The following is a 108,166-nucleotide window of genomic DNA, read 5'->3' on the forward strand; positions in this document are numbered from 1 at the left end:
CTCACACACAGGCACACATCGTAGCCAGCAATAATTGTTACTAGCCCAGTGCTCGACAAGGCTTTGCAGAGCAGAGAGGATTCACACTGTAAAAACAAGGAAACTGACAACAAATCGCATACTAAAATAGGGCTGCCATTAACGACTATTTCTATCGACTATTTTACGATTAATCAATAAATCTAAACTTTTAATTTTCCTCAAATCAAATTGATTCATTCAGGCTATGTTCCTTTTATTTTGACAAACTGTATGTCATTGTATAACTAAACAAGAGCAAAATGTAAACAAATATTTACAGATTAAAATGTAAAAGTGTAGGTTCAGCAACGATAATAAAAAGAAAGAAGCTAAAAAAAGAGGGCAAAACCAAACCTAACCCATTCTACCACCACACTAAACTCTCTTCTCAATGTAACAATTTAAAGTTCCTTTCAATATTTGATTTATTTATCAGTTACTTTTTCAAAATGACCCACTCCTCACATGCATTAATGAGACCCAAAGCACTTATTTACAAAGAAACAACCTCTCTCTTAAAGCTGCTTCCTGTTCCTCCTGTTATAAACTTCCTCTCATACATACAATCAATCATGTGGTTCACTACCAGACTGTTAACCAGTACGACAACGTTGTGTTCACGCAGCCTTTCTCTGCTCTGCTCTCGGTGTGTGTCTGGATGAAGTGTCAGAGTCCAGATCTAAACCCCATAGAGAACTCTGGAAAATCCTCAGCAACAAATTAATGTCTAAGAAACCCACTCCAGTTAGTGAACTGTGGAAGAGACCGAAGAAGAATGGATGCAGAGTAGGGCGCAGATGTGCTGAAGTACTTCCTGTTCATTTTTGAATCCTAGAGAAGAAAACATTGTTGAAATCTTCTCTCCTGACACAAAGTTACTGTTCTCTAATTTATTTTTATATCTAACACAGTTTTTTTTCACTAAATAAAGGTTTTTGTTGAAGTGCCTCGGTTATTTAAAAAACATGCTAGTACAGCAGTGGTATAGCCACATCCCATATTCTATCAAATTATCAACAGTAAAAAAATAACAGTATTTCAGAATAAATCAAGTATTTATAATTTGTTCTCTAGTTTTGATCTCCAGTGTATATATACATTTGTTTTATTGCTTAATGTAGGCTATCAATAAAGGCAAACTGCAAAATGCATTTTCCCCAGTACAGTCTTGGACTATTTATTATTTTTAATTGAACTGAGAACGTAATAACCCTCTCACTCTGGGCACGGAGCGCCTGACCCAGGACAGCCATGGATGCACGTGAGTCCAGTGCTGCGCGGTCACGCAGCCGGTTACTGAGTGATTTCTGATACGGGAATCTTATTAAAAGTGTCTGTTGTTTTAACATAAATGTCTTTCGTTTGTATCTTTCTTTGACAATAACTGACTGTTTAGAACTGTAGTTTCAATTTCACGGCGCTGTGTCAGACTGACGGAACAGCCGGAATTCAGCGATCATTTATTAATTTCACTGAAACACTGCAGCCTGTGTCATTTATCAATCTTGCGTGAAAATGGGCGCAAATCTGAGCGCAGAATGGGTTGTACGACAGGGCACACGTGTGATTTATGAAACATTCGTATCTGACCAATCTAGGCGTACGAATGAGCGGGCCTTGATTGATTAACATGTTACGCCCTTCAATATTCCTGGTTCGGAGGCCTCGCCCACTGAGGTCAAACATGGAGAGGAGAAACGCTGGTACGAAAAGAAACTTTTCCGACACACAGATCGGCATCCCGACATCCGAGATGGAGCAAAATAAAGATGTGCTTTTTGGCAGTCTTAAGGTCTGGAATAAAAGGGGCCCATAAAAACGCTGTATGGAAAGCAATAACGGAGGCAGTCGGGGGGCTGGAGCTGAGCTGTTTTGAAGTATAAAAGAATCGTGTGTGTCCCCTGGCCACCTGGCCACCACGTTTAAAAGCAATAGCTTGGCATCACAAATCACCTGTACATTTATCGAGTGGTAGTTTTTGCGATTGATGAATGCTTAATCATTCATGGATGGTGCCTCCAGACGCACAAGTACAATCAATTGCTCCAACCACAATTTTTATTTTTTTTAATTCGTTTTAAGAATCCGTTTTGATCTGTTCTTAACATGTGACTGCTTATGCTTAATGACAGCTGAGGTTTGTTAATTATTTTCAGCCAGATTTTGCTGTGCTGCACCGCAAATACACAGGCTCAACTTTGCGTACACGATCTCAGACCTGCTGTGAGATTTGATCGTAGCTCCCGCTCACATCCAAATTGATAAATGCCGAAGTTTGCCAGGAAATGGTCGTACGCACGTTTTTTCTGCCGTACGTTCGTTTGATAAATGAGGGCCATTGTGTGTGTGTGTGTGTGCGTGTGTGTGTGTGTGTGAGTGTGCGCGCAACTCCTTCGGCTCACTTCATCTTTACACAGACTTCAGCCTGTAAGGGGCATAATTTATGACACCATGAGATAAAGGATAGAGCAAAATATGAAACGATAGAATTTTTTCTATCGACATAGGAGCCCTAATGGACGTGCTCTCTGTTCAATGCAATTTTATTTTCAGCTCCAAATCATAACAAATGTTATAGAGTAAGTGTAGATCACACTCTATAACTTCCACCTCGTACGCAGCCTTTGAAGTTTGGCTGTTATACAACTCAAGTGAAGAACCAGAAGTATTTCACAAGCTTATAAAATGAACGAGACATTGTGAATTTATTCATCATGTACAGGTAAAGTCGGTATGTGCAGGAAACTGCTCCCTGAGGGCAGCAGCAATTTAACATTGAGTCTAGGATCAGGTGCATCATAGGTATTGGAAATGACTTGTTTGGCTGTGGTTGCACTTTAGTTTCTCTGTAATACATCAACTGTCAGTACTGCTCAGGTCTGAGTGGATCATTAGATCCAGATGCACTTCAGCCACACCTCAGTCACTAACTTGCTCTGTGAAATAAGCAGCTAATCAGTTGTAATTTCTCTGTCTTCAGTAAGATCCCCAAGAAGCCTGCTTCTCGATTGTGTTAATCTGGGCTAAGGCTACTTGCAGGGCCCATCCACGCGAAGATGCGTTTTCCTGTAACCACACAGCTTTAGCATCGTTTTGGCCGACCATCCACAGCAGCCAGCGTTATCGGAGCCTGGAAACAGTGTGACCTGGTTATGCTATGGCGTTGTGGTCTGGACGGTGAAACCTCATACCGTATTTTCGCGACTATAAGGCGCATATAAACGTCTTTTTTTTTCCTCAAAATGTGCGGCGCACCCTATAGTGCGGTGCTCCCTATGTGTGTTACTGCGGACGTTGTTGAGACCACCGTGAGAACGTTCAAGGGGGATAGTGGGCGTGGATTGTGTATAAAAGAACAGGTATGTGCTTTATGCAGAACATTGTTGTCTTAACAACCCTGACAATGGCAAAGAGACACGCCTATGAAGCACAGTTTAAACTGAAGGCTATCAGCTACGCAGAGGAACATGGAAATCGAGCAGCCGCGAGAGAATTCAAGATTAATGAATCGATGGTTCGCAAGTGGAGGAAGATGGAAAACGAACTCCGACAGGTGAAGAAGACGCTGCTGAGTTTCCGCGGACATAAGGCGAGGTGGCCCGAGTTGGAGGAAAGACTCGAGCGGTGGATCACGAGCAAAGAACGAGTGGGGCGAGCGTTTCAACGGTCACTGTTCGACTAAAAGCAGTAACGCTAGCGGAAGAAATGAAAATTGAACATTTTCAAGGAGGTCCGTCGTGGTGCTTTCGTTTTATGAAACGGTGCCATTTTTCCATCCGGACCAGGACTACAGTAGCGCAGCAACGTCCGGCGGATTATAATGAAAAGCTGGCGAGCTTCCACTCCTTCTGCAGCAAACACATCGCCGACAAAAGCATCCAGCCAAGCCACATCACCAACATGGACGAGGTGCCGCTCACTTTCGACATCCCGTTGAATCACACGGTGGAGAAGAAGGGGACAAGAACGGTAGCGATACGCACAACGGGGTATGAAAAAGCTTCGTTTACTGTTGTGCTTGGCTGCCACGCAAATGGACAGAAACTGCCGCCTATGGTGATTTTTAAGAGAAAGACTTTGCCTAAAGAGACTTTTCCAGCTGGAGTCGTTATTAAGGCAAATGAAAAGGGCTGGATGGATGAGGAGATGATGAAAGAGTGGCTGAGGGAGGTGTATGTAAGGAGACCAGGTGGTTTTTTCCGCGCATCACCATCGCTGTTAATCTGTGACTCCATGCGTGCCCATCTCACAGCCGATGTGAAAAACAAGGTGAAACAAATGAACGCTGTGCTTGCTGTTATTCCGGGAGGTCTGACAAAGGAACTTCAACTGCTCGACATCGGTGTGAACCGGCCGTTTAAAGTAAGGCTGCGAGCGGCGTGGGAGCGATGGATGACCGACGGAGACCACAGTTTCACGAAAAGTGGAAGGCAGCGCCGGGCAAGTTACGCCACAGTTTGCGGATGGATTGTAGATGCTTGGGCTAACGTGTCTGCTGGCACTGTGGTTCGAGCTTTCCCAAAAGCCGGCATCATTTCCGAGGAGCCGCACGGCACGGAAAGTGACTCTGACAGCGAAGAAGGGGAAACTGGCATGTCTGATTTAGCGCAGCTGTTTAATTCAGAAACAGAGGATGATGACTTTGATGGCTTTGATTAATACTTTGTAATAAATACATGTAATAAATACATGAAATACATACTCAGTTTTGCTCCCGCTCTATTTTTAAATACGCAGTAGAGGTATTTAAACGTAGTAGAGAATATGCACCGGTATATAAAACCCGCGCCCTATAATCCGGTGCGCCATATGTGTGTGTTAAATACAGTAATGGCACACATAACTGAGACTGCGCCTTTTAGTACGGTGCGCCTTATGGTCGTGAAAATACGGTACTTTGTTAAAGGATGGCGTCATCGCCCCACCTCCGACCTCTGACCCCGCGGCGTCACATAACAACAACAGTGCTGCTGCCTGAGAGGAGAGAGACGGACCCATAGACTGTTTACTGAACTGGACTCTGAGCCACATGCATGGGAACGAATTAGGCCGACCACAGACCACCCTTATCCCTGATGCTCTGAATAAGGAGCTAAACTGCTCTCTAGTCTCTTTTTCTAAATCCAGTTCTAAGAAGGTGTGAAAAGTCTCTAAATGTAGTGAGAAAGTGGCGCCTGTGAGTGCTTTGGGACGGGGAAGGGGCTCACAGCAGCACCCTCTGCTCGTTGAGGACACTAACTGCAGAGTGATTGGTGCATCAGAGTCCAAAACACCACAAAAGTCTCCACTAACACCAGAAACAGTGACAGATTTCTCTTGAGGATGGAGGAGGATTTGGGAAATCTCCAGATTTGGAGAGAAACTCCGGTGTTTGGATTCACCACAGCGTCTCCCCATCTCTTCTTCTCTTTTGTTGGTGTATTTCTGTGGCAGTTCCAGCTCCACATCCAGGCCTGGCATGTGAACTACAGCGTTTGGAGTCGCTTTATAGAGAGACACAGAGATTTAGGAGTAGAGGCCGAGTGGACAGAAACTTTTCAAGAACCACGGAGGAAAAAAAAGGTTGTTTTCCATCGTGTTGACGAACTTCCAGACTTAAACTCTGCTTGAAAAAAATGCAGCCAGTCTGGCCATTCAGCAGGGGAGCCAATGTAAAAGGCACCATTGAAACAGCAAAATATGTTGGGATGGATGTTATCACGTTCCAAAGTTGTGAAATCCTATCTCAGAGCTTAAAAAACCACTGTGCTTAAGGCATCTGACAAGCCTTCAAATCCCCCAATTTGGTCTCAAACTGGTCTTCCTGGATGATATGGCATTGTCTCATAGCCCCCTGCTTTGTTTGAACACATGCACTTTACATGTTATCCTTATAATCACTTTCTGTTTACTTTTAACTAGATTGAGTCAGCATGTTTCGTTTTGCCCTTATTAAAGGTGTAACAGTAAATACAGGTATAATGCATGGTTCGATGCACCTTGGTTGTGGGGTCACGGTTCGGTATGCTTTTCAGTACCAACGGAAAAACGAACAAATGTCAGTAACGTTATATCATAAAACTCTTTTTTTTAAATTAATTTAACCTTTATATAACCACATGTAGATACTCATTGAGATTAAGGCCACAAACTTCACATTACCTCTGTTTACTGTAAATGGTAAATGGTCCTGTACTTATACAGCTCCTTTCAAGTCTTCAAACCACACTACTTTCCGCTTTCACCCATACACTGATGGCACAGCCTACATGAGCTCTTTGGGGTTCAGTGTCTTGCCCAAGGACTGGAGGAGCCACGGATTGACCTGCAGATGTTCTTATTAATATACTGTACATCCTGCCTTACCTCCTGAGGCACAGCCACCCATTGTCTCATATTGCAGCCACATTGGTACAGGTCACTGTCACCTTGATGCTCCGAATTGTCCTCACCGTCTGCATTCCTGTTCGTTAATAATGATCTTAAAGGATACATTTGTCTTAGGCAGTGACTTCATTAAGGATCTTAGTTTCCTGGCCTGCTGTATCTGGTACCTTCTACTAACATTCTCGCAGCATGGTGTAGAGGTATAGAGCACCACCTATTGTATATTCAGCCAAACAAACCACTCTTTGCAGGGCCATGAGGTCCTGTTTGGTGCTGGTTCCATACCAGGCCATTCTCTCCATTGAGTCAGTATGAGGTGAGGCATTGGATACCAAGCTATTCAAATCTGTCCACCCTCTCCACCGAGGAACTGTTAATAGTAAGGGGGGGGGCGTAATTTCTTCCCTGCTTCTTCGCAACAGTCCACTGTCATCTCCTTAGACCTGCTGATGTTCATGAGTAGGCTGTTGTCCTCACATCAGCTGTTGAGGTCCTCTACTTCTTTCAGGGAGGCCTTTTCATTGTTACCTGTCATCAGACCCACCGCAGCTTTGTCGTGACTCTCAGCATCAAGCCCATTGGTTCCTACTCAAGCCCCTTTCACACAGCCTGTTTATTGTGGGGTTGTTGAGCCTTTATTATACCCTGCATAATTGGGGGACAGATCTGTTGCACCCCTGAGCCGGTACATGAGGTCTCTACAGCCAAACTGTCTGTGTGAATGGGACAGCTGACGGAACGACACACAGGACGGTCAAAAAGCAGTACTCTGATTAACCTAAGTTATTAACAACTTACAGAAACATTTTATGAAATAGGCCCTCTCTTTTCCTTTTTCAAATACACACATGTGTATTTGACAAGCGTTGGGGTGCCTTTGTCTGGCTTTGTCTCGCTTTTTTACTGCCAGTTGTGTTACTATAATGTATAAAGTTGGCAGTTTTGCGGGTCAGGTTGGATTTGAGTTGTTTATTAGTGGTGCGGAGCGGTTGACACACAGGCCAATGCCCCTTTTGCTTCTGGAAGGTGTAGGAATTTTACACACAAAACTTTCAGAATTTCTCAGAAGGACCTCACAGAGTATACATTTTGCGTAATTCAAATTCTACAGGAGGCTTTCTGGAGTCAGCAGAGTCGTTGGTAGTTTAGTGCGCCAGCAGGCATTTATTAGCAGGAGAACATCGGAATGGAACGTCTGGAGAAATGTTCTAGTCTCTATCTAGAGTAACTGTGAACACACAGTACCCGTGATCAGAGGCAAGAAGTTCTGATATCTATTCTAAAAACTCCAGCATTTATGCTTGTTACAAAGGCGTGGTTATGTGTCTGCTTATGCGTGCAAATGTGTATTTTCAGAAGTAGCAGTCCTCCGGCCATCTTCCTCCCCGCGCGTAGGAGTAGCCTCTGTATAGCAGGAGTCTCCTTCTTTATCTGTGAAGAAAGCACAACACGTACAGCAATTTCCCTAATCTCAACTATTTGCCAGGTGCATATTTGCAACATGGCTAGTTCATTGTCTTTGTGACCTTGACTGACTGACTGTTCGTGTGCTTTTGGAGAAAGCAGAAAAGCTTGAGTCAAAAGTTTGTGTGCTTTGCTGGAAGTAGAAAAGTTTGAGCTCGGACTAATCACTATCACACTTTTAAATGATCATACCTAATAATCATACTTATCACATTCTTATTAATCATTACTAATAAACTCGCTAACATATGATTATTTATTCTTCAATCATTGATTATCACACTCTTATTAATCATTAATAATACACACACTAACACATGATTATTAATTCTTCACACATTGATTTTTAATTCTTCAAAGGCTGGCGTTCTGTGTGAAATCACAACGAGGGCGACATTACACCGGCTGTGCTTGGTTCTGTGTGAATGCAGGGCAGTAAACTAGCGGTGACTACTCGCCAAATGCGACTAAAATATTCCCCTGGCGACTTCATTTTGGAGGGCTCCATGCCACGGGGTGGGAAAATGTTTGTGCCGATGGTCGTGCTCATGCTAGTTCTGATGAGTCATTAATGAGGGTGTCCTTCGTCAAAGTTTTGACCTGTTAAAGGTTTCAATTTGCAATGTTTTGAAATTCAATTAATAATATTAAAATTTATTTCTAAGTAATACTATATATTACTGTTATCGCAATGAAAAGTACTGAAATAGATGGATATGCAACAAAATTATTATTATAAAATAATTATTGGCCCGTAAAAAAATGACTTGGTCGGTAGATTCTTTCATCTACTGGTCCTTTTGGCAGGTGAGCAGAAAAAGTTAGTTTACAGGCCTGTGTGAATGAACCACAGACTGTATAATGGATGGACAGAGCTACAGTGACGTTACTCATAGATTTGCGAACCTCCGAAAAGAAACCGACTTGGACGCTGTCATCTTCTTGCCACAGGGTTTTGCAACCGTGGACAGGAAAGGGAGGGGCTTGGGGGGACGAGGGTGCGTCGATTGGATCCTGGGTTGGACCCCACGAGGACTCCATGTGCCCAACCTATCAGCAACCTGACGTGTCTGAGCCGCTGCTGCTGCTAACAACATTAGCTTGGATAATCGGAGAGAAGCTGTACAGCTACATTACTGTAGTAGAACTATGTTTGGTAAACATGAAAAATAACCGTTAACCATGTGTTGTTATTGTGGCTGAAGTTACACTGTGTAAGCTGTCACTGTCATTACTTGACGGTAGATAACGTGAATAATGGAACGATAACGGCACTTTAAATTTTATTATTATTACCTACGATTTGATAATGACGTGCTGTTTGTTCAAGACTCAGGATATCAGCAGATGAAAATGAGCTAATTAAACTAGTTTACACTACAGAATACTGTCTGAGTACAGCTCAGCATTATGTCAGTGTGTTAAGAATTAACGTTTGTACAAAGTGTGTGGATCATAGGAGACGATGTCCGGTGATGGGGTGACAGAGCTAGAGAGAACAGGGGAACTGAGCTGACATACTGCATATTTTATTATTCCTGTTATGTACTGTAAATACACTTGAATTTTGCACGGAATTAATTATTATTTATTACATTCTTCTGTACACATTTAAGTATTATCTTTGCGGGGTTTACATGGATTATATAATTGTTGAAATTAATTCAGATTTTAATGTGTTATAAAAGTTCTTATGAAGGTCTTGCCATAAGTTTGTTGATGTTTTTTATGGTGCATATCTGGTTTGAATTTTAACAAAAGCAACATGTACAGTATTGTAATCAGACAAACACATTGATAAAAGTTTTTGCGACAACTTGTAATCAGTTACACTGCTCTTTATACAGTATGTTAGCGGTTATCAACATTATAGAAATGTGTCTTGTGATTAACCAAGCAAGAGTATTCTGTAGTTCATGTTAATACACTCAGTACTGTTAAATCACAGCAGGAAAACAGAAAACTATGATCATCATTTATTACATTTTCTATTTACAATAACTGTAGATATGAATAAAAATGTTGTGCACATTAAGGACAGAGAATAATAAATAAATTACAAAAACTGCAGTGGGTGATTTAAAGAGCTCACAACATAAACAGAGCCTGGTGAGCATCAGTCATTTGCTGATGACCCTCCTTCACAATAAAAATATTTTCTCTTGTGTAGCATAAAGTGAATACAACTTGCATTTCATTGTGCAACTCTGTGTCGTAGAATCATGTATAAATCACCACACATTTGAGAACTAAAAATGTTGTCCATGCAGTCGCCCTTCTCTACAACCAGATGAATGACACCGAATATGCCCCTTCACAGATGAGCTCCTCCTTCTGTTGGCACCGGTCACTCACTTTTCTCTGTGTGGAGACCCTTTACGCAAAAAGAAATCCATAAAATATACCATATAAAATAAAGACATACCTCAAACGTTACCAGATGTTAGTTTTTACCTTCCCCACTAAGTATTGATCCATTTAATGCATCTGTCTACCTTCTTGTCTAAGAAGAACTGATCCTCCTCAGAGTGTGTACTGCACAGACCTGACGTGTCAGATGGGTCCAGTCGTCTCCTCATTTTAACCAACCACCGCATCAGCCTGCCACCACCACCTGAAGGAAATCTGTTTGAAAAAACGTCTTTACTGTGCTTTCAGACTCTACATTATAGTATAACGTGTATATTCACGTTAACTTTTTCCCATTAACTGCAATGTGCATCTGCAATGAATATGAGGATAGTTTATGACAGTTGCATATCACAAAATAATGTGCAAATAAACTGTATAAACTAACAACTTACTACATCTGCAATATGCATCTGCTATTAAACTGAACTTGTTTATGTTTATTTGAGATGTGAAAATTCATATACACCTGTTAAAGCACTTGAATGCATAATATAGATGTGACAGATTCAGCTTTACAGGCAAAACTATGCAAGAGTTACCGACAACAAGCAGCTATTAGCACATAAATTACGAAGCTAATTTCAGGTTAACATTGGAGCTAGCTTGGTGAACAACGTGCATCCATGTTAACTGTGATATTAGCTGGCATGCTAAGTTTGGTTAGCAAGAGTTAAGGCTTAAATAATATGTAACGTTACTTACCGGATAAACTGAAAAGCCAACTGCTTGGAGTGTCTTTAGTTCAACCGGTTAAACTGAAAACAAACAGCGAACACCGAAGAACAACATCACGGCTGTAGGTTTCCATGGTTGATGGAACGTTAGGTTTGAGAGTCAAGATCTCTAAAACCTGTCAATCACAAGTAAACCACGCCCCCAATGTATCCCCTGTTTCATCGTCTATTTCACTCAAACTGGGACCGAATTTGAAAAAATGAACACCAGTGGGTATTGTAAAAGGCATCAAACTAAGGATAGAGACAATAAAAACCTCTGTAACTGGCTTATTGTAGCCACGGAGCAAGTTAGAAGTTGATCCTTTTCACCGTTGACTTGAATGCAACCGGATGTCTTCTGCAACCCACGTATCGCCCCCTGCCGGCCACTGGCTAGAATACAGGCTTATGGCACTTCCATGTTGGTGTCCTGGTCGCTCCGTCCATTCATTTATATAGTCTATGAAATGAACAAAATGCTGGCGCGGTTGCAGAATCTCTGTGTGAACGGTTCTTTAGTCTTGCATAACCAAGACCATAGTCCAGCGTAGTCTGGCTGCATGAGTTAAAATTCTGGTACAGGGGAAAAAAAACACCCAGGGCTGTTTGTATTTCCTGAAACCAGTCATAAGCTTTGTGGCACCACTGAACCCCAAATGCAAAAATGGTGCCCTTGCAAAACGCAAAGTAGAGATAGCAGAAGGGGCCTGATATCCGGCATGAACCTTTTTACCCACTGTGTCTCCCCATTGAGCCAGACTAGTTCCTACTGAAGAAGTACATTTTTTTAAAAGGCTCACATATATAATACAGTTTAGTTATTTTTTTTAAAGGCTCAGTCATTTCTTATAACAGTTTATAATGTATCTGGAGTTTTTTTTAATCAAACAAATGGGAGGGAATAGTATACTAGCCTGTGTATAACCTGCTAATTTGCCTAATTGTAGTGATGAATCAAGCTCTAGTGAATATTTGTACGTAAATAAACTGGTGATGAAGAAATGTGACCCAGTGTGCCTCATTGATGTGTTTATGGAGATCTAGCACAGAGGGATAATATATATACAGTATATATATATATATATATATATATATCTATCAGGTTTAATGTACTATAAGCCCACAACATTGTTTGGGATTTTGTGAGAATAAAATGTGCTTATTACCTGAGTTTCTGCTGCTTTTGGAAGATTACCCCAAATCCTGCCAAATGACTGCTGCTGATGTCTTTGTTGGCATCACCTCATTCCACCCACTTTCTGCCTGTCAACAACTGGTCTGAAGACTTTAACCCCACAGCAGAATGAAGCCAGCAAACATGCATGTTGTGTGGATTTTATTGTGGTTTGTAACTGTGCGTATATATTTTGGCACATGAACGAGTCTATGTTTTGCTATGTAGGTGTGTGAGTCATCTTAATACCTCCCTTCCTCTTTCTGGAATACAAACAGCTGCATTAGAGAACAATACTGTATGTGGCTGCTTGGTGTAATAATGTACTCCATTAACAGGCCGCTGCAAACTTTTATCTTCTGTTACTGAACAAAACCTGTTTGTTCTGTTGATCTGTTGCATAATAGTTCAATTTAAATACCGTGCTGAAACACAGAATAATCACATTGATATTTGCAAGAGCATTAAGAATCTGAACAATTGAAATGTTAAAGGTTGAATATGTAGAATCTTCATTAAAAGCTATATTTTAAAAAATAAAAAATTCACTCATGGGGTGTTTTGAGGGGTACAGAATGAAAGTACTGCTTTTCTAAAAAATAATTATTTAGTCTGAATGAATATTACATTTTTTTTGATGGGTTTGACAATGACTTTCTGTCCCATTCTGTTTCCATGGTAGCAGCCAATAGTGTTGGGCGTTACTGGTTGCCTGTGCCAGGGAGTTCAACGGCATTAAAACGCACACCCAAATGGCTACATTTCTCCTTGATCGGTAAGCTAACTCTCATGTTTACTTAGCTGTAACAGCTAACGGCGATGGTAACTGACAGAAATAAGTGGTTACCATGTATGACTCATCACTTGACATGGCGCAGGCTGATCGCTTGGGGAACCTGGCAACCTGGCTGCTGGAATTATTTTTTGTTGTTGTGACTACGATCTTTAGACACTAGATGGCGGTGTTCTACTCATATTCCATATACAACCTTTACCATGTACACAATAGTGTAAGTCGTACCATCACTCTGATTGGCATTGAAACAGTCGGATGAAGGAACTGCATCCTTCAATTCTTTTCTGTTGAATTCTCTTCCCGCCTGATGATGATGATGGTGATGATGATGATGATGATGATGGTCCAATAAGTTCTACTTTACCTTCAGATTCCACATAACATGAAGAGTTGTGCACATCCACACTTTGACCACAGTTAAGAGAAAACATGTAAATTGTCATATTCAGGTGATGTCTATTAGTGCGGTGCCCCTTATACTTGAACTTTGTAAAAAACAGAATACTTTGAGTATTATTTGAAGAAAATGTGTAGGATGCTGTGAGCACTGGTGCTGATGAACATGATCCTTCTGCCAGTATTGGAAAATGATTACCATCATAACCATGACAACTCACTGAAGTTTGGGCTTTATTAGCAGTATTTGTTCTAAAACACTTACACTGCATTTCAGCTTAAAAGCAAACAGACATCACGCATAGTGTGAATGTGAGTGAATTGAGCTCATTTTTTTCTTCTTTTTTTTAAACTGTCATCAGAACATACTTAAATGTGTAGTTGATTGTGAGTGTGCAATACAAAGCATTTTGACGTTCCAGTTGAACTGTGTACAGGTGCTGAGTATAAATAGGATTATGTCATGAGTTTGATGGAAAGAATACATTTGGGTATTAAATGAGTAGGAGAGATGCCTTTGATCAGTGCGTTTGACTGCCAACTGCTTCTCAGTGAGCAGAAGAACAGTGGTTGTTCTGGGCTGCTGGGCAGTGTGAGAACAGGACCTTCTAACAGGATCTCATCCTGGCAGTCCTTACCTTTTCCTTTTGTTCCTGTGTTTGTCTCCTCTGTCTGTGTTTCCCTGTATGTGTCTCCCCTGTCTGTGTTTGTCTGTTGGAGACGGCAGGCGTGTTTTTTTTCCGGACAAGCTGTTTCCAATCCCACTAATCAAATACCTACCAGTATAGGAAGCCGGATGTGAGACACATTCGGCACCAGATCGTTACATCATCTATGTCAGTGGCTCCCAACCTGGGGGGCCCGCCCCCCCAAGGGGGGCGTCAAAGATCCAGGGGGGGGTTGCGAAGCGAATTTTAAGGGGTTTAATAATTTTAATGTAATTAAAATGTTAAATAAATGAGTAGGCTAAGCATTTAATTCATATATGTGACAAAATCAACTAAATCCAAGGGCCACATTAAACATTTATTCGTGTATTTCAAATTTTAGATGAATGAATAAGTTATAGGCCTATATCACAAGGAACAGAGCGTGTGTGACTTGAACGCCTCACGTGCAGCAGTCGTTGCTAGACGGAGCTAAGGGAGAGATGGCGAAGTGTCAGGTAGAGGAGACTGCGGAAAATGTCAAAAAGAAAAAGAGGGGCTACCAAGAAAGTTATATTGAGTTTGGCTTCATAGAAGCAATGGATAAAATTAGAGCAGAATGTATATTTTGCTGGGAGAAACTGGCAAATGAAAGTTTGAAGCCCTGCAAGCTGAAGCGACACCAGACAACTAAACATCCCGAGACGGTGGGTAAACCCAAAGAGTTTTTCATCAGAAAAAGAGAGCTTGTTGTCACTAGCAGGCCCCAAACCATAAAGGAGAGTTTCTTCAGGGCGGGAAGCGACCAGAGGCAGGCAACGGTTGCATCCTTTGAGTGCTCTCTCCTAATTGCCCAAGCCAAAAAGCCATACAACATCGGCAAAACCCTGATTAAACCTGCGCGCATTAAAATGGCTGAGATACTGTGTGGACCGCAGGTGACTAACAAATTTAAGACTGTACCACTGTCCAACAACACAGAGAAAGACAGAATCGACAGAATGTCAGGAAACGTTGAGAACACACTCATTGAAAAAATCAGGACAGACCCGTTTTCAGTTCAGCTGGATGAAACTACCACTGTGGCAGAGGAAGAAATTCTCATTGTTTATGTACAGTACATTGAGGAAACTGAGCTTAAACAAGACATTCTTATGTCTGTTAATCTCACAGCCACCACAAGAGGAGAGGATATTTTCAGTGTAGTCGACACGTACTTCACAAGGCACAATATTCCCTATGAAAATATAGTTGCATGCTGCACAGATGGAGCCGCCACAATGATGGGGAAAAATAAGGGCTTCAACAGCCGTTTGAAGGAGAAGGCACCGCACTGCTTAGTGTTTCACTGCATGATACACAGACACGCACTGGCAGGCAAACACCTCTGTGAAGACCTGGACGTAACCTTAAAGACTGTGGTCAAAATAGTCAACTTTATTAAAGCTCACCCGGTCAACAAAAGGATCTTTGCACAGCTGTGTGAGGATGAGGCGCACCAGACACTTTTCCTCCACACCGAAGTGCGCTGGCAAAGTGTTGGTGCGTTTCATGGAACTTAAAAGCCAAATAAGGGAATTCTTAGCCGTTCATAACCAGAAACTATCCGACGAAATGGCAGATGAGTTTCTCATTAAGACTTCATATCTTGCAGAGATATTCAGTCTCTACAACGAGGCAAACAAACGCATGCAGGGCGTGGATGCCAGCGTAATGGAGTGCAAAGAGGCAGTGGATGCGTTTGTGCGCAAAGTGGAGTACAGAAAGAATAAATTGGGAAAGGGGGACCTGCAACAGTTTCCTTTGCTACCTCAACAGTCAGGGGGGAAGTTATCTGATGCTTTGGCCAGACAATTCACCCTACACATGGAGCAGCTTCAAGAGGAGATGCACTCGCGTTTTTCGGTTATTAATGAACATGTCTATCCAGTCCAACTCACTCTGCGATTTTATGATGAGCATGGATACAAGCGGTTTTGGCTTGTGAAAGGACCAGGAGTCGCTCCTAGGCTTGCTCATCATGCGACCACCAGATTCATCTTGCCATTTGCCACAACATTCCTGTCAGAGACTGCTTTCAGCGCTCTGGTCACCGTCAAAACAAAGGCACGCAACAGATTTGATGTGCACAGTGACTTTCGTTTGGCTGTTACCAAAGTGACACCAGACATCCCATTGCTGGCTCAAGAAATACAGTGTCAGAGCTCTCATTAAAAGCTAGGCTGCCTGGTATGTATGACAGTGTAATGAAAAGGAGATCATAATACAACAAAAAATGTGTTCCTAGTACAGTACAAGTTCTGAAGTTTATGTGGTAATTTTACACAGGTTTTTCCTCATTGTTCCATGCATTTGAAAAAAAAGAACTTGTACTTTTAAAAGTACAAGTGCTGAAGCTGTTTTTCACATTAATTTAAGCAGGTAACATATTGAAATACACACACACACACACACACACACACACACACGCACACACACACACACACACACACACACACACACACCGTAATCTGTAATACCAGCCACAGATCATCACTGAAAAAGTCCTGGAAGAGGATCTTCTGAAGTGTTTCCACTTGTTTGCTGCTGATTGCTGTTGTTGGTGCAGGATGAGGTGGACTTCCAGTAGTCAGAGGTCAGTTTATTTCAGTAAAGGTGCTAAAAGTCTTATTCTGAACTCTCCCCTGCAGGTTGGAGTGGGTCGAGATCATCGAGCCGCGCACGCGGGAGCGTATGTACGCCAACCTCCTGACGGGCGAGTGCGTGTGGGACCCACCACAGGGTGTTTGCATCAAGCGCACCGGTGATAACCAGTGGTGGGAGTTGTTTGATCCTAACACCTCGCGCTTCTACTACTACAACGCCTCCACCCAGCGCACAGTGTGGCACCGGCCCCAGGGCTGCGACATTATCCCCCTGGCCAAGCTGCAAACTCTGAAGCAGCACACTGATGCCACCAACCCCCGTCCTATGGGTGGAGGAGGAGGGAGAGCGTCGGCTGACAACAGCCCAGGACGTAACAGCGGGGTCAGCCGAGAGGGAAGCACCTCCTCCTCTCTTGATCAGGAGCTTTCTGAAAAACAGGGCAACAGAGAGGAGGCAGACAGGTAAGACGTTCGGTCACTGGATGAGTCACCTGACGGGTTGACAAACAGAAACCATCAGACAGACCAATTCATTACTTTGTCTCAAGTCTTCACATTAAAGGGGAACTTTTTTACTGATCTTTTAACATCTAACACTGTTAACAGGTGTTGGAGCCATATGTTTAAAAAGTTGCCTTTGATAAATTGCCTAAAGGCACCAGGATTTCACAAGGAAGTAGAAGGGATGGAAATATAAAGATCATATCTTTATATTTGCTCTGCTATATCAGTTAAGATACTTTCTGAAAATGTGCATCCTGAGTCCAAGAGTGTCACAGGAGTGCAATGCTAAATAGGTGGATTTTTTTAAAGTCCCAAATTTTATTTTTAACACGCGTGCACGCAAGCAGTACGGTCACATAATTACTATCACTTTGTCAGTTCATCCAGTGATCCTCTTTTCAGCCTCAGTGTTCAACAGTGTGTAGAGTACTTTGGCATTTTCTAGAATAAAATCTATGATGCCTTGAACCTCATCCACCCAAGGTACAGGGGAATTTCATATTTGGTAAATTAGTAAATAAGATAAGTAAGTTGCAGTCTACATGAAAAATAGTTTGTACTCTTCATCTTTTACTGAAGACAAATTCTTATCTTATCTTATCACATTGATAGTCTGCAAGAATACCTTCAGTTTGCAGATTTCCAAGTCTGCCCTTCCTGTTGTAATGATGTAATGAGTGATGGTTAAAGAAACCCTAAGAAACCCTGATGGCGAGGACATCGATGGCATCACTGATTGCATCTCTGATTACATTGGGTTCTGCATAGACAACACCATCCCCAGCAAAGAGGTTCGCTGTTACCCAAACAACAAACCATGGGTTACCAGCGACCTGAAGGTCCTACTTAATGAGAAAAAGAGGGCCTTCAGGTCAGGGGACCGTGCAGAGCTCAAGCGTGTTCAGAGAGAACTTAAACACAGCATCAGGGAGAGTAAGGAAAACTACAGGAGAAAACTGGAGAATAACACCAGGGCTGTATGGAGGGGGATGAGTGAGATCACCGGCTTCCAGAGGAGAGGAGGAGAAACAGCTGAGGGAAATGAACAACGTGTGAATGAGTTTAACCTGTTTTTCAACAGGTTCGACCCCAGCTCCCCCAGCAAGCCCCCCTGCTGCTCCTCCGAGCAACTACCTCTTGTCACAACCTTTTATTGTTGTCCATATTTTGTATTTTACATTGTATCTTATTTGTAGTACTTCTGATTGCTTTGTTCCGCTACTACGATGACCTAATTTCCCCTCGGGGATAAATAAAGTTGTCTGTCTAGGGATGCAAACAATTAATGGATTATTGATTAATTGTCGATAAGAAATTACTCGTTTAAAATAAATAAATTGCAATTAATTGCACCCATAATTTCCCTCCGGTCCACGTGAGGACCTAGTTGACACACGCAGAAGCAGTTCTCTGACGACAACAACAAAACAAACGAGAAGCGGTACACTGACAGGATAAAGTGCAGTATGGAGCCACTTTAAGTTGTTTGATGACGACAAAGACGTCAAATGCACAATATGTGGAAGTACTTTAAAGTACAACAACTCCACAACTTTGTTGAATTACCACCTAAATATGTCACAGATTCAGCCGTGCTACAAGCAGCGATTGTTACTCGCGAGAGGGCATTACCCAGCGGGTATGTAACATGGTTACTACAGACATGCTGCCCATAAATATCGTCGACGGACAGGGATTTCCAGAGGTAATAAAGTACATGGAGCCAGGGTACAATATCCCCTCTAGAACAACCATAACCAACCGCATGGAAGCAAGCTACGTGAGGAAAAAAAACACAACTTGCAACGTGAATGTGGTTCTCACAACAGACTGTTGAACTTCCTTGACTACAGAAAGCTACATCACAGTTCCATGCCACTACATTAAAGCGGACTGGCAGGTAATGTCAGCAGTCCTACTCACAGAGAGCATGCCATCGAGGCATACGGCCTCACTGGCATAGTATTGTGTTCTTCTATTCATTATTTTTTATGCTGCTGCTATTAATGTTTTCAATGTTGCAGATGAGAGAATGCCCAATTTATTTTCATGTTAAGTAGTCTGTGTAATATTCTGATATTTTCTATTCAGAATATGTTTGATATGCTACCAAAATGTTATTCCCTGCCCTCAAGTGAGTGATTAAGGAATAGGATTTGCATTTTTTCTTTATATCATAAGGAAGATAGCATTTTATATTAGTATAGACCTTTTCAAAGTTGCAAACAGAAACATCCTAAATGTGTTCAAGTTTAATTCCTGTTGCAGTGAACATGAACGACATCAGCTGAAAGGAAGTTAACAAGGACCAAGGCTGTTGCCTAGTAATGGAATTCCATAAAAGAGGTCTATACAGTTAACCTATTCAGAGGGAAAATCAGTTTCTCAGAAGAATTGACGCCTATCACTTGATGAAAAAACTATTGATTAATGAATTACTCGATAATTTGCATCCCTATTATACATTCATATTAATTCTTCTCTCAAAATACATCAGATTGATGCTTTTATATAATATTCAAACTTTGCTTCCAGGGGGAGCATGCCTGGGATCACATGTATCACTTTGACGGCCAAGAGAGAAGGGGAAATATGACCTCATGGGCACGCCCCCAGTTCAGAGGCAGAGATAGGGGTGTTCGGTATTTCTCCATTTTCTCTTCTCTTCGTCTTGGGTGCTAAACTCACAAGCCGCGATGAGGCCTTTCTTTTGGTAGGAGAGAGGTTGTACTCCATGGGTTCGTCTTTCAGCATTCCTGTTTGCCCATGCAATTCATCCACTTTTTTCCTCTTAAGTGTATGCTCATACTGTGTCTGAAGTACAAAAGAACCGAAAAATAGTATCAAATGAGCAGATAGTGTCAATGCAACAGCTTTATTAGGGTAAGTGTTTTTTTAATACTTATAAAACCCATTGTAGCAACTATTAATATTGTTATTAACATTTTTTGAACATTTGTTTTAATTTTAGAGAAGAAACATGATAACAATTACCTCAAGGGATGCAGCCTAGTCCGTCACTTCTCTGTATATCTCCAATCTCTTCTCCTCCGTGAGGAAAGGCAGTCCCTTAATACAGGAATCCAGGGCAGATGACGTATGGAGGAAGTTATTCTCACTGCTGTACCTTTTTCAGAACTCTGTCTTGAGTCCATTCTTGATCTCGTGGATCATGGGTGAATCTCCAAATTGTGTCTGTCATGTTCTGGAGGAGTTGTGCATTGTGCAGAACATGAGAAACACTGCGCTCTTCTGTCATCAGTGTGGTTGCATCCTTCACTGGCTTTAATGCACTCACAGCGTCCTCTGCATTGGGCACATCTGTTTCGTTGGAAGTGCAGAGGTCTGACTCTCCTTTTCTGACCTCTGGCGACAGCAAGGTGGCACCGGCTGAAGGCTGTTGTTCCTTGAACCTCTCGACCATGTCGTATGCACTGTTCCACCTTGTGGCAACATCAGTTCTCAGCTTGTGATTCTTCAGGCCAAGACATTTTTGTTTTACTTTCAGACAGTGACTCGCTGTAGTGCTGTGGTGGAAGAATGTTGATATCCGTCACAGAAGCCTGGAAAGCCACTTTGAGCGTCGTGACCAACGTCCAGGAATCACGTTATTGCTACTCCTAGCTTGGCTCATTGATGCCATTACCTGGGCTTTGGTTTCGTGGTAGAGTGCCGGTATCACCTTTTCTGTAAAGTGGCTGCGTGATGGGACCTCATGTCACAGCTCCAGCGTCTTCAACAGGTGGCGAAAGCCGGGGTTTTCCACTTCAGAATAAGGCTATAGATCCTTAGCTATAAAAGCTGTCACATATTGGGTTATTCCTTTCCCTTTTTCAGAGTTGGGTGGAAAACTTGACAACCTTACATCAATTCTTGGCTTAGCTGGGTCCGCTAGTTGCTTGGCAGGCGTTAGCATCTCAGGGTGAAAACGGCTAACATGCTTTCTCAAGTTATTTGATTCTTGTGTTATAGGCTTTACACATAGCATGTGTCTTGTCTAGTCTATTCTTCCCAACATGTTTGTCAAATCTGAAATGTGCCCAGATGTCTGCTTATAAATGCTAGATGCGTTTTTAATCACTCACTCACTCACGTGTTTTTCTTCCTTCCATTTTGCAATAATTTATGACGTCAGTCAGATAAAGGATGAGATGTTAATAAAACTTTATTGTCTGACCGCATCCAGAAAATCAACAAGCAATGTCAATAGGCTATAATGGATAATAATCTATCACTTTATTGATGCAGAACTGTTCACTGCAGTCTTAGCAGGAACCCCCTTTTTTAAGAGGGGTGAGGGTGGGGGCAGGGGATGTTAAGGGGGAGACAGCAGGTCAACAGTAGATACCACATAGAAGTGGAATCCATCATTTGAAAGCTACAACCTGAAGATTCATTTGAGATGCAGCTCAGCACTGTGTCAGGTTTGTCTAGTCATAAAACTAAAATAAGCATTGTGTTTTTGTTAGGAGCCTTGAACGTGTATAAGGGCTTAGAACTTTATGATGGAAGTATCTGAAGGCCATTCTCAGCTTTTTTATGTGTCTTAAGTTGTTGCAGCAATTTTTGAGTTGATATCATTAGTTATACAGATTTGGTGTTAAATTTAACATTTTTCACCACTCAGAAAATGATAAGAAATGGTCAAAATCCCTCCAAAATTAGTCTCTGTGGAGACTAACATCATCACACATAAATTCAACTGGGCTTATTAAATTCACAAGAGTCTCAGCTTTACAGTGTTATTTAGCCTCATTCCTGACAAGCTAGCATGTCATGGTTGGTACCAATGGATTCTTTAGATTTTCTAGTTTCAGATCATACTCATATTAGCTTTAAAACAGAGTCCTCTACAGCCCTTAAAAAGGTTAAGTAAGGAAGAAGAGTGTCAGGCTAAAGATGGTCTCTTGAGAGAGTGAATACTGTTATGGAGAGCAGGGCAGGCAGTTTGTCATAGACCACACGCTTGTGACAGATGGGAGCTTTGACCTCTACACAGCTCTACTACCCTGCACACTAAGAATCCTATTAAAGGAGGAAGGGAGGAAGAGGGCAGAAAGACAGAGGGAGTGGAGGACGGATCAGGATGAAGAAGAGTATGAATGAAATGTGGTTCATTCCCCTGAAGTCTGTTTGTCCTTTCAGTGTCTATATCAGCACAGAGACATACTGTCCAATGAATACACATTACCAGAACAACACGGGACATTTCATATTGTACAAAGACCTACATAGAAATGGATTGGGAAAGCAATAAGCCTGCTGATACTTTCATCCAAATTTAGTTGATATTTGTTTAACCTAAACAGTAATTTTAGGTATGATACAGTTCTCAACATTTGTTTAATGAAGACAATTATTCTCTATAATGAATTAGAATAAGCCATTTCTATAGTGTCACTGCTGCTTACCTTCAAATAGATATAATTTATCAAAGTGTTTTTGTTTCTTTACATTATGGCATGAGTAGAAAATGTCATTGTGTTAACAGCTGTTGTACAGACCCTACTAGTGGCCAGACTTTGGTTGAGTTTCCCTTCCTTCTTATGGAATCCATACTGCTTCCAAACTTTAGACTTTATAGTTGATGTTGCGCTGTAAACAGCCATGTTGTTCTTCCTCAGGCAACCATAGCAACGCTCAATGCTACACTTACGTTATACTGTCATCAATGTGAGTCACGTGAGCCTAGTGTTGACTTTTTACCTTTTACAAGAGTGGAGCAGACCAGTCCGGTAGGTGACGGTTATGCACCTAAGAGCGGGTTGCCAACCACCAATTAAAAAGCAAAAGAAGAGTGGAGCAGCCTTTTCTTAGCAGAGGGGAGACACTGTGCAGGAGCAGCAAAGCTTCAGTCAACCGGTACATAACTTCATAATCGGGCCATCGACCGGTTTATGGTACATCTTTACTGATCCACGGGTCCTCGTATCGATGTACTCGCATCTTTAATGTTAAAATAAAAATTATAGCCTGTACTAACTGACCGTTTACAGTGGTCACTGATGGAGCTGCACAAGAAAAAAAAAAGGCAAAATATTGTGCTGTGTGGGCTATACTCCCAGGCTCCCCCATTGGTTTGGTTGGTCAATATTTAATCAATGAGGCTCAAACCTTGTTCATAGTTTGTCCAAGAAACTCTTTTGATCCTGTGTGTGTGTGTGTGTGTGTGTGTGTGTGTGTGTGTGTGTGTGTGTGTGTGTGTGTGTGTGTGTGTGTGTGTGTGTGTGTGTGTGTGTGTGTGTGTGTGTGTGTGTGTGTGTGTGTGTGTGTGTGTGTGTGTGTGTGTGTGTGTGTGTGTGTGTGTGTGTGTGTGTGTGTGTGTCTGTGTCTGTGTCTGTGTCTGTTTGTGTGTGAGAGAGAGAGAAGCCTGGTAGCACAGCTGTAGACTGTCAGTTCAGATGGCTGGGATGCATTCCTTATTGGATCTGGTAATAAGTGTCTACCAAGTCCTTCCTTCGAGTCTCTCTCTCTCTCCCTCTCCCTCTCTCTCACACACACACAAAAACACACACACTCACACACACACACACACCATGTGGTGTGGAGCACATGTAAACTGACACACACCTTCCGTGGTGGATGGCTCCCATTGGTCAATTTCTATGCAGGCCTACAGCTGATAGACTGAATGGATTTTTTTTTTTTTTTGGGGGGGGGGGGTTATACTCATATTTATAGTCATATAGATTGGACCATAATCGACGTATAAACAATGTTAATAATAATTAATGGATTGGATTTATATAGCCCCTTTCTCAGTACTCAAGGGGCTTAACAGAGTCCAGGTTCCATTCATTCACACAGACATACATGGTGGTGGTAAACAATGATAGTAGTCACAGCTGTTCTGGGGTAGACTGACAGAAGCGTGGCTGTGCTCAGTTTGCACAACGACACAATGACCTTGACCATGACCATGACACAAGTAGGGCAGGGCAGGAATCAAACCGCCGACCCTTCGGACATTGGCCGACTCACTCTACCAACTAAGCCACAGCTGCCCCAAATAATTACTAATATTCCAAATCATAGACCATAGCTTTAATCCACTAATGATTTTTAGCACTACTGAGGACTGCTGCTCTCTTTTAGGGTTCTTTAGACATCACATTCGCTGGAGAACTGGTTCTCAACCTTGGGATCGAGACCCACAAGGGGGTCGTAGGATCATCTCCCAGGGTTGCCAGAAAACAAAAAATATTAAGGCACAGAGGAATAGTTTCATTTCAGTCAAGTTCAGTAGCGAAAAAAACCCACAAACAATAACCATGACATAACGACAAGCAGCAGACAACAGTACAATATGCAAAATCAGTATACATCCCCAGGGGGCTAAGGCACTTAAGCCACTGTCTCTTAATTGTGTGGAGTGGCACAATTTAATAACAGAGACCAAGAATAAGAATAAATAGTAATATATAAATAAGTGGCACATTAAATTAAAGCACAAGTCACAATATTACAAAGGGTGGCTGCCATTGTCCAAGAGCCTAATTGCAGATGGGATAAAAGATTTGCCGTACCTATTTGTCCTCCTGATAGGTGCTTTAAAACGACGGCCCGAAGGCATCGTCCTGAACTCAGAGGACAGGATGTGGCCATACTGGGAAATTATTACCTTAGCTTTCTTGACCACCTGCCTCTCCCACAAGGAACCCAAGTCCCTCTGCTGGAAGCCAATTATTTTAGAACAGACCTTTACAATGCTGTAGAGGCTGTTTTTGTCTCCTACAGACAGGCCTCCAAACCAGCAGATAAAGGGAAAAGTTCAAATGCTCTCGCTAAAAGCCTGATAAAACATACACAAAATTCTGTTACAGACTTTAAAAGAGTTTAACTTTCTTAGTAAGAAGATTCTCTGCTGGCTACGTTTTGCAATGGATTCAACATTTTTGTCAAACTTCAACTGTGAATCAAAAAAAGTGCCTAAATACTTGTAAGTTTCAATGATTTCTACTTTGTTCCCATGAATTGTACTTGACTTAGGTTTCCCACCATTTTTTCTAAAATCAATGACAAGCTCCTTGGTTTTGTTCACATTAGGATCGAGGAAATTTTCGTCACACCAGCTAACAAAGTCTGGCAGGGCACTACCATCGTCTGACTCTGACCCCTGGAGGAGAGTCAGAAGTGCAGAGTTATCTGAAAATTTTAGCAAGTAGCTGCCTTCTTTGTGTGACGTACAACTATTTGTATACAGAATAAAAATAAGAGGAGATATAACGCAACCCTGTGGGGAGCCTGTATTTGAAACCACAACATCTGATAAAGCCCCATCCACTAAAACCTGCTGCTTTTGAGTCGTTTAAAAGTTTAAAAGCAACAATAAGAGCTGATCAGGTAAGTTAAAATAAGAGGAAAGTCATTGGATTGAAATATGTGGTTGCATCTTGTTAAAAGCTGAAGAGAAATCATCAATTAAAAGTCTCACATGTGATTTTAGATTTTGTCAAGGATGAAGAGTTTAGCGTCCTCCGCCCATGCAAACTGCAATTTCTCATCTTTCAGTTAGTTGCTCAGGATTTTTTGTTTTAGGAACTGGAATTATTGTTGAACTTTTCCAAATTGAAGGAAGCTGAAAGTGATTGACACACATCTGAAAGTGTGTAGAGAAACCTTCACTGAGAGGGTTGGCACAGTACCTCAGTGTGCGCCCACAGACAGCATCTTGGCCAGGAGCCTTTCTTATGTTAGTTTTCTTCAACAACCTGATCTTTACATATAACAAAATAAGTAAGGGGTACAAGAGAATTCTTTAACACATAGATATTCCGAGTAAAATCACAACTTTCAAAACGAGTAAAAAAACAATTGAAAGCGTTTGGTAACTCAGCCTCCAGTGCTCCTTAAATTATGGTGTGTTGCTTGGCCTCATCTGCATGCTTGTTAGTACAGGCTATTGATTTAAGCCCTTGCCAAGCTGCTCTAATATTTTCACTTGCAAACTGCATTTCGATTTTGTTTTTGTAGTTTACTTTTGCCTTTGCTATTTCTCTTCTCACCTCTCTGGAGAGGGCTCTTTTCTCAAGAAGATTGCCTGTGAAGAATGTCCTTTTCTTTTTGTTGATAACGGTTTTGAGCTCCTGAGTTACCCAAGGATTGTTATTAGACAACAACCTTTTTTGATGGGATAATAGAGTTCACAAGGAAGGAGATATAGGAGGAAACCGTGTCGCCGTGTTAGGAGATCCCGGAAGCTCCGTTTAGCTGTTTGTTGCGAGCTGGAGAGCTCAGAATGGGTTTTTTTCTATGGGAGTAGCCCTCAGAATGGTCACAATGTCATTGTCTTGTTAAATGTTGTTTTGTTCTGTTTTATGTGTGTTTTGGCCCTTTCTTTTTTTTGTTCTGTTTTACCCTCCTCCCTCCCCACTCTCTTCCTTCACTACTACAGAATACTTTGGGTCATGCAGTGCCATTCTAACTTATGATTATTGTACCTATGGCTAATGCTGTAAAGTACCGGAGTGCGTCTGATTTCCTGGAATACTAAGGGAATGAACAAAACGATCAAAATCGGTAAGGTCCTGACACAGTTACAGCACCTTAAGGGGGATGGGATGTTCCTGCAGGAAACACATCTCAAATCAGCTGACACCCCACGTATTAAGAGGGAGTGGATGAGTCACTTATTCCATTCCAAATGTACAGATAGAGTTAGAGGAGAAGCTATCATCATTCATAAAAGGGTCCTGTTTAAACCAACAAATTTAATCCTAGATACTGACGGCTGCTATGTCACAGTTTTGGGCACACTCCAGAAGACACCAGTGGTCTTAGTTTTGGTTTATGCGCCCACCTGGGACGATAAACAATTTTTAACAAAATCACAAGGGAGGTATAAAAAATACAGTATAAGATACCAATAAACTCGAAAGTATTTAAAAAACAATAAGCAGTAAACAATAAACTCTCAGTTAAATATATATGGAGTAGATATAAGAATGCAGGTAAAATAAAAGTCACGGAAAATGAAATCAGATAAGTTAAATGTAGAGGAAAGTAGAATGTAGACAGATTAAAATCCAAATCAGCACACACAGTAAAAACATGTGCATCACAGTTGGGAATTTCAGATCCCTGGAGGTTTAGAAATCCCCATGGTAAAGCATTCTCCTTTTTTCCCCATGTACACCACACATTCTCCCAATATGATTTCGTTATACTCGATAACAATCTCCTCGACTGGCCGAATGCATGGGAATATCACCCAATAGTCACTTCTGACCATGCTCCTACCACAGTTGACATTAGTTTTCCACGGGATACAATTCAACGTTCACCATGGTGGTTCAGCTCAAACGTTCTGTTGGATAGTAAGTTTAAAGATTTTGTTGCGACTCAAATCCGCTCTTACATAGAGTTTAATGACACCCCTGATGTCAGCAGCAGCACTCTGTGAGAAGCTCTAAGAGCTACTCTTCGGGTACAAGTGATATCCTCCTTTTTTCAAATGAGAAGGGCTGAACAAGCTAGGCTGTTTTGCGGAGAAACTGGTGAAACTCGATGGAACTTACTCCATCTACACCTACACCTTTCCATCCCTCTGTCTTTCTCTGATTTTTACACCGCACTATATACTTCTGAATATAGCCCAATTACTGCAGCGACCCCTAATGTCTTAGACTGATTAACGTACCCTTAGATTGATATAAATATCGCTAGGGAGCCCATCTCTCTGTTGGAGGTGCATGAAGCGATCAAAACAGGAAATCTCCTGGTCCCGATGGTTTTACAGTCGAGTTCTTTAAGGCGTACTAGATGCTATTAGCCTCCATCATTGTGAGAATATTCAATAAGTCCTTTACTGAAGGAAGACTGCCAGTGACCTTGTCAGGTTTAAGCAACCTAAAACACCCAAAACTTAACAAAAGAGAGAAAGACAAGGGTTATTTTACTTGCAAGGAGAACGGACAGAGATGTGTTCAGCTACAGTCTCCTACCGCTCTGAAGCACACACTGCCGAGCTCCTGATTTTATTGGCTTTTCGTGGTTACAAAGTTTACAATGTCTACAATGAATTACCATTCTTAAGGTGAGGGTCACATAGCTGCAACTCAAGACATATGGACATTTCATTGTCTTTATGACTTTACAACTCTAAAGAAGCCTTAAAACATGTCTTGTCATTAATCAGTTGAGCAGGGTCTGTGTTTCCACAGACCCCCCTTTTGGTGACTCCTCAAAAGTCACGCTTATCAGATTTCCTTGACCTGCATCCACTCAGCACGAATTGGCTATACACACACACCAAGTAAGGTTAGATTATATGTAAAGGCAATTTGAGTTAATATGAGATTACTTTATGCACATTTATTCCAACAGACCTTGTATGAGGAATCTATTTCATTGCTCCTGAACAAAGACAGGGATCCTACCTTATGTGGCAGCTACAGACCAGTCTCATTTTTAACCAAAGATTGTAAGATCCTTGCTAAGGTCCTCACCCTCTGCCTCCAAAGTCTGATGTCATCAATAATTTTGCTAGACCAGACAGGCTTCATATTAGGGAGACATCCATTCTTCAACACCAGAAGGCTGCTTAACACCTATCGTGGTATAAGTTGAATTTTCAGAAAAGTGAGTTATTTTTTGTTAACAACCTGTCGAGATCACTCCCACACTCCATATTCCCCTTTAAAACAGCTGACAAGGGGTTCAAGTATTTGGGGGTGTTTATCACCAGCTCCTTCAGGGACCTTTTCCAAAAGAACTTCCAGCCACTACTAGATAAATGCAAGTGAGACTTGTCTAGATGGGCGGGGCCCCCCTTGTCCCTTGGAGGCCAGTTTAAACTTAAAATGATCAGTTTACCAAAGTTTCTGTATCTTTTTCACCATCTCCCAATTTGTCCTAAAAAAATGTTATTTTACTAATCTAGATCAACAGTTCAATGCTTTTATTTGGCAGAATAAACCGGCCTGTATCAAAAAACATATTCTTCAACTCCCTAAACCTGAAGGGGGACTAGCACTCCCTAATTTGTGCCACTACTTCTGGGCCCGCAACATTAATAAACTTTTATATTGGCTCCGCGGTGGAGTTGCAGACATCTGCCCACCCTAGGCTCATACTGAGGTAACATCTTCTTCCTGCTCTTTGCATACGATTTACTCACAGCTTCCAATAACTGCCCACAAGGTCTCACCTAATCCGGTTATTACCATTACAATTTGAATCCAGTTCAGGAAGCAGAACTGATTGCAAAGGGCTTCAATCCTTGCCCCAGTTTTGAACAGTTATGCATTTCTCCCTTCCTGCACTGACCCTGCATTCTGCATATGGTCAAATAAGGGCCTCAAAACACTTAATGACCTGTAGGATGAAAGTGTTTTTGCGTCCTTTGCATTTATGTTGGACAAATACAACCTGCCTAATAGCCACTTTTTTCAGTATCTTCAAATGAGACATTTTATCCAAAAGCAATTACCACACTTTCCTGAAGTTGAGATTGACCAATTCCTGGCTCTCAATGTACAATATAAACGACTGTTATCTGTAATTTATATTAAGATGGCTCTTTTGAGCCCAGTCCCCACTGTATCACCTAAAATGCATGGGAAGGGGATTTGGGGGTAGACATTACTGAGGTCCAGTGGAGGGACATTCTGAAACTGGTCCACTCATCCTCGATTTGTGCCAGGCACGGCCTATTACAAGATATACCCTTGTCACAGCGACGCTTGTAACTGCTGTAAGTAGTCCCCAGCCTACCACACACACATGTTCTGGACGTGCCCGAAGCTTGCTGAATTTTGGTCCGATATATATACATATATACATATATATATATATACATTCTCCTTAAATGGAAACATGTTTCTCCACCGACTCATAACAGTTGGAAACGAAACATGAGATGAGGAGGAATAATCTGCAGGTTGTCGCTGCAGTAAAGGAAACAAATGAGGACCGACTAGAAAAGCCGGGAATGTGTTAATTGATTTGAAGGTCAAATGATCATGAATAATTAATAATAAGTAAGCATAAGGCAAGAAAGAAAAACACTCAGTGTGTAAGAATGAGAAGAAGACACAGAGAGAAAAGGTTGGCAGATTAGATAGAAAAAGAGGAATGGATAGGTCTGGAGAAGCTTAAGAGCAGAGAAGTGGATGGACTGAGGAAGAAAGAGTAAGAAAATGGGTTAGAGCTCTGAGTCTGGAACAGCATGTTGTAATAGATGCCAGCCCTGTAACGCTTAATCCTGCCCCCTTAGTTTCCAACTCACACACATGCATATTAACACCCACAAGTGCACAAACACTCATACTGCTACTATTGAGCAGTGGCCCTGTGGATCAATGTGTGGAAGTATTTGGAAACGGAGGGTAGCTAATGCCGCAATCGATGTCACACTTCCCTCCTTCTCACGCAGTTCACTTCTTGTTCGTCATCCTACACCGCTCTCCCTCCTCCTCCTTCCTGTTGTCTGACAAACAAGCTGAATGTGAGGGCCCACTCACGGAGTGAATGTGAACTGATGAAGTGTAAATATATATATATATATATATATATATATATATACTGTATATTAGTGATGGGACACAATTAAAAAAATGTATTTAATTAATAAGAGGCTTTGTAATTAATTAACTGCGATTAATTGTATATCAATATTTGACACAAGTAGCAACATTTTTCAATTTAAATGGATTTTGATATATGACTAAATATATTATAAACAATAAAACAGTGCTTAGTACGGTATATTCAAGAAAAGTGGAATATAAAAATATTAAAAATAACCTTTTTATTGTGGCTTTTGGAAACCTCATTTTAAACCACTGTGATATGACATTTGATAACTCTTTAAACTCATGGATCCATTACCCAGAGTGGACATTCTGGCTCATACTTCATTGGTTGTACCAGTACCAGTAGACATATGCCCACACCTTTGCAGCATTGCATTGCAGGGTTGGGTACGTTATTTTTGAAAGAAACTTGTTACATTACAAGATTGCTACTGTTAAAAAGTGAGTAGGTACGTAAGAGTACTGAGAAAAGAAAGGTGTTAGAGCTCATTTCCAGTAACAAAAATTCAACCCCTTTGCAATTCCTTGCACATATTGGTTTTATTGTTATTTAGAGGGTGCATAGCCTATACTGCCGTGGACTCTCAATGGACCTCCATGTACAGGAAAGTAGGCTAAATAGCAAACTTCAATGTTACTCTTAATAATGGTGGGAATTATGGTTCTTTTCTGTTGTTTTCTGTGAGTCATTCAATAGAGTGGCTCATAGTTCTTTTTGTTATTTTTTATACTGTGTTCATTCATTTTTTTAAGACAAATGTATAAATAAATAAAAATAAACAAACAAAAAACCCAATTCAGGCATGTGGCAATTGTCCATCACATTATCTATCTATTCAAGGCCTAAATTAAAGTTCACTCCCAAAAGTTTCAGCAGAATCCTTTTATTGATGTAGTGTTCAAGTTTTTCCAGAGACCACCTCTGAGATCAGAGATTTCACATGGAAACAGAAGGAGGGTTATCACCGACCCACTTCACCGTTATGGCTTACCATGCTAGCATTAAAAGCGACTGAATCACATCTTCATTATTTTTAGAGAGACAGGGACCCAAGTGTGTCTACTGACACCACTGACTTGCTGTACTAACACCTGGCATACTGCCTTCAAAAACATTTTAAAAAATGTATTCCCACATACAATGCAGCCTGGTACCTACATGGTATTTACATTTGGGACAGCTTGGTTATATCTTGGTACATACAGTATATGGTGACATGTAGACCTCATGCAAAATATTACCATCATCTTGATTAGGTTGATTCTATAAAGAAATGATATAGGGAGTCTCTTCCATCTTATTAACTTTTCTTTGAGACATTTTGTTTGGTGGTATTTTGAGCAGTATTAGTGGTTAAAAAAGCCGTTTTGGATGGTTCAGCGCTCCGCGCCGAGCTACACAGTGTTAGCCATGTCTTGCTGTTAGCATTTCTCCGGGATTTCTCTGTTAATAGGTGATCAATGAAAAAACTGTCTCAATGGCTTATTTGATGTATTTACATGCCGAAAAAGGAATGCAAAAACACCGGAATTACGCTTAAAGGTGCTAATTAGTAACGCCCCCCACTACACTGGCAGGCCGTTGCGGCTTTTTTTGCAGCACTCTAAATGCCTAATTACATGACCTCAATAGAACAGCATGATATTCTGGTAAAAAGTTGAGGCCATTTAGATGATTGTTACAGCTCACACAAAGGAAATGATAATTAAATAGCTTCTTCAAAGTATTGCCAGACCCAGCATGAATGTGACAGCTCTTTATCAGTCTGCCCCTGACCCTTAATTAAATCTTCTGTCCTCCTCTCTTCTCTCAGGGCTTCTCCCTTCCGGTGGAACACTGGTACGAAGGAGCGAATGCTAATCAAGGTGACAGACAGAGAGCCCAGCTTCTTGGCTCACCAGGGAAATGGTTATTCCCCATGCGACCCACTCAACCCTGGTCCTCCATCTGGGGGGGGCACCACCTCACGAACTCGCCGTTCCTCTGGAGGAAACCTGCCTCCTGAACCCGATGGCTCCCCTGTTCTCTATGCTGACCGTCGTCAGTCTCCCTTCCTGAAGCGGGCTGAGCTGGGCGGCACCGGCACCAACCGCCGGGCCTCCACCGACTCACAGCCTCCCTCGCCCCACTACGCCTATGAACCCCCACTGTATGAAGAGCCACCGTCAGAGTACCAGCCTCCTCCCATCTACGAGGAGCCTCCCACCGACATGCATCTTTCAGACTCCTCCTTTTACGGCAAGTCACCTGCTCGCAAGTCTTCAGCCCCCCTCTATCACTCCCCCAAGCAGGGCCAGTCACCCTATGGCCAGCTGGTTTTGACCAGGCAGAAGTGTCCAGAAAAGACCCAGAGTCTGGAGTACAGTCCTATGGGGAAGGAGTACGTCAAGCAGCTGGTGTACGTGGAGCAATCGTCTTCAAGCCCTCGCTTCAAGACCGCTGACCGCCTGCTGCGTTATGGCACTACAGGGGGCTATGGTGGCTCATATGGGGGGTCATATACTCTGCAGCACAGCCAGTCTCTGATCAGGGATCCCCGCCTACTGCTGGATTACAGTGGGGAGGGTGGAGAGGGAGGCCAGAGGTTGCTATATGAGGACTCTATATCCTGGACATCCAGTCAGACCCACTCCCTCTCCTCTTCCTCAACAGGCGGTCCTGGGGCATTCTCCCCCGGAGGTAACCGCAAACGTAAGAGCCGCAAGCCTTCCCTCCCCCAGGAGCTGGCACGTTGTGGTGGGCCGGAGGGGGAGCTGGCAGGCACAGCATCAGAGGCGATGCTGGCCCAGGCCAGGCTAGCATGGGAGGCCCAGCAGGTAATGAAACAGAGGAGCAGTTGGGACTCAGGGCAGGGCGGGGGTGTGGCCCAGGGCGGCGGGTCCAAAGATGGCTACGAGAGTGATGGAGCGGTGCCTCTGCCGTTACCGGGGCCAGTGGTGAGGGCATTCAGTGAAGATGAGGCCCTGGCTCAAAGTGACGGCCACCGTTGGAAACGCAGCACCTTCGATCGACTGGGCTTCCCCCAGGCCCTGCTAGAGAAGAGCCTCTCTGTCCAGACCAGCCTGGCCTCCCCTGAGCCTTTCCTTCACCCCTCACAGGTACTGCTGCATACTGGAAGTCTGTGTCCACAGTAAAGTATAGGAGAATTCCAGTTTATTACAACTTGGGTCTTATTTTCATGGCTTGATCATTATTTCTTAGTTTACAACTACCAAAATAAGTCCAAAGTTTCAATAAACTAGAGCTATTATTTTTGGATATCAACAATACCCAACAATTTATTATGAGGTGATTTCAGCTCCCTGGCTGCTAAGTTGTTGTCTCAGGTTAAACATTGAATCGGTCTTTGTGCACTAAATTACTAAAATTAAAAGCAATAAAAAGAGATGGCGATCCAGTATGTTAATAATCAAAACTAAGATGATAAGTTTATTGACCAACATATAAGTGTGTGTAAAGCAGACGTTAATTTTACAACATGTACAGTATGGAGCAACACCCACTGGCACTGCTCCACAGAGAGCGAGACAAGTAGCGGTGTGATGACCGTCACTCGCTCATCTCACAGAACAGCTACATTTAAATTTTTTTAAGTGGATCGACTCACACACGAGTTTTCTCTGTATATATTTTTCATATGAACCGTATCTACACTGACTGATCAGATCAGTCTGTTTATGTGTTTTAAACATATGAACCGTATCTACAATGACTGGTCAGATCAGCCTGTGTGTCACCTGCTACCTAACTGCTCTGAGCAGAGAAACAAAGTCAATGAATCAGTTAAACACTGTTGATTTCTCCCTATAGAGCCGACATGAAAACTATTTTGGTTTAGTCAATTTTTTTGCTGTCACTCGGCTTGGGAGCTCACCACAATGACTTCCTGGCTGATCCAATAAGGAAGTTCCAAAAACTGCAGTTCTCCGAGTGTCCACAGGGAGTACTTTCACACAATAGAGCAGTTTCTCATTGACCCCCATGTTAAACAGGCCGATTTTCACAGCATAATTAAAGCAATTGGGGCTTGTTTGCAAAAAACATTCTGTATGTTTAGGTAATATCTCTTCACTAGAGACACGGGACTCTCACTCCCATTTATCTAGTAACGTGTTCTGTTAGCCTAGCTCCCGGGCGGTGGAGCTAATGTGAGCTCATTTGGCTAATTCTGTAAACGTCAGCCAGACGGACGTATCTCCCTCCCCCAAACATCACATCAATGCCATTTTTTGGTAAGAGGAAATGAGGAGGAGTCAAAGTCTGACAAAATGGCGGCTCCCAGAGGAGAATATGATTGGATCAAGTAGAGAAAACGGACCCCGGTGGAGAGGCTACGTCCATTTTTTATACAGTCTATGGTCCCGACACTGTGACTAGCTGTGGGAGCTCAAGTGTTTGTGTTACGGTGCTGACGGCACTATCTTCTTACACTGCTTACATATTATTCCTGTCTTATCCGTCACTCTGTTGCTTTTTAGCCTCTTACATATTGATAGGGTGAGACATCTGGTTGTACATGTGCGTCTAGACATAAAATTTAGTCGCGCACACTCAAATTTTGGTCACAAAATGCAACCATTTAGTCGCACTCTGGAGCCCTGCAGACACAGACATGAAATTGACATATATATGCCTTTATATGAGTCCTCAGAAGCCCTGAGGACAAAAGAGGGCTGTGAAGCAATTAGCCAGGAGGAAAATAGGCTGTTGCTCCTCTCTGTTCTTTCTACTCCCACCATTATTCCTGTCCTGCTTACTCGGTCACTCTCTCACTCACGTTAAACCGCTTATCCGGGGTCCGGTTGTGGGGGCAGCAACTCCAGCAGTGGAACCCAAACCTCCTTTTCCCGGGCAACATTAACCAGCTATAACTGAGGGATTCCCAGGCATTCCCAGGCAATTGTGGCGATATAATCTCTCCACCTAGTCCTGGGTCTTCCCCAGGGCCTCCTCTCTGCTGGACGTGCCTGGAACACATGTCCTGTCTTGCTCTCTCTTTCTTTTTAAATTTAAACAATCTTGCTCTCTCTTTCTTTTTAAATTTAAACTGTCTTGCGCTCTTTTTAAATTCAGCAATGTGACACTTGGGAGTTTTAAACTGAGGGCGTGAAGGAAGAAAGAACAGCAGTGGCCAAAGTGGATGGAGAAGAGGAGAGAGAGATGAAGGGTGAAATGTACACAGGAGCTTTATACAGCAACAGATATGGACTGAGGATACCATAGGAGATGTCATGTAAAATTGCAGCCACTACTACGGGAGCTACCACAAGCATGGTGGTTGTTGGGGAAAAACGTGAATGAAACTTTATTCCACAGAAATCTCAATGACATCGGACAAAGTGCAGCAAAATCACATAAAATGTATTATTTAAAAAAAAAAAATGCTTATTCACTTTCTTTCTGATTGGGAGATGTTCAGATTGATATCAGTCTTGTGTCTGTGTAAATAGTAAATGATAATTGGTCTTGTACTTATATAGCACCTTTCTAGTCTTCTTACTACTCAAGGCGCTTTTACACTGCTTGTCACATTCACCCATTCACACAGACATTCACACTGATGGCAGTGGACATCTACATACCATCTAACTTAACCATTCACACCACATTCACACACCCATGCACAGCACAGGGAGCAATTCGGGGTTCAGTGTCTTGCCCAAGGACACTTAGAAATGCAGACTGAAGGAGCCAGGGATCGAACCATCGATCTTTCACTCTACCTCTGAGTCACATCTGCTCCCAAAGCACAGAGCTGGAGTCAGGACTTGGTTAGCCCAGCTTGACATAAAGACTAGAAGCAGGGGGAAATTGTTAACTAAGCGCTTTCCAAAGTAAACAAAGACAACCTACTTACCAACACCTTTAAAGCTCACTAATGAACATGTTACATTGGTCATTGGCCTACATCCACAGGTGAATGCAGAGGCTGTCCTGTCAGATATTTGCAGTTTTGCATTATTGCTGGAGACTATAGTCAGGCTCGCCTTTAGAACTTCCATCAACATATTGACAGTGCCACTAGGGGAATAAACCCTCTGGATCACTGCTATACACCTTTCAGAACAGGCTACAGAGCAGAATCTCTACCCACATTCAGAAAGAATGACCATAGGTGAATTTCCTCTAGGGCTGAATACCCAGAATGAGGTGGGTCTATCTCACTGAACCGCCCCCAATTTGCATGTGAGTCACTCGAGCAGCTGTTTAAAGTAGACACTTTTATCACGCGCATCTTTGCATGTGCTTGTTAAATTGAGTGCTGCAGCGGTCAGGTTGGATTCTGACCTGTGGTCCTGTGCTGCATGGTCCTTCTCTCTCTATCCCATTTACACACACACTTGGTAATGGAAACACGTGCCCTGAAACTTTCCGAACAGCCACATTTTACCCTAAAGGAAACACGTTTCATGAAACCGTTTTGCTGAGGTCAAAGTATGTAAACAAACTGGCACAAGCCTCCGGTGATGAGAGAGGTCATTAAATTGTCAAGCCAATCAGGGGCTGCCCTACAGTCTTTACTACAAAACTCTTCTGTCTATGGACATCTTGCGACATTGTATGCACAAAATATTGCATAATGCGCCATTAAGTGGTATTGCTGACAGTGGCTAACCTGCCTAGAGTCCCCCCACCATAGATATTTATAACTATGCCTGCCACCAACTTGGGTGTGACGTCACTCCCAGTTCCAACCTCCGACTTCCGAGGTAAATAGAACACAGCATAATTTTTCTCCATGACAACATTATAATACATAATACTCATGTTTACTTTTTTCCTTACAATAGCAGTTGAGGCAAACAGTAGGACACTGTAAACGGTTCTTGTTGTCCTGATGTCCAAGGCTTATGGCTTTGAATAACTTGTCCTGCATAATATTGTTGTTAATCCACAGCTATTACTTTAGATTGTTATTTCAATCAAGACGCTGGGGAATAAATGGAGTCTTTGTTTGAGCTGGAATAACCTTGTGCATATTGACGTATTAACACATTAGCATTAATCCCAGTCAGCTCCCCTGAGTGCTAAAGAAACTTTCAGCTCATAGGCCATTCAAAATTTTCTGCACCACAGAGATGAATGACAATTTCTGTTTCTTCCCTCCTTCTCTGTCTTTCCTCCTTTTTCCTCTGTTTCTTCACCTGTCAGTCGGAGGACCTTGGTGCCTGTGCCCAGTTTGAGGCCAGTCGAAATGCCAGGAATATGATGCCGAGTGCCAGCTGTGGAATTTTTCCAGAATTCACCCTGAGGAAGCCCTCCTCAGAGACCGACATCGAGAACTGGGCATCCAAGCACTTCAACAAACACACACAGGTAGTCAAGGGGATACGTGTAGCTATTTGACTTTGGTGGGCTTTTGTTGGTATTTCTGTCTTAACTATTTACACAATTGTCTCCAAAATGATGTGGAATATCTTGTAATGGGTTATATACATGTGTAATTGTACCGCAATGAAAGAGGTAGTTATGTCATTTCACCTTTATCGGAACACTCTCTCTATGTCAAACACTGTGGCAGAAATATTACTGTTGACGTCTCACTGGGTTAACCCTGAAAAATATTTTTTTTCTGTTATCAGCTGATCACTAATCAGGTTTAACTATTCAAGAAATAATGAGTTGAGCTTGAAGGCTCATTCTGGACTTTGGAAACAAAAACCTCTCAACACTAGGTCCATCTTGTTTACTGGCCACAAGATATGGTTGAAAGGATCTTTTCCTTTGAGATTTGTATTAACAATGTTGCCTATCCAGAATACATACAGATTACATTTTTCAGTAAACATTCATGTAATGATAGTGGCCTAACAGAACATAAACATAGTGATCAAGCTACATTATATGGATGAAATACAGAAAGACGACCCCTTAATACTTTGTGATATAATAATATCTATAATTTCTCATGTACACTTATTGCTGTTGTGTGGAGAACACTAAATCACAGTTTACAAATCTGTTCCCACAGTTTATGTATCTGTTCCCACAGTTTACAAATATGTTCCCACAGTTTAGTAATCTGTCTCCAGTTTACAAATATGTTCCCACAGTTAAGTAATCTGTTCCCAAAGTTAAGTAATATGTTCCCACAGTTAGGTAATCTGTTCCCACAGTTTACAAATCTGTTCCCACAGTTAAGTAATCTGTTCCCACAGTTTAGTCATCTGCTCCTATAGTTTAGTAATCTGTTCCTAAAGTTGAGCAATATGTTCCTACAGTTTAGTTATCTGTTTCCACAGTTTAGTAATCTGTTCCCACAGTTTACAAATATGTTCCTACAGTTTGGTAATCTGTTCCCACAGTTTAGTAATCTGTTCCCACAGTTAAGTAATCTGTTCCCACAGTTAAGAAATCTGTTACTGCTCCTAATCTGTTACTGCTCCTATAGTTTAGTAATCCGTTCCTACAGTTGAGCAATATGTTCCTACAGTTTAGTAATCTGTTCCCACAGTTTAGTAATCTATTCCCACAGTTTAGTAATCTGGTCCCACAGTTTAGTACTCTGTTTTTAAAGTTTAGTAATCTGTTTCTACAGTTTAGTAATCTGTTCCCAAAGTTTTGTAATCTGTTCCAACAATTTAGTAATCTATTCCCACAGTTTAGTAATCTGGTCCCACAGTTTAGTACTCTGTTCCCAAAGTTAAGTAATATGTTCCCAAAGTTAGGTAATCTGTTCCCACAGTTTATGTATCTGCTCCTATAGTTTAGTAATCTGTTCCTACAGTTGAGCAATATGTTCCTACAGTTTAGTTATCTGTTTCCACAGTTTAGTAATCTGTTCCCACAGTTTACAAATATGTTCCTACAGTTTAGTAATCTGTTCCCACAGTTTACAAATATGTTCCTACAGTTTGGTAATCTGTTCCCTGAGTTTAGTAATCTGTTCCCACAGTTAAGTAATCTGTTACTGCTCCTAATCTGTTACTGCTCCTATAGTTTAGTAATCTGTTCCTACAATTGAGCAATATGTTCCTACAATTTAGTAATCTGTTCCCACAGTTTAGTAATCTATTCCCACATTTTAGTAATCTGGTCCCACAGTTTAGTACTCTGTTTTTAAAGTTTAGTAATCTGTTTCTACAGTTTAGTAATCTGTTTATTCAGTTTTGTAATCTGTTCCAACAATTTACAGTTCAGCAATCTGGTCCCACAGTTTAGTACTCTGTTCCCAAAGTTAAGTAATATGTTCCCAAAGTTAGGTAATCTGTTCCCACAGTTTATGTATCTTTTCCCACAGTTTTCAAATATGTTCCCACAGTTTAGTAATTTGTCTCCACAGTTTACAAATCTGTTCCCACAGTTTACAAATCTGTTCCCACAGTTTACAAATCTGTTCCCACGGTTAAGTCATCTGTTCCCACAGTTTAGTAATCTGCTCCTATAGTTTAGTAATCTGTTCCTAGAGTTGAGCAATATGTTCCTACAGTTTAGTTATCTGTTTCCACAGTTTAATAATCTGTTCTCACAGTTTACAAATATGTTCCTACAATTTAGTAATCTGTTCCCACAGTTTAGTAATCTATTCCCACAGTTTAGTAATCTGGTCCCACAGTTTAGTACTCTGTTTTTAAAGTTTAGTAATCTGTTCCTACAGTTGAGCAATATGTTCCTACAGTTTAGTTATCTGTTTCCACAGTTTAATAATCTGTTCCCACAGTTTACAAATATGTTCCTACAGTTTAGTAATCTGTTCCCACAGTTTACAAATATGTCCCTTCAGTTTGGTCATCTGTTCCCACAGTTTAGTAATCTGTTCCCACAGTTAAATAATCTGTTCCCACAGTTAAGTAATCTGTTACTGCTCCTATAGTTTAGTAATCTTTTCCTACAGTTGAGCAATATGTTCCTACAGTTTAGTAATCTGTTCCCACAGTTTAGTAATCTATTCCCACAGTTTAGTAATCTGGTCCCACAGTTTAGTAATCTATATTCCCACAGTTTAGTAATCTGGTCCCACAGTTTAGTACTCTGTTTTTACAGTTTAGTAATCTGTTCCCACAGTTTAGTAATCTGTTTCCACTGTTTAGTAATATGATCCCAAAGTTTAGTAATCTGTTCCTACAGTGTAGTTATCTGTTTCCACTGTTTAGTAATCTGTTCCCACAGTTTTGTAATCTGTTCCAACAATTTAGTAATCTATTCCCACAGTTTAGTAATCTGGTCCCACAGTTTAGTTCTCTGTTCCTAAAGTTAAGAAATATGTTCCCAAAGTTAGGTAATCTGTTCCCACAGTTTATGTATCTGTTCCCACAGTTTTCAAATATGTTCCCACAGTTTAGTAATTTGTCTCCACAGTTTACAAATCTGTTCCCACAGTTTACAAATCTGTTCCCACAGTTAAGTCATCTGTTCCCACAGTTTAGTAATCTGCTCCTATAGTTTAGTAATCTGTTCCTACAGTTGAGCAATAGGTTCCTACAGTTTAGTTATCTGTTTCCACAGTTTACAAATATGTTCCTACAGTTTAGTAATCTGTTCCCACAGTTTAGTAATCTATTCCCACAGTTTAGTAATCTGGTCCCACAGTTTAGTACTCTGTTTTTACAGTTTAGTAATCTGTTCCAACAATTTAGTAATCTATTCCCACGGTTTAGTAATCTGGTCCCACAGTTTTGTAATCTGTTCCAACAATTTAGTAATCTATTCCAACAGTTTAGTAATCTGGTCCCATAGTTTAGTTCTCTGTTCCTAAAGTTAAGAAATATGTTCCCAAAGTTAGGTAATCTGTTCCCACAGTTTATGTATCTGTTCCCACAGTTTTCAAATATGTTCCCACAGTTTACAAATCTGTTCCCACAGTTAAGTCATCTGTTCCCACAGTTTAGTAATCTGCTCCTATAGTTTAGTAATCTGTTCCCACAGTTGAGCAATAGGTTCCTACAGTTTAGTTATCTGTTTCCACAGTTTAATAATCTGTTCCCACAGTTTACAAATATGTTCCTACAGTTTAGTAATCTGTTCCCACAGTTTAGTAATCTATTCCCACAGTTTAGTAATCTGGTCCCACAGTTTAGTACTCTGTTTTTACAGTTTAGTAATCTGTTCCTACAGTTTAGTAATCTGTTCCTATAGTTTAGTAATATGTTTATACAGTTTAGTAATATTTTGCTACAGTTTAGTAATCTGTTCCCACAGTTTAGTAATCTGTTTCCACTGTTTAGTAATATGATCCCAAAGTTTAGTAATCTGTTTCCACTGTTTAGTAATATGATCCCAAAGTTTAGTAATCTGTTCCTACAGTGTAGTAATCTGTTTCCGCTGTTTAGTAATCTGTTTCCACTGTTTAGTAATATGTTCCCAAAGTTTAGTAATCTGTTTTACAGTGTAGTAATCTGTTTCCACTGTTTAGTAATCTGTTTCCACTGTTTAGTAATATGTTCCCAACGTTTAGTAATCTGTTCCTACAGTGTAGTAATCTGTTTCCACTGTTTAGTAATCTGTTTCCACTGTTTAGTAATATGTTCCCAAAGTTTAGTAATCTGTTCCTACAGTGCAATAATCTATTTCCACAATTTATGAATCTGTTCCTACAGTTAGCAAATCTGTTCGCACAGTTAAGTAAACTTTTCCTATCTTAGTCATATTCTAACAACTTAGCTGTACTTGTTTCTACTTTTACACTATATTAACTGCCATAACATCTTAGTCATATTCTCATCTTACTATATCTATAGTCTTAGTATATATATTGTTATAGTTACTGTTACTTTTTTGGTTGCACTCACTACAATGAAATGGCTACTCTGCGGACTATCATCATTAATACAACTGGGCTCATTGGCCCTCATTTATCAAACGAACGTACGGCAGAAAAACGTGCGTACGACCATTTCCTGGCAAACTTCGGCATTTAGCAATTTGGATGTGAGCGGGAGCTACGATCAAATCTCACGTCTCGTCTGAGATCGTGTACGCACATTTGAGCCTGTGTATTTGCGGTGCAGCACAGCAAAATCGGGCTGAAAATAATTAACAAACCTCAGCTGTCATTAAGCATAAGCAGTCACATATTAAGAACAGATCAAAACGGATTCTTAATCTTACCGATCGATAAATGTACAGGTGATTTGTGATGCCAAGCTATCGCTTTTAAACGTGGTGGCCAGGTGGCCAGGGGACACACACGATTCTTTTATATTTCAAGACAGCTCGGCTCCAGCCCCCCGCGACCCCGACAGGGACAAGCGGTTGAAGATGAATGAATGAAAAGGAAAGCGCACTGCAGAGCCAAAGTCATCTCCTCGGTTAGTGGCTACCCTCGATAAATTGCATTAAATAAAACAAGGTATCAGATGATTAACATCTTGGTATGGTTCTTCTAGGTGACAAAGGTTATCCTCTAACAGAATACCTAATAACCCCGCTGGCAAACCCCGCTACAGAGCAGGAGCGCAGGTTCAGCAGTGCGCACACACGCACACGGGTCACAGTGGAGCGCTGCTTCGGGTTGACTGCCTCCGTTATTCTTTTCCATACAGCGTTTTTATGGGCCCCTTTTATTCCACTCTTAAGACTGACAAAAAGCACATCTTTATTTTGCTCCATCTCGGATGGCAGGATGCCGATCTCTTTGTCCTCTCCATGTTTGACCTCAGTGGGCGAGGCCTCCGAAACAGGAATATTTAAGGGCGTAACATGTTAATGACAATCGAATTCAGCCGCCGCATTTATCAAGGCCCACTCATTCGTACCCTGAGATTTGTCCGATACGAATGTTTCATAAATCACACGTGTGTCCTATCCTACTACCAATTCTGCGCTCAGATCACGCAAGATTGATAAATGAGGGCCATTGAGTCCACAAGAGTATCAGCTTTAAAGTCAGACCCAATCTTCAACATTCAACACTGTTTATGGACCCCAGTATTCAGATATATTAAAATACTCCATTTAAGAATAGGCCAAAATAACACATTTATACTGCAGGAGAAAAACTGGATTATCATAAAGTGGGCATGTTTATAAGGGAGAATTGTAGATATCCATATAACCCATTTTTATTCTGATATCTTGAGGTCAGATCAAGGGACCCCTGAAAATGTCCATACCAGATTCCTTATACCGACTAGTTTCATGTTATATCAGCATCTTCACCTTTTTTTAAGAACTGAGCCTGTTACAGCCCACCGGCGCCAACGGGCCGGTGCAAGTCAAGGGGTTGATGCAAGCTGTTGCCTCACATTGTTTCTGTCAACGGTGTCAAATTATTTGTGTTATTATTGATTAAGCTGTAAATAATGACATTTAAAGTATTAACTCTGAGCAATATGAATTCAGTGGGGTTAGTGATATGATGTGATTCTTAACAAGTGTGGTTCTTAACATAGATGTCATAATTGCTGTCAGTTTCAACAGAACCCTCACAGAGACAATAATTCTTTGTTATTTCTCTGTGATGAGCTGTCATTATTTTTTCCATAAAATCTACACATATAAGTATTCCATTAAAAAATCTTGATGCTTCTATTTGTGTTAGGAGGGAGATAAATGGCAGCTCACACTGATTCTTTGCCACTCTCACCCTCTTTGTTCCCCTTCTCTTTTGTTTCTCTCCATTCCTTATTTTTTTTTTCAGGGTCTGTTTAGAAGGAAGGTGTCCATTGCCAACATGCTGGCCTGGAGCAGTGAGCCCATCAAAAAGCCCATGATCGTGACCTCAGACCGCACCGTGAAGAGGGAAGCAGTAGACATCTTTAAGCTCATTCAGACCTTCATGGGAGACCGTCGCACCAAGGCTGACTCCCTGTCTGTGGCTTTGGAGGTCTGTGGACAGCCTAAACCACTCCTAAAGCTGTTATTTTCACTAAGTCCTTCATTTCTCACCTTGATATCCTTTTGTAGGTATTCATTTTTCAATGATGTCCTTGGTCTCAATCTGACACTTTATTTGAGAGGAGGTTGTAGCCATTTCTGTGGTCTGGCCAGGTCTCTGGCAGGGACCAGTGGTTACTGCCACTAGGGACGCTAAAGTAATCAGAATCAGAATAAAAAATACTTTAATAATCCCAGGGGGAAATAATTTTTGTTACAAAACTCTAGATATACAAACAACAAATATCATACAGACAACATATATTAGAAAAACAATAGTATAAATATATATATGAAATCTAAATTTAAATATACAGAAAAGAATGTGAATATTTAAAGTAGTGAAATATATACAAGATCAAAAATACCAGACTAATGTGCAAAAGAACAGATTGTCTATGGTTGAGTCTGTATTACAGAAGGGAGGTGACAGACTCTCCTAGGGATGTGTTGTATAGTTTAATGACCACAGGCAGGGAAGATTTCCTGTGGCGCTCTGGTGCATCTGGGTGCGAGCAGTCTTCTGCTGAAGGTGAAGGGCAGCCAGCAGCAGAGTCATGTGGGGGATGGGCTGCAATATCAAACCTATTGAAAAATAGCTTCAGTTCTTTGGCGTTCATTTTAATTCTGAGAACCCCTTGTTCTCTCCTCACCTCATCACGGTTGCCATCTCTGAACGCTGTCTTCTTTTGTATTCGGGATGGCCTTAATGTCCTTGGTTATCCGGGGTTTATTGTTTGCCGTGATGCACTCAGTGAGCCCATCGATGTCCTCCCCGTACAGTTTACAAAATACAGGCCAGTTAGTCACTTCAAAGCAGCCCTGCAGTGTCTCATAAGCCTCCTCAGACCAACTCCTCACAGTCCGTTTGGTTGTAGGCTTCCTCTTCACCAGAGAAACATCGCAGGGTTTGAGGTGAACAAGGTTATGATCTGACCTGCCCAGAGGGGGGAGAGAAGAGGAGATTTATGCATCCTTAATGTTAGCATACATCAGGTCCAGAGTCCTCTCCTCTCTGGTAGGACAGCTCACATACTGTTGGAAAGTCGGCAGAACTCTATCCAATGGGACGTGGTTAAAGTCTCCCGACATGATGATGAGGGCACTGGGGTGTTGAGTCTGGAGTCTGGAGATGGTGGTGTGTATGTTGCTTAGGCAGATGTCGCGTTTTCAGATACTGCAGGTACCCCGGGTGGCTCTGCGTTAGCGCCGTTAGTTCATCCATTTTGTTGTACAGAGGCCGTACATTTCCCATAACAACAGAGGGGAGACACAGCTTAAATCTTCTCCTCTACATAAGCCCGTCCCGTCTCGACCCTCCTCTATTGCCCCGACGTTGCTCCCCAACTCTTCATCCCCGGTGTGTTTTTCTCCAGAGTTTGGATGGAATATCCGCTGGTCTGGCTGCTATGCATTCAGCATTAGCACAATCAGCTGTTCTCCAGAGTAAATAAAGGCAACGTGTCCCGGTGGAAAAACTGCATGAAAATAAAAAAAAACAGCATGAAAAAAAACGTGAAAACAATCAAAAGTAACATCATTGTAGAGGACAGAACTTCACAGAAGTTAGGGTGAAGAAACAGAACGAACTAAAGGAGAATAAAAATTAAGAAAGTTTAAAAAAGCGAACTGAATGGCTGGAGCAGTAACAGGCAGCCTGCAACTTTCGTGCATGCGCACTAGTCGTGACCGGCTCCTCAGTGGTCTGAGCTGTCATCCCTGTGGTCTGTGAAGCAGCTTTAGTATTTCCTTTTCTTTCCGGTCGATTTGGCAGCACTGTTAGCTGGATACATGTCAGAGATCATAATCTTTTGTCTATATAATGCACTACAGCGAGCGAAATATCACGTAGCCGACAGTGTCAAGCCCAAGGACACTACAAAGCTTGTCTGTAAACGATGCTTAAAATTGATACAGACCAAGGGAGCAAACACGACCATGTTGGAGAAACATCGAGCTGACAGACATGAGGACTTGTTCAAAGAGTTCAGAGAGCTGCAGTTTAAAGTTAGATAACATAAATATCCTGCAACTATCACCGTCAGAGTTGCACTAGGCAGTCAGGGCTAAAGCTAACTGTTTAACTGTCCAATGTACAGTAGTTCACACATCTCTGTATGTAACAGTTCACACTGGAGACATTAACTTTACCAGAACATTAGCTGGTGTTCACAAGTAAGATCAACAACACAGTATGTACATTATTGTAAATGATGTATAATGTACTTTGTATTGTAATTATATGAGTAGAGAATGGTCCGATTAGAGCACAGACCACCACCAGGTCTGGGTCATTTGTTTTGTACTTAATAACATGTTAGGTAGCTATAAAGCTCAGCAGCTTTTACAAAAATATATTTTTTTATTTTGAAGTTTAAGTGTTTTACTTAATAAAAATAAACACATAATTGAAAAAGATCCACTTTCTGTCAATATTTTATTCCATTACTTCTAATGATGTTTTATTTTTCTGTCATGGTATCGTTTTAGTTTTCGGTATTGAGATATTTTAGGCAGGTATCATAATTTTGGTATTGTGACAACACTAGTGTCCACATAGCATTCAACAATCTAACAACACATACAGGGATAAAAGCAACAATCAGTGTCCCGTCAATCTGCTCCCAGAAATGGGCTTTTCTGTCTTTGTGATAGTTTCCTGAACACGAGTGCCCATGATGACACCAGTGCTTTTCAGTTTCAGAGTTCAGAGATTTTCAATTCGATGCACTCATAAAAAAGTGGAGCAATCGGAAAAACACGCTCGAGTCCAGCATACACTCCAACAGAACAATTCCTGAAATGTCGTTAGACATGGAGGTGGTAGCTTTAATCATTAAATACGTATCAACCCCTCAACTGTGCTCTAAGGGTTTGGGTATGTGGTGATGAGCCTACACTAGCAATCAAAAATAAATCATACAAGTAAATGGTTAAGATTTGGGTTGGCCTCTCGCTTTTAAGATGGAGAGGTGGAATAATTGCGTTTTACTACAAGTATACACATGCAATACCACTGACCTGAATGTTTATGATTAAGTGGATACATAATCAGAATAAACGATTAAGTGAGTAGTGTGAAAAGTGTGACAAGGGTGATAATAAACCTGGCATACAAATGTTTGTATGCTTGGCTCAGATATTAGGAACACCTCTCAATGGAACAGAATCAATTTCAACAACGCACAAACCACAGCCTCCAAGATGATCATAAAACCGAAACCACAACTACAGACATGAATCTTCATTCACAAAGCAGCAGTTATAAACAGAAGAACTCACTGGGCTCTCTGCATGTCTCTGTCAGGTGGTGGTGCGTGGGTGGAGTAACCAGGGTCTGCGTGATGAGCTCTACATTCAGCTGTGTCGTCAGACCACAGAGAACTTCCGCTACGACAGTCTGGAACGAGGCTGGGAGCTGATGGCCATCTGTCTGGCCTTCTTCCCCCCCACACCACGCTTTCACACCTACCTGGAGGGCTACATCTGCCGACACATGGACCCTCTCAATGACACCAAGGGTGAGGGACCAACACACACTCTGTTTGAAACTAGTATTACAGGAACTTCTAAGTTTGCATAACGTTTGATGATGGTAGGGATCTCAGTACCACTGTCTGTCCATCCACTGAATTTGTGTTGACTACTGGCCCAAATTGCTATGACCTGAATGATATTCATGGTCTCCAGAGGATGGCTCCTAACCAAAATTTATCTTTAACCAGCAATTTGGTCTAATATACTGTGTCATAAAAATGTATGAAAAGAGTTTTACAAAAAACCTAATGGATGTTCGTTGATATACAAACTGTACGACTGTGACACCAGGTGAGGAAATAATGGTGGTTTTTGTTAAATATTATACAAGGGTTAGGGCAATAACAGATTTTTTAGGCCACTTGGGCTGTGGACCAAGCTGCAAACAAAACAGACACCTTATTAGTTGATAATATGAACGTGTTCCTTTGTTAGCATCTATTTACACATCCAGAAGACACAGAGCAACAATGAAAAAATTCCAACATCCTGTTGGGTTTAAGGAAGGGATGGGCAGGAGTAGTTAATTCCAAGATCAAGGGATTGCATCAATATCTCGAGGGCCAATCGAGTACTTGTTTATCCAAATCTATTTTTAAAACTCAACGCCTCTTCCTGCAGGAATAATGATGCACACAGCAATACAGCCTACCCAACACCTAATGCTTATTCTCAATCAAAACAGTCACAATTCCCCTTTAACGAGTGATTTTTTTTACAACCACAACTTCAAAACATTGTTTCCTTACAAAAACGTAATTAAATGAGTGTTCCCTTCCTGTTAATGATCAGTCCCGCTGAGGAGAACAGGCGCTCCTCTGGCACAAAGGTGGCAAATATCAGCAGCTGCTGTTTTGACACAACGTTCAGTTATTTGTCCTGGTGCCTGTTGGATTGCCAAGATTGCATTTCAGCCAATGCATTCCATGTTTTGTTCTCTACACAGAGTGTTTAACCACATGTAATGAATTCCCGCTCAAATGTAATTGGTAAATACTACTCAGACTGCAAATGGCCTACAAATGCCAACCGGAAGCGTTCAGTTCCGGTACCCAAATCTTATCCCATAGCCTACAAACTCTAGCCACGTGAGACCATCCTGATCTTGTGAGCTCCATTGTATTTTATTTGCAGATCAGTCTGGTAACGTGAAATGGTTTTGCACAAGTTTGCCAAGCGACCAAACCAATCAATGTCTGCACTCTCTTCCAGCATGTGAAATTTGAGTCGGATTACGTCCACTTCCTTTTCAAGATTCAAGAAGCTTTATTTATCCCGGGGAAATTATTGTGCAACAGTTTCAATACAAAGGTGGGAAAGGATCAGAGTAACAATAAGCATACAAACATAAATCAAATAAAATATGCTAACATAAAATAAATCAAACAATTAACTAAGCTTGACAGAGTGCAAAAGACATTATGGTTGAGCGTAGGTATATACAATATACAACAATACGCAGCGTGCGGTTTAGCAGCATACTGAAATAAAATAAGTACAAACTAAATAAACTAAATAAGTGGTAAGGAGCGATAAGTGAAAACAGTGTTATAAATGTAGCAGCATTTCCTACAGAACTAAGTGACAGTATGGCACAGTGAAGTGTAGCAGCAGTAAGTTACAATACCACAAGATAAAGTGATGTAGTGGTGATAAAAGTGACAGTGGAGTGTAGCAGCCTTTCTCACTGGAGTAAGTTACAGTCAGTTACAGTAAAGTACAGTGTAGCAGCATTTAACAGAGATACGTTACAGTAAACCACAGTAAAGTGTAGCAGCAGTAAGTTACAGTACCACTAAATAAAGTGATGTAGTGGTGATATAAAGTGACAGTGTATAGCAGCATTTCTCACTTAAGTAAGTGACAGTACAACTGTGTAAAGTGGTGCAGTGATGATATAAAGTGACAAAGTGACATTTTCTTAGGATACAGTGTCTCCACTGTTCCTTACCTGACCAGGGGGAGATGAATTATAAAGTTTGATTGCCACCGGAAGAAAAGACTTCCTCCGGCGTTCAGTGTTACACCGTGGGAGAATGAGTCTGTGGCTTAAGGTGCTTCTGCTGGAGGTCAGCAGCTGGTGGAGAGGGTGAGAGTTGTTGTCCAGGATGCTGTGCAGTTTAGACAGCATCCGCCTCTCAGACACCGCCACCAAAGAGTCCAGTTTGACCCCCAGGACGGAGCCAGCCTTCCTGATGATCTTACTGATCCTCTTGGCGTCTGCTGCCCCCAGTCTGCTGCCCCAGCACACAACAGCAAAGAAGATGGCACTGGCTACCACCGATGGAACATCCTCAGCATGGTGTTACATACATTGAATGACCGGAGCCTCCTCAGGAAATACAGACGACTCTGGCCCTTCTTGTAGACAGCCTCAGTGTTCTTGTGTCCAGTTTACTCCAAGGTATTTGTAATCCCGGACAACATCCACAGTCACGCGGTTGATGGAGATGGGTGTGGGGGCAGATATACTCCTGCGGAAATCCACCACTAGCTCCTTAGTCTTGGTGGCGTTTAGAATCAGGTGATTAGCTGCACACCAGTCAACGAAGGAGTCCACAACACCCCTGTATTCCTCCTCCTTTCCCTCACTGACACAGCCAACAATTGCAGAATCGTCAGCAAACCTCTGCAGGTGGCAGGACTCAGGGAGGAGCTGAAAGTCTGAGGTGTACAGGGTGAAAAGAAAGGGGGAAAGAACAGTTCCCTGTGGAGCTCCATTGCTGCTGACCACAGTGTCAGACACTCCGCCCTGCAGTCTGACATACTGTGGTCGACCCGTCAAGTAATCCGTAATCCAGGAAACCAGGGGAGGGTCCACCTGCATTGCCGTCAGCTTACGTCCCAGCAGAGCAGGCCGGATGATATTGAACGCACTGGAGAAGTCCATGAACAAGATTCTCACTGTGGTTCCCGCTCTGTCAAGGTGGGTGCAGGCAGGGTTGAGCAGGAAGATGATAGCGTCCTCCACACCTAGTCTCAGCTGGTAGGCAAACTGTAGAGGGTCCAGTGATGAGCTGACCAAGGGCCGAAGTAGTGAAAGAACCAGCCTCTCCAGGGACTTCATCAGGTGCGACGTCAGCGCCACCGGTCTGTAGTTTTCGGAGGCGCTGGGACGCACCTTCTTTGGTACTGGTACCAGGCAGGATGTCTTCAACAGAACAGGGACCTTCTCAAGACTCAGGCTGAGGTGTGGATGACGTCACTTGCGCGCGCCGCGTTTGCAGTCAGAGGAATGTAAACAACCAGAACGATCACGTGTGAAAACTCCCTCGGCAAATATGGCCACAGACTCACGGCAAGAAGCTCAATGTCCCGGCTGCACACACGCTCCTTTACAGTAACGTGTCCAGGATGACATCACTTGTTGTTAATAAGAATAGCAAGTCCCCCACCTTTCCTCTTGCCACTCTCACGGTGAGTCCTGTCCGCCCGAACAGTCTGAAAGCCGTCCACAGTTACGTTAGAGTCTGGGATGTCCTCGTGGAGCCACGTCTCCGTGAAATACAGCACACTGCTCACACGATACATCCACTGAGTCTTCACCAGGCCCGCCAGCTCGTCCATCTTATTAGCCAGCGACCTCACGTTCCCCATGGTGATGGAAAGGAGAGATGGGCCAGCAGTGGGTCCTAGGTTTTGTAGTATGCTGTCAAAGCTCCCTTCTGTGAAAGCCTAACTTTTCTAGTCTTAGACATTGTAAAGTCCCCATCCGTTATGAGTCGGTGGGGTAACATGTTTCCATTTCAGGAGAATATTGCGTCTGGCGAGCAGGGTGGTAAAGGCCACGACACGTTGTGTAGTAATGGGCAGATTTTTAGACGGAGGGGCCCAAAGAGGGGTCAGAGGATTTGGTTCCAAATCGGTGGAAGATGAGTGGACCAGTTTTAAAATGTCCCTCCCCTGGGCCTCAGTAACGTCTACCCCCAAATCCTTTACCCATGCATTTTTAGGTAATACAGTGGGGACTGGGCTCAGAAGAGCCATCTTATTATGAATGACAGATATCAGTTGTACATTGAGGGACAGTAAATGGTCCATCTCAACTTCAGGGGGGCGGTTTGGAAAATGTGGGAATTGCTTTTGGATAAAATGTCTCATTTGAAGGTACCGAAAAAAGACTATTAGGCAGGTTGTATTTCTCTGACATAAATGCAAAGGACGCAAAAACACTTTCGTCCTACAGGTTATTAAGTGTTTTGAGGCCCTTGTCTGACCATATGCAGAATGCAGGGTCGGTGCAGGAAGGGAGAAACACATAACTGTTCAAAACCTGGGGCAAGGATTGAAGCCCTTTGCAAACAGTTCTGCTTCCTGAACTGGATCCAAATTGTAATGGTATTAACCGGATTGGGTGAGACCTTGTGAGTAGTTATGGGGTGCTGTGAACAAATCGTAGAATGCAAAGAGCATCAGAAAGATGTTATCTCAGTATGAGCCCAGGGCGGGCAGACATCTGCAACTCCACCGCGGAGCCAATATAAAAGTTTATTAATATTTCAGGCCTGGAAGTAATGGCAGAAATTAGGGACACCCTAAACCCCCTTCAGGTTTAGGGTGTTGAAGAATATATTTTTTGATATGGGCTGGTTTATCCTGCCCAATAAAGACGTTGAGTTTTTGGTCCAGATTAGTAAACAAATTGTGAAATGTTGAAAAAGATACAGAAACCTTGGTAAAATTACCATCTTAATAAGATTAACCCAGCCTGCAAGGGACAGGGGGTGGCCAGCCCATCTAGACAAGTCTGACTTGCATTTATCCAATAGCGGCTGGAAGTTCTTTTGAAAAAGGTCCCTGAAGGAGCTAGTGATAAACAACCCCAAATACTTGAGCCCCTTGCCAGCTGTTTTAAAGGGGAATATGGATTGTGGGAGTGATCTGCCATGATCATTATTGGGCCTACTGTGGCTCAGTGAAAGAGTGGGTCATCCTCCATACGAGAGATTGGTAGTTCGATCCCCACCACCCCCGGTCCACATGTCGAAGTGCCCTTGGGCAAGACACTGAACCCCGAATTGCTCCTCGTGCTGCGCATGGGTGTGTAAATGTGGTGTGAATAATTAAAGTAGATGTCTGTGTGAATGGGTGAATGTGATAAACACTGTGAAAGTGCCTTGAGTAGTCAGAAGACTAGAAAGGCGCTATATAAGTACAAGACCGTCTCGCCAAGTTGTTGACCAAAACATTATTTTTTTTCTCAATATTATACCAAGATAGGTGTCCAAACTGATTCAGGACTGATAAAACTGGGGGGAGGGAGGATGCGGGGTTTGAATGAAATAAGAGGAGGTTGTCTGCATATAAGGAGAGTTTGTGGACTAGACCGAAACGAGGGATGCCTTCAAACTCATTCTGGTTTCTAAGCCAGATGGCTAACAGCTCAATGGCTATGTTGAACAACAAGGGTGAGAGCGGACAGCCCTGCCAGGTCCCACATTTGAGAGGGAAATGTGCTGAACAGATGCAGAGGGTGCCACATGAAGTAGGGTCCCTGTCTTTCTTCAGGAGCAATGAAATAGATGCCTCATACAAGGTCGCTTGCAGTCTGCCTTCAGTAAAGGATTAATTGAACATTCTCACAAGGATGGCTGCTAATAGCATCGAGTAGGCCTTAAATAACTCAACTGTAAAACCATGAGGACCAGGAGATTTCCTGTTTTGCATAGACTTGATCACCTCATGCACCTCCAACAGAGAGATGCTCGGTAGAGTTCTCCCTTAAGAGATGGAATAAGTTTAATCGAGTTTCACCAGTTCCTTCGCATTTTCCACCAGTCAACCCCATCAGCCCTTCTCACTTGAGATATATAGGATATCACTTGTCCCTGAAGTAGCTTCAAGGTCTTCCCACAGAGTGCCACTGCTGACATCAGGGGTCTCATTAAACTCTATGTAAAAGGGAATTTGGGTCGCAACAAAATCTTTAAACTTAATATCCCACTGTATGTGTGAACTGAACCTCCATGGTGAACGTGGAAAACTAATGTCAACTGTGGTAGGAGCATGGTCAGAAGTGACTATTGGGTGTTATTCAAATGCATTCACACAATCGAGGAGATTGTTATTGAGTAAAAAGAAATCAATTCGAGAGAATGTTTGGTGTACATGGGGAAAAAAATGAGAAAACCTTCAGGGAGCTGAAAATTCCCCACTGTGATGCGTATGTTTTTACTGTGTGCGCTGATTTGGATATGCAAGGGGGGGGCAGTGGTGTAGGTGGCAGTGGCCCTCTCATCTCATGTCAGAGTGTGTGCAGGGAGTATGAGCCATATTAGCTCTATGCTGTAGGGTTGCAGTGAGCATGCGCACACAGCACAGAGCAGGAGATATGAAGTCTAGTGAACAAATACTGAAGAGACACCATGGAAAAATATTTCCCGGATGAAAAGAAAGGCGGAGAGAGACAGAGACAGAGATAATGAGACAGTTGAAAGTCACCCGAAAGCTAAGACGAAGAAATATGAGGAAGCATATGTAGAGCTTGCCTTCACTGTGACTACGGTGGAAGACGAGGCACAAATTGTTTTATTTATTTTTGTTTTGTTGGTTAAAGTGTCTTATAAATTGTGCTCATCAGTTAATGTTGTTGAATAATTTAAATTTCTTATTATTCTAATTATTAAATTAAATTATTATTATTATAATTAATTTATTATTATTTTAATTATCACTCATCTCACTCATCTTCAACCGCTTAAGAGGGGTCGGGTCACGGGGGCAGCAGCTCTAGCAGGGGACCCCAAACTTCCCTTTCCCGGGCCACATTAACCAGCTCAAACTGAGGGATCCCGTGGCGGTCCCAGGCCAGTGTGGAGATATAATCTCTCCAACTAGTCCTGGGTCTACCCCAAGGCCTCCTCCCAGCTGGACGTGCCTGGAACATCTCCCTAGGGAGGCGCACAGGGGGCATCCTTACTAGATGCCTGAACCACCTCAAGAGCAGCGGCTCTACTCCGAGTTCCTCACGGATGGCTGAACTTCTCACCCTATCTCTAAGGGAGACTCCAGCCACCCTCCTGAGAAAACCCATTTCGGCCGCTTGTACCCGCAACCTCGTTCTTTCAGTCATGACCCAGCTTTCATGATCATAGGTGATAGGAAGGATGATTGACCGGTAGATCGAGAGCTATGATTTCTTTGGCTCAGCTCTATTTTTGTCACAACGGTACAATAGAGCCACTGCTATACCACACCTCTTACTTACTCACTGACTGCCGAGGATCCGGACACAGCTCTCGCTTTGAGTGTACAGAGATTGGATGGCCCTCACAAGTGACCCACTCACCCCATGCTCCGCAGCATACACTTATGAGCATCCTTATGTTCGAACATGGTGTTTGTTATAGACAATCCATGACCAGCACAGAAATCTAATAACAGACAATGGCTCGGATTTAGATCAGGCCGTTCCTCCCAATCACGCCTCTCCAGGTGTCTCCATCGTTGCCCACGTGGGCGTTGAAGTCTCCCAGTAGAACTATGGAGTCCTCTACTGGAGCCGCATGCAGGACTCCATTCAGGGTCTCCAAGAAGGCCGAATACTCCAAACTGCTGTTCGGTGCATATGCACAAACAACAGTCAGAGTTGTTTGCAGGCATAAGGAGGCGATCCTCTCGTCCACGGGGGTAAACTCCAACTCCACAGCGCTCAGCTTTGGGTTTGTGAGTATCCCCACACCCGCCACGGATACACCTACTCTGTGGAGGTGAACAAGGAAGCTGAAGACAGATGGAGTAACACCATCTCGGAGTCGGACAGTTTGACCCGTCCTCTCAAAATGGCTCTGCTTAAAATGTTCACAGCAAAGCACTGATGAATCACTGATTTGAGCAGGAATATGCTGCGCAGTGCTCTGGCATCTTGTTTCTTCTATTCAATTCAATTCAATTCAATTTTATTTATAGTGTCAAATCATAACAAAGGTTATCTCAGGACACTTTACAGAGTAGGTAAAGACCACACTCTATGACTTATTTATGATTTACATGGACCCAACAATTCCTCTGTAGAGTACGGTGGCAACGAAAACCTTTCCTATAACAGGCAGGAACGTCGGACAGATTCAGCTCTGTGGAGGACGGACATCTGTCTTGACCAGTTGGGGAGGAAGAAAAGGAGAGAGAAAGATAGAAAAGACACATGGACAGAGAGAGACAGACAGACACACTTCCAGAGATGCAGGACCACGGCAGCACACACCACCACGATCAGCAGAGACCTGCGAGACGACAAAGCACAAACAACTCCGGGGAAGAAGTTGAATTAGTAACATGCATTGATGAGACATAAATGTTAGAGACAGAGAGGAGGGAAGCTCAGAGTATCTGAAAAAGTATTGTCCCTGGCAGACTAGGCCTATAGCAGCATCATTAAACAGAACATAATCATTTAAAAAATAACAACATTGTTAAGGGATTGTAGGCCCTAGCTGTAAGCTTTATCAAAAAGGAAAGTTTTAAGTTTACTCTTAAATATGGGGACAGTGTCTACCTCCCGAATAACACTTGGGAGTTTGTTCCACAGGAGAGGAGCTTGGTAGCTGAAGGCTCTGCCTCCCATTCTACTTTTTGAGACCCTAGGAACGACAAGTAGCCCTGCATTCTCAGAGCGCAGCGATCTAGTCTGGTAATACGGTACTATGAGCTCTTTAAGATATGATGGAGCCTGACCAATAAGAGCTTCTCTACAAGTATGACCGCTTCAAAATTGCGGCCGCATTTCTTGTGCCAATGCGGCGTCTACTCTTTATTATGTCTATGGGGATAAATGAACAGTATTTCAGCAATATCAAAAGAGCATAAGAGAAATGTAACAGCCATGTATCTTTGTGTTGATAATATCATCTTATCTTAAATGTGTGTATGTTACTGAGCTATCATCTTTAACCTAAGTCTGAGTATGACAGCATTTAGAGACTGCTTGGCTGGACTTCATTGGTTCATTTGAAAGAGAACCTGGGACAGGGCCTCCATTCTGCTTCAGCTCTGACCCAGGGCTTATTAACACATTCTTGAATGCAATGAAACAGTTTCTGATAAACCAGTATGCTTCTTTTGTCTTATTTTCTCTGTTTCTTCAGGAGTGGCCATTAGCAGCTATGCTAAATACTGCTACAGGAAACTGACAAAAGCTGCTCTGACTGGTGCCAAAAAGGTAAGCAGCACCTTTCCTGTCTTTGGGATGTTTGTCCTCATATCAAATGACAAGTAATTAGACTGCTATAATTCTATATTTTCTTAATGTCAATAAATCCCATTAAAAGAGCAAAACCAACAATGTGTTAGTCTGTCTCTCGATCCTTTCTCACTTCTCCATGCTGCCTGTGGCTCAAGCCCACTGGTTCCTCCTGAAGACACAAATATTTAAAAACATTTTATTAGATTTGAAACTCTATCATGTTTTAAATAGTGTAAGTGTCAGCAGGAAGGTGTGTGTGGGACAAAGTCAAAACAAACTACAGTGTGTGTGTTGAAACATGTCACAGTTGTCACTTGCTTCAGACTATCATCAGACTTTTCATTTGAAATAATGAAAATGTGCTAATGTCATACTATTCCTAGTAGTGGAAGAAGTATTCAGATTACTGTTCCGAGTTAAAAGTACCGATACCACACTTAAAATTCTCCACTACATGTCCTGCATTTAAAACCTTACTGGAGTTATATTTTTTTTTCCTCGTATTTCTGATGTTTGACAATCAGAATCATCTTAAATGTCATTATACTGAAGGGCTGGTGCTGGTTTGCTGTAGATGTTTAAGACAGGCAGCAGCTTGGCTCAGAGCCTGTGTAGCATGTAGTGCCAGAATCACAGCAGGTCACTGACGGAGATCATTTGTCACTTTTTGGACTCCCCAGTGTTTGACTGGTTTTAACCTGCTAACCTGACAGCACATTAAAGAGCTGTGTGTCCTGTGGATGGACATGGGTAGATTTAACCGTCTCCTCCCACTGCTTTCAGACCCACATTCTGCCCTTCAGTTGCTGTATTAACATGGACTCCTGTGTGTGTTTCTCTGTCTCCAGGGCCTGCAGAAGCCCTGTCTGGAGGAGATCAAGCACGCCAGGAATGCCATCTTCAGTCCCTCGATGTTTGGCTCCTCCCTGGATGAAGTGATGGCGCTCCAAAAGGAGCGGTATCCAGACAGCCAGCTGCCCTGGGTGCAGACTCGGCTCTCTGAAGAAGTTCTGGGTCTCAATGGAGACCAGACAGAAGGTATCTTCAGGTGAGTGGAGAAGGGAGCAGAATTCCATTTGTTTAATCACATGCTGTACGTAAAGTATATTTATCATTGTATCCATCCAGTTGTCATGAATAAAAGTTCGATTTATAGAGAGGAAGTGCTGGTCTGATTATTATTGAGCCTGTACATTGTGTAGTAACAAGAAATGTTTTTGCATTCTGTTGGTTGTCTGTGTAGGAGTTAGTGATGCCCCTGTCTGAGAATCATTCTTTTGATTGTAAATGAATAAAAGACAGACTGATAGGATGATCCTATAACATATTTGTTAAATCTGATCCAGAAACATTGAGTTGTGTAATCATTTATTAACTATACTATTTCATTAGTTGTGTTGTTTTTGATGTACAACTGGGGAAGTTATTCTTGATCCCACTTTTATCCATTAATGCTTGGATATGTCAGTGTATGGCAGATAAGGAATCTTGCATATTTATCTCTTACAACAAATAAGAAAGAAACTTAAGCAGTTTGCAGGAAGTCACATGTGCATATAGTGTTTGATGTTTTGACATTTAGGGTTTTTAGACCGGACGCACAGTGGGATGTCTCAGTCGGAATCTGATCCAGATCTTATCCTATCATTTTCCTAGTCCTTATTTCACAGATAAACCCCAAAAAGAATGATGAGGAAAGGAACAGAGACATGAGATCAGTGGTGTAGTGTAGTTGTGCTAGGCCAGAGCCTCAAACAGTGACGAAGCCTCTCAGCTACACAGTCTATATTATAACTTTAACCTGCAAAACAGTTTTTTCCCACTTGGGGGCAGTGAAGAGCTGTAAACACAATTTTGACATAAGAGTTGATATGGCAAGCTTCATTATGCATTCTCTCTAAGGTGATCAAAGTTGCTTTAGAGAGAATAGATATTGCCCCCGATATCTGCAGCTTCAGTCCAGAATTATCAGTTTTCCAATACCTTAGTCTGAACTCAGCAGAACGCCTTTGTTCTCCTTTAGTTAGATGTCAAACGCACACATTTTCCTGTGACAGAAACCACTCAGCCCCAGTTCTCTCCTTCATTGTCCAGCTGTTTACAGTAATTTAGGTTTTTACACAACAACTTTGTAGAAACCAGGGTATAAAGACAGAGAGAGAAGACAAAACTGAGACCGGAAAGATGAGGGGCTGAAGTGTAACCAGCTTGTGACCTTTGACCTTCAGGGTACCAGGGGACATTGATGAAGTCAATGCCCTCAAGCTTCAAGTGGATCAGTGGAAGATCCCCACAGGACTGGAAGACCCACACATCCCAGGTAAACAAAGACACTGTTGGAGAGTGCAGCTGAAGATGATTTAGACCACTTTTTATTCATTATGGGCATTCATATGCAGATATCTGTTTAGAGAGATAGTGATATAACACACAGTTATTAAAGGCTTCTGAACTAAAACACACAATGGAGCATGTTGCAGCAGAACTCTGATCTGTAACTGAGGACAAATGAACAACACTTTATGTTACATCCACTGCTACATTTAGCTACATGCTAACAAACCTGCAATCCTGGTTGCTGATGATGTTGGGCATTTCTCCCCAATTTTACATGAACATGTCCAGTTGTGTAGTTTCTGGTTTAGAAGCCTGGTGGTTTTTCTCAGTAGAAAGCATATATAATGTGTGAATAATCAGTTAGTGAGTGCCAAGCTGTAGTGACGGACAGACCAGTGTTGAAGCCAAAGTGTTGACGCCTGCACAGTGTTGATTGGTTATTTGGATATCGCTGGCTACACCTGAAACCCAGAAATCTCGTCTTCAGAGACCGGTGTTAAAATTGCTTCATGTCAGGTTTTAAATGTGAGGTCTCATGCTGCTTCTGCATCTGTGTGCCCCCAGCGTCTCTGTTGAAGCTCTGGTACAGGGAGCTGGAGGAGCCACTGATCCCTCATGAGTTCTATGAGGAGTGCATCAGTCACTATGACAACCCAGAGGCAGCTGTCAATGTGGTGCTGGGCCTGCCACACATCAACAAACTGGTGCTCTGCTACCTCATCCGCTTCCTACAGGTAAAACACACAATATCAACCTTAAAGTCTAAATATGTAGAAACTTTATTAAAAGCTTTATTTAAAATAATAATAATAATACACCCACGGGGCATGTTTTGAACATTTAATCTATAAAGAAACATCAGTGTTGATTTTTTCAATATAGCGTTTCAGTGCTGAAATCAGCACACACACTAAACTCCATTCAGCTCCATTGTATTGAGGCAGATGTCTCAAAACCTGGAAAAATAAAATCCACACTGTCGGCACATATAGCATCCATAATGACTATCTATGTAGACTACATATAATGAGAACTATGGTTTGGGTTTTTGTCCTTTAAACACTGGCTTCAGCATTCAGCTTTGGATGTGGCACCAGTAGCATTATTTCACAGCTGCGTTGAAGTCAGTAACTTTCTGTAAAAAAATGTTGTTGTTTTTTAAATATTTGCTGAAACTGTCACTATATCCTCACAGCATCCTCACCATCTGTGAAAAAGTTATGTAGCTCTTCCTCCACCTTCTGCTCCTGTCTGCTCCTAATGACATCTGCTGGATCCACTGCGCCTGACCGACAACCAATCAGAGCCGAGGACTCTGACGGTGTCAATGACTGCTCTGAACTCAATAAGAATCAAGAGCTGCATTTTATTAGTTGTTCAACGCGCCCTCCTTCACGTAACAGCACACACCACACAGAGGAAACTTGGAGAGCAGAGAGAAACAGGGCGGGCGATGAAATGGAACTCACCTGCCCTCGTTCACTTCAGCCCAAACTATAATGGATCCACCACCAGGTGCAGGTTTAGAGCTCTACTGCTTCTGACTAATAATCACAAATACCTTTAGACTAATTTTACGGATGATTGCAATATGTCTGCACCGTCTGCACTTTGTAAACAGCTGCATCATCTTTGATTCAGAAACTTCTGTTTGTGATCTGTATCATGGTTATCATCATTATTGTTGCTCTGATAAATTGCAATATAAAATGTATTCCATGCGTTTACAGATAATGTCGAGAAGAAACCAACAAGTCGAGTATAGATATACAAACTAAGGAGGTTAAATATTTACTGCAACAGACATTTTTCAGTAAAATATGAAGCATCGATGATATTTCTTTATCTGCTTAACAGGCGAACAGCCGACACATGTAAGAAAACAGACTTATAATCAGATATTATACATAGGAAACTGAAAAACATGTGAGATAGTGAAGTTTTTTAATGATGATAAAACATTTCTTTATTTATGGATATTGTTTTTCTTTAGTGATGAGCAATCACTGCCACTGTCCCCTGGATGTATTCTCTTCCCCCAAATGCCCAACTGCAATGCATTGTGGGTGATATCCACCTCTGGAGAGACCATCGTTCACTCGATCACTCAGCCCTCTGAGGGTCCATCTCACCAAGGTCCCTTCAGTTTATCAGACTATTGGTACGAGGGAAAGTGGTGAGGAGAAGTGAACGAGGGCGTGTTGAACCACTACTGAAACGCAGCATAGATTCTGTTACTGTTTATTTCTCTCATAAAGAGTTTTCAGCTAGCCCTTTCTATGAAGAGCAAATTTATAGTCCATTATGAGCTCATTCACAGTGAATTATAATGCAGCTGATTGTTGAGACAGAAGGTGGAGGAAGAGCTTCATGACTTGTTCACAGATGGCCTGTTTCATTGTGTTGTCAGGATATCGTGACAGTTTCAGCAAATATGAAAAAACATATTTTTCATAAAAAGGTACCGACTTCAGCTTTAAAGAGAAGAACACATTTGCCACAGATCAAGTTTGCTGTATGGAAAACCATGTTTGTCCAAAAAGATTCTGTTGTTACCATTTTCAAAACTAATACATTGGGACTTTTTCAACACTGCCAAACTACTGGTGACCACATCACTATGGTTCATATGAACATGGATGGCTGAAGTGGTAGCTTCCCAGCTGGCATTTTAATGTTGAGTTGCTGTTGAATCAACGTCAGGTGTCAGTGTTGGATAAACACTGGATTTTGTTGTTGAAATTTCGACATCACTATAAAGTCCTGCCTTTCAACATAGTTTGACACACTATATTTTTGTTACACTGTTTTTACTACTAAAGTAAAGTAAAGTATGGATGTGCCTTGACACCTTGAAATGGAAACATTAAAACCAAGTTTGCAGAACGCTGTATCTGTGATTGTCCTAAAACGGTGCAAAAAACCCTGAACAAAGGGGTCATCTGTAAAATCTTTAGTTTTTACTAATTATTAGTACTAATCATCTTGAAGAGATCTCATCTACATTACATAGGAAGCACCAAATGCACTGTCATCCAAATGTTCACAACAGGCACAGTCAGCAAGGAAGAAGCCTACTGGCCAAAGCAAGACCAGGAAGAAGATGAATGAAGACGTTTCACTGACGCTTTATTATCGGACATGGCTGAATGATCCAAGTGTGCCAACATTTCACACACAAGCAGTCTTTTTTTCAACGTTCATTTTCATGAAAAACATGTCGAAGTTTAACCTGGAGAAAAATGGCCCAACCGTTTGAACCGGTCCAGGTCAAAATCTGCTGAACCTGACGATGGCAACCCACTTTGTGCATGCACAAGCGGGTGATGTCTGGAACCTTCAGAGCCAAAAGAATGCAGTTCTAGTCTTGTTTGTGTGATTGACAGCAACTGTCCTCCAATCACGCCCTTGTATTGAACGATCTTCTAAAATGATCATGAAGATGCCGGGAGATGTAGAAAGGACTTTCATCACGACTCAACAAACGTTTAATTCAGAGTTGATCGTTCAACATTGTATCATTATTTACACTTTCTCAACAGTTCATTGATCAGCATTGTCTGAGTGTTGGAACAACCTAATTTTTCTACTGATATATTTCAACAAAATGTTTAAAAGTCATAGTTGTAAAAAATAATGTTGATTTGACATACAACTTGAAAAATGTTGACATTTCAATGTTGAATCCACAGTGAATTAACAACACCATTTCAACTATTTGGTGTTCAACGTTGTTTTGACGTTGAGTTAATGTTTTTTCATAAACTAATGACCCCACATGACCCCAGAAAGTATTCAGAAAGTCTGTAGAATACAAATCTGACTTTAGAATCCTCTGCTGTATGTTGTGTGTGTTCAGGTGTTTGCCCAGGCTGCTAACGTGGCCATCACCAAGATGGATGTGAACAACCTGGCCATGGTGATGGCTCCCAACTGTCTGCGCTGCCAGTCCGACGACCCCAGGGTCATCTTTGAGAACACCCGCAAGGAGATGTCCTTCATTCGGGTGCTCATCCAGCGGCTGGACACCAGCTTCATGGATGGGATCCTATAGCCCCCCCACCACACACACACACTCACACACACACACACACACACACACACACACACACACACACACACACATACACACACACATACACACACATACACACACACACACACACACACACACACACACACACACACACACACACACACACACACACACACACACACACACACACACACACACACACACACACACACACACACACACACCATCCATACCTTTCCCCCAGCCTCCACTACACTCCCTTTAAGCCCCTCCATGATAGGCCCGTGCACACAGGAACATCCCCCACACAGGCTGCTGCCCCTGTGTGGACACCTCACCTCTCCATGTTTACTTTTGTGGAACTAACAAAACTGCCTTGTTTCCACATTGACCAATGCACATTTTGAGTTGAACCAGCTGTTTTTTCTATTGCTCTAGATGTAGTTCTTTCATTTCTAGAAGAAAAACACCAATATTGGAGTTCCAAGGTTTTCATATTCTAACAGTGCTGTGTGTGCCTTCACATACATGAATACAGTACACACATACAGGCCGAAGGAATAAGCAGGGATCTCATCATTTCATTGGACCAAGAGTTCAGGACCTCAGAGGTTTACTTGAAATCCAATCTGTCTGTTTTATATGGACACATTTTCCTCTTTGTTTTCCCCTGCTCACACACACACATACACACGCACGCACATGCACACGCACACACCAACACATACACACACACACACACACACATACACACACACACACACACACACACACACACACACACACACACACACTGGCTTAGCAATGCATTCGTAGGGTTCAGCACCAGATTTTCACAAGATATAAAGCCTCACTGCACTGCCACAACTTAGTAGGAGCTCAGAACTGAACACAGAGGCTCCTCGGTGTGTGATCCGGTCTCAAGACTGCACACCTGTGCTAAGACAAACCCATGTGGGGGAAATGTTAGTCAGATGTTGTCTGACTGTACACAAGTGTAGCTGTGAAGGCAGTGGTGAGGTGAGGCTCTGTTGGCCATCAAGTGAAGAGAACGTGGACACTAAATCAGCCCTCGTTGTGTTACGACATCAAAGCTTCCACTGTGCTGGGATTCTACACATCCTAGCATAGTGTTTGAATCTTTTGTACATTGGAGAAGTATGACGTGAACACAACATACTCAACACATGTTATTATCCAAGTTGGCTGTGACTCATACTTCCTGTAAGGGCCATTGGCTGTCTTAAAAAGCAGTGGGCTTATTTAGTTTCCCTTAAGAGGTCCAATTTCCTTTTCTGTCATTTACAGAAGTCTGTTCTTGTCTAATGGTTTCTCCTGCCTACTGTAGGCACTTAGCCAGCTTTCTCTGGATCCTTCTGTTGAATATGGACCAGGATCCTGAAATTGGGCCTTTGATCCGTAAAGTCACGTTACACAAACAGAAAGTATCCTTTACCCACATGTTGCTTCATTGATCTGATTGGTTGATTTGGCCCGTATGTTGGTGATAGACGGATGGTTTATCCAATCAGCAACCAGTATTTTCACCCTTTCCCAAGAGATCTCCAAACCAGAGTTCCCAGATGGATCTGCTGAGACAATGAGGATTATCTGAGTCAATCCATCTGGTGGAGTCAGGTTAATATTATTATGCATTGCAGGGAAATGGTGACAAATTCTATAATAATTCTACTGGTTTTTCAAGCATTCTATGTGCTGTTGAAAAAAAGGTCTTTGACGTGTGACCTCGGTGAGCTGGAGAAACCCTTTTCATAGTTCTATTAATGCATATTAACACATTTCACATGCTAAATTTACATACTGCTCACACTGCATGGAGTTGTCTCTATACAATGAGCACATAGGACAGAGTGAGTATGGACACTCTGCTGTTTATAGGCTCCTGCTGACAGTTTAGCACACATCTTTTTCCTCCACTGCATTCATGTGAGCCATTGAGTTACTAGTTACAGATTCAAATTATATGACAAAACAATATCAACAAATAAGGTATGATATATTATTAATATTATTATAGATTAATTTCACATTATTATTATTAGTATTATTATGGATTATATTATTTTATTATTATAGATTACATTACACATTATTATTTTTATTACCTATTATTATAGATTGGGGACACTGGGGTTAGTGGTAATGTTGTTAGAGTGTACTCAGTGTTACATGCTATGCAGAATAGTAATTGCTATAGTATGTAGACTAGCATGCTGCACTGGAGACAGTAACTACAGTCCAGGTGGATTTTGGTGTCCATGTTCTTATCACTTAACACATGGAAGGAACGTGTGCTGACAAAGGAGCTCAGTGACTCTTGCCTTGGCCCTGACATAGTTGCTTAGTCTTGGTTGTAATATGTAAACTGATCTCTCAACAATCTTGACATGAGGTAATCATGTCCCGCTCCCTCTGCCGTAGTATTGGTGCTGTCTAGTCACTTTGTCTGTGGACCACAGCCCTCCTGAATCCATGAGCAACATAAACAGTAGTAGGGATAATAGCAGCACTGCCAAAAAGGCCCTATCCATAATGTTTAAACACAGCACAGCATGCTCCTACTTCTTGGGTGGGATTTGCTCTCCCACAATCCCCTCAGGCTCATCCTCCCACCCCACCCGACCCCACAGAGTCCACCACCACCACCACTGAGCCCAACAGGCCTTTCTGCTCACTAATGATTTGTGAATGTGTCTACCTGTCCGTCCGTCTGTCATTGTTTACAAAGCGTACCCGTCTCTTGCATTCATAAGGTCTTTGTCAAGTACTGTTGTACTCATTTGCCAATTTTGTTGTATTTAACAGAATCTATTTGTTTTTTAACCCATTCTTTTTCTATGATTTAATTTATTTATATTTATTTGAGATGCCTTCTCAAGATATTATATTGTTGGCTCCAGTGTGTGTTTTTGTTACAGCACGAGTGTGTGTACGTGTATGATTGCGTCTGTGCGATTGACTGTTGTTTTCAATATGAAAGGGCACATACATGGTGATGTGAGACTCTGTGAAGCTTGCTGTATCAGATTGATCTCAAGGTTTTTGACACAACTCGAAGGATGATTGCGAATGCTCCATGGAAAAACACACACACACACACACACACGCACGCACACACACACACACACACACACATGGACCACCCTGAGAAAACACTGACTTCCAGTCTCACAGTTCATCTTCAGCTACATGAACCTTTTTTCTTTGTGAAGAGCCTGTGAAGTGTCCCTGTATGTATGATGTCAGCTCGCTCTAACATTCACGCTCCACACAGATAACATTGACACTGTACAGACTATGTAAAAATAAGTATATAGAGAAACAAGAAGAAGCACCATATGTAACAGTGGAAATTGCTGTGGAAGTTAATGTAACAGGGTGGGGGTGGAGGGTGTTTTTTTTTCCCCCTCCAATTCTTGTTAGTGCAAACTTTCCTCACATTGATAGAGGTCATTAAAAACAGCAATTTAAAGTCCGGACTACACAGGTTTCCATTGGACCCCATGGCCTTTTTCAGCATGAATTTACAGCAAATGAGCCATCAAGACAAGTTTTTTGGGTGATCACCTATAAACAGAGAAATCCTGGACAGACGCTAGCAGCCAGACATGGCTAACACTGAGTAGCTCGGGGCAGAGCGCTAAAACAATCCAACAATGTAGTTAAGAGGTCCCAGAGTTCATTAAAAGAGTGTTTTACAATACTACAAGTCTTAGAAGCCGAGTACGGCCATATTTAGAGGCAGTCCATACAAGCCGATTACAGAATGCACTGGAGTTCAGTTCTATTGAGGTTCAATAGAACTGAACTTGTTCTGTAAAAAGAGCCAGCTGCAAAGATTTGTAGTATTGTTAAACACTCTTTTAATAAACTCTGGGTTCACTAACTACGTTGTTGCTGCTTTTTTTTCTGTGTAGGGACTCTTCTCATGCTACTGCAGTGGTTTGCTGTTATTTTGAGCAGCATTAGTGGTTAAAAAAGACGTTTTAATGCCTTCAGTGTACTGCCCCGAGCTAATCACTGTTAGCCATGTCTGACTGCTACCAGGATTTCTCTGTTTATAGGTGATCACCCAAAAAACTTGTCTCAATGGCTTATTTGATGTACAGTATATTCATGCTGGAAAAAGGCTGTGGGGTCCAATTTTGCTGGAGTTACACTTTAAGTACCACAAGGTCTTTTGAAGCCCTGACATTTAACTGTAAGCCTGATTCATACTCCAAAAAGAAGTGATTTGCCTGGAGGAATAGTTTCTTTTGTTAAGGTCTATGCAAACCAGACATTTGCAGAGAAAGACTCCTTGATGTGTCATTGAGATCATGGGTCGTAGCAGTCGGCCATCAGTGTACAGAAGCTGCATCCTCATCTATCACTGAAGCATGCTGCAGACATTCTGCGCAGAGAGACAGCTTGCTATGCGTTGGACAATATGAGCACCTGAGATCAACCATATTCTTACAATCAAACTAGTTGCTATACAGAAGACAAACATAACGTCCTGTCCTCATAGTGGGGTTGCCAGGTTTGAACAGTCCTAACCCTACACTAAATTAATTGGTGACTAGCTTACTAACAAGATAAAATGTGTAAACTACGCTTGCAAGTAAGTCAAGTGGAGTCCAGTCAGCTTCCATCTTCAGAGAAATTGAATAGGCCATCCTGTCCCATATTGTTTTTTGACATGAAGTTGCGCTTGTTTCCTCAAGAAAATTCAAAAAGGACACACGGTTCAGTTAGATGCATCCCTCATTAGACAACTGACTTCTTTATGAGGTATGAATTTAGCAAAATGGTTTGATTTCCTGACTAATCCCGGGAGATGAGAAGCCTCGGAGATAGCCTGGCCAAGCTGAAATGTTGCAGCAGTGTGTGTATGAGTGTGTAAGTGGTGTGTGTTTGTGTGAGTCTTTGTTTGATGTAAGAGATGGTTGTAGTTAGCATGCAGACATAGGGTCCTCACTCTCAACTTGAATTTACTAAAATATGAGAATATACAAGGAAAAACTGAATTTACAGAAATAAATGTAACAGTATTTAGCTTTAAAAAATCCACTAAGAAAAAGATGTTCTTTTAATCCATTTTTCTGATTGTTTTTTTCTACTTGGTTCTTACTAATGATCTGGTAGTGGGTGTCAATGCTGTTTGTCTAATGTAAAGTAAAAGACAATGAGGAGGTGTGAGATAGCTGCTGTGAAACTGCTCTTCACCTCAACGTCAATCCTCCAGGTTTTCAGTTGTATCTTAATGTCCACTGTCACTCACACTCTGGAAGAGTAACAGACGCTGGTTTAATAAATGATTCAAATGTCAAACTAATGGGATGATCTATCATTTATTAAAACATATGTACAATTAGTTAAAGCAAAACAAATAAATATTTGAGGGTTAAGTTTTGCAGTCACTGTCTAAAATAAATAATTTTTAAAAGTAAATACATACATACATTTTATATTTGAATCCTGTTTTTCAGGGACATTTTTGGCCTCTGCACACCGTTCATTTCTGACCCCGATTGTAAACTAAGTCAAATGTCTCTAAGAACTTGTAAAACCACTTGTGTCACAGTACAGTATGTGGTCATGTTGAACTGATCAGTGTAAACAGAATGGAAGCCGTGCATTTAAATTGGGATTCTTCATTGGAATCTACAACTGTCTGCAGTGAACTGAGTCACTCTTCTGGCGGGGACAATGACAAACTTTAGTGTAAACTTTTTACAGCCACTGTTCACTTCCACAGGGAGTGTTTGACACACAGTTGCAGCTGTTCACATGTTGCTGATGTGGTCTGCCATTGTGTCAGTGGAATTCCATCCTTCAACCAGGAGAACACAGAACGGATGAAGCTTCATAAGTGCGGTATTCCATGTGTCAGGGTCTCGATCCGCTGGGTTTTTCCTGAGGTCAAGGGTCAGTCGGTAGGGAGGCTGATGTGCACTCAATCTCTGAGTGAAGTCCAGCAGCTCAGCAGGCTGAATGAAGTTCGAACTGTTCAGGACAAAAGGCAGCACATGGAAACTATGATATAATGTAGTCAAAAACACATTAAACACTGACGACCATTATATTAGGTAACTGTAGTTACTTTACACAATACAAATGGTGCATTTGCAGTTTGACACACATGTAGTTTACATTAAAGATTTAAAAAATAATTTTAGAGTCATTCGCTATTTAACCCACTAACTGAATGTATTGATTACTAAAATACATAAATCAATTCTCTAACAGTAAAAGCTATAAATAACGGGATTCAAAAGGCTGTATTTCTCACATTCACGAATGCAGTAATGAAATGCAGTACGACATATTCATTAAGACTGTGCTGAAGGACCACAGGGGAAAGAATTAATTTAAAATGGAATCCTTTGTATTTCTTTATTTCCCAAAGAACATCCATATACATCCATGTCCGTCCACACTAACTAACAAATGTGATGAAGACATTGAACGCTCCCCTGTGGAGCTGCAAGCAGGACACATAGGGAGTAAGTTTTACCATCAATCTAGAATCTTTTTTTCTGCCATGCTTTATACAACGCGCTGCTATTAATTGAACAATTTCTGGAAATGAAATCTACAGCGGCTGTTCGATGAACATGTTAGTATGGGGGCATTCATCATTGGAAATGTAATGTTTTTTAAGGTATACGGTGTAGACTTTATTCAAGTGCCAGTGAGTAACAGTAAATCCAGGCTAATAGAACGGAGCCGTGTTATCCAGAGCAGCAGCAGCCTGAGGCAGCTCTTACCTGATGTCCAGGCGTTTCACTGAGCCTGCTGAGGATCCTGAGAACAGCTCTGCCAGCACAGGCACGTTCTTGGCTGGTAACACAGTCACATTAATGATCACAGTTAAAACATTGAAAACTATTGATGATTTACACCAATAGCACAGATACAAGTCAACATTGTGTTGAGAGAGTTATATTGAGAAAGTGTAAGACTTTATCTTTTTCTACACTACACTGTTTGAACCTGCATGAACTGTGGCAGTGAGCACAACACTAACATATGATCACCTTTCAAGGTGGCATAGGGAACGTGTTAGCCAACAATGGTCAAGCAGACACAACACTGGAATACAAACATTAGGATCCATTTGGAGTGGTGTTTGTGTCCATGTGATAAATGTCAAATATTCACTCTCCTTATAGCCCTTATCTGGTCTCCACCAACTCCTGGAAAACATCACTATCTCATCTCATCTTCAACCGCTTATCCGGGGTCGGGTCGCGGGGGCAGCAGCTTTGGCAGAGATATAATCTCTCCACCTAGTCCTGGATCTTCCCCGAGGTCTCCTCCCAGCTGGACATGCCTGGAACACCTCCCTAGGGAGGCGCCCAGGGGGCATCCTTACTAGATGCCCGAACCACCTCAACTGGCTCCTTTCAACACAAAGGAGCAGCGGCTCTACTCCGAGTTCCTCACGGATGGCTGAACTTTTCACCCTATCTCTAAGGGAGACTCCGCCACGCTCCTGAGAAAACCCATTTCGGCTGCTTGTACCCACGACCTAGTTCTTTCGGTCATGACCCAGCTTTCATGACCATAGGTGAGCGTAAGAACGAAGATTAACCGGTGGATCGAGAGCTTTGCCTTCCGGCTCAGCTCTCTTTTCGTCACAATGGTGCGGTAAAGCGACTGAAACACTGCCCCCGCTGCTCTGATTCTCCGGCCAAACTCACGCTCCATCGTCCCCTCACTCGTGAACATGATCCCGAGGTACTTTAACTCCTTCACTAGGGGTAAGGACTCATTCCCTACCTGGAGTAAGCAATCCACCGGTTTCCTGCTGAGAGCCACAGCCTCAGATTTAGCACACCCCTGGCGGAGGCCAACCCCCACCAGGAACGAATCCGACTTACTGCCGAGGATCCGGACACAGCTCTCGCTTTGGGTGTACAGAGATTGGACGGCCCACAGAAGTGACCCCCTCACCCCATACTCCCGCAGCACCTCCCACAGTATCTCCCGAGGGACCCGGTCATATGCCTTCTCCAGATCCACAAAACACATGTAGACTGGATGGGCATACTCCCAGGCCCCCTCCAGGATCCTTGCGAGAGTGAAGAGCTGTTCCGTTGTTCCACGTCCAGGACGGAATCCGCATTGTTCCTCTTCAATCTGAGGTTGGACTATAGGACGAACCCTCCTTTCCAGCACCTTGGAGTAGACTTTACCAGGGAGGCTGAGTAGTGTGATACCCCTGTAATTGGCACACACCCTCTGGTCCCCCAGAGGATCCACCACCCCAATCTTCAGCTGCTAAATGGTTCACCACAGCCCCAATCAGACCTTTTTCTTAAATCTGTCCAGAGTGATCAGATCACACGTGGACAGCTCTAAAATACAGGACATATTTAAATCAGAGGACTCTAGAACAGACTTGAGCTCCTTAATTTAACATTAGCAGTGTGAATGGTAAATGGTAAACAGACTTTTACTTGTAAACCCCCTTCTAGTCTTCTGACTACTCAAGGCAGGTTCACAATTCAATTCAATTCAATTTTATTTACAGTGCCAAATCATAACAGAAGTTATCTCAGAACACTTTACAGACTAGGTAGAGACCACACTCTATGACTTATTTATGATTTACATAGACTCAACAATTCCCCAGTAGAGTACGGTGGCAACGGAAACCTTCCCTTTAACAGGCAGGAACGTGGAACAGACCCAGCTCTGTGGAGGACAGACATCTGTCTGCACCGGTTGGGGAGGAAGAAAAGGAGGGAGAAAGAGAGAAAAGACAGACGGATGGACATAGAGAGACAGACAGACACCCTTCCAGAGATGCAAGCAACCACAAAAGTAAAAGTAACTATAATAATATCATTAGTAATGTGAATATTACTTATATGTTATGGCAGTTAATATAGAGTAGTAGAAACAAGCACAGCTTAGGTGACAGAATATGACAATGATAATAATTATGAGTAAATATGATCAATGATGAGTAGCGGTAATAACAGCTGTGATACAGCAAACATACCACTGATGGTGTTTTCATGGCTACAAATTTTATAGTTTATAAAACTAATGATAGAATATATGAGTAATAGTGATTAGCAGCAGGAAGCGTCATGCAGGACCATGGCAGCAGGCACCACCACGATCAGCAGAGACCTCAGAGACGACAAAGTGCAAACAACTCCGGGAAGTAGCTGAATTAGTAACATGCATTTATGAGACATGAATGATACCGACAGAGAGGAGAGAAGGTCAGAGTATCAGGAACAGGATTATCCGTACATTCAGGTTCTAAGAGAAATTGAATGCCAATAACAACATAGCTAAGGGCACTTAAGCCATAGCTGTAAGCTTTATCAAAGAGGAAAGTTTTAAGTTTACTCTTAAATATGGGGACAGTGTCTTCCTCCCGAACAACACTTGGGAGTTTGTTCCACAGGGGAGGAGCTTGGTAGCTGAAGGATCTGCCTCCCATTCTACTTTTGGAGACTCTAGGAACGACAAGTAGTCCTGCATTCTCAAAGAACAGCGATCTAGTCGGGTAATACGGTACTATGAGCTCTTTAAGATACGACGGAGCCTGACCAATAAGAGCTTTGTAGGTAAGGAGAAGGATTTTAAATTCTATTCTAAATTTTACAGGTAGCCAGTGCAAAGAAGCTAATACAGGAGAAATATGTTCTCTTGTTTTAGTTAGTACACGAGCTGCAGCATTTTGGACCAACTGGAGACTCTTAACAGACTTATTGGAGCAGCCTGATAATAAGTAGTTGCAATAGTCCAGCCTAGAAGTAACAAATGCATGGACTAGTTGTTTTTTTTAGGTGAAAATATGCAGTCCTTGTCGTTAATTTTATGTGAGAATCAAAGGACATATCCTGATCAAAAATAACAGCCGGATTTCTTACTGTGGTGCTGGAGGACAACACAACATCATCGGGAGTAACAATATCTTTAGATATTGAGTGTCAGAGGACTTCGGGGCCAGGTCAGAGACTTCAGTTTTGAGTTTAACATCAGAAAATTGCAAGTCATCCAGCTTTTTATTTCCTTAATGCACATTTGAAGTTTAGCTAACTGATCGGTTTCTTCTGGTTTTATCGACAAATATAATTGTGTATCATCAGCATAACAATGAAAATTTATGGAGTGCTTCCATAATATTTCCTATGGGAAGCATATATAAGGTGAAAGAATCGGTCCAGGGACAGAACCATGTGGGACTTTAGTGTGTATGGAGGATTTGTCATTAACATGTACAAACTGAGATCTATCTGATAAATAAGACTTAAACCAGCTTAATGCGGTTCCCTTAATGCCAATAAGATGCTCCATTCTCTGTAGCAGGATGCTCAAAAGTGTTCGAAGGCAGCACTAAGATCTAGTAAAACCAGTAGAGCGACAAGTCCTTTGTCTGAAGCTATTAGGTCGTTAGTAAAAGTAACCGACCTGGACGCTGCCATCTTCCTTTTTTCTATGTCCAAGGGGGGCGCTGCCATGTTTAAGTTTTTGCAAACCTATCAGCAACCTGACAAATTTGAGCCGCTGCTGCTAACAACATTAGCTTGGATAATCGGAGGGAAGCTGTACAGCTAACTCAACCTTCATTACTGCAGTAGAATTATGTTTGGTAGACATGAAAAATAACCGTTAACCTTGTATTGTTATTGTAGCTGAAGTTACACTGTGTAAGCTGTCACTGTCGTTACTTGGTGGTAGATAACTTGAATAATGGAACGATAACGGCATTATATTGCATTATTATAAGATTACCTACGGGTTGATAATGATGTGCAGTTTGTTCAAGACTCAGGATATGAGCAGATGGAAATGAGCTAATTTAACTAGTTTACAGTTAAATTAGTTAACTAGTTTACAGGACCGCAGACTTTTATTTTATTTTTTTTATCTAAGGCTTTTCCTCTATAGTCTACATTATGATCCATTTCTCACCATTACAATGTTTTCTGTCCATCCAGCCAGTGTGTGGATTATAGGAGACTATGTCCGGTGATGGTAACAGCCTTGGCATTGCGGGGGCTGAAATACTGCATATTTTATTTACTGTATGTATTTTTACATAGATACACTTGAATTTTGCACTTAATTTAATTATTTATTACATTCTTCTGTACACATTTAAGTATCATCTTTATGGGGTTTACATGGATTATATAATTGTTGAAATGATTTCAGATTTTAATGTGCAATACAAGTTCTTATGAAGCTCTTGCCAAAGGTTTGTTGATGATAATTATGGTGCATATCTGGTTTGAATTTTAACAAAAGCAACATGTACAGTATTGTAATCAGACAAACACATTGATAAAAGTTTTTGCCACAACTTGTAATCAGTTACACTGCTCTTTATACAGTATGTTAGCGGTTATCAACATTATAGAAATGTGTCTTGTTATTAACCAAGCAAGAGTATTCTGTAGTTCATGTTAATACACTCAGTACTGTTAAATTACTGCAGGAAAACAGAAAACTAGGATCATCATTCATTACATTTTTGATTTACAATAACTGTAGATATGAATAAAAATGTTGTGCACATTAAGGACAGAGAATAATAAATAAATTACAAAAACTGCAGTGGGCGATTTAAAGAGCTCAGAACATTAACAGAGCCTGGTAAGCATCAGTCATTTGCTGATGATCCTCCTTCACAATAAAAATATTTTCTCTTGTGTAGCATAAAGTGAATACAACTTGCATTTCATTGCTTTTTAAGACCCGGTGGCTCCGTCCATTCATTTATACAGTCTATGGAATGAACAAAAAGCTGGCGCTGTTGCAGAATCTGTGTGAACGGGTCTTTAGTCTTGCATAACCAAGACCCGGTCGCTCTGTCCTTTCATTTATACAGTCTATGGTTAGTAGAGGAATATTGAATATAAGAATAAGGCATTAAATGACATGCCGATGGAATCGCTTCCTTAAATCTAGTTACAGCACTATCAGATGAACATCTAGTGTAGAAACTTTTGCCCAGAGGTGAGTAGTCCTGTAATACGAATTCAAAAGTTATTAAATAATGGTCTGATAAAATAGGATTCTGTGGAAAGACTATTAAGTCATTGATTTCCACACCATAAGCCAAAACAAGGTCGAGGGTGTGATTAAAACAGTGAGTAGGTTTATGTACACTCTGACTATAACCAATCGAATCTAATAGAGAGATAAACGCAATAATAAGGCAATTATCAACGTCCACGTGAATATTAAAATATCCTACAATGATAACTATCAGATTTAAGGACTAAATTTGACTAAACTGAGAATATAATTGGCTGCACAGTTTTCCAGGTTGAATGTGAAAGATAAAGAACAATACTTTCAAATTAATTATAATTTAGTTTAGGTTTAGGGTTGATTAATAGGCCTGAGTCATAAATAGCGGCAACGCCTCCTCCTCGACCACTGCCTAAAGAAATATGAGTATTAATATGACTGGGAGGAGTGGATTCATTTAAGCCAACAGATTCTTCTGCTCTGCTACTGAGCTGGAAAGTGCTCCATAGGGAGCACCGAGAGGTGTGTAAGACTGCCACTCTGCTTCCTGGTCCCAACACTGGGTTGTCATGGTTTTAGACTGCTAACAACTGTGTCCAGGTTCTTAAATATGAGAGCAGCACCCTCCAAAGTAGGATGAATACCATCTCTCCTAATAAACCAGGTTTTCCCCAGAAAGACTGCCAATTATCTGCAAAGCCCACATTATTTACAATGTGCACCATCCAGACAGCCAGCGACGGAATGATGACATGCGGCTATACATGTATTTCACACTACTTGTCACATTCACCCAGTCACACTGATGGCAGTGGACCATCTAATCTAATCTAATCTAATCTAATAATTCACACCACATTCACACACCCATGCACAGGGGAGCAATTTGGGGTTCAGTGTCTTGCCCAAGGACACTTGAACATGTGGACCGGAGGAGCCAGGAGCCGAACCACCGATCTCCCAAATTGAGGCAGCCAACATTACATCTGAGCACTGCGTGAGCAGAATCTGTCTCCAGGACACATTGAAGGACAGCCTACTCAGCTGTGAGCAGAACTACGTCCTCATTTACTGGCCTTCTCCACAACCTCTGGGCCACAGGCAGCTCTGTTTTTGTGATTATTATTTTGAAAGTATTTCTCATGTCTCAGAAACCACTAAGAGGGAATCGTGGGTTTTGGATTTTATTCTCAGACTGTTGGTGTTGTGTCTGTGTTTGTTCCCCTCTGGGGAATATGTGGATATATTAGTACAGATATTCCTGTTCTTTCTTTGGAACATCTGACGTTGCTATTGACAAGTCAGAGCGGCTTTTTTTGTTATTCCAAATCAGGAAATGCAGGGTCTTCATCAGCAGGAACTTAACTCGACTGCTATCCAGCCGAAAGAGAACATGACACAGTAAAATAAAGCAGAGAGTTGAACACGGAGACTCTCTCTCTGCTCTCCTGCACACATGTCTGCAGGTACAAACTGTAGGCAGCACTTTTTCATTAGTCTCATGTTTATGTAATAATGATTCATGTGAGAGTAACAGCTGAAATGTACACCACAAGAACAAGAATTGTTTTTCTACATGATTTCCATTCAGAGCGAGGAAGTCAAATCGGGCCAAAAGTGGTCACTGGAGACACATTCTGCTGCAGGTAAAAGTTGTGATCTGATCACTCAGAACAGATCTATTTATGCCAGGTGACAACAGGCCCAGGAAACAGCTAGTCCCTAACTTTGTCTTTCTGCTGTTTGCTGATGAAGGGGTAGCGGACATGTTTACTAGGCCCTGTGTACATGACAACAGTCGCGGTTAAAAATGACAAAATATTTAATCAGATGTGCCTTTTGTTTAGATGCCGACTGCGTTTTTGGGGCTTAAAAACACAAAAAAGGTAAACCCCCCTCCAGAGTGTAAATGTTAAAAAAGGCTCCAGCTTTGTGTTTTGCGTGTAAAGGGGTAAAAAACTGCTCTATTCTGCTCACGCTGGCTCACATGGCGTATGTGTTACCCTAACATCCATGTGCAGAGTACAGGTAAACAACAACAAACATGTGGGACTGTTTCCATCAGTGGGACATTCAAGTGTCCTGGGTGGAGCCAAGGCGGTGGGAGGCTGCAGACCGTGCTGCAGATCCCTGTCACACTGTACGGTGTCCTGCTTCTCCGCTGTTAGGGAGAGAAGGAGCAGGAAGTTTCTACGCATGCACCAGCTCTGGGTGCTGTTGTGTGGCAGTGCTTCACAGCTCCACCTAGACACCTGACGTGCAAACTACGTCGAATTTCACACACTTTTGCATCACTGTATGCACGCAGATTTCAACCCAAAGACGCTCGTCTAAACGCAGAATAAAAAGTGAGAACGCAATGCCACTTTAGCGTTTCCTTTCTAGATCACCTTCGTCTAAACAGGGCCTTAAACATTTTCAGCTGGTGTTGGAAATAAGGTTGTTGAGAGTGAAGAGACTAAACAAAGTACAAAAGATGCTGAAAAACCCAAACGATGGGCTAGAAATAGTGATGTCCAAATGAAGCTATATTGTATTTGTTGGGCTTACTAGATCGAGCTCTTGTTTAAAGAAAAAGGCTCAAAGAAGCAACAAAGGGTTGACCCTTTGTTGAACAGAGAGCACACTCTAGTAGCCAATGTTTCATGAAGCTTATAGAACAAAGTTGGCACTTTGAATGCCACCTTCCACATTATACAAAGTCACACGTTCTTCTCTTGAAAAAAGACACTTTTACACTAAGGGCAGTTTAAAGGAGGTAGAGTTGGGAGTGGGGAGAGATGTGTCTCTCCTGCCTGTCCTCAAGAGAGTTTATTACAATGGCTGCTTTTCTCACTCTGCAAGTGTTGCCTCTCTGCTCTGACTTAAACAACCTTCACACACCTCCACAGTTCATTCACATTAACAGAATACAAGAAGAGTAGCAACCACATCAGCAGGAGGACTACAGGATCCATAGGATAAGGATCTTGACATAAGTCATATTTATTTCATCTGATGATCATTAATTGGCAGTTCAGGCGCAAACACAAGTGAAAATGAGTTGGGATCAAAGAAACTAGTTTGTCATCGTGATCTCGATACGAACGTTTAAAAAATGAAGAGCAACCACCTCTGCCTTAACATTGCTTCGATCATGCAGGGTCTGAGTCCAGAAGCATGATTTGGACTAATGTATCCCTCAGTTTAATCCCATTAAATCAAACTTTAATCAAATCAAACTTTATTTATATGGCGCTTTTCATACAGGAAAGTATCGCAAAGTGCCTCACAGGGATGTACAGAAAAAGAGAAACATCAAATAAAATCAGGAGAAGAAAGTTCAAAGAACCCAACCCTCCCACAGTCAAGCACAGAAACACACACAAATGTATATACGTTCATTCACACATTCACATAAACACACACAGCCATGCAGGCACACAGATACACAGACTCACACCTACACCAACGCTAGCTGTCACTACAGAGACATGGCCGGGCAGCGAGACCTGAGGTACAGAGGAGTCTAGAGGAAGCTACCTTTTGGGGTACCAACCACACCGGGAGAGATCCCAGTCCAAGGTCACAGGGAGCACCGCCACAGAGACCACCCCAACCCGAGCAGACAGGAGCCCCCGCACCAAGGTGCAGAGCCCTCTAGCCGCCCGGGACGGAACCGTCCACGGGACAGCACCCCACGCGGCCAAGATCAGAGACAACTCCCAAACTGGCAGGCCCCCTGAGGAAACACTGGAGATTTAAAATTGTTGCCTAACAGTAAAGGAGTAAAAGACTAAAGCATAAAAGCATAGAGGCTAAAACGTAAAATAGAAGATAAAACCATAAGAGCATAAGACATGTAAATAAAAGCATGAAGCCTAAAACACAGAGATTAAAACAGTAAAAAAGGATAAAACGTGCTCTGATTAGCACTGCCTAAAAGAAATCAATTAACTAAAAGCCTGGTTAAAAAGATGGGTCTTAAGCCTCTTTTTAAAAACTTCAGCAGTCTCAGCGACCCTGAGGCTCTCCGGCAGGCTGTTCCATAGTCGGGGCCCATAATAATTGAAAGCCGCCTCCCCGTGCTTTTTTGAACTAACCTGTGGTATGGTTAAAAGGCCGGTGCCGGAGGACCTCAGGGTCCGCGTCGGCCGATAAGGTAAAAGCAAGTCAGATAGGTAAGAGGGCCCAAGACCGTTAAGACACTTAAAAACTAGTAGAAGAACTTTAAAATCAATCCTGAAACGGACGGGGAGCCAATGCAGCAACTTTAAAACTGGTGTTATGTGCTCCCGCCCTCTGGTCCTTGTCAGCACTCGTGCAGCTGAGTTTTGTAATAATTGTAGATTCGAAATGCTCTTTTTGGGAAGGCCAGAGAGCAGGGCATTACAGTAGTCTATACGACAAGAGATAAAAGCATGCATCAGCACCTCCGTGCTGGCCTGAGAGAGAAACGGGCGGACTCTGGCTATGTTCTTAAGGTGGTAAAAACCTATTTTTGTTATATTTTTTAATGTGTGGAATAAAACTGAGCTCAGAGTCAAAAATCACACCCAGATTTTTTACAGATTGTGATAGTTTAAATTTCTGTAACTTTGGTAAAAGTTTCTCTTTCTGGCCCTCAGGACCAATGAGTAAAATCTCTGTTTTGTCCTGGTTGAGCTGTAGGAAATTTCCTGCCATCCATGTCTTGATATCTAAAATGCAGTTAAAAAGGACATCAATAGGGCCTGTGTCATCGGGAGACACAGCGATATACAGTTGCGTATCGTCAGCATAATCCTCAAAGAATCCGCAAAGTGTTTTGAAAAATGGTGTGGGAATCGGATCTAATAGGCAGGTTGTGGACTTTACTTGGGAGAGGACTCGACCAAGTGTCCCCGCATCAACCAGGGCAAAACTCTCCAGTGTTTCCTCGGGTAAAATCAATGATCCAGGTGTGTCAACATTGGAAATCTGTTGGGGTAAAAGACTTGATCTGATGTCATTGATTTTATTTCTGAAGTGGTCTGCAAAGTCCTCACAAAGGGCGTCGGTTGGTGTTTTGGAGGATCTATTAAAATTTTTGTTTGTTAAAAGGTCAGTTGTGGAGAAGAGGAATTTGTGGGGTTTTTTATGTTCGTTGATTAGTTTATGGAAATGGGAGATTCTTGACTGTTTGATTGCGTTATTGTATGTTTTGAGATGTTCACGTAAAATTTCATAGTGAACTGTCAGTTTTGTTTTTCTCCATCTCCTCTCAGCACTCCTGCAGTCTCTCTTTAGTTTTTTAGTTCCTGCATTTCTCCACGGGGGTGTCGGTTTTGTCATATTTCTTTTTATTGAGAGTGGAGCCACCAAGTCCAGCGTTGATTTTATTTTATGGTTAAAATTGTCAACAATAAAATCACATGGTGCTGGTAAAATTTCTGCAGGAGTGCTCTGTAAAATCTGGATAAAATTTGCAGCCACTTCAGAAGTTAGGTAGCGTTTCCTCACTGTTCTCACTGGGGCCTCCTGCTGGTTAGAACTGGTGATTGTAAAAAACACACAAAAATGGTCAGACACAGCCAGGTCCACAACAGACCGTCAAATAAAAACAGACTTACCACAGGCACTTAAAAAGGATAAAAGACCATTAAAATCCTTTTTGGTCAGCTCTGACTGCTCCCAACGTGAACTATCACCCGACTGATAGTGTTAGGGAGTGAGAGCAGCAGCCCCGGGAGCTTGTCCAGGATATCTGGCACGGTGGCTCCAGGAAAACAGCGAGTGACAGCATTGAAGAAGCAAATATTCCTGACGATGGAGTCCCCGGTTATCAGTGTGGTCGGGGAGAAGAGGGGGCGAGTACGGGTAGGTGACGGCGGAGGACTCCCGTGGTCTCGAGGTGCGCGACCCGCCTGCACGCCGGTGGTCACCGGCTGGCGGTGGTCAGTCTCGGCAGGTGTGTGATGTGACGGGGGTCCGGTGGCCTTGAACCCAGATGGAGGATCCTGTTGGCTCAGTGCGAGGAAGACGTCCAGACCGTCTGCGTACGGCGTCCCTTAACATCTTACAGCGAGAAGACGCCACTGTTGGTTTGGTCAGTGGCTGTCGATCCGGCCTCACGGTGGAGTGCCTGCCCGCCTGGACACTAATTTCCCGCGGTGAGGTGACAGAGTCGGCCAATGTCGGAGCGACAGCCGGGTCATCTGGGTGGGCCGTGGCGTCATCGGACAGTACCGTGTAGCGGTTGGAGAGGATCAGGTGCGGTGGCGATGCAGACCGGACCGCCCGACTGGTACCACCACGGACCACCACCTCAGCCCATGACTCCTGATGGTTAGGAGTTGAGCAGGAAGAGTGTTGAAGGTTGGCGACGGGGTCCCATTTGATAGTGGTGTACTGGATAGTTGCGTTGAGGGAAGTGATGAAACTGATTTGTTTGGACTGTTGTGAAGCTACTTTCATGAAACCGGACAAGAGTGAGTCCTTCCTTTTCAGTTCATTGGAGAGGCGACGGATGTCTTCTTTCAGGTCAGCAATCTTTTTATTTGCCTTTTGAAGGACTGTATAGCCCTCACATGGCGTGGTAGGCATAATAGTTATTGTGTGTGTCTGCTTGTCCGTGTCAAATCACGCTAGTAGCCACTAGCTACACACAAATCACGCTAGTAGCCACTAGCTACACACAAATCACGCTAGTAGCCACTAGCTACACACAAATCACGCTAGTAGCTACTAGCTTCGCACAAAACACTCCAGGCTGTGTAAAATCACTGATGCAGATGATTCAAAGGGCCTCTAAAGCAGGTAGAGGTTCTTTATACAGTACAGTGTAAATCCGTTAGTGGAGAGAAGTCAAGGATGTGCTTACCTAGCCGATTCTGAGCCAGGCTGAGTGTGTGGAGAGAAGGCACTGTCTTCAGAGCATCCACCAGCTGCTGCAAACCCTCCTCCTTGTCGCTCCACTTCTCAAGAAGACGGCAGTCATTAAACTGCAGCTCTGAGAGAGAGAGAGAGAGAGAGAGAGAGAGAGAGAGAGAGAGAGAGAGAGAGAGAGAGAGAGAGAGAGAGAGAGAGAGAGAGAGAGAGAGAGAGAGAGAGAGAGAGAGAGAGAGAGAGAGAGAGAGAGAGAGAGAGAGAGAGAGAGAGAGAGGGAGAGGGAGAGAGAGAGAGAGAGATTAATGCACATGACAAACCTTAGTGAATTCACTTTGAGACCTTCCATATGCAGACAGAGCCATATCGGCATCAGCGTGCAGCTTCTCTCTTGCTTCATCACTGCCTGCAGCCAGAGTGGGCGTGGTTTCATGGTGACAGAGACAGACATGGCTGACGGTGGCATGAGTGCTCCTGCCAACCGACTTGTTTATAAGCAGACACACGGAGCAAAATATTACATTTATATTTATTGTCCTGAATTGAACTGAAACTGTATTGTGGCAGACTTTATGAAATCAGCAAATATCGTACTGCTGTAGGTGTGACTAGAGACTAGAACTGACTTTATTGATTACAAAGTAGAGTTATTATCGGCCGATAGTTTTTTCCAGCATTATTCACAGACAGGCATCAACAGGCAGCTCCGTGTTGCTGGAGGTCACTTGCAGACCGTGCAGGGCCCCTCCCCCACTAGTAAAGTGCCTAAGCCTGCTCTTCATGACAACTGTAAGTTTTAAACTTTCAAAGCATCTTTGAACTGTTTAATTTAGTTCTGTTCTGAACTATTGCCATTCACTTTGGAAGTAGAAACACCAATGCCAAATACATGCTCTGTATGTCTTTTGCTTGAAACTATAGCTAAGCTAGTTTGTGGGTGTAAATGGTAAACGGGAATGCTGAATGCCTTGTCTATTAAACTGCTTGCCATTGTGGCTCTATGTATTCACACAGTAGCTGTTAAGAATTCTGGACATAGGATTAAGTAATGCTGTGGTGATGTAGGAGTTTTATTTAGCGACCATCTGGCTGGAGGTTTGAACGTGTCTGTTTCTCTCCCTCTCTCTCTACTCTGAGACGGGCGGAGTTCCTTTGCCATCGCAGTGATATCGTAGCGCAAGCCCCCCTCAAGAAGAGCTTTAATGATGAGAGATCTGTTTCATACGTAGTTGAATATTGATTTGTGTTAAAATTTATCATGTACCAGACAATATCAGATCAGTCTGATTTTTTACCAATATCCTTATTGGTTCCTGATCATTTTTGGTGTGGAAAAAAGTGGATAGCTGTTTTACCATGTTGCTGATGTTTCCACCCCGACTTGAGATCATCATTTCACAGACATCACAAGCTGCACTGTTGTCATCTTTCTTTATGAAATGAAGCTGTAGTAGCTCTGCTGACTATAATAAACACTTTCTCTAACTTCTTCACAGTAGTGAAAAAAGTTGTGAAAAGCTTTGGGTTTACATCAGCAAGGTACGCCTGCTCTGATACAGCTACAATTGAAAAACAGTAAACAGTAAGCTAAGGCTGACATTTGAAAGTGCAAAGTGATTCACTCTTGTGTATCAGTTTGCACTTTCAAATGTCAGCCTTAGCTTAAAGTCAAATGCAAACCAGAGGTTCAGTTAGAAGCTAGTAAGAGCTGAAAACAAAACAGAGCTTCCTCTATGATCATCAGCACAGAGAAGCAGCAGACACAGGTTGGTTGTGGTTGGTCCTGCTGTGAGACAACTGGAAACACACCATCATGGTTCCACATGGCTTAAACGAATGGCCCGGCCAGAGAAAAACCATAAAAGACATTGCTACGAGTCTTGCAAACACTGCACTTTGCTTTTATGTTCCATGTGCCTGCCGGGATATAATCTACATTTAGGAAAAGACTAACAACAGATGTGTGAGTCATACTCCTTTTCTTACCTTCCAACTTGCAGTCTCTTAGTAGATTTAGGATCTCAGGGAGACAATCAGACAGCTTCATGTCCTCCAAGTTGAGAATCGTCAGCTGGTGATTTGACTCTAAAAGTTGAGCATATTGTCATTACCGACAGCACTTCAGATTGTATTTGGTTTAACATTAGACAGATACATCAACCAGGCTGACATTGGAGCCGGACAGGCAGATATTATCATATTGTAGTTACATATGTATTTATGTCAATGAACGAGTAACTGCAGGATATAAATGCGAGTCTGTCTACAGAAATGACTGACAAAGTTCATTTTTCAACTGTAAAATAGTGATGGGCAAAGGTTATTATTATTTTCTGAGCTCACTAGATGGAGCTCTTGGTGCAAAGAGAAAGGCTCAATGAATGGTGATTCAGTGTGTTTTCAACCCTTTGTTGAACAGAGAGCTCCATCTAGTGACTGGATGGATGGGGGTGCAGAGAGGGTGTCTGCTGAAGACAGAGATGAGGAGTTTCTGATTGAGATGAGGAGTTTCTGATTAGAGATGCAGACTGGATCATCATCTGTAGTTCTGATGAGTCATTAATGAGGGTTTCTTTTGTCAAAGTTTTGGTAAATGGTAAATGGACTTGTACTTATATAGCACCTTTCTAGTCTTCTGACTACTCAAGGCGCTTTCACACTACTTGTCACATTCACACTGATGACAGTGAATGTCTACATACCATCTAATCTAACCATTCACAGCACATACACACACACCCATGCACAGCACAAGGAGCAATTGAGGGCTCATTGTCTTGCCCAAGGACACTTGAAGACAGAGCTGGGGATCGAACCGCCGATCTTTCGAATGGAGGACGATCCGCTCTTCCTCCACAGTGTTAAAGTTTTCAATTTTCAATGTTTTGAAATTGAATTAATTATATTAGAAATGATTTCTAAATAATACTTTGGCCTCTTTTCTAAGCATGTATTGCTACGTTTATAATTCAATTCAATTCAATTTTATTTATTGTGCCAAATCATAACAAAATTTATCTCAGGACACTTTACAAACTAGGTATAGACCACACTCTATGACTTATTTATGATTTACATAGACCCAAAAATTCCCCCGTAGAGCATTTGTTACTTCTAGGCTGGCCTACTGCAATTCCTTATTATCAGGCTGCTCCAATAAGTCTGTTAAGAGTTTCCAGTTGGTCCAAAATGCTGCAGCTTGTGTACTAACTAAAACAAATAGAAGAGAACATATTTCTCCTGTATTAGCTTCTCTGCACTGGCTACCAGTAAAATTTAGAATAGAATTTAAAATCCTTCTCCTTACGTACAAAGCTCTTATTGGTCAGGCACCGTCGTATCTTAAAGAGCTCATAGTACCGTATTACCTGACTAGATCGCTGCGCTCTGAGAATGCAGGGCTACTCGTCATTCCTAGAGTCTCCAAAAGTAGAAATGGAGGCAGAGCCTTCAGCTACCAAGCTGAACCCCAGGAAGACTAGCTGTCGTCTAGGCGTCAGCTAATGGGGATTCTTTTCAATAAATTCAAATTCAAATTCCTCTCCTGTGGAACAAACTCCAGGCAGACACTGTCCCCATATTTAAGAGTAAACTTAAAACTTTCCTTTTTGATAAAGCTTACAGCTAGGACTTACGATAAGATTTTCTTCTGCTTAATTATGCTGCTATAGGCCTAGTCTGCCGGGGGATAATACTTTTCCTGATACTCTCTCTGTCTGTACCATTCATGTCTCATCAATGCATGTTACTAATTCAGCTTCTTCCCCGGAGTTGTTTGGGCTTTGTCGTCTCGCAGGTCACCGTTACTCATATATACTATCACTAGTTTAATATATAACTATAAAATTTATAGCCATAAAAACACCACCAGTGGTATGTCTCGCTGTATCGTAGCTGCTATTGCCTCTACTCATCATTGATCATGTTTGCCACCATAATTATTATCATTGTCATATTCTATCACCTTAGCTGTGCTTGTTTCTACTATTCTGTTGTATTAACTCACTTAACATATACGTCATATTCACATTACTATAGATATTATTATAGTTACTGTTAGACACACTTCAAGAGATGCAAGCAAAGCCTGTCTGTCTCTCTCTCTCTGTCCATCTGTGTTTCTTTTCTCTCTTTCTCTCTCCTTTTCTTCCTCCCCAACCAGTCAAGACAGATGGCTGTCCTCCACAGAGCTGGGTCTGTCCGACGTTCCTGCCTGATATAGGGAAGGTTTTCGTCGCCACCGTACTCTACAGAGGAATTGTTGGGTCTATGTAAATCATAAATAAGTCATTGAGTGTGGTCTTTACCTACTCTGTAAAGTGTCCTGAGATAACTTTTGTTATTATTTGACACTATAAATAAAATTGAATTGAATTGAATTGAATTGTAAGCTTTATCAAAAAGGAAAGTTTTAAGTTTACTCTTAAATATGGGGACGGTGTCTTTATTCCGAATAACAATTGGGAGTAGGTAAGGAGAAGGATTTTAAATTCTATTCTAGATTTTACAGGTAGCCAGTGCAAAGAAGCTAAAACAGGAGAAATATGTTATCTTCGATTTGTTTTAGTTAGTACACAAGCTGCAGCATTTTGGACCAACTGGACACTCTTAACAGACATATTGGAGCAGCCTGATAATAAGGAGTTGCAGTAGTCTCGCCTAGAAGTAACAAATGCATGGACTAGTTTTTCTGCATCTTTCTGAGACACAATGTTGCTAATCTTCACAATATTACGCAGGTGAAAATATGCAGTCCTTGTCGTTAGTTTTATGTGAGAATCGAAGGACATATCCTGATCAAAAATAACACCTAGATTCCTTACTGTGGTGCTGGAGCACAACAGGGCCAGGTACAATGACTTCAGTTTTATCTGAGTTTAACATCAGAAAATTGCAGGTCATCCAGCTTTTTATTTCCTTAATGCACATTTGAAGTTTATCTAACTGATCGGTTTCTTCTGGTTAATCGACAAATATAATTATGTATCATCAGCATAATGAAACTTTATGGAGTGCTTCCTTATAATATTTCCTAAGGGAAGCATATATAAGGTGAAAAGAATCGGTCCAAGGACAGAACCCTGGGGAACTCTGTGACTAACTTTAGTGTGAATGGAGGATTTGTCATTAACATGTACAAACTGAGATCTATCTGATAAATACGACTTAAACCAGCTCAGTGCGGTTCGTTTAATGCCAATTAGAAGCTCCAGTCTCTTTAGCAGGATGCAATGGTCAATAGTGTCGAAGGCAGCACTAAGATCTAGTAAAACAAGTACAGAGACAAGTGCTTGGTCTGAGGCTATTAGAAGGTCGTTCGTAATTTTTACAAGTGCTGTCTCAGTGCTATGATTCATTCTAAATACAGACTGGAAGTCCTCCAACAACTCATTACGTAAAAAGTCACACAGCTGATTGGCGACTAATTTCTCGAGGATCTTAAGAGTCAAAAGGAAGGTTAGATATAGGTCTATAGTTGGCTAGTACCTCAGGATCAAGCCTGGGCTTTTTAAGTAGAGGTTTAATTACAGCTACTTTAAAAGACTGTGGTACATAACCTGCTGAAAAGACATGTTAATCATGTCTAATACAGGAGTGCTAACTATAGGTAACACTTCTTTAAGTAACCTAGTTGGAATAGAGTCTAAGAGACAAGTAGAGGGCTTTGATGCTGAAATAGTAGATGTTAATTTGTTAAGGTCAACTGTAGAAAAGTAGTCCAAGAAGGTATCAGGTCGTACAGTTGTTTCTAAGGTTCCTGGGTTTGAAGAAAAATTGGTGCCAAGCGGGTTGATTTTATCTCTATTAGTTATAATTTTGTCATTAAAGAAGGTCATGAAGTCGTTACTACTGAGGGTTATAGGAATACATGGCTGAATAGAGCTGTGGCTCTCTGTCAGCCCGGCTACAGTGCTGAAAATAAATCTAGGATTGTTTTTAATTTCCTCTATTAAAGGTGAGTAATAGGCTGCTCTGGCATTACAGGGGCCTTATTTGTTTTAATTCAGGGGTTTGTGAGTTATACCACGGAGCTAACTTCCTCTGTTTCATTATATTCTTTTTTAAAGGAGCAACCGAGTCAAGTGTTGTTCGTAGTGAGCCTGCAACACTGTCAACAAGGTGATCAATTTCAGAGAGACTAACGTTAGTGCAGGAATCTTGAATATTAGGATAAGGCATTAAAGTAAATGCAGATGGAATCGCTTCCTTAAATTTAGTTATAGCACTATCAGAAAAACATCTAGTGTAGAAACTTTTGCCCAGAGGTGAGTAGTCCTGTAATACCAATTCAAAAGTTATTAAATAATGGTCTGATAAAATAGGATTCTGTGGAAAGACTATTAAGTCATTGATTTCTAACCATAAGCCAAAACAAGGTCGAGGGTGTGATTAAAACAGTGATAGGTTTATGTACAGTCTGACTAAAACCAATCGAATCTAATAGAGAGATAAACGCAATAATAGGGCTATTATTATCAACGGCCGAGTGAATATTAAAATCTCCTACAATAATTACTTTATCAGATATAAGGACTAAATTTGACAGAAACTCTGAGAATTCAGATAGAAATTCAGAGTACGGACCAGGAGCACGGTACACTATAACAAGTATAATTGGCTGCACAGTTTCCAGGTTGAATGTGAAAGGCCTATTAATCAACCCTAAACCTAGACTAGATTATAATTCATTTGAAAGTCTTGTTCTTTGTCTGAGTCATAAATAACTGCAACGTCTCCTCCTCAACCACTGCCTCGAGGAATATAGTATTAATATGACTGGGAGGAGTGGATTAATTTAGGCTAACATATTCTTCATGACACAGCCAGGTTTCAGTCAGAGAGTAAATCAATAGGGTTATCTGATATCAGATCATTTACTAATACAGCTTTAGATGACAGAGATCTGCTGTTTAAGTACACATTATCGCAGATTTGGTGTTTTTCTGTATAGCGCCTCTTCTGTTCATTTTTGATCTGGTTAATTTAGATGACCATGGGGCACACACTTGCCAGCGACCGCTCCTGGCTTCAGTACTGTTTGTCAATGATAAGTACTGAAACAGATGTATATGCAACAAAAAGAGGAAATGTATTATTTGGCCGGTAAACAATTTAGGTGGCCGGTAGTTCTTTCATCTACCGGTTAGTTTACAGCCCTGCTTGAATACATAATATAATCAGACTTGTGCTGTCAAGATATCAATTCATGGTGTTTTATTGACTTTGATCCACTAGCGATCCTCTATACACATAGGGGCCTCACAACACAATGCCCTGGTGCTTGGAGTACACCTTTTAGAAGGCCAGGGCACTCAAACTGTGGTTAACCCCTTCCACTGACATGACACCTTACCTGAGAGAGTGGTGAGGAGCTGGCTTTGAGAGGAGCCAGTTGGTAACCTCATCCCGACTACCTGGAGAGAGTAGAGATGTGGAGAGCGTCTCAGCGCAGATGTGATGAAGTGCAGATCTATTTCGGGATCAGCTACTTTGACTACCAGCTTCTGCAGGGGCAGCTCTGCTGAAGGTTAGGAAACAGTGAATTTAGGTTGACTTCTACACTACACTGCTTTAGTATTAGTATGTAGAACCCAGGATTAGGCATGGGCCGTTATGCGATTCTGACGGTATGACAACCTTTAGCAAAAATGTCATGGTTTCATGGTACTGAAATAACAGCTCTTACATTTACTGGGAGAGAGCGAGAGAGAGTGAGTGTGTGCGTGTGCGTGTGCGTGTTAATTCAAAGGTGGACCACAAAGTCTAGATGGTCCTGTCACATCACTCCCATTTTAGCAGAACTGCACTGGTTACCCAGTCATTTTAGAAAGTGGTGCAAATGTGAACATTTTAATTTTGAAAATCCCTTTTTGCGTAACCTTGAAAGTGCTATATAAATTTAAATTATTATAATAATTCATAACTCGTATATTCAAGAACTAATTTAACAAATGTAATAATTAATTTATTCAATCAAATTCTAAATGAGATGATCATGTTCAAAAACAATTCCATTTTTCCATTTGAAATGTTGTCTTTTTGCTATTTTCAATTACAATGGGGTGTCAATGATTTGCAAATCACTGCATTCCGTTTTTCATTTATATTTTACACAGCGTCCCAACTTTGGAAAGGGGTTGTATAATGTGGTTAAACTATACTAAAAAGAGAAACAGCTTGGACATCACCATTTGTAATCGAAATATGGCTATTTCAAATATTTCTTTTTTTCACAGATTAGTAAAGACGCTGTTTATTTTTTTTATTTGAGTTAAATCTGAAAAAAGTATCTGGTTTAAACGATTAAACAGTGAGGTTAGTCTCCCCCTAGTCTTGCATTGCCAGACCTATCTAGACAGGACTGTGTTATTGCTGGAATATGGATGGCTGTTAACAACATGTTAACATTCTGGGATAGGGGGAAATTATCAGGCTTGTTCGTCTTTCTTTAAACCAATCACAATTGTCTTGGGCCGGGCTAAGTCCGAGATGCAGCTATGGTGTCCTTGCAAAATAGATAGCTGAGCAAGGGCACGCCCACTTAGCTCCGACTGAGACAACTGTGATTGGTTTATAGAAATACAAACAAAGCCAGAGCTTTTTTCCCCCTATAGCAGAATGATATGCCCGTATTGCCAGACAATACTCCAGCACTGACAGAGCACTCTGAAGGTCTGGCTATGCAAGACTACTCTTACCCTAACCACTACAGGATTGGCCGCTGGTTCAGCACTTACTGTATTTCAACAAGAATAAAACATTTTCATCCTGCTCATCCTGTTACTTCACTTTGGTAGAAGCATCACAGCACCTGATTTAGCAGTCCTGGGATGATGTAAGACCCGTGCTGCCCCCATCACAGTCTGGATCTCCACGTGTAGGGACGTCAGGTTGGGGCTTGCGTCAAGCAGGATCTCCACAAGCCTGGTGCACGGTACGACACTGATGCTTAGATCAGTGAGAGAGCTGTAGGAACTCTCAGACAGCTGTTTAAGGGCACTGGTCAGGTCCAACATGTCTGCTTCCCTGAAGGTCGCTGCACAAGTAAACAGACACAAGCTGTCACTATTCTCTAAAGGTGAAATAACCCTCTAGTTCAGTTTTGTAGATTGATTAAATACAGCTATACTGTCTACACATCCCATGTACAGTATTTCAATTTATCCTTTTTTAGCTGAAATTCAATATCAATATTCTGATTGCTACACTGCCACCCCCATCCCTTTACTCCTCTCCTGACTGTTATCATTTGCATATCATTCCCTGTTGGGATGTAGATTTCAGCATGCAGAAAATATCTCATCCAAGAACTATAGATATATTTACAGTTGATGAAATCCATGACTTAGTTCTGTCAGGGTATTCAATTAGTGTCATATAACACGACATAGGAGTGGCTCAATTTTCACCTTTCTTCACTGCTGTAAAATGTAAATACCTTAATTCCATTATTTAGCATATGAATAGTGCATTGGTAGAACAAATTCTACACAGATAACGTTCAGTCGTTATGTTAAAGGTTCAGTTAATCCAAATCCCCAAAAGCAAAGATTTTGTCACTTGCCAAAAATGGTATCTGTCCATGTTAAATAGTTCTGATTTTATTTGTCCAATAATTCTTCCTCCACCCCAATATAGTGAAGCAGAATGCCTTTGCTGTAGTTTGTATCAACAAAAACAACAATGCTGAACGGATACATTTCCAGTCACCTTCAATGTATTGGAGTGGAAGGAGAACTATTAAATTGGAATTTAGGCAAATTTAACTTCAAGAGTTAGTGTTACATTTGTGACTCCAAGGAGCCTAAGATTAACAAGAAAATGATGCATTTATTCATGCATTTTAAAATGTTTCTACAATCTATGTAGACATATGAATGAAGTATAATAATAATAAATGTAACCTTCTAGTATAGCTCATTTCTTCTTTTGTTAAATAAAATAATGGTTTTAAAGAAAATCATATTAAAATGTCATGTATAATGTATCCCGTATAGTGTAGTGTTGGCATTGGGACCAAAATTCAGGCACAGGCACAAAGCTAATGTGCCTGAAAGGCTCAATTATAGGCCAAGACAGGAAAAGGTATCCAGTGGAGTTTTTGACCTAGTGTTATGGAGCTGTTTTTTAGGCCCCTGTTTTGTTTGTTTTGTGCCCACTGGAGACACGTCCACCTTCACTAGTCTACAGGAAGCTAGTTATGCGGCAATGCACCAACAAAGGCATTGAGTAAGAAGACTGCAAGCTAGTAAACATGGAAAACAACAATGCTAAAGTAAAATACTTATGTGGAACATATCCAACACCTTTGTTGGACGTCAGTGATACACAGGGCAACTATTGTTTTAACTTGTCACCAGTGTCAGAGGAAATTAAAAGACTTCTATTTATCAATGTTGCTGAAGCAAAGATACAAGGTATAAGGACCCCTGACCCCTGACCCCTAACCCTGAACTTACTGGCACATTATCAAACTTACAAAAGCTGTGAAGAGTTAGCGAGCGGAGGCAGAAAAATGTGGGTAGAGCAGAGTTCAGCACTCTGAGGGAGTCAGACCTACACTGGCCGATCTCCAGACAATCGATCTGTCCCCAAGGACAAGCCCCTGTGGAGGGACCACCACACGGAGTGAGGGTTTGACAGAGAACCTGTGGGTCCACAGTAAAGTTTGCTTTTTCAGATTCCTCCTCCACAGGCACAGAATCCAACTTTAAGCGTTTGCAGGGAGTGACTGAATCATCCTGATCTTCTGAAGTCCTGGTCCCAAGACTTGAACTGCAACTGGCCCGGTTCGCACTAGCTAAAGCTGCAAGTACCTTTTTGCTGTGCATTAGTTTGCTCAGCTCAGGGTTTACATACTGCGATCCCCTGCCATGTAGGATCCAGGCCAGCAGTGTGGGACATGGCACATGTACGACAAGTTTTTTAGCCACCCCGTGGTCTACCAGGCGATGAAGGACATACAACGCAGTTTGGGTCTTCCTCTTTGATAGATCAACGCACTGAGATACAGCAACACTCTCAATACGCTTCTCCAAGAGGTTCAGAAGAGGCCACTGCTCAGCAGTTAAACAATCAACTGGCGTAGTGAGTAAAAAATGTTTTATACATTTAGCTGCAGCCCACAGGAAAGAAGGGGTGTTTAAATTTGTGATGTTTCTATTGATGAAAGGGTTTCTGAAGCCATAGAATACGCAAGGAAAAAGTATTCTCATAACTTCCCTTTTGGTCTCTTCTTCTGTGTTGAAGTCTATTGTCTGAAATGTAAGACAGGATATATATTACATCTGGAGTCTAGATAATATTTTATGATATTTTTCATGATTAAAGAAGACATTGCACCTACATGTTTAGGTCCAGACATATCCTGTAGGACTGCATTCCACCCAGAGTAAGTTGATATCCCTGAGACGAAAAAAAATGACAAATGGAAACGTAACTATGAATGTTTCTGATCAAAACAAAAGGTACCGTCTCAAAGAACAAGAAATACAAAAAACAAAACTCTCTTTGCACTTCAACTAAAGTGACAGATCTGATGTTAGCTTCTTTGCACTGGCTACCTGTAAAATTGAGAATCTAATTTAAAATCCTTCTTCTTACCTACAAAGCTCTTATTGGTCAGGCTCCGTCGTATCTTAGGGCGCACTCTCACTGTCCGTCCGTACCGTGCCCCGTGCTTTAGGGTACTTGTCCCCCCCTCCCTCTCCCCCCGCGGCCCAGGCCCGTTTGTACTCACACTGCCTGGGCCCGAATGCTTCTTGCCTGCCTATACGTCATCACGCCGTAACACGTCACACACATTGAACGACGTCATCGCGATGTGTCGCTTTGTTTACAATTCTTTCCATAGACCTCAGAGTTTTTGTGCGTCTTGTCCAACTGTTTTTGAATATTTTCATCTGACCAAATCTGCAGTAAACACTCCACCTTCGCATCACAACAACGTGAACCTTTTGTTTTAAATGTCCGCGCATGGTCCGGGTCTTTTTTTTCTATGTCCGAACAGGCGCACATAAAATGACGTGGCCGTAGGCCTCGTACTCGCACACGTGCGCATGCTCGTGCTCGTACATGTGCAGACGTGCTTTACAAATAATCCTGTTCCTGATGCTCTGAGCTTCTCTCCTCTCTGTCTGTATTATTCATGTCTGATCAATACATGTTAATAATTCAGCTTCTTCAGTTGTTTGTGTTTTGTTGTCTCTCAGGTCTCTGCTGATCGTGGTGGTGCCTGCTACCGTGGTCCTGCATGACGCTTCCGGTTGCTATTATAACTATTACTCATATATATTATCATGAGTTTTTCTATTTAAAGATTTTTTTTTTGGCAGTTTTCAAGCCTTTTTTATATAGAACAGACAGGACATTGGGTGAGAGAGAGAGGGTGAGACATGCAACAAAGGGCCGCAGGTCGGAGTCGAACCCGTGGTTGTGCCTCGAGGACCTTCAGCCTCTTTACTTGGGGCGACTGTGCTAACCACTCACTCTTAAATTTGCAACCATAAAAACATTCAGTCGTATTTTATCAGCTGGTATAACTATTACTCATATCATTGATCATATTTACCACCATAATTACTATCATTATCACATTCTATCACCTTAGCTGCAGTTGTTTCTATTATTTATATCACTCTGGTATATTAACTGCCATTACATGTACGTCATATTTGCATTAATATAGATATTATAGTTGCTTTTGTGGTTGCTTGCATCTCTGGATCTGTCTGTGATTTGGCACTATAAATGAAAATGAATTGAACTGAACTGAAATTCTTACCTCTCTGGTTTAATGCAGGCTGGAGCTTATCTAGCTGACATACTGTAAGATTAGGAAGAAGATCCTTGATGAGAGGCGTTGGAAGATCTATGTTATGACAGAGTGGTTAACGTTAGCACATTCAACATTTGACACACAAACTCCCTCACCACAGGTGAGTAGCCAAAAGAGTAACAGAAAATCACTATGGCTAAGAAATGTCCTTCAAAGTATGTTGAACTGACAATAATCCATATGACAAACCAGACAATCAGAGGTGTGTGGATGTTCAAATGTGGCCTGAAGTGTACAGTAAAGCAGCAAATAACAATGATTTTCATCATCAATTAATCTGTTGATTATTTTCTCCATTAATGGATTAGTTGTTTGGTCTATAAAATGTGATAAAATGTGGATCAGTGTTTTCCAAAGCCCAGGAAGAAATCCTTAATTGTATTGTTTTATCCACAACACAAGGATATTCAGTTTACTGTCAAAGAGGAGGATAAAAAACTAAAATGATTATTTGATTATCGAAATGGTTGTAACTAATCGATTAATCCTTGAAGCTCTATATACAAGACATGGTTTCCACTATACATTTTGCAGTGGATCTGCTGATTTCTGCTTTTGGTGGTCACATTCAGAGGCCTCCCTGCATTTTCTGACAACAATCCTGATGTTACTGCATTCAGCTCAATGAGCTGGCTCGACTTGGTCACAAAGTTTCTCATTTTACAGCTCAACAGTACCCTAAAATATGTTTGAAAATACTTTATACGAGAAATAGGCAATACAGTAACAGAGTCTTGATTCATATTTGATTAGTGCTGCCTCGTTTCACAGTTTGATTCACACTGTGTCAGAGACTCTTCGGCTCTGAGTGGTTGTTGGTCAGGTGCAGTGGACACCTGCAGATGCCATTAGGAGCAGGCAGAGAGAAGTGGTGATAGGAATTACAGATCTTTGATGGGAGCTGGAGCTCATGGCTCCAGAAGAGCAGCTCATGGTTCTTTGTTAACTATCCTTTTTAAAAGGGGTGGGGGTTACTATTTATCTCCTAATATCGATCAGGCATTGTGCACACACGCCTGCCTGTCACACATGTTGAAAAAAAGTGTCAATGAAGGTGTGTTTGGTGTGTTTTGAGAGTAACAGTAGTATACGAGCTGTACATCCTGCAGCGAGCAGCTGCTGTTGTCAATGTAACAGCAACAGGAGGAGGCAGAAGTGCTGCGAAATGATAATAAAGGACATAAAGTGGAGAAGAGCCTGGCTTCTACCCTACAAATATTGCATATCAAACAAGGCTAAAGAAGTAAATTTGCTTAGATCTCTGATCTTGTTAAATAACAAAAAAAGTAATACCTTACTGAGTCATTATGAAAAGTTTTTCCATGAAGGCCCTGTTTGAACTATCTAATTTTTTTTTATTTTAGTTAGTATCATTCATTCAATTGTCTGTTTACTCGAGTAATAGTATTTCTACTTGAATACAATATTTTAATAAGGTTATTTTGGGATATTCAATGTCTGTGTGTTCACCGTTAACGTTAGCTATTCGTGTTCTCCATGGCTACTAACGTTAATGAGTGGAACAGAACTTACCAAGAAGAGCCTGAACACCCACAGCAGCGAAATGTGTCCTGGCAGCTTGGAAGCATATCTTCTTTAAACAAATATCCTTTGAATTTCTTAGGGCTGTTTTGCTGGCAGTGTCGTACATTGTTCAGCATGAAACAACGTTGTTAATTACGGTGTAAGCAGACACGGTGACCACCTGCCGGGACACAGCAGCACTCAGTCCGACAGCGTCAGAAGCGAGTTCTACTGTTCATGGCGGTTAAAAAAACAACGAAATTATACGGACACGTTCTTCTTCTTCTCTTTCGAATTTTAACGGCACTTTGCGCCCCAAGTGTTGTATTACCGCCACCCTCTGGAGTTCGATAACTCCTACAGCGTCCGGTTCGTCACCACCCTCTGTTCATCAGTCCTGTTCTGTTCACACTGGGTAGCTGAAACATCTTCTGCTTTGTCCGCTTCCACTCTGCTCTTTACCACTGCTCTATGCTGCCTTCACGTGCTATAATAATAATAATTCATTTTATTTATATAGCGCTTTTCAGAGACCCAAAGTCGCTTACAGAGTAGGACATAAAATATATACAGACGATAAACAACAGGAGACAAGGATGACAAGGATGACAGGGAAGCAAGGCGAAGGGGGCATGGGGTAATGGTGATACAGACAAATAGCCAGAAACAGGTACAACAATAGAGGTGGGGGGGTGGATGACGTGCTATGGAAAAGACGGTCCTTTCCACTTGTGAACTGGAAATTACCAGTGCGTTGTGTTCAAGTGTCTTCTTCTTCTTCTTCTTCTGGATTTGATTGGCGGCATCCAGTTTATAGGTGCATTGCCGCCACCTACCGGACTGGAGTGTGGAACATTAGATGACAGAAGAAGAAGAAAAAAAAAACCTTAAACCCTATCCATTAAGCCTGTTTCCCTTAAATATTTACACACATACCTCCTAATGCTTTCTGATCTTTGCAACATGTTCTCTACCGTAAAGCTCACTTTTTCCCTTTGCAGTGCTGATTTAAGATCTCTCCTCTCTCTCTCATATCCCTTGCATTCCATAAGAACATGCTGCAGTTTCAGGATGATCACACATTCTACATTTACCAGTAGGATGTTTACCAATTCTGTGTAGCGTGCTGTTAAGCCCCGTGTGTCCTAATCTGAGGCGGGTAATGACCGCCTCCTCCTTCCTGCTCCCGTCTACCATTCCTACTTTTCCCACCAGTTTTTGTATACCGTAAAAGTGTCTTCCTGTCTCATTTATGTCACAATATTTCTGCCAAACCCTTTGCATTTGTGTTTTAATGACTGTCTTTCCTTCTGCTTTCCCTAGTGGGATATTGTTTACTGTTTGTAATCTGAGTGCTTGTTTTGCCAGTATATCTGCATCCTCATTGCCCTCAACCCCTGCATGAGCAGGAACCCACAGAAAACTGACAGTCCTCCCCCTGTTTTGAAGGTCATATAGCATTTGATGGATCTCCATGATTAGATCTTGCCTACATGACTTCATGGTCCTAATACTACTGAGGGCTGCCCAGCTATCTGATGCAATGGGTGCATTGGCCCTGTTGTCTCCCCCTAACCATCTCAGTGCGAGTGTGATAGTCAGGAGTTCAACTGTGTATACTGATGCATGATCTGTTGCTCTCTGCTTAACTGCCACTTTAAACTCTGGAATGTACACCGCAGCCCCAGTGCGCCCATTTTCTGGCTCTTTTGATCCATCTGTAAATAGTGACATCTTAAATGCCCCACTACATATCCTGAGACCTTTAGCCTGCTCCACATCCAGCTTCTTAAGGTGACTTTCTGCTGCTGACATATATGCAACACTCCCATAATCTATTCTGGCTCTCATCATGGTTTTATATAGTGTTCAAGTCTCGTTGTTGTTGTCGTAGTTAAATGAAACATGGCGGACCCACAGATCCTGACCTGTTAAATGGGGAACACCATGTTAAACTGTCTACTTCATCAGCTCCAGCGAGAAGAGCATTATCCAAACACAAACGGTGAATAATAAGCTGAGTTTTTTGTAGATCGTGAATAGACGATTTTCTTAAAGGACAGAAGAGAAAGATAATATTTCTGTTTTAGCTACATGAGCTTGGTCTACACTAATCGGATAGACATAATCTTCCCCACTAGCTCAAAAACAGTGTTGATGTAATAAAGTCGACTCTTGCGCTGCGCTCTGCCATGTTGAAAAGGTCCACGGTAATCTCATCTGGCAACTCGTGTATCAAAATATTAAAATAAAGAGCTTCCAAGTGGAAATGACCACATGAGGGGGTATTCATGAGCAATGTTCACGTCCACTTTTGGTATTTTCCAATTTTCCATATGACCTGAAGGCTCCACTAGTCCTCTCTCGTCATCCTCTGTTAAGAGTCCTCCATGATCATTTTCTCTCAAAAGAAAATATATGTCAAAGGAATACTCCACCTTGGATGCCAAGATAATTAGATTTACATTTCCTATCTGATCTAAAGCGAAAGAGGTACACTTCAAAACAATAAATGACAATTACCCTTGTGGTGAATTACTAAGACTTAATTTAATTTGGACTGTAATGAATGTGCTTTTTGTAAAACAGAATTAGAAACACTTGAACATTTAATGTTCTCTTGCAATGTATCTGAATTGTTTTGGAAGGACTTAAAAAAATTGGACAACCTATGAAGTTGTTTGCATGATTAAAAATGGAAGATTAAGTTGCAAATATGGTTTCAATTAAGTCAGTGATGTGAGCAATCCGCTGTAAGAGTCCCCTTGACATGTGATCTGTCTTTCACAATGGCCTGTCCATTTCTTAATGATGTGATTGACAACAAGGCGCTTATGCTCAGAAGGGCTTTCCGATATGAGAGAGTGTTCTGGAACAGGTCTGATTGTCTGGCCTTACCTGACAATTTCCTTATTGAGCGCTACAGCACAGCTTGGAGCAAAGCCCTCACCGTACCCCAAACAATCTGTGTAATACTGCGTTTCCTCCAAGTGGCACCTTCTTATACTCAGAGATGCAGAACATTAGAATAAAGACACTATTTGCCGCACCATAATCCTTACTCTTTCGTTGCTCGCATCTCTGAAAGTGTGTCTGTCTCTGTCTTTGTCTCTCTCTCTGTCCATCTGTCCTTCTTTTCTCTCTCCTTTTCTTCCTCCCCAACCGGTGCAGACAGATGTCCGTCCTCCACAGAGCTGGGTCTGTCCGACGTTCCTGCCTGTTATAGGGAAGGTTTTCGTTGTCACCGTACTCTACAGAGGAATTGTTGGGTCTATGAAAATCATAAATAAGTCATAGTGTGATCCTTACCTACTCTGTAAAGTGTCCTGACATAACTTTTGTTATGATTTGACACTAAAAAATTGAAATTGAATTGAATTGAATATTGGACCTGCGGAAGAGCGACTCACCTTTGGGATGACTCCCACAAGGAACTTGAATTTCCAGCAGCTTACAAAAACATTAAAAAAAAAAATACAGTATAACATAACCAATACACTCTTAGCTAAATAAATACATAAAGTATAAAGAACAATACAAATTAAACAATAAACTCCTAGTTAAATATACATGAAGTAGATGTGGTGGATAAAGTTATTGCACAAAAAGAAGATAAGTGCCCAGGTATGTAAGAGTAGATTATTAATTGCACAGAGAGTGGCTCCCACTCCTTCCCTTCTGTCCTCTTTATTTCTCCTCCCCCTGAGTGAGGAGTTGTAGAGGATGATGGCCTGAGGGACAAAGGAGTTCTTGAGCCTGTTGGTCCTGCACTTGGGCAGGAGCAGCATTCCACTGAAAAGGCTCCTCTGGCTGCTGATGACGATGTGCAGGTGGTGGCTGCCATTGTCCATAATGTCCAGCAGTTTGTCCAGTGACCTCTCTACCACTGTCACCAGTGAGTCCAGTTTCATGCCGACTACAGAGCCCGCCTGATCAGTTTATCCAGTCTGGAGGTGTCCTTCTTGGATATGCTGATGCATCCCACGATGGCTGCGCATCGGTGTACTTCTGTATGTCACACAGCTCCAAGTTGTAGCAGAAGTCCGAGGTGTACAGGGTGAAGAGAAGAGGGGCATCCTCCACACCAACATCTGGCTGGTACGCAAACATCAGGCAGTCCTGGGCGTGTTGTACCTGGGTCGGAGGAGGCTGAGGAAGAGCCGCTCCAACGTCTTTATCAGGTGTGAAGTGAGTTCCACCGGTCGGTAGTCATTCAGCTCGCTGGGCCTGTTCTTCTTAGGAACCAGAACGATGCAGGATGTCTTCCAGAGGGTAGGCACTCTCCCCAGCTGCAGGCTAAGGTTGAAGATCCGTTGTAGTGGTTACCCCAGTTCTGCAGCGCAGGTCTTCAGTAGTCTCTGACACACTTTATCCGTGCCTGCTGCTTTCCTGGGCCGGAGCTTCCTCAGCTGTCCTCTGACCTGGTCTGTGGTGATGTCACATCACCACAGACCAGGTCAGGGGACTGGTGTGAGGTGGGGATTGTTTGAGGTGGAGGAGGAGGGGGGTGTTGTGATGTCAGGGGGGAGGTGTGTAGAGGGAAGGAGGAGAGATGGCTGCAGTGAAGACGTTTCGGCGAGATGGACCCGCCTCATTCCGGGCATTCGACCATAGTGGAAACACCTACTGTATTGTCAAACCCATCAAAACATTTTTTAGTCTAAATAGTCTAAATATATTTCTTTTATGGAAAGCAAGACTTTCATTCTGTGCCCCTCAAAATGCCCCATGGGTGTAATATTTAAAAAAAAATATATAGCTTCTAATAAAGATTCTACATAGTCAACCTTTAATTCTGCCTTCGTTCAACAGCCTATCTTCTCAAAAACGTACAGAACCTTTCACCGTGGGATTTCAGAACAAAGGCCCTAAATATTAATTATTAATACAGAGTGTTAATGATAGTAAAAAAATATTGACATTAAACTGTATGTGACTAATTCCACTTCAGATAAATTCTAGAGGAACTCAGGTATCTTCTCAAAAACGTATAGATTCACTGTGGAATTTTTGAATAAAACACCTTTCAAAATATACTGTATACTAATTATATTAAATTAAAATTAAATTTAAACTGCCTGTTTCCAATGACTAATTCCTAGGGTCATCTTCTCAAAAACTTACAGAACGTTTGACAGTGGAATTTCAGAATAAAGGCTCTTTGAAAATATTAAGTATTAATACAATGTTTTAATAATAAATGAAAGTCTTTTTTTTAAAAATTCCAAAGTTCTGTGAATATAATGCAATTTATTTTATTTCCATATTTATTTGCTATTTGGACCTGGTTGTGTAACAATTTTCTGAAAACTGAAAACCGGACATGAACACAACAAATACATCTGATGAGTTGTGTTGTGAGTTTATACCTTAACCCCTCTCTTCAGTTAAGAGTTTAATACTGCAAAGTGGGGAAGAATGACAGTAAAGTGCATTTACCATAAATGTCAGAATACTGGCGCACTGCAAATATTGGGACGGCTGGTTTGACTACGGAGAAACGAATGACGGCTTGAATGCAGTAATATGCCAGGTATTTCTACAGCGCAGGGGTTGTTACGTTGGTGCTCACTCCAATTCAAAGAAACTCTGCATGTGAAGGGAATCAACACATCCAGAGAAACAACTTCTCACAGCTTTTGAGCTACACTGGTTATTCAAGATTCAAGAAGCTTTATTTATCCCAAGGGAAATTATTGTGCAACAGTTTCAATACAAAGGAGGGAAAGGATCAGAGTAACAATAAGCTAACATAATCAAATCAAAATAAAGCTAACGTAAAATAAATCAAACAATTAACTAAGTGTGACAGAGTGCAACAGACATTGTGGTTAAGCGTAGGTATATACAATATACAACAATAAGCAGCGTGCAGTTTAGCAGCAGATTGAAATAAGATAAGTACAAACTAAACAAGTGAGTAGGAGCGATTAGTGATAACAGTGTTAAAAATGTAGCAGCATTTCCTACAGAACTAAGTGACAGTAAAGCACAGTGAAGTGTAGCAGCCTTTCTTACTGAAGTAAGTTACAGTAAATTACAGTAAAGTACAGTAAAGCAGCATTTTACTGAGATATGTTACAGTAAACCACAGTGAAATGTAGCAGCATTTCCTACAGAGCTAGGTTACAGTAAATTACAGTAAAGTGTATCAGCAATAAGTTACAGTACCACTAAATAAAGTGATGTAGTGGTGATATAAAGTGACAGTGTAAAGTGTAGCAGCATTTCTTACTGAAGTAAGTGACAGTACAACTGAATAAAGTGGTGCAGTGATGATATAAAGTGACAAAGTGACATTTTCTCAGGATACAGTGTCTCCACTGTTCCTTACCTGACCGGGGGAGATGAATTATAAAGTTTGATGGCCACCGGAAGAAAAGACTTCCTCCGGCGTTCAGTATTACACCGGGGGAGAATGAGTCTGTGGCTGAAGGTGCTTCTGCTGGAGGTCAGCAGATGGTGGAGAGGGTGAGAGTTGTTGTCCAGGATGCTGTGCAGTTTAGACAGCATCCGCCTCTCAGACACCGCCACCAAAGAGTCCGGTTTGACCCCCAGGACGGAGCCAGCCTTCCTGATGATCTTACTGATTCTCTTGGCGTCTGCTGCCCTCAGTCTGCTGCCCCAGCACACAACAGCAAAGAAGATGGCACTGGCTACCACCGACTGATAGAACATCCTCAGCATGGTGTTACATACATTGAATGACCGGAGCCTCCTCAGGAAATAGAGACGACTCTGGCCCTTCTTGTAGACAGCCTCAGTGTTCTTGGACCAGTCCAGTTTGTTGTCCAGGTATACTCCAAGGTATTTGTAATCCTGGAACAACATCCACAGTCACGCCGTTGATGGAGATGGGTGTGGTGGCAGATTTACTCCTGCGGAAATCCACCACTAGCTCCTTAGTCTTGGTGGCGTTTAGAATCAGGTGATTGGCTGCACACCAGTCGACGAAGGAGTCCACAACACCCCTGTACTCCTCCTCCTTCCCCTCACTGACACAGCCAACAATTGCAGAATCGTCAGCAAACTTCTGCAGGTGGCAGGACTCAGAGAGGAGCTGAAAGTCTGAGGTGTACATGGTGAACAGAAAGGGGAAAGAACAGTTCCATGTGGAGCTCCATTGCTGCTGACCACAGTGTCAGACACTCCGTCCTGCAATCTGACATACTGTGGTCGACCCGTCAAGTAATCCGTAATCCAGGAAACCAGGGGAGGGTCCACCTGCATCGCCGTCAGCTTACGTCCCAGCAGAGCAGCCCAGATGGTATTGAACGCACTGGAGAAGTCCATGAAGAAGATTCTCACTGTGGTTCCCGGTCCGTCCAGGTGGGCGCAGGCACGGTTGAGCAGGAAGATGATAGCGTCCTCCACACCTAGTCTCGGCTGGTAGGCAAACTGTAGAGGGTCCAGTGATGATGGATGAGCTGACCAGGGGCCGAAGTGAATGGATCAGCCTCTCCAGGGACTTCATCAGGTGCAACGTCAGCCACACCGGTCTGTAGTCTTCAGAGGTGGGACGCACCTTATTTGGTACTGGTACCAGGCAGGATGTCTTCCACAGCACAGGGACCTTCTCAAGACTCAGGCTGAGGTTGAAGATGTACTGCAGGACTCCACACAGCTGGGTCGCACATGCTTTGAGGACCCTTGGGCTGACACCGTCGGGACTTGCTGCCTTGCCTGGGCGGAGTCTGCACAGCTCCTTCCTCACCTGCTCTGCAGTGAAGGTCTGTCTGCTGTGTGTGTTGGTGGGGGTGGAGAGAGGTGATGGCGGGGGGGAGGGGACAGGTAGGGCAAAATCAGGAAGGAATTTGGGGGGGGGGGCTGTCAGCAGGGCTGGAGGTTTGGAGGTGGATGGTTGTGGAGGAGCTGTGGGGGGGTGGTCCAGAGCCCTTTCGTCAAATCTGTTGAAGAACAGATGCAGCTCATTGGCACGTTCAGTACCACCTCCTACTGTCTGGCTACCAGATGGTTTGTAGCCAGTGATGCTACTAATGCCGCTCCACACGTCCTTTAAATTGCTCTGCTGGAGTTTGTGCTCCAGCTTCCTCCTGTAGGTGTCTTTGCCCTGTTGAATCCTCTCCTTAAACTCCCTCTGGACCTGCCTCATCCGCTCTGTCCCCATCTCTGAAGGCCCTCTTCTTCTCATTCAGCAGGAACTTGATGTCTCTGGTGACCCACGGCTTGTTATTGGGGAAACAGCGTACAGTCACTGTAGGAACAACGCTGTCCACACAGAAATTGATGTACCCTGTTATGCAATCAGTGAGATCATCAAGGTCCTCTCCATGTGAATCACAGAGCAAATCCCAGTCTGTAAGTTCAAAGTAGCCCTGTAAAGCTTCATCAGTCTCCTGTGACCATCTCCTCACAGTCCCGGTGGTCACAGGAAGCCGCTGGACTTGGGGCTTAAAAGGGGCTGCAGATGGCTGAGGTTGTGGTCTGATCTTCCAAGAGGAGGAAGGGCAGTGGAGCTGTAAGCCTCCTTAACATTAGCATACAGCAGGTCCAGTGTCTTGTTTTCCCTGGTGGGACAGTCCACAAACTGCTAGAAAGTGGGCAGCCAGAGTGATGTGGTTGAAGTCCCCAGATATTGCAATGAATGCGTCTGGGTGCCGTGTCTGAAGGCCCGCGACGACGGTGTGGATGACGTCACTCGTGCGCGCCGCGTTTGCAGTCGGAGGAATGTAAACAACCAGGACGATCACGTGTGAAAACTCCCTCGGCAGATAGTATGGCCGAAGACTCACGGCAAGCAGCTCAATGTCCGGGCTGCACACACGCTCTTTTACAGTTACGTGTCCAGGATGACACCACTTGTTGTTAATAAGAATAGTAAGTCCCCCACCTTTCCTCTTGCCACTCTCACGGTGACTCCTGTCCGCCCGAATAGTCTGAAAGTCGTCCACAGTTACGTTAGAGTCCGGGATGTCCTCGTGGAGCCACGTCTCCGTGAAACACAGCAGACAGCACACTGCTCACACGATACATCCACTGAGTCTTCACCAGGCCCGCCAGCTCGTCCATCTTATTAGCCAGCGACCTTACGTTCCCCATGGGATGGAAGGGAGAGATGGTTTATATCTCCTGTTCTTTTCCCGGTGTTTACATCCAGACTTACATCCCCTGTACTTTCTCCTCAGTTCTGTGGGGATTTCAGGCCTCTCCCGCATCAGCGCCGTTGGTATTAGCGACAACAGCTGTTCGCGGGTGTAAAAAATGGAGCCGCCGCATTGTTGAGTCCAGACGGAGACGCGGTTGGCAAAAATAGTCCCAAGAATGAGACAAACGGACAAAAAATAAGTAAGAAAGTTAACGAACATAGTTGGCTAAGGTTAGCACGATGACTTACAGGAAAAAAGCACTAATAAAAAGACAGTAAAATAAGATAAAATAGCTAAAAAGTGCGGAAAGGAGAGAGAGCAACTGTTGCTGGCTGCCGCTTTACACAGCACCGTAACCGGAAGAGATTCAAGATTCAAAGTGAAGATTAAAGTCATTCAGTCAACTCAGTGTCAGCATTAGCTGCTCGGCTCCCAGGAAGTGGGATTCAGACTTTAAACCTAATTTTGAACCAGAAACTCACCAGAAATGTGAAGTTTTTACGATACAATACTCATGGAAGCACTGCTAATTTAAGTTGTCACCCACAGTTCCACATAGCATCTCATTACAAGGAGGATCTAGACTCCAGAATTGATTGCTTTTCCTTGGGTTCTCGGATGTTAGCACTGAATTGTCATTGACTTTTAAAACTGAATTTTATACACTGAATTTGAGCAAGTTGAAAATATATTTGTTGAATTTTATACATTGTATTTCACATCTTAGTTTGGTATATAACATTTTTGAATATTTCTGAATTTATGAACATTGAAAACTAAAGGTGAAAATTGGAGCTAAATTCATAGGCAACAAATCAGATACATAATTTCAATGCATAAATATTCAGTGCTAATAATTCAATGGCTTTTAAATTTTTAAATCTGATGGCGCATTTACTTCCATATCTGGGTTTATTGTATTTGTCAAAATATATGCAGAACTAAATGTCCAATAGTGATTTTCTTTGTCTTTATCGTTTGTGCAATCAAATGGACTAATTTTTACAAAATACTGTTATGAATGGAAAGCTTAGAGCTGATGAACTTGAAGAAAAGAAAGGTCCAGGAGACTTGATGACTTACGCTGAATAATTTACTGACATTTGATCAAATTGAATTCATGCTGGAAAGTACAAGGTGAGGAATATCCAAATATGATCTTTCCTTACACATCTACTAAAAACTAAATTAAAAGCAACCCACCAGGGAGCAATAGAGATGTTTTGCCTTTACTTTTGGGGAGCCGCCATTCCTCTGCAGCAGTAGTGGTATGTAAAAAGCTTTCCTGAAAAGCAGTCTAGAGTAGAAGAGTAAACTATTATGCCTCAACACAGCATTATTCACAGGCTAACTATGGCGAGTTCAAGTCGAGGAAAAAAGCTACACAGAGCAAACTCCCATGAGAAAAGACGAGAGACACGAACTTTAAGGGCTGTACCATTTCAGAGAAGCTGGTGGGGAGGGCTATTTTTATATATTAGGTAAAAGCATCTAATTTGCCGGAATTGAGTGATAGGGTTCACAATTTAAAAAAACGAGGGCATTTTCATAATTTATATATTTTTAAAATCTAATAATTATGATGATATATTTTATTAACCTTAATTTTTGGGGGCCCCCGCCAGGCAGATATATGGAGTAATGCCGTCCCGAGCAGAGAATAAAGTCATTCTCCCTCTGTGTGTGTTGGAATCTTGAGTTCTCTGCTTGTTTTGATAAGACGGTCTGGCCGCCGCTGCATGCAAGTGTGACTGCCTTGTTGATATCAGACGCCGGGGGCCGCCCGGAAACATTGGTATTTGATGAGTTGGGAAACAGTCGGTGAGAATCGTGTGAGGGCAACTTTTTCTTTAGTATTTCAAGTACAGCACTTTAAATGGGAAAGTGCAATATAAATATGTGTCCTTAAAAATCTATTAATAACTGTGATAAATAATTATGACGTCAGTATGATCAAAATAATCATGATTATTATTCGGGCCATAATTGTGCAGGTCTAGTTCCTACTAATAGGTTAAGCCCAGACAACAAAGTGAGCTTGGCACATGTGCAACTCCACCACTGTTCAACGTACACATTTAGGGCGCACTCACACTGTCCATCCATACTGTGCCCAGGCACGCTTCAAGGCTAAAGTCTACTTCGTTTGACCAGTGTGAGTGCAACTGTTCTGCACCCAGGCACGGCACACTTGCAAGCTGCCCGGTTGACAGAGGTGGGCTTTAATAAAACAGGGATGCATTAGCACGAGCACCGACGTCCTGGGACCATTATACT

The 108,166-nt window shown here is 42.0% G+C and overlaps 2 protein-coding genes across 4 annotated transcripts; one reads left to right on the forward strand and one right to left on the reverse strand.

Annotated features, from left to right (window-relative positions):
• Positions 1-3,424: 3,424 nt before the first annotated feature.
• On the forward strand, positions 3,425-63,601 carry arhgap39 (Rho GTPase activating protein 39; the record flags this gene model as incomplete). Its single annotated transcript, XM_083911491.1, has 14 exons — positions 3,425-3,687; positions 3,807-3,990; positions 14,466-15,534; positions 15,647-15,809; positions 16,683-17,099; positions 32,491-33,775; positions 37,830-37,994; positions 44,257-44,442; positions 47,800-48,013; positions 57,113-57,186; positions 58,059-58,258; positions 59,439-59,530; positions 60,112-60,281; positions 63,407-63,601. 14 exons carry the CDS (start codon positions 3,425-3,427, stop codon positions 63,599-63,601), a joined length of 4,677 nt encoding a protein of 1,558 aa, XP_083767617.1.
• Positions 63,602-68,944: 5,343 nt separating this feature from the next.
• lrrc41 (leucine rich repeat containing 41) lies at positions 68,945-97,003 on the reverse strand. Of its 3 annotated transcripts, none has more exons than XM_083911028.1 (10): positions 96,792-97,003; positions 95,205-95,246; positions 93,768-93,826; positions 92,901-93,678; positions 91,233-91,457; positions 89,775-89,942; positions 84,407-84,505; positions 82,416-82,544; positions 70,357-70,429; positions 68,945-69,592 (listed from the first exon to the last, which is right to left on the reverse strand). In XM_083911028.1, exons 1-10 carry the CDS (start codon positions 96,907-96,909, stop codon positions 69,373-69,375), a joined length of 1,911 nt encoding a protein of 636 aa, XP_083767154.1. In that variant the 5' UTR covers positions 96,910-97,003; the 3' UTR covers positions 68,945-69,372. The 3 variants fall into 3 exon arrangements, with proteins under 3 accessions (XP_083767154.1, XP_083767153.1, XP_083767152.1); XM_083911027.1 differs by having other exon boundaries at positions 89,775-89,939; positions 95,205-95,291; XM_083911026.1 differs by having other exon boundaries at positions 95,205-95,291.
• Between the last annotated feature and the right edge of the window lie 11,163 nt (positions 97,004-108,166).

Source organism: Echiichthys vipera (assembly GCF_963691815.1).
Source record: "Echiichthys vipera genome assembly, chromosome: 3".
NCBI lineage: Eukaryota > Metazoa > Chordata > Actinopteri > Perciformes > Trachinidae > Echiichthys > Echiichthys vipera.

Bases quoted from the DNA above. Each gene is read 5' to 3' on its own strand.
- lrrc41 (XM_083911026.1), bottom strand. From the start codon at position 96,909: ATGTACGACACTGCCAGCAAAACAGCCCTAAGAAATTCAAAGGATATT. The intron at 84,506-89,774 runs GTAAGGTGTCAT...CTCAACTTTTAG, and splicing joins GCTCCTCACCACTCTCTCAG to AGTCAAATCACCAGCTGACG. The intron at 70,430-82,415 runs GTAAGCACATCC...CTGTGTTACCAG, and splicing joins CCTGGCTCAGAATCGGCTAG to CCAAGAACGTGCCTGTGCTG.